The sequence below is a fragment of the Bactrocera dorsalis genome, chromosome 4 (genome assembly GCF_023373825.1).
Source record: "Bactrocera dorsalis isolate Fly_Bdor chromosome 4, ASM2337382v1, whole genome shotgun sequence".
NCBI classification, from domain to species: Eukaryota; Metazoa; Arthropoda; class Insecta; order Diptera; family Tephritidae; genus Bactrocera; species Bactrocera dorsalis.
In genome coordinates this window covers 65,119,239-65,253,704 of record NC_064306.1, presented here as the reverse complement: position 1 = coordinate 65,253,704, position 134,466 = coordinate 65,119,239, and the positions used below count along the sequence as shown (strand labels likewise).

At 35.1% G+C, this 134,466-nt stretch overlaps 7 protein-coding genes across 16 annotated transcripts; all 7 read left to right on the top strand.

Annotated features, from left to right (window-relative positions):
- The first annotated feature begins 1,703 nt into the window (after positions 1-1,703).
- LOC105225200 (negative elongation factor A) lies at positions 1,704-30,960 on the top strand. 3 transcript variants are annotated; one of them, XM_049455885.1, is made up of 5 exons: positions 1,704-3,126; positions 16,862-19,334; positions 20,168-20,420; positions 20,501-21,557; positions 24,758-30,960. In XM_049455885.1, the coding sequence occupies exons 2-4, from the start codon at positions 17,406-17,408 to the stop codon at positions 20,911-20,913; spliced, it is 2,595 nt and encodes an 864-aa protein (XP_049311842.1). In that variant the 5' UTR covers positions 1,704-3,126; positions 16,862-17,405; the 3' UTR covers positions 20,914-21,557; positions 24,758-30,960. The 3 variants fall into 3 exon arrangements, with proteins under 3 accessions (XP_049311842.1, XP_019845428.2, XP_019845427.2); XM_019989869.3 differs by lacking the exon at positions 1,704-3,126 and adding an exon at positions 16,517-16,746; XM_019989868.3 differs by lacking the exon at positions 1,704-3,126 and adding an exon at positions 16,517-16,786.
- A 6,004-nt stretch (positions 30,961-36,964) lies between these two features.
- LOC105225198 (protein split ends) lies at positions 36,965-111,205 on the top strand. 8 transcript variants are annotated; one of them, XM_011203555.4, is made up of 8 exons: positions 36,965-37,378; positions 38,219-38,441; positions 107,945-108,240; positions 108,304-108,746; positions 108,814-110,017; positions 110,083-110,207; positions 110,272-110,381; positions 110,449-111,205. In XM_011203555.4, exons 3-8 carry the CDS (start codon positions 107,950-107,952, stop codon positions 110,505-110,507), a joined length of 2,232 nt encoding a protein of 743 aa, XP_011201857.2. In that variant the 5' UTR covers positions 36,965-37,378; positions 38,219-38,441; positions 107,945-107,949; the 3' UTR covers positions 110,508-111,205. The 8 variants fall into 8 exon arrangements, with proteins under 8 accessions (XP_011201857.2, XP_049310358.1, XP_029405627.2 ...); XM_049454401.1 differs by having other exon boundaries at positions 37,957-38,441; XM_029549766.2 differs by having other exon boundaries at positions 36,966-37,378; positions 37,957-38,441; positions 110,275-110,381.
- A 693-nt stretch (positions 111,206-111,898) lies between these two features.
- LOC105225197 (uncharacterized) lies at positions 111,899-113,940 on the top strand. Its single transcript, XM_011203552.4, has 5 exons — positions 111,899-112,144; positions 112,210-112,552; positions 112,621-112,864; positions 112,939-113,238; positions 113,309-113,940. The coding sequence occupies exons 1-5, from the start codon at positions 112,001-112,003 to the stop codon at positions 113,724-113,726; spliced, it is 1,449 nt and encodes a 482-aa protein (XP_011201854.2). The 5' UTR covers positions 111,899-112,000; the 3' UTR covers positions 113,727-113,940.
- Positions 113,941-114,231: 291 nt separating this feature from the next.
- LOC105225196 (trypsin) lies at positions 114,232-115,873 on the top strand. The gene is made up of 4 exons (XM_029549769.2): positions 114,232-114,413; positions 114,588-114,810; positions 114,944-115,229; positions 115,330-115,873. Exons 1-4 carry the CDS (start codon positions 114,341-114,343, stop codon positions 115,717-115,719), a joined length of 972 nt encoding a protein of 323 aa, XP_029405629.2. The 5' UTR covers positions 114,232-114,340; the 3' UTR covers positions 115,720-115,873.
- A 4,302-nt stretch (positions 115,874-120,175) lies between these two features.
- Positions 120,176-121,931, top strand: LOC105225193 (trypsin I-P1). The gene is made up of 4 exons (XM_049454545.1): positions 120,176-120,392; positions 120,463-120,670; positions 120,758-121,043; positions 121,115-121,931. Exons 1-4 carry the CDS (start codon positions 120,323-120,325, stop codon positions 121,577-121,579), a joined length of 1,029 nt encoding a protein of 342 aa, XP_049310502.1. The 5' UTR covers positions 120,176-120,322; the 3' UTR covers positions 121,580-121,931.
- A 4,366-nt stretch (positions 121,932-126,297) lies between these two features.
- Positions 126,298-127,888, top strand: LOC125778276 (trypsin eta-like). Its single transcript, XM_049455075.1, has 4 exons — positions 126,298-126,543; positions 126,741-126,948; positions 127,013-127,301; positions 127,364-127,888. The coding sequence occupies exons 1-4, from the start codon at positions 126,483-126,485 to the stop codon at positions 127,748-127,750; spliced, it is 945 nt and encodes a 314-aa protein (XP_049311032.1). The 5' UTR covers positions 126,298-126,482; the 3' UTR covers positions 127,751-127,888.
- Positions 127,889-131,269: 3,381 nt separating this feature from the next.
- LOC125778277 (trypsin eta-like) lies at positions 131,270-132,596 on the top strand. The gene is made up of 4 exons (XM_049455076.1): positions 131,270-131,429; positions 131,489-131,693; positions 131,759-132,047; positions 132,115-132,596. The coding sequence occupies exons 1-4, from the start codon at positions 131,375-131,377 to the stop codon at positions 132,487-132,489; spliced, it is 924 nt and encodes a 307-aa protein (XP_049311033.1). The 5' UTR covers positions 131,270-131,374; the 3' UTR covers positions 132,490-132,596.
- The last annotated feature ends 1,870 nt before the right edge of the window (positions 132,597-134,466 follow it).

The following is a 134,466-nucleotide window of genomic DNA, read 5'->3' as shown; positions in this document are numbered from 1 at the left end:
TTTTAAGAAATGATATCATAAAGGAGCACTTAATTTACGTATAATATTCAGGGAACTTCCAGAGGCCGTATTTCTGTGTTCTGGCATTTTGAAATTTGTCTCCGCATTCTCTTGGGATAGCATAAATTGATTGCTACGTAAGTTGTAAAAATGTTTCTTTGCCTTTCACTTAAATCCTGGTGCGATAAGATTTGTACTTTGATTATAATCGCAGTAGCATGTAGAGTTCTTTCTGATAACAGTGACGTGTCCTGAACATAGTCCACGTTAGGATGATAAGGATTAGCTAAGTTGTCGTAGACGTCATCCAACGCTAGGCCCAAGAAATGTGCTGTTTCGACGAGGTCGGATCATAGGGAGAGAGGTATCAGATGACGTGTCCTGTTCTTTTCATTTGTTGTCCTTTTCAAGACTCAGCTTCTGTAATATACTAAATCATATAAAATTAATTTCTTATCGGTATAGATATGTATGTACATATATGTATATAAACAGTTGCAGCAGCCCGCCACTATTGCCTTTATGGTTTAAATAATAAATATTTATTAGATCGATTTGAATTTCGAGTTAATCTGTCTTTATCCCTTAACATAAATATGACATTTGTGTATACATACATGAATATATGTATTTAACAAAGCGGTTATTTCATCAGAATGTATACGAACCCGAAATCACCACATAAGCTTAGGCTTGAGTCACAATACAAGATAAGAACAGTATAGTAGGAGCAACGATATTCTTAAATATACGTATAAGTACATGTAAGTGTAGAAATATTGTACATATGTAAGCATATTTAGTGATCAATTCCTGAATAATTAACAAACATTACCAAATTCATATTGATTTTTAATAAAAGACTGCCAGAATTAAAAAGAACATACACAATAATAGAGTAAAAATTATTCTCTGCTTTCTTATAATAAAGACGTAGTTACTAATTTGTTTGGGTTTTATTGAAAATTTAGTTTTTGGCATAGAAGTATTATATTAAAAGACTGATATGTAGATACGAATGTGTATGAGTATTGTATGTAAATTGTCTATACATAGAGAATGGATATGGTCTCTAATTGTTCCGTTTGCATTAAACGGCATTCATTGTAAATTCATATTTGTAGTGGCATATTTTTGTTTTACATGCTTTTAAAAGATTAATTTGTCCTACATAATAAAACTTAGCAATGGTCTAATAAATGGCAGGCCAAAATACTAATCGCACGTGATGATATTGCAATCACATTTTTAAATGCATCTTTGTTTCATTTTCTGACGCCTGTTCCTTTCAGCTGTTTCTGGCAGTATCCGTTTGTTTGGCTGTCAAAACAAAACTTCCACTCCCTTTGCTCGTCGCGAAATTTCAAGATAACCAGAGTTGTATTTCTTCCTCAAACAAACAATCTTTTTAGTTTTGCTTACAGTTTTTACTATCCAGGACAACTATTTGTTTATTTATAGTCAATGACAACTATTCGGACGATTTTATAGTTGTGTTATTTATTATTTTGTGTGTTTCTTAAAAGATATTTTTAAGTTTAAACCAATATCCGTCTGTGTTTGTCATTTATATATGTGTGTACATATGTACCATTTTTTGTTGCAGTGTTGCCGATTAGGTTAACTGTCAATTGTGACAGGTAATACCAAAGGTTCGCTCCATTTTCCTGCTACGCTACGCGACAGAAATGAAACGAACGACAGACCGAATGTGAATCGCCAGCCTGGTTAGCTGAGTTGTAGCAAAGTACAAAATGGCCACAACACTCCGGCGATGGCTGTGTCGTTCGTCGTTCGTTGCTCGTTGTGTGTCGTACGTGCGCTCGCTCGCTCTTCACTTTAATTAATATTTAACAATATATTTTAATTAATTGAACAAGAGACTCCAAATCAAATAAAACAAAACAAAAATTAAGAAAGTGTTAAAAACACGTTCATTTTAAAACGTCAACCGTTATTAAAACAACAAGAACAACACAGCAAATGCATAATCGGAGTTACAAAAATACTTTTATGTAAATACATTTCGCTTTCATTTTTTTTACAATTTTATGCGATTCCAACGGGAATACGATTTTCAGATTTTCACCAAAGCAAAGACACTGCACCAAATCACGGAGAAATAGGACGGTTGAACCGTTTTTCCTAATTACGTATAAAATATATGAATACATATATGTATACTTATATGACTAATCAAAGTGAGATTTAGTTCCACATTTTTTATATATTAATAATTACAACACAAATATATAACTTTTCGCTATTTTGCACTAAACTTTGGTATTGTGAGCCTTTAAATTTGTAGAAATCGTAATTAGGAACTTGTAAAACAAAATATAAGGCACAGTACAAGTCACAAAAAATTGATGAAAATTCACGGAAGACGGCGACGACAAGAAATTTTCTACTCGTAAGACGGAAGGTCTACGCAGTGAAACGACGACGGTTTCTCGTGCTCGTCGCTGAGCCAAAAATCAACTGTTCCTCAAGTCGCGTTCGAATTGTTCGCTCCGCGAGACGCGGCGCGGCGACGAACTGCGCTCAGTGTCAAGCGGTAACCGCATCAACGGCGTGCAAAAGTCACGGCAACAAATCAAAATCGAAAGATTCAATAGCGCGACACTGCAAACGAGACTAGATCTACGAGTTGCAGAGAGTCAAAAATTCCTCTCCGAAACGAAATTGAAATAGTGCGCCGCGAGAGAAAATGAAATGTGCGCGTGTATGAGTTTATGTGCGGAAAGTTAATACTTTGTAAAAGAAGAAGCACCACGTTCGTTGTTGACGCTGACACAGCGACGTCGGGTTAACTAATATTTTATTATCACTACATATAAATCGCTATTGTTTAAAAAAAAGTACGGTTATTTGTTATCGTTTAGTAAGGTGTTGTTTGAAAATATTTATTATGGATTTTCCATGGAACTGGGAAATGTAACAATATAAAAAGAAAAATAGCAAAAAGGTGTGTATCGTTGGAGTCTGGAATATAATTCATCGAATAGTCCCACACCCAACGTTTCATTGTGGCAGCGCAACAACCACAGGGAAAGCTGAAAGCGATGACCAAGCGAATACATGCAACCTTACCAATAATTTGTTAAATAAAAGATTTAAAAAGAGGTGAAGTGAATCTCATTTTTACAAATAACTACTTATTTTGAATTTAAGTAAATTACCTATCGTAAATTGTTTTATACATACATACACATGTAAATTAATATCGTATGCGTAGCTTTGAGTTGATTTATTGTCTCTGTATAACCTAGCGAATAAGTTGATTGCTCGATGATTCATTGCAGAAAAAATCGGAAAAGTTGCTGAATAAAATTCTTTGTTGCGTTTTGCTACTGAAGGCAAAAAATTGCAGAAAAATAAATGTAAATTGCATTCTTTTATTTAACATTTAACAATAGGCAACATACATACATACCTACATACAAACAAATACATTAAAAGCAAGAAAAAAAAGAAACGGAAATGGGACAACAGTTTTATCAATCTGACATTTAGAGAATATACATATAGTAAATACGCAAAATAAACGAATTGGGAGATGCACAAAAAAGGAAGAAATTTATTTAGCTTCTCGTCGTTTCGTACGATTCTCACCAGAACTCGCTCACAGACTGAATGAAAATGAAATTGTAGTAAATTGTGTCGCTTTTGCCCATTACAGCCGGAATATGAATGAACAAAGAGTAATTTTCGTATATTCTATTAACGGTTTTGAAACAGTTTTACATATGTGTGTGTATGTATTCCAACCATACCTTTGTACTTGTAGTCTCCAGGTGCTCTCCCTGCGCAAGTAGTTTGTCGCTTATCGGATAATTTGTTGCTTTGTCGCTTTCACTAACTGTTTATTGGCATGCATACTTTTGAGAAAATGAGTTTAAGCACACGAGAGAGCAAATGTACACACAAACATATGCATATGCACCTGGATGAAGTCGATAATATGACGATGGATTTTTCACGAAAAAATGTGAGAGTATTTTATAGTTAAGGTTATTTACGACCGACGATTTCGTCATATAACTAAGTAGCTTTGAATTTATAAATTCATATGCAAATACAATTGTGCATGAAAATGATATTGAACAATTAAAATGATGTCTGTGACATAATAAGAACAAACATTTTAATACCCGATTCTCTGTGGCTTTCCTTACTTCCGAGGAAGAACAGTCATTACATTCCAGAAGTCGATTACTGTTTAGACAACTAAATTACGAATACTATAAACTTCTGGGTACACATGTACTATCTGCCATGTTTCAATGGACTTGTAAAGACAGTTAAAGCAAAAGCTTTGTCTTATCATCGGTTGACCGATTCCGATTTTTCGGAAATATTTATTCAATTGTAAAATTCTGGGGCTTAAAACTTGTGTATATTGACACTGATTGGTGTTATCGCAGTACAAATCATTCTCCTTTATTTTTCTAAAATTAACTGCAGACAAACATACATACTTATCTACATCCATACATAAGTCAAGTCCCCTGCGCATATTTGTGATGTCTTATTTCGTGCTCTTGCCATACAATCAGTATGTTGTAAATATACAAAGGCCGAAATAAAGATGAATAACAAAAACAACAACAAATATGTATGTATCTTACGAATGGCAGAAGGAACATTCGTACATTCGCACATTTCCACCATAAATACAACGGAATAATTAAAGCGACGCGACGCGACTACAGAATGACTTGTAGCTAACGTGGTATGAAGGGAGGCGGTAGAGGTAGAAGAATTTTTACGTCAACCACACCGTTTTGGTGTTACCAATAAGCGCAGTACATACCCTCCAACGATTTTGGCGCTCTGTTCGCTGCGTGTACACACGCCGCAGACGACTAAACGTAACGTTCAAATAGAAACTCAGCCATGAGTATGAATCGGAACTAGCAAATGTGGTTCGGATCGGCAACGAACTCGACAACAATAGCATTTCATTTCAGGTTAATCATTTCGATTAGAAAGCTTGCGTCGCGACAAGAGCGAAATCGACTTTTGAAGAGCACAAATTGCTGTCGTGCAGAGAGCACAGTTGTGAGATATGTATACCAAATTGTGTTTGTATGTATGTATATGCATTTACCTATGTTGGCTTTCGTAGGGCCATCTCACATTCGTGGTATGGCACTACAACTTTTATTTAATTTTCTGCAATATATTAATTTCTTACTTAAACGTACCCTAAAGTTTGTGCCAATTAAAATTATAGTTAACAGTATTTATAATTGCATGCATTACTTTGCAATTTTCTCCGCTCTCTTTTTATGTGAGAATGCGCGTTAAAGAGCGTAAGAGAGCTACATACATATTTTCAATTCAACCTAGTGATGTAATTATCTACAAAAGGAAGTCGTTCACATACCGATTTTATTGTTTATGAGGGCGTGTGCATTTTATAAATCAAATACAAGATAAGAAATGTATAATTAATGTTTTCATTAGATTTTGTAATGGGAAACAAATTTTTCATCTAGATTCGATAAAACCTAAATTTAGAAGCATTATCGCTATGATGAATTGTAAAAGTTCTAATCTAAATTCGGATATTCGAACTTTTTAGATATTTGTACATGTACATATGTATGTATGGTAGCTACATATGTATTAATTTATCCACTGCACATACGTATGTATAAACAGTTAACACATGTTTCTTATAAAGAAGATGTTTCCACTATCACGTGGTTCACAAACGCACGTGTTTGCCAAGCGCCAAGCTTAGAAAAATGTAGAGCTTTTGGTGGAGAATCAATATAATTTATACAATAATATCGAAAATTGTTGTTATTTTAAAATGCCATGTTCCATTTTCCATTCTGTTTGCCCAGAACGTTCTTCATTTTATTAGCCAGTCAGCTGTTCAACTTCCACAAGAAGAAAAAATACGACTTGTGTATGTATGTACATATGTATGTATATACTATGTATATAAGTAGTTTTTTATTTATATTTATATTTATGTATATATATATACATACATATGTATATAAATGTAAGTTTATTTATTTTCATATCCTGATATATGCATGATTTTTCTTAATTGTAAACATAAATATTTATAAAACGTCAATAAATCAAAATACCATAATATTTTGGTTGGAAATGCTTGAAAATATTTTTGTTGTATTTTACATCTGATTTATATAAACAAGTAGAGTGAAGTGAAATAAACAAATAATTCTTTAACTTATTAAGTGCTTATGTACATACATACATTCATATTGTTATATGATATTTTACTTGTCTCAAACAATTAGAAATCATATAATTTTTATAAAAACAAAGTGTTTGCATTGAAATTGAACCTCAATCATAGATTTCAACATAGACATTCAAAACCGACTTGTAATGGAGCCGCTCCATTATTCCTTCTTTTTTAGCAAATATGTGTTATTTTCGTGATCCTCAAGGCTCAATATGTTGAAATCAATGCATTTATGCATCAAATATTCTTAAGATTACATATCAAGCATGAAATTTGATCAATACATTTTACGGTAATTCCATTAAATCGTTTCCGCTCGCATTGTGAGAAGCGCACATGCTATTATCTTGACATTGCCAAATAATTCGTTTACACTTGAATTAATGGAAGTGCTTAAAAACTGAAAATTATCTAACACGTTTAAGTCAATATTATGCTCGAATTTATCAAAATGTATTAACTGAACAATCACTGAGTAAATATGGCGGCAAAGTGAGCACGATCAGTGGCAACTTGTTATATTTTTCGTATTAAAACTTAAAGCGCAAACATTAAATTTACGGCCACGATTATGTGTACATATGTATGTATGTGGAACTGCATATGTATATACATACATACATGCATATATTGTATGTATATACTTTTGTTAACATAGCGATAATATACCACCACCCAACAACGTCACAACAATCGGTCATCCATTGTGGTGATCTTTTGTGTTGAATTTAAACACGATTCTGTACGACGGAAGCCGAAATGAAATTCATAACGCCGTAGCAACACGGGCACCTACGTTGTATGTCTATACATACATATACAGATATTGTATGTATAGTTGTGTGTTTTAATGTATAATTTTTTCGCTACGCTTAACGTGCTCACCTTTTCGTCAGCAGCAGCGTCAGAAAGGTACAAAACAGCTGTTCGGGGCAGGTGTTTATTCACACTATTACCAGCACTAAGTTTTTGCTACCCTCTTCTTTTCTTCAACACATCTGGTTTCTTTTCTTAAAGGTCTCTATGCGAGTGAAATTGTGCACTCTGGGCATGTGTGAATCGGCTTGCAGTATTTATGAATGCAAATAAATGTCCACAAGTGAGGAAAAAGGATTTGTGTAAGGACCTTATCCCGTGTACATATAAATGTATAGAAGGCAAAGGAAGGCATCATATGTATGTATGTATGTATGTACATATGTAGGTATGCATTTCACACAAATAAAATATTTTATGTGAAGAAAATAAAAAAAAAGTGTTTCAACTACAGATCCTGATTTTGAACATCCCCATTTGCATTTTCTCTAAACCAACCCTTCACAGAAAGATCTTTTCGCATGTGCGGTTAACTGAAATCCTAAGCGATTCACGAAATAATATCGTTTCCAAAAAATGATTGGAGATCCTCTGTAACCTTCATTTAAATTATTCTACCAGTCAAGCATTGTATGGCGCATAACTCGCTAATTATCTCGTACTCGTGTTTGTATATAAGTATGTAATGTATCAACCACTGTCGATTAAATGATTGCATTATAATTGGACTAAATGAGCAAACTTGAGTTATCGCAAATATTTTCCAAACTCTGAAGTGTCTTCAATAACAAATCATTCACTTTATAATGTACGTATGTACATATGTACATATGTTTAACTTTCCACATTTCTAGGTGGCAGTTATAAACAAAAACCGTTATTGACTGGAGCACTTAACGGATTGGCCTACACTCATACATATGTACATACAAACTTTGTAGACACTTTTGGGTATACACCAAAATACATACAAACGGCTAGACATACCAACAAGCATAATCCCCAATTAAGAAGAAAAAATCAGCAACAAAGAATGAGCGGTAGAGAGAAGAGTGTAAATATGAAGTAAAAGAAGTAAAGAAGTTTCAAGAGAGGCCCATGAATGTCCAATTGTATGCATATTTGTAGTTTATTAAGATTAGACCGGCGTTGAAAAAAGAAAATAGAAAACTTAACCGCCATAAAGCAGTTAGCTTTTTTGTTTTGTGCGGTGAAAGAAGTCCGCCGCACAGTGAAAGAAATAGAAGGCAAAAACAAGAAAGACTTGAAAGTAAAAGTATACGCTTTATTGCACAACGCGAACGTATGTACATACTTATGTATGTATGTATATATGTTAGGTATTTAAACATAAAGACAGACACACTTACACATTTACACACATAGATACGTACATATGTACGCACAAAGTAAATATGTTAATTGACAAACGCGATTTCGTTTTGTCTGCCTTTCAATGAATGCGTATCTTCGGTACATGTGATCTCATTACGTAAAAAATCGGTTAAAATGAAATATGACAACTCCAATTAGCACTTCCTTTTGGCGTATTTTTTTAGGTATTCTATACAGAAGTACATAGTAGTTTTATACACATATAAACCAGTTTTAAACACAAATAAAAAATTATTATTGGATTTCTATTGGAGTATTCTAACTAAAAAAAATTAAAAAACAAGTAAGGAAGTGCCAAGTTCGGGTGCAATCGAACATTTTATACTCTCGCTACTCTACTACTACTCTTGCAAAGATCAAAGCCGGGGAAAAATTTTCAGATTTCACTAATACTTATATTCTGAAAGGTTGACTGATATTTTCGGTAAAAAGTTCGCATTACAAACTAGGGTCCACATATTCGATATTTGGTTGCTGGAATTGTATTGTTCCGATTTGGACAATTTTTGGTCATCGGGTGGCTCACTGGAATCTCAGATAGAGTTTAAAATTGCGTAGGCGTGGTTGTAGTCCAATTTTGCCCATTAGCGCTGAAATATAAAAATGTCAAGATAATATTACGTTCAAAATTTTATCAATATCGGTCGAATAGTTCCCAATCTATGGGGTCTCATTTAAATGTGGACGGTGTCACGCTTATCGTCCAAATTTCACCCTGCCTCTCATAAAGCCCTTTCGTACCATTTTGGGTGTAAAATTCTCCATCCCCGATTATTCCGATCTATAAGCTTGTTCTCATTTCCTTGTCAAGAAACACGCTTATCAAGTTTCATCAAGATGTCAACTCAAGTTATCGCTTGAAGACTAACAGACGTGCAGGCAGTCAGTTGGATTTCAACTCGTCTTATTACCCTGATCGTTTACATATGTATATACAATATAACCCTATTTTTAACTCGATTATTTATAGGTATTATAAACACCCGTTGGGTGAAGAAAACTATTATACCCTGCAGCAACATGTTGCAAGAGTTTAAAAATAACAGTTTTGAGTTATGTAAGGTCAACGCACGTTGCACGTTGTTTAAAGTAAATCGGTTTAAAGGGTAAAATAAGGATTGAAAGTCGAGGAAAAATTATTATTGATTGTTTACTAGAAGAGTGTTGTAACTGAGAAAATTCAAATTGAAAATGTAAAAAGGAAAAATTAATGCTTCTTGGTCTTACTTACTTGCTTTGATTGAAATCTTTGAAAACAATTTTTTGAATCGTAAAACAAAACAAAACGGCTGATTTTGGATTATGGATCCAATTGCTTTTGACAAATTGTTGTTTTTGGGCTTATATATGGTAATTAAACCAAGCACAATCTTATATATGGTAATTGAATCATGATCTCTTATTTACATTTTGATTGCTTTTTATGATATACAATATATTCGTATTCAGTTACGAGCAATCGACACTGCCTTATATAATCGAATCATGGTTAGGCATATACTATACAGTAGAAACGAACCGCTTTATGCTCAAGAGCATTATTAGTTCTCTTACTTATCGCAAGATATTCATAGTTTACAAAGATTTGTTCTGTTTTACACAATTCGAAGATCGTAACCAAAAAGTAATTAAAAATTACCGTACAAATGTTAATTAGCTCCAATTATGCATGTTCACATACATATGTATTTCTAATTTATTACATATTATATACACAAATACTAATAAGTATGCATGTTTGTAAAACTAATGCTCCACATTTTAAAATTCGCTCTGAATTTACACTTTGTAATTGGCGATAAGTGCTGAAACTGTAAGCAGTATGAATTTTTAGCGTCGACATATGTAAGTGCATACATACATACGCACTAATTTATTTTATTAACTTCAGCAAATACTGGTCAAGCAGAAGCTTAATTTGCCTTCTACATATTATATACAGACCCATAAGGTACATTTGCTTTATTATTAGAATTTATGCAAATCCATATGTATATACATACATACATATGTACATATATATGAGTATATCTATGTTTGTATATAATGGAATATTTCTCAAAATCATGTGTCATACCAACATTTGCCATTGCCCCTTGAATTTCGTGTGTACATTTACACTGCTCAAGGTCGTTCGCTGTGAGACTCGCGTCTTCAAGATATTCGTACATACAATACAAATGTATAAACATATACATATATTAGATGTTTATAGCCATGTAGCAGTTTCGAAGCTGCTTCCATTTATTATTTCATTTAAAGTAGTTTGGAGAATATCTAATACGTTTTCTTTGTGCACTTAAGTATGAACTTTTTATATAAACACGCTTCGAGATCTTTCATATTCCGTTGTAGACTCGTTCAACATTCAATATGTATGCTTCTACATCCTGCGCAGACAGGCTCCAGTTTGTATATACAGTGGTCCTTGATTAATTGAGCTTCAACAATTTTTGATTCCAGTTTTAGGAGAAAAAAAACAAATTCTCAAAAATATAGAAGCAATTCAATTTATTTATTTTTTGTTTATAGTTTTCCAATAATGTTTTTGTTGTAACTATATTGTAGTTTTTGGTGAATTTAACCAATTTTCCACACTTTTTCCCGAGCCACTGGGCCAAAAGACGGGAGACTACTGTACATTAAGAAAAAATTGTGATTCTTCGTTACAGCAATGTCTGCTAGGACAACAAAGGTGGCGTTGACATCTGTTTAAGTTTCTTGCCGCTGTGGTTTGAATGCATGTGCATGAACAATAAATAAATATATATATAAATACATACTTATGTGTATATCTATATAATTAAACATATAAGTGCAAACATACGCACATGGATGTTTACATACATACATACATATGTATGTAAGTGTGTGCATAAGTGAAAAACGAGTTCAACGACATTTGACTTTTTAAGATACTTATTTTTCGTTTTACGCCATTTTTCGTTTTATAGGCCATGCACCTCTTGATAGTCATTGGCCAGCGCTGTGTCCTACGTAAAAATTAAGATATGTAAGTAAATGTTCCTGCTGCGATAAATGCAAGAAAGTATGCAGAATTTCGGTGTGAAAGTTGACTACAAGTTCGGTAGTTGTATTGAGACAACAGTCAGCTGTTGCGTATTCATTTCAAGCACAGATTTCTTGTATTGATTTTCGAGATCTTGGTGAGAGTATCATTTGATATTCAGAATAAGATATTTTGTTTTTGTTGTAAAGAGATGTATATTGTTGAGTTAGGCGAGCGTAGTATGTAGTAGTGGCAGTCCTTCTCCGGATATACCAAAACCTAAATCCAGTTTCCTTCCAATTTCGATTTCATGGAAGTGTTTACTTTTTACAAGGTATAATAAGTCCGCCACGAAGGTTGTTATAGAAAACATTAGAGTTGATATAAAATATAAAAATTATTAACGTGTTGTTGTTGTTGTACTGGTTATCTAGTCCTCGATGGGGTGGTAAGGTTCAGATAAGTTGTCATCGAGTTCATCCAACGGTTGGCCCAGAAATTTGCTGTTTCGACGGGGTCGGACCATGTGGAGAAGAGTGTCAGATGTGTAAGGTTAGCTGGGCATACAAGTAGATGGTTAGAGTCATGAGCGGGCTCGTTGCATGCTGAACAAATGTACATTTCGGATGTTGGGGTCGAATCTGGATAAGTAGGACTTTAACCTCCTACAGTATCCACAACAAAGCTGCACAAGACTGATCAAACTCAACTTTTTGTATGAAAATACATACATATTTTCTATTTGCCAAGGTATCTTCACGAAATTTGGCATAGATTAATTCAATCAATTCAAATTGTTTACATGTTGTACGCGTGCCACTAACACGCTTGTGTGCAAACTAATAAACTACATATTACTCAGTCTAGTTTTAATTTATCAATTTAGTGTGATTATTTTGTTGAAAAGAACATTGGCTTATCAAAATTAGTCTATTCAACAAAATGCAACTTTAATTAGCTGTTGTGTGTTTCGAAATGAATAAACTAATCAACATAAAACAGCAAGAGAACAAGTACAATGTTATTGAACTCTTTCGAAAAATTGAGAAAATATCAATTCGAACTCGAGAAGTCTCAATACGAGTACTTACGTGTTCTGCGCTCACATAAACAAACACATGTCATTGCTAGATTTGTTTTTGTAGATACATACTTACATACATATGTATGTACATATTTACTTATTGCGTCAACTTTAGCGAGCCATTGACTTTGCATATTATAATATTGTACAGAAATTCTTAATAAACGTTTTATGCGCACAGGTCTCAAATCTAGACTTTAAACAGCTGTCCATGATTATTTACAAAAGCTTTCAATAAAAGCAAGACTCCCAATAATTTGGCAGCTTTTAACCTTGAACCTGCTGTGGATCGCTTAGATTGCGATTAACTCGCCAGTAGGTACATACATAAGTACATACTTAAATGCGCTTGTGCATACTCGTTGATAGACAAACGATATTGCAGTTGCCTGTAGATAAACGTTTGCGTGCACAATTGCTTGACGATTATAAAAAAAAAAAAAACAAGTCAATATCTGAGTACTTTGCAATAATAAAAATAATAAATCAAATAGTTACATATACTTATGTGTTTGTACACATCTTCGCATTAACTTAATGATTCCAACACGTGCCTTAGTAATTCTCTTAAAATAGCATGAGGTTTTATTATGAGCATTTTTTCGTCGCATTTTTGTTCCTAACTCGCTGTGGACTCGGACACACATGATCATTAATTCGTTGATTGACGCGCAAGAAAGATAATTCATAAACAAGTGTACTCGTTTTCTATGTACAAATTTATACAGACGTAAATTATTTCAAAAATTTCGATCAAACCATATTTTATTTTCATTTCATTGTTGCCCAAAGCGAAATGTCATTGAGATGGCTGAGAATTTTAAAAATAGCACCAACAGAGAGCAACGAAACTGAAAATACACACAGCACAAAACAGCTGAAATGGTAACAATGACGAAAGCGCTCTATAAATGCATTAGAAACGAAATTTTTTGTATGCAAAGGCGTGCTGAAATAAATATAGCAAAATATATGATAAATATAGCATGTAAATTATTCGCTCATTTCCACTACAGACAAGTAATAAAGTAATTTAAATAAATTTATACGCAAACGTAAAATTTTCAATTTCGTATTTTGTAATTGTCAAATTACATTCATCCGTAAATACCACTGTTTGTATGTATTTATGTAACTACTGATAATTGTCAAAATCTCATTTGGTAGCTTTGAGTGTGTTTTGTTTTTGGCTGAGTGCACGATGTATGCTCTCATTTCCGTGTGCTTTGTGAGCATACTCTCTTTTGTCGTACGCTCGCTTTTTATTTTTTTGTTCTATCAATTGCCTTGCCCTTATTGCGACGATTCCTAAGCTTGCCAATTACCGTTTTAATTACTATGTGGCGTTTTTTTACATGCTTATGTACATACTGACTTATGTATAGTTTGTAAGTAGTTAATTGGTTTGAAGCCAACATTCAAACCATGTCTATCTCTTTGAATGAACTGTGAATATTTACTTTTTGTAAATTTGAAGCAAACTGTAAAAATAACCATGAGTGACCTATGGCTCATTAGCTGAATCATTTAACTGTTTTAAAACTTTTGCTAAATACTCGTATTAGCATAAACTGATTCATCAAGAGTTAATGGCTTGTTAAGTGGTATATTTGGTATTATGGTGGTTAGTATTTGAAAAAGTTATTTCGTCATAGGATGTAATAAGTATTTATAATATTGTTGTATGTGCATATGTTTACATACATACTTACATAGTCAATTAAATGCTTTTTTTCTAGTGATACCACTATATGTACATTTGTATTTTGAATGCTGTTGTCGGGTGAGGAAGCTACCAGCGAGATTGTCTTAAAATAGAACTATGCATTTCAACTTAAAATCTAAAAATACATCGAGTATGTGCTATATGCAAGTTGTGTGATCCATTTATCAGCAATTTGATCACTACAGAGCTTCTGTGCATATGAGAGAGGGAGGAGATCGGAGTTCTCTGATGGGGCAGATTCTCAGCAACAAATTTTTCCAGAATTTTTTGTTCAACACTTCATTGCAATCATCACCGGACCCCGGTTTTATCTTTACGACCCTGCATAAAAATATATCAAAATTTTTGTATGTAAGGTTGTAGTCATACATATGTATGTATGGCCATCCTGTATACATACATACATACTTATGTATATTTTTGCTAATTTTTCTTCAAATAAATTCTACGTGGAAATAGATCTTTATGCTTATGTATTTATATTTACATTTGTAACTAAAATTATTTGCATGTTTGTACATACGCATGTGCATTTTTGGGTCAAGGGCAAAATTGCTAACATAAAGTGGAACAGTGTTGGCGTCGCAGTTGTCGTCTGTGTCACTATGTGTGTGTATGTATCGGTGGCGCATCTGACTAGCACTAAGCTGCAATGACACTTTTCATGCGACCGGTTGCAGTCGCTGACGCAATATGTGCATCATATCAGTTATATGTGTGTGCAAATATATATATTTATGTATGTATGTATGTATGGAGTCAATTAATAGAGTAGACACGGCAGTTGCAAGTATTTTGCGCAGTCCGCAAATTTGCCGCAGTTGCTTTAATTTATTTCAAATCAAAAATATAAAACGTAAGTTATTAAACGAAGCATAGAATGACATGTGTACGTTAAATATGCATAAACTTTATTTGATTTGAACAAAAAAAAATTATTGATATTTGCTAATTGGTTGTGGAACAAATCAGGCCACATGCTGCTAATATTTAATACATATATTACTGATATATACATACATATGTACATAAATTGTATTCGTATTCTTGTAAGAGGATACACATATTTACATATTAATACATATATACACGTGTGCGTAAAATTATTGTAATATATTTATCGTTTTACGATTTCTACACAGTTTTATTTCCATGTGTTTTACACACTTTATCGTTGTTTTAAATTCATATTAACCTCTGTAGATGTGCTAAATATGTATTTACATATGTACATAAATAAAAAATAGTTCTACATTTATAATTCTAGCGTATGATATGACTTTGTTGAATATTACTTATTTCTCGCAAGTCGAACGCTGACAGATCGTTAAAAAGCGGCGTTATGACGCGCATTTTTTCAGAGAACAATGAAATGAGGACAGCGCTTTGGCGGTGAGGCAATCGCACTAAACACGTGCATGCAAAGTTTTGCCTTTCGCAGCTGTTTAAGTCTCTCTTCTTCATCTCTTAGTTTTGTTTTGTATCGCTCTCACTCTCAGCAGCGTTCTCTTTGTTTTAACGACAGTTCACTTCCGATCTCCCTTGCTTTGTTTTACTACATTTCCACATTTTGTAATGTATTTACATATACATACATAAGTATATGTATAAAAGTATGTACTTTTAATGAAAAGCAGTTTAAATGCTGTAGCTTCCCATAAAACTTTATATTGCCTTTTGTCCGAACTGGATACCAAATTTCACTACTACTTTGCTCAACATTTAGCCCTATGAATTTAAGATAGCGGTATTTTGTAGATTTGTACTCACTGATTCTCGAACGAAAGCTTGCGGAACAAACAGATATGATGCATTGAATTCATATGAAAAAATACAAATATATGTACGTATGTACTTATGTATTTATGTAATATGCATATGTATGTTTATGTTTATACCAACACTGGCGATAAGCTTATTTTGTAGTTTATTAAATAGTATATTTTATTTCTTACGAAACTGATAAATCAAAGTGTTAAAGGTGACTGAAAAATATGCTAAAATGTGTTAAATATAATTGGGCTGATAGTCAGCTGTTTTTCCATGGCAAGAATATTTAGTAAGATATGTACATATGTATGTGATGAAATGATTGTTGAACGATAAATTTGTATTTTTTGCATATTTATCTTTAAGGTTTAAATTAATTTGTGATGATAATATCTTTAGAATTATATTTTGTAAACATCATGTTGTCTTACAATTGGTTTCTTACTACGAAACTTTTGCTCCTTCCGTTTTAAGTAATAGATTTTTTTCAAAGTCTTAACGAATTTAAGTGAGCATATGGCAACTCTTGAATAAGGATCGAGGTAACGATAACATATGTTTAGAAATCGAATTTTCTTTGATCCTTTTACCTGTCTATTATTTATTTGTTGTAGTACTGAAATCAGCTGCAGTTCTGCCTATATTATCAGCTAGTATATGTGTTATTTTTATGTTTTTTCACGCCGGAATAGAATTAAAATTTTTATAAAGTATACATGCATTAAAATCGTATCCTAATTATCTTAAATTGTAAATAATCTGTGATTTTTAATTTAAATACATTTCAATTTCTAACCTATAAATACATGTGTTTTTGTATTTTAGACTGCAAACAGGAACAACAAATATAGAAAATACTAACATTTGAGACATCAACAACAAAAGGAGAAAGAAAGGAAGACTTAATTTTTCTAATATTTGGAACAAATTACACTGAACTGTAAGATTTACTTCGAAAACAAAATAAAAGAAAAATCGCAGGAAACGCCACAACATTTTCGTTGCACACACTTGAGCAAGTGGCGAGTAAACAAAGCAAACATTAAAAACTTCATAGCAAACTTTTTTTGATTTCGCATAGAATAACGACATAATAAAGTTTCGAAAACTGTTACAGACATATTAAAATAACACTGACATATGTACATAAATAAATTGATAAGACCAGCAAGCTGAAATTCAGCCTTCAAGCATATCAATCCAACAAGCGCTGTATACTGTACATAATTTGACTTGAGCAAAAGGAATCATTAAAGTGACCTAGTCTAGCCTCTACGTGTTGAAACAATAATCATAGATAAACAGAAAATACACTTACACCAGAAAAGGGAAAGAAACGAAAAACCTATTTACTAGTTTGACTGGGCAAATGTATATCACTAACAGCAGCAACATTGGTATGGCCACGTTGCTGCAACAGAACAAGGCTACTTGTATGAAGACCCTTATCAATGGCGGCGGCAACGGCAGCAGCAATGGCAATAACGGAAACAGCGTCGGCAATTCTGGAATAGTTGTTGGTAGTATTGTAAGTGGTGTTGGTGCGGGAACATCACAAGTGGGAGGCGCAACGGTTGCAACCGTTGTCGGAGCCGGTGGTGCTGCAAATATTGCCGGTCTTGGCAGTGGTGGTGTGGGTGGTAATTTAGTCCTGTCCACTGGGCAGGCTATTGTTCTGACAAATGGAGCAACCGGTGCTAGTAGTATAATCAACTATCAACAATATCAACAGTTACTGCAGCAACAGCAACAGCAGCAACAACATATAAACTCCACCGTTGCTACCACAACTGCCGCATCCGGTACACGAGTATTAATGCCTCACGAAATGGTGACGCTTCCTATTAGTAGTATTGTAACAACTAGTGGTGGCGGCTTAGCCCTGATAACCAGTGCAAATACGGGTGGAGGAAGTGCCACGGCCACACAAGGACACTTCTTGGTTGCGGCAACAGCAAGTCCTACGGTGCAACCCATTCAAACAACTACGATGGGTTCCACAAACGCTAATATCAGCAGTTTTCAGCAGCAATTTCAACAGCAAATCGCCGCACAGCATTCAGCTGCAAATAATGTGACATCCTCTGCTTCGACTAACCGTACAACTACTGTTTACACTCAGCAACCAGCAACTACAGGCGTAGTACAAACAGTGCCTACGACACGTTACTTTTCGCAATTTAGCAATCAACAACAACCAACTTCTAGTATTACGGCTGGAGCTGCAACGCCAACAATTGTGGCCGCCAAAGCTACGGGCAATCGTACCATCATTATTAATCGCTCCAATAATACTATAATTGCTGGTAACACTACACAACGTTTGCAACATGCTAAAATCTTAAATAAACCACCGACAAATATTGCAGCGACGCCAACAACTCTCATCACGAATGCTGTGCTCGCCAATAAGTCACAAATTAATCATAATTCTCATTCTCCTGCCATCCAAGCTGTGAAGTTGCAACAACAACCGCAACGACAAAATATTACGGCCTTACAACAAATTAAACAACAACAATTGCTGCAACAACAAAAAATCCAACTAGTAAAGCCAATCGTACACAGTAGCAGTTCGGTGACAACAATTGCTACAAAAACAACAACAGTAGCCAATACGGCTGCATCCTCGCGCAACACACCGAGTGGGACAATGGTGAATGGTGGCATAAATGTAGTTCCTAACAGCAGCAACAATAGTAATAAGAGTGGAAATGTGGCAAGTGCCACAACCCCAGTATTGGTTGCTAAAGCGTTACCCACGGCGGCTGTATTTCCACAGCAACAACAACTTCAGCAGCAGCAGCAGCAGCAACAACAACAGTTGCAGTTACAAAATCATCAACAACAACAGCAGCAGCAGCAGCAACTTAAGCATCAAAACCAAAACCAAAGTCAACAACTTCAATCTCAGCAACTTGGACAAGCGCAAGAGCATAAACAAATAGTTGCACACTCACGCACCATACCCGCCACACCTCACAACTCCACACCTGTTGCAACTAACAAAAGCGTGAATTCCGTTGCTGCAGCCACCCCAGAAGGTACTGCTGGAGCAGAAGCCGCAAATGCCGAACCCGAGGTGGAGCCAGAGATCGACATCGTTATTAATAATGTTGTCTGTTCATTCAGTGTACGTTGCCATTTAAATTTGCGCGATATCGCACTCAAGGGCTTCAATGTGGAGTATCGTCGTGAAAACGGCATGGTGACTATGAAACTACGCCGACCTTATACGACTGCGTCAATCTGGTCATCTGGCCGTATTACATGTACGGGTGCCACATCCGAGGAACAGGTGGGTCTACGTAGCATTTTAGTGACTAAACTAACTAGATTAAAGCTAACTCAATCTTTATTAGTTGGACACAATTTGTGGTAGAAATATAGTATATGCGTCACTGTGCTGAGTCGATTTAGCCATGTTCGTCTGTATTCTTTTTTAGCGTAGAAACCGCTTACGTGGTTATATCCGAGTTTACAAATTCAGTTCTGAGAGTATTCGACGCAGTACCCGTCGGGGGAAACAGAGTAAGAGGAAGATCTCCAATCTGTTCGAAAGACCAGGTGCAGAAATCCCTTGAAATCTCCAAAATGTGTACTACTCCTTTAGTTTTTGAGATACCGATTTTGTACATGTTCTTTACTCCCCAAAAAGCTGCTCATTTGTCAGAATTTTTGATATCGGCCCACTATAGCATGTAACAACCAATACAAACTGATCGATAAAACTCCAGCTCTTATATGGAAAACTTCTTTATTTGACAAGATATGTATATTTACGAAATTTTGCATATATTATTGTCCAGAGCAACGAAACAATCACCGAAGAAATCGTTCGGCTCGCACTACTCTGGCTTATAGCTGACATACAAAGCGACCGATCAAATTCAGGTTCTTGTATGGAATCTTTTGTGACGGTATTATAGCATTGGGGGCAAATCTTTTAATAATTCCATTCTTTACGTCTTTCACGTAGCGACTTTCTTAAATTTTTTTTGTAAACTCGTAGTAATAGTTCCTCCGTGTTGTACTGGGGGTTCTTTCAAGGAAATTTATAGCACTAAAGTCATTGAAATACAGTGGTGTTGTTCAAAAAATATTTTGCTAATAAAATATGTAATTTTCCAGGCCAAAATTGCGGCACGTCGTTATTCACGCTGTCTTGAGAAGCTCGGATTCCGTGTGCGTTTTCAAAATTTCCGCGTGGTAAATGTGCTCGGCACATGCAGCATGCCATGGGCTATTAAGATTTTAAATTTCTCGGAAAGATACAAGAAAGAAGCCAGTTACGAGCCTGAGTTGCATCCCGGTGTCACATATAAGCTGCGTTATCCCAAGGCCACTTTGAAAATATTCTCCACCGGCAGTATAACTGTGACTGGTGAGAAGACTAAACAAATTAGTTTGTTTTACACATATAATTTATTAATGGACCTGCTTTCTTTTCTCACAACAATTTAGCTGCCAGTGTTGCTAATGTACAGGCTGCCATAGAACATATATTCCCGCTGGTCTATGAGTTTCGTAAGAAACGTTCACCCGAGGAGCTGGAACAGTTACGCATTAAACAGGCCCGGGCCGCATCAGTAGATGTAACGGAACTCGAGGAGGTGCTAAACAATGACGTTGTCGTCGAAACGGACACAACCGCTGTGCCCACATTGCAACGCCGACGTGCAAGCAATAGCACGCTCAATAATTTTAAACAAAAGCGCCGAAGAATCGGCAGTGATATTGACTTTGATGGTGACGATGGTTCGCTGGTAGCAGCTGAAGAAATCGACGATCCCACAGCAAAGGAAGCAGACGATAATATTGTGATGTACGATCCGGATGATTTAATTGAAGGACCCGACGATGAAGATGATCTTTAAATATCAAATGTGATTTGTGGCGATTTGAGCACAGCAGCACATTCATGCATGTTTGATTACGTATTATGGTTTCACAACAAATTTCTATACAAATACAGATATACATAAATAAAACAAAGAGAACAAAACGGAGTTTATTACAAATTGCCAATATGTAATGCAAAGCGAATTTTAAGCATTAAACAAAAACAGCAATGTTATATAGAACATATATAGTATATAGAAAAGGAATGACAGGAAAGCAATCTAATTGATTTAATGATGACAACACACTCAAACTACAAAAATATTACAAAAATAAATATTTCAACACATCAGAAACCAAAACAAATCAACTTAGTTCTAATCAAACAAATGAAGTTTGGCGTTAAACAAAAAATGAAAACATAATTTCTTTATTTTTTGTGCACGCACAACTATTTACATATACACGTACATGTATGTATGTGTGCGTATATTTTAAGAAGCCAACACCATCATGTATACATGGATATTAGTAAATTTGTGCACTCCAAATGTCGGTGCTGAGGTTTCGAGTTCAATACGCTAATGTCAACAATTATGCAATGCAAATGTTGGGAGAAGTGTGCGAACTGCGATCTACTATGGGAATTGTGAGCCAAATAACTACAACTATTTATAAGGTAAGCCCTGGCAATGAGCTACTATGTATGTATGTACATATGTGTGTTTGTCTATAAGGCAGCATAACCAATAAGCAGTATTGTTGTAAGCATTTAAAGAAAGTAGAATCGTTATAATGTAAAAAAACTATTTATTACCTCACTAAAAACTAAAGTAGTCCAAAATTTCTTAGTTTTCTATAATAAAAATACAACGTTTTGTTCAGTTTACATTATTAAGTCAAAATTGGCTTGGACAAGTATTTAGCGCACTTTAAAAGATCAGTACGGAAAAATAAATATTATTAACACGTGGCGTGAAATTTCTCTGATATTATATGTAACTTGGTTAATACTTAGTGGAATAACCGTTATTCGTTATCACCGCTTCGCATCTGCGTGGCAAGCTCAAATTTTCTTTGCCCAACTTTTTCTTTGACATCATTCCACAAGTTCTCGATCGGGTTTAGATCAGGACTTTGCGCTGGCCAATCGAGAAGTGGAATTTTTTCTTGCGCAAGCCAGTTTTTTACCACATTTGCTGTATGCTTGGGATCGTTGTCGTGCATAAAGATCCAGTTTACAGGCATAATATCATAGGAATATGGCTCCATTGTATTCCTCAGTATATTAAGGTATGTAAATTTATCCATATTCCCTTCAATCTTTACTAGGGGTGCCAGGACCAATCCGGTTTATTTCAGTTTCGTCCGTAAAAAGTATCCTTTTCCAAAAATTTAAATCTTTTGATCTATGGCTATGAGCGAATGACAAACGCGCTTTAATATTTTTTTTCGACAATAGCGGTTTTTTTCTGCTCACACGTCCATACAAATTATTTTCATTTAAACGTCTTCGTACTAGTCTACTTGACACATTTAAGTCCAATTCTGCACTGACTTCGGCCATAATCGCGCGTGAGGATTTGAAAGGATCAGCTTTACATTCTAAGCATTATTTAACTTTGTTTTGTTTCAACAAATTTGGATCACTCTTAACATTTTTGATGGCATTGTACACCATTTTTCTTGAACATTTTACCATTTGAGCAATTTTTACTTGATTTGTACCGTTTTTGTAAAGGTCCCAAATAATTTTTATTTTTTCAATCGAACAGTATTTCCCTCTAGCCATTTTATTAAAATTTGTAATATTACTAAAACTATTGAATACAAATTCACAACTGAGATTAATTCTTTGTTGGACCAAACACAACTAATGACCGAAAACTATAAGTGCGCTAAATCATTGTCCAACGAATGTATGAGGAAATGTAACAAAAACAAATTAACGGTATCTGAGGGGAAATGATAACGGTTATTTTCCACGCATTTAAAGAGGCGACAGAAGCAATATTGATCTACTAATAACAAATTCATGAAAATATCGCTCTCTTAAAAGTAACGGTAATATTTCTAATTATGAATGCAAGTGCGCTAAATCTCTGTCCATAGCTGTATGTGTGTTTGTCTATAAGGCAGCATAACCAATAAGCAGTATTGTTGTAAGCATTTGCAGAGAAATTCGGGAGTGTTTGTGCTAAAAGTGTTGCGAATTTTTTGTATTTTTTTCTTGGTAAAAATTAAATTTTTTTGTTTATATTAATTTTTGAAATTTTTTAATTTTTAACTCCAATTTTGGTATTAAAAATTGAAAATGTAATATTTATTTCAAGATATTCGATTTAAAAAATGAAAACTTTCTTTTTTAAAATAATAAAATTTGAAAATTTTATTTTAAATTCCAAAAATTGTATTTTTTGAAATTGAAAATTGTTTTTTTTTTAAATTTAATAATAAAAATCGAAAATCTAGTTTGAATCGAAAATGTCGGGCAAATGGAATTTTTAATCGAAGATATTGGGATTACGAATTGATATTTTTAGTTCCAAATCAGATTAAAAGCTTTAATTTATAATAAAAATGTTTAATTGAAAAATCAAAATTAGTTTGAAAATTAAATTTTTAAATAAAAAATTTTAATTCCATTTTTAACTCTAAAAATTGTATTTTTTGAAATTGAAAATTGTTTTTTTTTTAAATTTAATAATAAAAATCGAAAATCTAATTTTTAATCCAAGTAGTTGAAGTTAGGAATTAATAGTTTTATTTTTAATTCCAAAATCAGATTAAAAACGGAAAATTTAATTTTATAATAATAATTGAAAATTTTTAATTGCAACATCAGAATTAGTTTCAAAATTAAATTTTTAAATGCAATAATAAAAATTTTAATAAAATTTTAATACCTATTAACTTAAATTAAAAATTGTAAAAAAAACTTTAAATTTAAAAATTGGTGTAACGAAAACAGTAGACCAAAAATCAAAATAGTCTCTTTTTTTATTAATTTTTTTTTTAATTTTAAATAATTTCTTTTTTAATTAATTTTTTTAATCTTAAATATATGTATATATTTTTTTAATTTTAAATAATTTTATTTATTTCTTTATTTTTTTTTCATTTAAAATCATTTATTTTTTTTTTAATTTTGAATAATTTCTTTTTTTAATTTATAATTTTAAACTTGGGATTCATGTTTTTTTCAATCGTCTATTTGGGATAAGAAAATTGTTTTTTCATTTTTCAACCAGATTTTTGGTTAAAAATTGGTATTTTAATTTTCAAATCGATATTTGGGACTTCAAATTCAAAAATTATGTTTAATTCAAGATTAAAAACTAAAAATAAGAATTTTATTTGCAACCATGACTGCTAGTATTTAATATTTTGTTGAAAAAAATTATTTGTAAAAAATGTTAATTGTAAAAAAAATATTTTTTTTTAATTATAATTATAAATTTGTGGTCAACATTATTTTTTTTTATAAAAAAAAAAATATTTTTTTTAAATTATATTTTGGGATAAGATATTTTAAAATTATTTTTTTTTTAAATCTGGTATTTAGGATAAAAAAAATTAATTTTTAATTTTTTAAAATTATTTTTACTATGATTTTTGGTATTACAAAATAATAATTAGAATCTTATTTACAACGCACTGCTAGTATTTAATATTTTTTTTTTAATTTTGTTTGTAAAAATGTAATTTGTAAAATACTTTTTTTTATTATAATTATAAACTTAAGATTATTTTTATTTTAATCTTGATTTTATATAAAAAAAAAATAATTTTTTAATTTATATATATTTTGGGATAAGAAATTTTGAATTAACAAATTCTTTGTTTGTATGCTAATTTATATTTTCTTACTTTCCGCAGGTATTTTTTAACTTCCAGTGTGCTTTGCTTAGTTGCGTCGTCGTTGTTTGCAGCACTGATAACTTGCAACAGTTGAAGGCAGAAGGCAGCGAACGGAGCAACATTTAAATTAAATGCTTGGCTCGTGCGAATTCCGCGAACACAACTAAACCACACGAAAAACCAATATTTGTTAATTTACAAACATATTTGTAGCGTTTTACTATGTATGCATACTAATTTCATTCGTACTCGTACGCCAACTTACGCTTGGCCGTAAATTTAGTTTTAAGATTTCGCTGATTAGCTAAGATTAGTTTAAAGAAAAAACATTGTAAGGACTATTAGCACTATTACATACATACTGCATATGTGGATGTGCGTTCATAAGTGAAAGAAAGAAAAAACCACCGCAAAAGCATAAACAATTAAACAATTTTTATTTAAACACACGCTGAAGAATGTCAAACGCTAGCATAATTTATTAAAAACACTTTATTAACTAATGGTTTAGCATGAGAGCTCATGCGTGCATTGCGTTTTTACTTGTTCAATTATGCATTGAGTAGAAATTTATTGATTTATTTAATGAATGAATAATGTAAAAAAAACAAGCATTTTATTTATTAGAATCGATTTGAGTTGCTCTTAATTATATTAATTAATTCAATTGTTTTGAAGCATCAATTAAACTGACAGAATGCTTGGAGGTGAAGTTTTTATTTATATATATGTATATTTGTAAATATATATACATAATTATGTATAACAGCATATGTATTTAATTTAATCATATCATTTATATACCAACCATTATTACTTTCATATAGAATGGCAATCAAAGACAGTGAATACTGTTATGCTAACAGCCAATAGCCGTCAGGCATAACTAACAATAACAAAAACAAAACTATTTAAATAAGACATGTAATTTATATAAACGAAAAAATCAAAATGCAATCATATTGTTTGCGTAAGAACGTAATTAATTAATTAAGTGTTCTTCTAGATGGTACACTAATTTATATATACATATATATAGTATATATATATTTAAAGAAAAAAAGCGAGTATATCTTCACTTATCTGGTCACACTCAAACCAATTACCTACAAACAAACAAACAAACTATAATAGACAAACTAAAATCATATATTGTATTTGTTATATTTATACTAAGCACACACACACACACACACACACATAATCACTAAACAAATTAAACTTTAGTTAAGTAAGTAAATTAATTTTCAACATTATTATGCAATTTTGAAAAATCTGCAAATGAAAGGCAAACGGTTAGTACTTGATGCTAGTAAGTTGCTAACATTGCTGCCTGTCAAGTAAGCAAGCTTAATTAAATACATTAATTAATACGTAGAAGGCGGTGTAATCACTGTTAGACGCTGAGATCTAGCTGTGGTCATTTTGAAATTGTCATTTTGACTAAGTTAGCACTATTTAAGGGAGTATTCTAGTCTAAAAGCATGATTGAGGTAATTTTTGAATCAGTTTTTTTTTACCAATTTTTAATTCCTTATTTATTAACATTACAAGAATATAAAAAAAAAATAAGAACTGGAAAATTAAAAATGTAAAAAAGTAATAGCTGCTGAAGTGGGGATCTAAGAAACTTGGCATGTGACCATATCTACCATTTTAAAACCGTCCTAGCAATCGGGAACCAAAAGAAAATTGTTAATCTGGAATAATGTTTTTGTTGTTGAAGCGACTGAATTCTGCCGCGTCCTTGAATCAGTCCTTGGCACGATTAAAAATCCGTTGCGGTTACATAGACCCGACTGTCGTGGGCAAGATCTATTCAATTCTAAAATAATGCCGCAATGTCTGGTTCTATGGAAAAGTGGAAAGATCTTTTTTGAGCGAGATGGTGGCTGCCTGTAAAAGAAAAAGAAAAAAAACAATTTTCGTAACATTTTTTTGAACTTTTTACATTTAGTAGAAAATGAAAATCGCAAATAAGGCTAGTTCCAGACGTAGACAAGTCTATAAAGCATTGTAGACTCTAAAAATGTCGGGTTAATCGGTGCTGAGAAATCGTGGCTATCGTTTTGAAAGAGGCAGTATCGAGAAAAACGCGATTAAAGTAGTTACGACCAAACGACCGAACCAGTTTGGTTGCTAGCAAAGTACTTATATCTCCGAAAATAAATATCAATTTTGAAGAATCTTTTTGTGGACATATTCTTGTATAATTAAACTTTGAAAATATAAAATAAAATCGTTATTTTTTTTAGACTAGAGTGCACCCTTAAGACTTCGAGTTTTTTTTTATCAAACAAAAAAGCCAAAACTCTCATTTAAGCGTTTATTTGCATATAAAATGCACTTTTGATGCCAGTAAATTGTTTGACAGTTATTTGCATATTTTGCAAACACATACATACATATATGTATGCCGCTATATGTATATGCCGCGTAATTATTGAGTCAAGACTATAAATATGCTGATTCGCTTGCGCTGCAGTGAAAAATACTCGCGTGTGCCCGTCAACTCATAGCAAATGCCAGCGATTTATGCCTTGTAACTAAACAAATACCAATGGCGCATTGTAAATTAGACAAATTGCGAGCATAATACATTTGTTTTTGTTCCTCTACATTTAATTATTTAAGTGTTTATGGCATGCGCACGTTTGCATAATCCAATAAAAAGATAATTAGTTAATTGAAAAATGTATTAGCAGCAAATCAAAGCAATCTTTTTCTTTTTTTGTTCTTCAACGTTAGTAATATATATTATTGTATATGTATGTATTAAATTTTGATTATTAAATGCGAAATGACCAAAACCATATAAACACATAAACTTATGTATGTACTTTGAATTATCACTATATTATTTAGGCATACTAAGAGCAATGAACTATTTTCGCGTAAATTCAACGTTTAAGCATTTTGAGTATTCGTTAATTAACAAAAAAAAAATATAAAATATAATAATTGCAATATGTGTGTATATATGTAAATGTATGCATATAGAATGTAAAACTAAACAACAAAAAAACTATCACAATCATATACAAAAACACACACATATACACTCTTACACATACATACTAACAACCTATACATATGAGAACGACACATACTATATATATAAATACATATACATACATACATATACTAAAAATACATATGAATATTTAAAAAATTTAGTTGTAAACACAAAAGTTTAACCGAAAGAAAACTACAAATTATGAAAAGCAAATTCCTTAGAGCAAATAAAATACATACATATAAACAAATTTAGTAACGAAGCAGAAAACAAAATTACTCGAATTATTAAAAAATCTAATGACTAGTTTGTATACGCAATGATTTGAGTGGCAACAACTGATTAAGAACACTAAAACAAAAACAAGAACATGAAACAAATACAAAAAACAAAGAAGACTTGTAAAATTGTAAAGGATTTGTGTAAGGCGTAAGTTGAAAGGAGCAAACGAAAGCATAAGTCAATCATAATTTGTAAAACTCCAAACAAAAACAAAAAAGAAGAGTCAAAAACAAAATACGAAAGTCTGCCTGCATTTATACGAAGCCCATGCGTGGCGGAGCATAACTGCAAATAATTGAATGCATATTAAAAGTTTGTTAAAAGTAATGTACAATGCAATAAAAAAAAGAATTGCAAGCGTATAAAACAAAAACAAAAGAATTGCAAGCATATAAAAACGCTAGCTCCCAATTGCAGCTGTTAGCGCTGAAAGTATGCTGAATTTCCACAGGCAATTAGATGCACGTACTTAGCAGCTTGTGTTTAGGTGTATGTACAAGCTTAAATAAACATTTAAAAATACAGTTGTTTGAGGAAATGGAAACTGCATTACGTTTAGAAATACTTTTTGAAGCGAGCGAGCAGAAAATGCATTAAAAAATTAAAAAAAATGTATTATATAATAATTTTATGCGCATTATTTATTGTATGCAAGCATAAAAAAATTATAAAAAATGCAAACTCAACAATTAAAAAAATTAAAATTGTAACAACAACAAATTACAAAAAGAAAAAAATTATAATTTTTGTTGCAACAACAAATTTCGAAAGAAAAAATAATATTATTTATTACAACAAAAAATTATAAAAAATATTACTATTTGTTACAACAACAAATTACAAAAGAAAAAATAATATTATTTATTACAACAAAAAATAATAAAAGAAAAATAATATTATTTATTGCAACAACAAATTTCGAAAGAAAGAATAATATTATTTATTACAACAACAAATTATAAAAGAAAAAAATTAATAACATTTGTTACAACAACAAATTATGAAAGAAAAAAGTAATAACATTTGTTACAACAACAAATTACTGAGAACGCTGTCTGAAAAAATCAATCAGTAGTAGACTTAACACTCACGTGGAACGGCATTTTAGACATAACCACCTTACAAAGCCGAAACAACTTTAGCAGCAAGCCAAAAAATTAAGCATAAAAAATAAATTAAATAATAAATATAAGGTGATATTAATTGACAAAAAGCTATTTTGTAATATGTAAAGTTAAAGCTACGCAAAAAAAAAATATAAAAAACAAAAGCAAATAGGAGTAAATCAATTAATGGCAAATGCTGCACCCATTACTATGTTTTTATACTCTTCTTTAATAAATCAGCAATCATTGACTAAAAATCAGATTTCTGCCAGCAAATCAATTGCTGTGGTTGAAATCCTTTACGACTTTCACACGCTTGGTTTCAACACTTACACATTGGCGAGGGAAACTCCGTATTTCCCAAGTGTTTTTTGTACATTATTTAACACAACAACAACAGCTGGTTGCCACCACTAGTTGTTTTCGGTGGCGTAAACCGAAAAAATTGTGAAAAAAACTTGAATTACTGTATGCATAATCAAATTAACGATTATTAAGGAATGAAATAACTGCCTTAAAATGTAAAAAATAAAATATTATAGAAATACAAATGAACAAACAAAAAATAATTCAAAAAAAAACCTAGCTATAACGAAGTATAACGAAGAAGTTAGCAGAAGCAAGTTGAAAAATATTATTTTTTTTCGTATTTTGTAAATTTGTATTTAAGCATAAAGTTAAAAGTGTAAAAGAAAAATTTGATTTTGGCACTCTTGGTAGCAATGTTCAATTCAATTTGCGTAGCATTACAATTTTTTGTTTGTTTGAAGTGTAATTATTTGCGTTTTCGTTTTTCTTTTCACTCAAAAATCGAGCTTTATTTATTTTTATGCATTTTGTAAAGTTAATTGTTTACTTTTACAACAACAACAATACTATAGTAGTAGTAATTTAATATAATAGAAATATTGTAATTGAAAAGGGAATACAACAAATAGTTTTGCTTTTCTTTTTTGCCGTAAAGACTGCGTTATACCAACCAAGAATGAATGAAACAAATAATTATATTTAATAAATAAGAATTAAAAAAACACGTAAATATACAAATGAAAACAAAAAATAAAAATAAAAAAATGCAAAACAATACTATTTACTATAACTGTAAAGTAAATGTGTATTATGTGAATTCACAAAGAACTCACGTAAATGTAATTTAATGAAAATAAGCGAGGAAAAGTGAACAAAAACAAAAAACAAAACAAAAGTGAAAGTCAAAGTGAGGAAACTAGTTGATAAGCCAAATTACAAAACAAATTAATGAAGTTCTAGCAATAAAGGAAAAGCCTTAACATTTGAGTATATATTTAAATAAATAAAAAACAAAAGTTAAAAATAAATGAATACAAAAACATTACAAAACAAAAAATGCTTGAAAATGAAAGTTTACATACACACGTTCGACAATTTTTGGGTATCAAAGCAAGCAAGAGCAAAGGGAAATCAAATAAAAGAGGGAAATTGAATAAAAGTGGGAAATCAAATAAAAGTGGGAAATTTAATAAAAGTGGAAAATTGAACAAAAGTGGGAAATTAAATAAAAGTGGGAAATCAAATAAGAGTGAAGAATTGAATAAAAGCGGGAAATTAATAAAAGTGGAGGCAAAGCACTTGAGTCAGCAATCAATTCGCTAATAAGAAAGGAATTCAATTCAATTTATTACATATTTTTTGAGCTTGCAAAGACGATTTAAAAAATTAATTGGTCCTTTCGTTTTATTTCAGTGTGTGGTATCGACGCATGCGCTTGAAAAATGAAAAATGTATTAAAAAATTAATTGGTCCTTTCGTTTTACTGGTGTGCGTACAACAGTATACATATGTGCACATGCAAAATAAAATTTCAATAAAAACTCGAATTCAAAATTCTGAACCCTTTTATTTTGTTTAAAAATCTTTTGTTCAAAAGTCAACGCCTTCCAAATAAAAAATATTCTTTATTTATTGAATAGGCTATTAATTGGCGTTCTCGCACTATTATCTCTACACAAACAAAAATTTTATGTAAAAATACCGAAAACTACTAACATATTAGCAATAATTAAAAAATATATATACATACATATATAAAAAAAAATAGTACACTTGCATATACATAAATACATAACATACATATAAACATACTTACATTCAAGTAGTATATAATGTATAAATAAAAAGTGAACTTTCAGTGGGCAATAAATAGATTGTCGAAAATTACAATAAATTATTGGTTGTTTTACTTTTTGGTATTTTGGTCTTGGTTCCCTTTGTTTATGCCGTTAGATATGTATGTGTTCTCTTTTTATTTTGAATTTACTATATACTCTCTTTGCTCCTTTTTGTATTTAAAAGCAATTTTATTTCAAATTTCATACTCACAGAATGGACAATTTTTTGGCGGTTGTTGTGATTACTTTCTCGAGACACTTATCAATTAGACGCTATGAAAGTAAAAAGCCACACTTATGCTCAAGTAATTTTTAATTATTTCGATTCTTACTGCATTTAGGCGAACTTGTCAATGAGCTGAGACAATTAAGTGGTTAAATCAGTGCTGTTGTTTTTCTGGTTTTAGCGATATGGATATTTTTTCTGGTAGCATTGAAGATTTTTAGTTTTTCTCAGTGTATAAATTTGAAGCTGACCACTGCTATAGGCGTAACAATCGTTGGCAGAATCGTTTATTGAATCATCGCTCAATTTAGCTTACGAAATTAGTATTCCCTAGTTGACAACAATTATTTGTGAATAAAATAAAAAGGAAGGACTTGAGTTAAAAAAAATCCCAAATAATATTAACAATGAAATTTTTAGTGTAACCAGGGTTGTAAATAATGCATTCAAAAATTACAATATTTTTGAATTTGTGATTCCAAAAAATTTTATTTAAAAAATATTTAAAATTTTCGAATCCTAAATTTAAATTTAGATTTTTATAACCTAGCATTTTGTAAATTTTTTTTATTTTATTAAAAATATTATATTTTTTAATTTCTGATCCTTAAAATTTTCGAATCCCAAAATTAAACTTAATTTTTATAACCTAGCATTTTGGACAAATTGTCCGAAGTTTTAGATTTGTTGTTCAAAGTTTCGATTTGAAAAATAAAATCTTTTTAATATGTGATTCTGAAATTGTTATTTAAAAAATATATTTATAATTTTTAATCCCAAATGAAATTTAAATCTTTTACTGTAGCATTTTAGAAAAAATTTTTGGATTGAAATTAATGATTTAAAAAATTAAATATTTTTTTTGTGATTCCGAAAATTTTATTTAAAAATATATTTATAATTTTTTATCCCAAATTAAATATAAATTTTTTACTGTAGCATTTTAGAAAAAATTTCCAAAATTTTAGATTGAAATTAATGAATTAAAATTAAATCTCTTTTTTTTTGTGATTCCGAAAATTTTATTTAAAAGTATATTTATAAGTCTTAATCCCAAAATTAAATTTAAATTTTTATACCCTGGCAATTTGGAAATTTTTTGAAAAGTTTTAGATAGAATTTTTTCCAAAATTGGAAATTCTAATTTTAATCCAAAATTTTGTAATTAAAAATTTCACAACCTTGTTCGTATTTAATAATTTTTACATAATTAGAACAAGATTTGGAGAAACTGGTTGAAATAGTTATAATAAAATTATTTTTTTTTGTTTTTCGCTGAATAAAGACTTTTTCTTCCTCACAGCGTTGCATTAGGGTTCCCACATTGAGTAAATTGTAATTAATAATTAATTAAATGATTTTTTATTCGCTAAATTTTATTATAATTAAGTTTGGAATTTTAAAATTTTTCTCAGTTTTCAATTGATGTATACTTTGGGATCTAGTATTCGGCTAAATAGTGAAAAATATTGTGGGTACTAAATTCACCAAGAAAACTTAAAAAAAATATAAATTTTTTTACCTTAACCTAAAGCATCTAATTTCTTTTGAAAATCCTGGGAAGGGCTACCATACAATCATGGATGACAAGGAAAAATAATAAAAAAATTATTTGAAGTTTTGAAAAAGCATTGAAAAATTATGCTAATTGAGTAGTAAACAGATATATAAATGAGCTTAAAAAATTGTTGAAATTTTTCTGATTTTAATTAAATAGTAGATACAGTTGTCTTTTCGAATATCTCCAGTTATTTTTACCGACCTTAACTTCAATTAAAAATATGAAATTAAAGCAACTATGTAATTTCTTTTGAAAATCTTGGGAAGGGTTGTACATGGATGATTTTTGTATTATTTTATATCAAAGTAATTGTTAAAGAACATTTTATAGAGTATAACATTTAATTGCATCAACATTGTAAAGGTTATGTTAAGAACTATAATTTCATAAATGACGAACTATTGGGGATCAGCATTTGTTAGGAAAACTTTTCATCGATGCAATTTTTATTTTAAATGAAAAGGTCATACATGAAAGGGTCATACTTATAGGTTGAACTGTAAAAAGTTATTTGAGATAATATAAATGAAGAAGGTCATATGTACATGGAAGCGTTATACTGTATACTTATTAAAGGTTGATCTGTAAAAACTTTCTTGAGGTAAACTTTTTATGTTTAAGTATACATATATTGTGTTGTTGTTTATTTTTTTTTTAGATTTCCAGTGTCTGAAATTGTGATAACATTTGACAAACAATTTTTTGAGTTCTTGATATGACGTTTTCGATATTTTCCAAGCGCTTTTTAGCTGACAAAAATTTTTTAGCCCACAATTTATTGGTTTTTAATAACTTTCAATTCATAGATGCTTCTTCAAAATTATTTTCTAAGCTTCTCTCTTCATTTTTTTTTATACTCCCATTAAGCTTTTTCCATTATCACTTTAATTTGATTCAGTTTGATAGACATATAAAGCAATGGCTAATAATGAGACTATGCCTTAAATTATAAATTCAACTGGACACAATCTCATATTTACAAATAAATCACGATACATGCATAGCTATTATATAAACTAATCATACATACATACATACATATGTACAAGAAAACATACGTATAAACATACAGACACTTTAAGAAATTAAATATAGCAAATATGTGAAAGAACGAAAAATTTAGAGAACGAAATATGGGAAATTAGAATTGTTTGAAATTAAATGAAACCGAACTGAAAAGCTATCAACACAAAAGCATGTACGTAGATAAAGAGAAACAAATAATTAAATAAATAATAATAATAAAGAGAAAGACTTCAGACAAGTGATTATCTTGATAAGCAAACGTAATTTTAAGTGAAATTTAAAATAAATATAGGGCTTTAAAAATAAATTTAAAAAAATGTGAATTGAGATACGAAGCGCAATAAAGAATGAAAACAGACAGTTTTTGGTAATTAGTATAGAGCGAAAGTTAATACAAAGAAAACACAATGAATGGCGTCAAGAAAGTTAGCGAAAGAGATTGGGGATTTCTTACGGTATTCGAGTTTAGGGACATGAAATGAGGGAATAACTTTGTATGTACTCCAATATTCGTTTCGGAAAATCATATGATTGTTTGAATACCTATAAAAGTGCTTAAGTATATACATACAAATATTCGATTCGATAAATGGTTAATGAAAGTGGGCTTGTTGAGCACCTGAATATGACATATAACGGTTGTGTGTGATCCATTGCTTAACAATTTCATAATATTTTCGAAAAAAAATGTGAGATTTGCTAAAAATATGGCAAACTAATATACATTTTTGGTAATAACTTTAAGTGCTTTCAAGAAGAAAAAAAGCAAAATAAGAAATAACGGTATAAATAAATGATTTAGTACGAAAGGAAGACGTCAAATTGAACCGAAAGTAAATATAAGCAAATTGCAATAGGTAATTGATGAGAATAAAATCATTTTGTGAAAAAATAAGCATTGTCGTTTTCTTCCTGTTCTTTATTGGCCTAAACATAGCTTATGATTTTACAACAGTGCGCCAGGCGTCCTTCCTTTTCGTTGTTTGGCGTCTATTGGAGATTCCAAGAGTGGACCAAGGCCAGGTCCCTCTCCACCTGATCTTTCCAATGGATTAGAAGTTTTTTTCTGCTTCCCCCGGCGTGTACTGCATCGAATACTCTTAGAACTGGAGTGTTTTCGTCCATTCGGATGAGATGATCTTGACACCGTAGCCGCTGCCTCTTAATTCGCTGAACTCTGTCTATGTCGTCGTATATATCATACAGCTCATCGTTCCGTCGAGTGCGCTATTCGCCGTGGCCAATGCCCAAAGGACCATAAATCTTCCGCTGAACATTTATCTCGAAAACTCGTAATCTCGACACATAAGGTCTTGTCATCGTCCACGTCTCTGCACCATATAGCAGGACGGGAATAATGAGGGACTTATAGAGTTTAGTCTTTGTTCGTCGAGAGATGACTTTACTTCTCAATTGCCTTCTAATCTGAAGTAGCACCTGTTGGCATTAGTTATTCTGCGTTGGATTTTGAGGCTGACGTTGTTGTTGTTTGTGTCGATGCTGGTTCCAAGATAGACGAAATTAACTACGACTTCGAAGTTATGACTGTCAACAGTGACGTGGGAGTCAAGTCGCAAGTGCGACGACTGTTTGTTTGGTGACAGGAGATAATTCGTCTTGCCCTCGTTCACCACTAGACCCATTTGCTTCACTGCTGCCGCTTCAGACATAGCGGCAAAAAGGCAGCTCCTTTTCGTGCTGTCAAAATCATCGTGTGTGTCGATCCTTTTTTCACGAGGCTTTTCCAAAATTTGACGCCTGGTGAATATCTGGTCACTTGTCAGTTCTTCGCCGTCGTATGTGAATTGCTCGGTAGTCCATCGGCCCGTCGCTTTGTTGTTCTTTAGACAGGTAATTGCTATTCGAGTTTTTTCATGATCAGACATGATCTTCATCGAATAGGAAATCGGGTTCATCATCCCCAAATGTTAAGTTTGGCATTCTACCCGCTGGGGAAGTGTTCTCTCCATAAATTCAGTATTCTCCGGGCAACTGTCACTAGGTCACCTCTGGGAGTTCCACAAGAGTATGCACCGATCTTGAATCCTTCTAATATTACTTAGTTTACTGTCTGTAGTTAAAATTTCGTTGATCGATTTCCACGTTCGATTTGAAAAATACTGTTTCGAGAAAGTAATTAAATTATATCCGTATTCCATCAATTGTAAAATTTTTCTAGGATCAATTCAAAATAAAATTTTGAAATTTGGAAAATCTAGACTGACTCAACTCCATAATTTAAGATACTGCTTTTATATGAGTTTGAGGGAATCTTAACCGGAAAATATGTTCTTTACTTATCGAACGTTTTTTGAATAGAAAACACATTAGTAATTCGTAAATTTTTTAGAGCATAATATTTGCCAAATTTCAAAACTTTATTTTGAAAAGCATTAGCTGATGATTTTATTTTTTAATAAATATAATTATTTTACGACCATGAGGTAATTAATTGTCTCAAAAACGTGTTCAGCGAGATGTCTCAGTGGATCTTTCCGCATTTCAAGTACGCACGATTTTAGACAAACCCAACACTCTGGCTGCCAACGTTTGATTTAGTTGGATTTCATGTACTTCAAATATACAGACAGAGAATTTATTTAATATATAGCGTATTTCTATAATTTACATGCTCTGATACAGATATTTTCAAACTTAATCAAACTCATTAAACAACGCTGTACGCTACTTTGCCGACATCACTAATGGCAGCTGATGCTTTCACATCGTTGCCGACAACAGCTGTGAACGGCAACCTCAACAAAGCAACAACAACGTATAGAAAAAAAGTCGCTAGAATGGCGGCACAAAAAGCAATCGCAAAAAGTTCTGTTGTTTTTGCGTGAAATTATTTGGCTTCGCATACAGAGAACGAAGCCAGCATCAACGAATAGCGTTGCAGCGACAGCAGCGACTGCCAATCGTATTTGTGAATTCGAGGGAATTGGTAGTGAATTTATCGGGCGCTCATAGTAGCTTTGCTTTGCGCGCTAACTGAAAGCGTCAGTCAGAATATAACGGTACGCGACTTCGGTACTTATTATTTTAATGTAACGGCGGAAGTCGGAAGTTGTAAAAACAAAATTATGAAAGAATGTAGTGACAGTGGGGTAGAGCGAGAAAACTTAATTAACTAACAGCCGTAAATTGCGGATTGTGTTTGTGTGAAAGGAGGGAGACACAGTGATTTTAATTGAGAGAATTGCGATTCAAAATTATGTAGTGAAAAACAGGCTTAAGCGGTGTGGAATTCAATTAAAAACATATGCAGACAGGTAGTATTATTAAACTAAGAAATACATTAATAATTAATGTATATGGAGTAGAACAGCTGCAAGAGTGAGCAGTGGCAGCTTATAAAAAAAATAAAAATAATTAATTCATGTGAAATTCAAAAAAAAGTGTACATATGTACATATTTCAATAAAAAGGCGCACAAAGTTTGACATTCACAAAACAACAGTTACGTCGACTTTGTGATGACAACAACAACAGCAGCAACAAGCACGAGTGTACATTTATTTTGATGAAATTATTTTTGCAAGATATGTTTTTTCGGTTTTGTTATTGCTTTTGCCAAAAACGATAAAAGTCATTCATTCAACGCTGTTTTTGTGCTCACTTTTTATTGACGTTCTGATTATTTCGTTGTTGGTGTGCTTTTTTGTTATTGAATGAATATTTCCGGGTTTAATGACACATCTGCTGAATTTATAAAATTAAGTATATGCATGTATTTCGCATATACAAGCATACAAACATACTTACGGGCATATATTTTTTATTTCTTTTAAATTATTAAACGTTTATTTTAATTGTGTGTTCTCTTTCTCATCTGATGCTGGCATTGCAGATGCTATAAGTAAGCTTGAAAAATAACAGTAATTAAAAGAAATAAACAATTCATCACAAACAACAAATACCAACACATAATTATGCTAAAATATATATTTATGTGTGTATATAAAAATATATAAAACGCGCATGCAAAACTCACAAACTGAAAAACAGTTGCCACAACAACACTTTGCGAAATAATTTATCAAATAAAAAAAGTTGCATGCGCTTATGTGCATTCGAACTTATAGTTTCAATATGAAATTTCATTATTAAAGGCTTTGCAATCGGCGGAAAAAGTGACAGTGATTGTGTGACAAGTGACGTAACCGTACGCCAACATTAATAAACACAAAAATATTTCCCTTTTCACTTGTAATTGAGAACAAAGCGCTTTATTCAAACAAACAAAAAAAATTGTGAAAAAACGCAGTTATTTTAAAAGGCAGACACATTTAACGCGAAAAAAAGCTGCGAAAAAATCTGAGTATAATATAACAGGTGAGTAACACAAGATAATAACGCTTATTGACATTAAAAATGTAATATTTTTATTTTTAAATAAGTTGCTGCGCATACTTGTTTTTGTACGCAACAACAATGCATGTCAGTCTGGGGTGGGTAGGCGGTGCGCCGCTGCCGCTGAGACAAATGCTTCCGCCTTTGGACAGCTGTTTAAATAATTTTATAAAATAATAAATACATTTTTGCATTTCCTTCCGTCACATTTTCCCATATTTCAGGCTCAATTTTTGTATTTGTCTGCTTGTTTGCTAAGTGCATGAGTAACAGGCGAGTTTTTTTTCTTCTTTTTTCAAATCATAATTGGAGTTAATGCAATGCTAATTTTAGCGTGTCGTTTTTTGTTGTAAAATTTAAACATTGACGTTGAGATAATAAAGTTAATAAATAAGTAAAAATTAAGACACATGAAAAACGTTAAAAGCCGCAGTTTAACACCTTCCAAGCACAAATTATGAAGTTTCCTTATAAGAACTTCTTTTGATCGGTGAATTTGTTCGGCAGTTATATGCTATAGTGATCCGATTTAATCAATTTGTTGAAATTATACCGTTGTCTTACTTATCTTGTCAAATTAAAAAGTTTTTCATACGAGATTGATTTTGATTGTTCAGTTTGTATGGCAGATATATGCTATAGTGGTCCGATCTCTCAAATTTCTTCAGATATTTTAGTCTTACTTAAGATAATAATCCATGCAAAATTTCCTAAAGATATCTCTTCAAATAAAAATTGTCCATACAAGACCTTGATTTCGATCGTTCAGTTTGTATGGCACCTATATGCTATAGTCATCCGATATCTGCCATTCTGACGAATGAGTAGCTTCTTGGGGAGAAATGGACGTGTGCGAAATTTCAGAGCGATATCTCAAAAACTGAGAGACTCGGACGTTTCCTTCTGGTTGTTACAGACTTCGTGGCAAATCTTCCAAACTTATTGAAAATTATAACTAAAAAATGTAATATAGAACTTTCCTTAATAACGCTCTGTCCGGTTAGATCGACCAGATGTATTTTTACGGTCGAAGTCAGTTCAAGTTTTTGTTTAAATTTATGAATTTCATCAAAATGGCAATAAACAAATTTTCATTGCTTTCTTTATTTAATTCATTGTTTATTTTTTTTTATATATTTTGTATTTATTTATATTCTTTTTTGATTTATTATAAGAGTCAATAAACTCGTATTTAATTATATAAAAATTTTAATATTAATATTGTACATATACAGCCATGGACACATAAATAGCACACATCTGAATCCCATATTAATTCTAATTTTTTTTAATCCTAAAGTAGCTGAACAATAAAAATTTGGTATGTATCTACTTGTCACTGTTATGAGGCTCATTTCCCTGCATAAAAATACTGTTTATTTTCTATTAAATTTTGTACGCGACAATTTTATTGCGTATAGTGTTGATTTGAGGTGGACACATAAATAGCACATTTTTAAGTTCGTAGTTTTTTTTTTAATTTTGTGTGAGGTTCTCGCATATTTTGGATTTAATTCTGCGAATATATAATTATTTCATCGACATTTCGTTAAAATGAGAAAGAAAAAAACATTCCACGCCGGAAAAGGAAGTCCTTATATCCAATATGAGCAAAAAGGAAAAGATCCTGTCAAAATTGCTAAAATAATATATTGCTCTCCAAAAATGTTATAAAATGCTCTTTATGCAACAAAACAGATCCACCTTGTGTCAATAAAAAGATACCAAGAAAACCAGGACCACGTAAATCCGATATTAGTGTTGACAAATACATGGTACGGAAGAGCAAAGCGGATCCTTTTAAGTCAACCAGAGAAATGACGAATATGGTGTGGACGTGTCCAGAAGGCTTGTAGGAAGACGACTCAACTTATCTCAACTTTTTGGACAAATTACCAGCAAGAAACCACTCCTGTCAAAACGCCACATCAAAATTCGACTGGCATTTGGAAAGGCCCACAGAGACAAACCAACACAATTTTGGAAGAACGTGTTTTTGAGCGACAAAACCAAGATAAATAGGAAGGTTCCAGTTGGAAAATCATTTTTACGTCGTCCACAAGGTCAATCCCTTAAACCTAGGTATACCAAAAAAACCATTAAGTATGGCGGTGGAAGTATCATGGTCTAGGGCGTGTTTTCATGGCATGGCATCGTGCCAATTGTTCGAATAAATGGTAAAATGGACCAGTTTTAGTATTTGGATATACTGAAAAATAAAATGTATTTCAATACATGCCCATAAACTGGACATTTATGCAAGACAATGATCCGAAGCACACCGCAAAGGTAGTAAAGTATGGTCTCGGCAATAAAAAATTTAAAATTTATGAGTGGCCTGCGCAAAACCCAAACCTGAAACCAATAGAAAATTTATGAATTGATATAAAGTTCAAAATAGCAAGCAAAAAATTCAAAAATTTTGATGATTTATGGGCTGGAATTGAGGAGCCTTGGTATTCAATCCCAAAGCAACGATATCAAGAACTGGTGGACAGCATGCAGCAAAGATGTGAGCGGATGCTTAAAAATGATGGATATAGTACAAAATACTAACGAAATGAACAATCTTTTGCAATTTTTTAATAATTTTTATAAATTTTTGTACCTTTTTTTAAACCCCTTTTCAGATTGTGCTATTTATGTGTCCAAGCTGTCAAATAGGATATTGATGTTTTCGTCTTTTTTTGGCGATAGTAAAATATTTATTGTTTCAGTGTTATAGTTATATTAAAGTGAATAATTTTTAAAATAAAACGCATTCCTCTATAAATCCGTAAGTGATAAACCTAAGGAATAAATACATGTTTTCTTATTTGATGACCAAGTGTGCTATTTATGTGTCCATGGCTGTATATCTTAAATGCGTAGATTTTTATTTTTAATGAGAAACACTGATTCAATATGTACTTATGTAGGTAACTCAATGTTTCTATTTTTTAAGAAAAAATAAAAATAAGTAAATCATATATTCTGTCGACGAATATGAACATATAGTATATACCAGACAATTTTCGTATATTAATATCTATTATCTCCGGGAATGAACTGGCCCTGAACCCTTCACCGCGGCGGCTCCCCATACCATAAAGGAGCTGCTCCTCAAATTAGAAGTAGTAGGCAGAGAGAGGTATTGGCAACAACTCCAAGGCATGCGCCATATCAAGTTTTTAATGGAGAATTACTGCCCCGGCAGGTTTAAATATGTAATCCACCTCCCTAGGGACAAATTCAGGCTATTTGTCGCATTCTACACTGACCACTGCATGCTGAAAAAGCAATTATACAGCATGGGCCTAGCTTCTTTCGTAAATTACCGTTTCGGTGACAGGAAGTCAGAAGCACCAGACAACTGCTAATAGATTACATAGCTCTGCAGACGCAGGTTGAAGGCCCACGGATCCATGTTTCTAAATAGAGATCACATCGCTTCGCTAGCACCTAGCAGTATATTGGACTTTATCAATATGCTAAGGGTAGGTGAGTCTTTGTGATTTGGAAGAGGGCACAATAGACCTAAAGTCGCTCAAAGAATCTATCATATATTATTAAATTGAATATCGTAAGTTTGTTATTGTTTATGAAATGACTTTTCAAGTTCACTACATACATCTGTAGGTTTCGAGACAGTTTAATTACTATGCCTAACTACACTTTTGAAATGTATACCTTCTTATAGCTTATCTTATCAAACTTATCATTACATAATAACTGTAGACTAATATCTCTTGTTACAATATGGCGTATCTTTCTATTGTAATGTTGGCTCCAAAGAAAAAAAGGTTAGCTGTATACGCGGTACCCGCTCGCTTTTTGCGATAATCTAGTTGAGGCGATTACTTAGGCTTATCCAGGAGCGCAAGAAATGGAGATTAGGATATATCCGTACCGTTACTGTTTAAAGCACGTTTAGCAGAAGCCAACAGTCGCTCCTGACGCTCTTTGTTTACCTCTACAATTACCATGACTGTTTAACAATTCTACCAAGTTGAAAATTTTCATTCTTTTGTTTATGCTCTTCATTTTTGGTAAGGACCAAAAAAATGAGTTCCAAGAATTGCAAAAATTGCAATGTTTCGAATTTCAAAAATGTTTCAAAAAATTTGCAAGGTTTCCAATTTCAAAAATATGGGTGTAGAGAGTACTGTAATTGCTATTATTATTATTTTTTTTATTTTATAAAGAGTTCTAGCTGTAAGGTGTAAACTGTATCATTCAAAACAAAATCTGATTGATCGCTTATTTTGTACAAATAATTTTTGAAGTGCAACAATATAGATAAGGGGTCGTTCAAGTATTATTTAAAGCATTTTTTTCATTTCAAATGTACACATCAGGTTGATAAGTGTTTGTTAACTCAGAAGAAATATATGTACATATGTATGTATGTATAATTGTGTTAGCTAACCAAAGGCAAAATCCCGGAAAATTGTAATTCTAACGGTCTAAGGGTTGCAAATAATCCATTGGAAAAATAATTGAATTAACATTTTTTATCCAAAAAACCATACATACATACATATGTATGTAAATAACAATGTTTTCGAATTTTTAATCCCAAAAACCGGTTTTGAAAAAATATTAAATTTCAAATATCGAAATTATAAAAGAAATTTAAATCCAAATACCAGATTAAAAGAAATAATCACAAATACCGTATTGAAAAATAGGAAGAATTTTAATCACCAGCTTACAATTGAAAATTAAAAAAATAAATTTTTTAGAATTTCTAATATTTTCGCGGTTGCATGCTTCGTGTTAAACCATTTTGCTTATAACACACATAATTCATAGTTTTTGAAAAAGCATTTACCCTGCTCGCTTCTACATTATAAATATGTATGTGAAAATAATTTCTCGCTATTTTTGTTGTTCTTGCATTTGTTGCTAATGTTGCCGTTCAGTTGATTAGTTGGTTTTCGGTTGTGTTGCACGTGCAGCGAGGTCGCATGGCTTTGCTTTCCCCTTCGTTGTGTGCGCACTTGTTGTTTAGTAAATATATACACACATACATAAATACATACAGACATATTGAATATGCAGGCAGTCTCTATATATTTATATATGTACATATGTACATATGTATGAATGTTTGCATGTTTGTTGCTGTTGTTGTTTCTGTCTGTAATTTGCGATTTGTTTTTATCCGCAGTTTCCTCTTAGGTTTTTTGTTTTCATAACGGTATTCGTGCGCCGCCATTCTGCCGCTACTAATGCTGTTGCCGTTACCGTCACAAAGTCGCTACGTTACGCTAGCGCTAGTCGCTACAGCAAACACCCAAGAGCATATGCATACATACATACATACAGTATGTACATTTACTTACATAAATATCTACAAATGTTCGCATGTTGTTATTAAATCTGTTCGTCAGTATGTATGTGTATTTGTTGTTATTATTGTTACTATTATTACTATTTGATATGTTGTGAGTTGTTATTATTTGTTGTTGTTCGACATTTTCATGCCGCATGTGCACATGCTGCTACCGAAATTTGTTATTCTTCTTGTTGTTATTGTAAATTCGCGCACAAACCTACACTGACCCACAAACTTCACGTAAATATATAAATAAATACAATTATACTAACATAGATATCGACATATCGTGGTAAGAGCACGCGTCGTGCCTGTGCGACTGCGATTTGTCGGCCGTCGTGTGTGCATGCAGACACACCGAACTATGCGCATACATATGCGTGTGTATGTTTGTCGCTATGCGGGTTGACTAATTCAAGTTCAATGCCCAAAAAAACGTGCTCAGTAAGCAGTGACGACAACAGCAACAACAACAACAACCGCTATAATAGCACCAACAATACTATGACGGCATGGCATAACAAACACGCAACAGCAACAACTACACAGCGAAAACAAAAACCAACGCCTGCCCACTTGTTTAGTGGGGCATTATTGGGGTAGTATTGCACAGACGGCTGTTGATTTTGGCTTTTCACTTAACTGGCGTGGTGTGGCCTGTGGCCTAGCGTGGCGTATAAATTTGGCACATTTCGAACAGCTGATGGCCACGCGCATACCGGCGGCTCGCAAATGCAATGCACGTGCATACAAATTAATGTGTATGTATGTATGTGGTGTGTGTGTGTGCATGTATTTAGAAAAGTTCATTTGTGCTTATTAAATACTGTTTTGTTTTGATGTACATAGTATACCATAAGTACATACGAATCAATATCCACAATTAAATAGGCAATAAAAAATAAAATTTTGTAGGGAAATATAATATTAAGAGAGGGCTTATGTTATCGAAAACGATACAGCACGCTGTTGTGCTATTTTACCGACGCTTTATCCGAATCAGTTCGCATAAGCAGTTGCGCTCTTTGATTTGACCTTGATTGAATTCGAAAGTTACGGTACGAACACCTGTTTAATTGTCCAATATTAGTTGACTATTATATTGGTTGAATGTACCCAATATACAGTCGAACTTCTCTACAACGAAGGTTTCTTTATAACGCATTAATTTATAGAAAACTGCAATTATATTAAATTTTCAGTACATTTTATTCTCGTTATGAGGAAAACTTATAGCGATGTTTTCTGAAATTTACTTAATGCGGGTTTTGAAGCCGGAAAAAATTTCATTTAAAAAAAAATACCTAATACCTTAACCATGAGTAAAGCAGCTCTAAGTTAAGGGAGGAGTAAAGTTTTTAAGGTAAAAACGACTTTTTTGCGAATTTATTTCTTAAATATGGATTGAGTAATTGTCTTCGAACCTTTTGTACATTATTGACCATACTTTTGACAATCTAGAGTAATTTTTTCATGCAGAAATATTGAAGCATATGTACGTCGGTAACAGAGCTTATCCGAGAACGTCTTGGGAAAAAACACTTGGCGGTGTTCACAATAACTCGGCTGGAAATTATCCAAAAATAAAAAAACCAAGAAAAATTAGAGAAACTATAATCAAATCCTCCCCCATCATTCTTTGATAATTTTTCTTTTCATTTAAAAATTTTTGGCTGCCATTTTCCACTAAAAAATTCCGCCATTCTTTGGATGGAAAACACCCTTTTTGTAAAAAAAAAACAAATGCCACAAAATGTTACAAAAAGTTAAATATATTTTGAATTAGAAGTGGATGAATTCAAAATTTTTTTTTACAAAATTTCAATACTTAAATTTAGCGAAAGTGTCTTATAATTTCGGGTAATTTTTTATTTGTTCAATGTGAGCGTTTTTTAGGTGTCGGGTCCCAAATCCAGCGCACAATTCTGTAGAGGGAATGTTTCGCCTTCTCCCTTTAGCTCGCCTTTAAACGGATGTTCTTTGGCTACCCAGAGGATACTTGGTCAAAAACCGGAAGTCGGGAGCTGATTGAGTCATACATATGTATGTAAAAGAATCGTTTCTGGCCACTCCCAAGTGAATGGCGATCATAGAACTTTTCTCAATTGCGTGAAACTCTACACAGGAAGACCTTAAATCCGTTGGAAGGACCTGGCTTCGCTTGGAAATTACAGTTGGCGCCACCTTGCGAAGAGAAGAAACAACGGCGCGTTGTCGTTAACACGGCTATAACTGCGTAAGCGGTTTCCACGCCAGTAAAGAAGAAGAATTTTTTATGTTTTAATATGCCTTGGAAATACTAAATATAGCTTTTGTGCGCTTATCGGATATTTTAAACGCGTTTTTTAGCTATTTCTAGGTTAGGTTAGGTTAAACCAATAGGCCAATAAGCCATGCATAGACCAACTTGAGTCCTTTGCGATAGCAGATGGAGGTCATTTGCTAGGTTCATTAGGCGAAATTTAACAGACTCTGCGGTCTCATTATCGATACCTCCTCCAGTGTATCATATCGTGGAGGCTCCAGATGCTGACAGCGTAATCTTGCCAACGCGGGACAAGTGCACAGGAGATGCTGCATTGTTTCCCTGGTGCTCTGTTCTAAACATTTCCTGCAGTCTTCTTGATCTGCCAGCCCCAACTTACGGGCCAGTTAGTATTCCCATCATGTTCCTACAGTCTCTTCTATTAGTGCCAATAGGAATTTTGTATATTTGCGATCTACCGTTTTGCACATGATTTTGTATCCAGGTAGCTCGTTCCATCGGGTTTTGATTGTCCTTAACATGCTTCTGTTCAGATCGTCGTATAAACAATACATCAGTTTCCCACTGTTCATCACGTTTTCGGATGTTAGCCGTACACCATTATTGGCAATCTCGTCCACTATTTCATTGCTCTCGATTCCTTTGTGGCCCGGCATTTGTAGATTAAGGTCTAATAAAAAAATTTAATCACACTTGGTGAAATGATATACTCTAATCTAATCCACAATATTTTATGCAACAATGTATGTACATACATACATATGTATGTTTTGTATGTGGAAGTTAGTTCGTAAATGAGCAAGAATTGTGGAAATTCCAGAATATAAATCGCCCAAGATACTTCCCAGTTTGTATTTTTTATTATTTCCCATTATTTATAAATGAGCGAGGCTAAGTAAATCTATAAAAACACATGGAATGTGCGAATATTTATGAAATTATTGGGTTTGGAGGTATGTACACCAATTGGTAAATGTATATCTATGTACATACATATGTACACGCAAGTTTACTTATTTTTATGCCATTATACTGTGGGGTGTTAAGTGTTACGAAGGCAGCAACAAAAGCTGTTGTGCGAGACAAAAACCTTTCAATTTGTTATATAGTATAACAAGTGTGTATTACATATTTACGCATTTTTGCCAAATACATATTCACATACATACAGTGGCGGACAAAAGTCTACATACACCCCCTGTTTTCTTCGATGTGAGAGTACAAAAAGTTTTTAGAAAAATGTATTTATACAGTTTTATTCTAATATTTATTATAATAGCAATTAACTAAAAAAATCCATTATTTAACATAAAACAACAAATTTATGGAAGAAAAACTCAAAAATTGCTTTGACAAAAGTCTACATACAGTTCAAATCTCATACTTTGTACATTGTTATATTAACAGTAAGGTAACGTTAGCTTTTTTCTTTTATTTCAATATGTTTATTGTTTTATATATATTGAATTTAGTTGTGGTTTAAACACTTTAATAGCTATAATGGCTCCGTGAAATGAAATATCAATTGATGTAAGAAATTTGGTGATAAATGAAAGAAAAGAAAAAAAATCATATGGTGAAATTTCTAAAATTGTAAACTTGAGTCGAGCAACAGTACAGACAATTCTAAAAAACTTTAAAAATAATGGTTCCAACGAAAATAAACCGCGCAGTGGACCCCCAAAAAAACAATCTCGTAGATACGTCAGCCTGATTCTCAACGAAGTAGACCAAAATCCAAAAGTAAATGCTCCAAATATAGCCGAACGCATAGCAAGTACGTCACAAATGAGTATCCAACCAAGAACAATAAAAAAAAACTCTAATTGATAACGGATTCCACAGTAGAACACCACGGAAGAAACCTTTTATTTACCTTGAACCGAAGAAAGTAGTATCAATTGTGAAGCTCGGTGGCGGCAGCGTTTTTGTTTGGGGAGCTGTTGCGGCCTCTGGAGTTAGAAATTCGGACTTTTTTGAAGGTGAAATGGACGGTTATAAGTATAAGTCTCTGTTGGAACATAATTTGAAGCCTTTGGTGGTTAATTTAGGGCTCGGTTCCGGTTGGATATTTCAACAAGATAACGATCCGATGCATGCGGCGCAAATTGTCAAGGATTGGTTGCTTTATTATACTCCAAGTCAATTAAATACACCACCTCAAAGTCCAAATATGAATATTATTGAACATGTCTGGGAGATTTTGGAGCGTAGAATTAGAAAGAACCAAATTTCCAGCTCTGCTCTACTCTAAGAGCGCATATTGGGACCTTGGAACAGCATTACATTTGCGGCGTTGACAAATTTAGCAGAATCAATGCCACGGCGTCTTCAAGCAGTTATAGATACCAATGGGGACCCAACTAAATACTAAAACGTCTTAATAACTAGCATTTTTTACAGTTTTTCGCACTGAACTAAGATATTTTTGTACTGTATGTAGACTTTTGTCAACACAATATTTGAGTTTTTATTCCATAAATTTGTAGTTTTATATTAATTAATGGATTTTTTAAGTTTGTTGTTATTAGAAAGAAGATTAGAATAAAACTGTATCAACCTGTTTTTCTAACAAATGTGTATTACATATTTACGCATTTTTTGCCATATACATATTCACATACATATGTATGCATGTATATATGTATGTATATGTATACGTGTAAACATACACACATGCATTGAAATTTCGTTGCGTTCACTATGTTGGCTACGCATTTTTTGCTTAAACACTTTGCACACATATTTTGTTTTTGCATTCATAAATATAAAATTACGAAATTTCCATTAAAAGCAGGAAATTAAATTTTTATAAAGCGTAGAAATATGGAATAAGGCGAAAAATAGCAAAAAAATGCGAATAAAAATAAGTAGAAACAACAAGCAAGTAAACTGACAACAAAAACTAGCCTCTCCTTGAATTAAATTCAATTAAAAATATTTTTATCATTCGAAATAAATTTGTAGTACAGATATTCAAAAGCGCACATATTTATAAGTGTTTATATATATTTACAAACACAAATGCATACATACATACATACATATAGACTAGGCATTTGTAAAATATGTATGTGTGTTGTTTGCTAGACGCTGCTGCCTGTGTATGTGTTTATTTGCATTTATGCATTTATTATGCATGTGTGTGCGTGTGTAGAGAAATATTATTATAAAAAATCACCTACATACAAAAATGAGCTATAGTAACAAAATTGAAACACAACAACAACAACAACAAATTATGCATAAAAAGCACCGCAATTTTATTATTAAAAAGCTGACAGATATAAAAAATACGTAAACAACAACAACAACAAAATTAAATTACTGCGAAAAAAGCTAATAAAGCGTAATACTACGAAAAAAAAAACAAAAAAAAATGAAAAAGAAACAAAACCAACAAAGATACATAACGCCAAGCAAGAACAAAGCAAATTGAAAATAATGAAAAACTTCAAGTGAAATCCCCTTGAGATTTTTGCTCGTAGACTCATAAAAAGTCGTAGAATAGCACAATAGCAAAACACCAAGTAGAAATCGACTTTTTTCTCTCTATATTTACTACTATAGTTAAGAGTGCACTTTTTTTGGGGTTTTTTGAAATGCAATAAATATGGAAAATAATTTTAGCAATTACTTGCTGCAATGAAGTAAAAAAAAGTTAATTGATTTTCGTAGGAAAACATTTCGGTTTGCATTTAAGCTCAATTTTGCTTTGCCGTTACTGTACCCCAACTGTTATAGGACATTTTTCATATACAGTTAGAATTAAAAAAAAAAAAATTATTTATTTTTTTTTTTTAAGTACGGCTGTTTTATTGTTCATTACAGTAGGCGCGTCTAACAGTAGGCTGACTTTTGATTTTTATCAAACACATTTTGTTTATTATTATTTATAATGTTACGCTTGTTAAAAAATTTCCCCTTAGAGATAATAAATCTGATAAGTACTTTTGTACTTCGTTCAGCGATACTGCTTTTATCTGTTTTTGAGCGAGTTTTGGTGCAGGAAAATTTTCGGAGAGTGATAAAGACGATAGTAGAAGTATCACGTGACTGTTTTTCATAATGCTTCCGCCAAATGTAGCATAACTTCAACGAAATAGTTTTTATTATGTAGTTACCCACGAATGTGGTCGCAAATCTCGGTATGGAGAGGCATAAAAAAAGGAAAATTCAAATATTTAAGAAATATATGTATACATACATATGTATGTTTTTTTTAATCGTTTTTAGTTATGTTTTTAATAATCGAAAATAATACAAGAAAGATATTTTTCTAAAGTACAGTAAAACCCACTTAAGTGTCTCTCGAAAAAATCAAACTTCATATGTACATTTCTTACAACATAAAATTATATAAAACAAAACGTTTATATTGATTTTGATTGGCCAGTTTGTATAGCAATTATGTATGTATATGATAAATTGGTCTGATCTGAGCAATTTGTTCGAAGATATTAGTGCCAAAGACTATATTTCAAAGCAGTTCCGCCAAATAAGCAGCTTTTTTGGGAAAAAATGACTTTTGCAAAATTTCAAAACGATATTTCAAAAACTGTGAGATTAGTTCGCCATCGTCCAAGCCTCTGCACCATATAGCAGGACGGGAATTATGAGCGACTTATAGAGTTTGGCTTTTGATCGTCGAGAGAGGACTTTTCCTTATTTCGTTTGCCATGGTCGTCATCAAAAGGGGGATCTCTCATCCGAGGCTGTTGCTGGTTTTTCATTGGGGGTGTTTTTTACGTGGCGGGTCCTAAACCCAGCGCACAACCCTATGCAGGGGATGTTTCGCCTTCTCACTTTAGCTCGCCTTAAAGCGGATGTTCTAAGGCTATCCTGAGGATACTTGGTCAAAGACCGGAAGTCGTGAGCTGCTTGAGTCATATGTAAAAGAATTGTTTCTGGCCACTCCCAAGTGAATGGCGATCAGAGAACTTTCCTCACTTGCGTGAACTTCTACACATGACTCCATCCGAAGAGATTAGTTCGCGTATAGACAGACAGACATTATATATACATTATATATACGCACAGTTCCACATCTCTAACTCGAATCTACAAATAAACTCCGAGTTAGACACTTCGAGTTATGAAAGAAAATTTGTATGGATTTTGAGTTCTATTGCCAATTCAAGAGTTCGAGTTATGGAAGTTCAATTGTATATACATACATACCAGGTTATTCAATAAGTTTTGTCGTTTGATAAAAAAAACACAATTTTATGAATCAAAATACACTTTGTTATTCATTATAATCTCGCTGAACATTGATACACTTACTCCAACGATCATCCAACCTGTGGATCCCATCCCTGAAGTGAGAAACCAGAAGGTCTGCAAAATGCGCTTCAACAGCCGTTACGACCACTTCATTTGATGAAAAACGCTAGCCACGTATAAATTTTTTAAGTTCTGTAAACAAATGGCAGTCACTGGTTGCCAAATCTGGTGAATACGCTGATTGCTCCAACAATTCGCACTTTAATTCATGGATTTTAGCCATTGTCAAAATGTCATTATCCTGATGAAAAAGGGTATTTTTCTTCTGCAAACCGGGTCTTTTTTCACGAATTTGTTCCTTCAACTGGCTCAAAAGGTTGCAATAATATTCAGAATTAATTGTTTTACCAGTTTGCAAGTAATTCACAAACAAAATTCCTCTCGCATCCCAGAAAACTGATGCCATAACCTTCTTGGCCGATTTTCGGACACAAACTCGTTTCGAAGCCGAACAACCAGGCTCACACCACTCTTTAGCCTCTTGCTTTGATTCAGGAGCATGGTGATAGGTCCAAGTCTCATCCATAGTGATGAATCGACGCATAAAATCCACTTTATCCTTTTTAAAACGCTACAAATTTTGCTGAGAATGTGTTTTAGTTCTATTGTTAGCGATTGCGGCACCCATTGTGCACACAGCTTTCTAAAACACAAAATTTCACTTATGTAAAATATGGCTCACATTGCCTAATGAGATGTTGTAGAGCCTCTACTAAATACTTCTCAGTCAATCAACGATCTTTCAAAGGCATATCCTGCATTTTGGCTATGATTTCTGGTGTTGATGCGCTTTTTGGACGTCCTTCACGTGGATCGTCTTCAAGGCTTGTACGATCACCTTTAAATTCAGCAACCCATCTTTCTACTGTTCTAATTGTAGGTGAACAATCATTATACACTTTTAACATTCGTTCGTGAATTTCTTTTGGTGCTTCTAAAATAAGAATTCATCACTGTACGATATCCAATTTGTTCCATTGTAAAATAATATTCTGACACGGCGACACGAAATGGTTTGTAAACAACGAAAAAATTGACATATTGAAATGAAATGTCATACGAGGTTTGACAATTAAGTAATGAGACTGATTTTATTGCCGCGCTTGTGGTAAACCTGTGACCTTGAATTCCCTTCCTCTTTTTCCGGCATCCCTCCCCTCTCCACTGATATATGTACCATCGCTCTAGCTTGTTTAGTTCGCCTGCTGCGTCAAGTTGAGTAGACGTGTGTTTGTAGTGCTCGTCACGAAAATGGAAAAACGAAATCAAGAGCAACGCGTCACGATAAAATTTTGCGCCAGATTGGGCGAAACAGCTTCGGAAACGTACGCTAAAATTGTAAGAGTGTATGGTGATAGTCCTCTTAGTCGTGCCCAGACTCACAATGGTTGTCTCCGCACGCCCGCTCGCATGAGCAAGTCGAAGGTGAAAACGATGATTATTGTCTTGTTTGATAGCCGTGGAATCGTCCACAAAGAATTCGCTCCATCGGGGAAAAATGTGAATCAAGTCTACTATTGCCAAGTACTCGAAAGATTGTGAAAACGAGTCAACAGGGTGCGCCCAGACCTCGCTCGTAACTGAATCCTTCATCTTGACAACGCGCCGTGCCACACCGCCCTCAGCGTGTCCCAGTATTTGGCCTCTAAAGGGATCATCGTGTTGCAACAGCCACATTATCGCCCGACATGTCACCCTGTGACTTTTTTTTGTTTCCTAAAACAAAATTGGTGGTCAAAGGAACTCATTTTGAGTCGATTACGGACATCCAAGCGGCCGTGACGAGGGTACTCGCGGACATCCCAGTCGAAGCGTTCCAGAAATGTTACGAAGCATGGAAAACGCGATGGAATTGCTGTATAGCTGCCCAAGGGGACTACTTTGAAGGGTATGGCAAAGTTGTAGAATAATTTTCATATATACGATTTTTATGGAATCAGTCTCATTACTTAATTGTCACACCTCGTATACGTTTATATGAAGAGTGTACCAACAAAACAAAAAAGCAGAACCGCCTCTCTTATCGAACGACAAAATTTATTGAACAACCTGGTATATACCTACAGGGTGTCCACATTTCCTTCTGGGTGTTAAAAACTTCGTGGCAAACTTAATACTCGTATACCCTGTTGAGGGTTTAATACGCTGACTACTTTGATAAGATAATTATATATTGTAGAAAGGGCTATCAATTGTCATGATTTGCAAGCGCAAGTCAAAAGTACTCAAGTTTCTATGTCAAAATCTCTGATACGATGAAATTCTACGAGACAAGCGTTTATTTATGTGCTGCTATCATAAAATAGTAGTGTCAGCTAATTTTATACATCGCTTGGTAATTGCGCTATCACAGTCTGTACGACCTTGACCTACGTCACTGTGAACTTAGTGAACAGTGAGCTAAATTTTGACATTTGGTGGAAGCTGAAAGCTGTCTTCGGCCACGGCGCTTCCGAGTGCTTCTTTTGGCAAGTTTGTGAGACGAACTGTAACTAGTCAGTACTGTTTTGAGCAGATCACGTTCAGTATTAACTTCATTCTTAAGTGATTCTTATGCAACATTTCTTCAAACCGAAATTAATGGCCTTTTTAAAAATCATTCGAAATCGAGTAAAATTCCATTTCTGCAATGAAATGTTTTTATAACTCATTTTACAAAGTTTTTCGAATCTATGGAGCAATATTTTATATTAATAATATTCTGTGGATGAAAATATTTAAACAACTTCACGCCTTTCATAAGCTTAAAGCTCTTTAAAAAAACTCGAAACTGTTTATGTATAAAAAATGTTAATGTTTTTCGTATGAAAAGGCGTTTTCGCATTTTATATAAGTCCAAATGTGAAATTAAAAAGTAAAAAAATATATAAAAAATAATACAATAATAAAACCAACATGAAATTAATTACATTTAGTGAAAAAAAATTATTTGACGTATGTATATTTATAATAGCACACGCAAAACTAAATGGAAAGTTCGTAAACAATTGGAAAACAAGTCGAATATCTAAAGACACACACACATAGCAACTGAAAAGTACATGTGTATGTGCGTGTGCAAATAATAAGAATTTTAACTGGAAAATGTGTCTGTGTGTGTGTGTGATATTTTTTTTTTTGCATGAATCATACGTAATGCCTTTGCGCACTGCTAAAACACCTCTCTGCCTCCACCCAACTTTTTCGCCTCTTCACCCATTGCCGCATCGCCCTTTGTCAGCGTTGCTGTGCGCGCCAGCTTGCCCACTCCCTCCCCAACCAAATCAAGCGCAATAGTCAGGCGCAGTCGTCACTCGGTTAGCAGATTCTGCACAAGGGGGCGGCGCCGTGGCCAGTGAGGTAGCCACTTGCGTCGAGCCTATCTGTAGAGCTCTAGTGTTTTTTCCAACGCTCAAATTCATTTCATTTTATTTCTTAATAATTCTGTTTGTTACCTCACCAAAGTGGGGGGAATTTTTTTATGGTCGAGATAGAAAAATGCTATATACTATACTATAATATATAAGAATAAATAAAAAATGAAGTAAAAACATAGCATCGCAAAAAAGCAATAAAAACAAAAACAAAAACAAAAAACGAAAATTTAAAATGCATGAAAAAATGCCTTCACCTCGCAGACAAATTGTTTTGAGTCAGGGATTAATAAATCTACAAGCTTACATAAATATCTATTTACATACAAATAAGTAAATGTTTTTTGTATGTGTCATATTTGTTACATAATGAAGAAAAGTACCTATAAAAAATGAATTGTTATTTCGGAGGTCAAAATCAAACACAACAAACAACGGATGTGGAGTAAGTTATATAAATAAAGCCATATATAAATACTTATGAATGTATATGTATGTCCGATGAAGCGTGTGGGTGGAATAACACCAAGAGCCCAAACATGGGTGGTATAGCTATAAAAGTACTTAAATGGAGATTTCCAAGGTAATATCAGCAATGCCTTTTGTTTTAACGCTATAAAGCATACCTCAAATGGAATAGACCGACTCTAGGCGTATATAAAGGTGGATCCAGGTCTTTTATGTATAAAAGACCCAATTGTTATGAAATAATTAGAAACTCTTCCAAGTTATGTCCGTTATAGGCGACTTCCTTTCTTTTTATAGATTGTGACAAAAAAAGTACACGGAAGTTTTAAATAAAACGTAAATTATTTAATTATTCGTCAATATTTATTTTGTCGACTTCAAAGTAATCCCCACCATATGTAATACACGTATACCAACGATTTTCCCAGTCTTCGATACACTTTTCATAAGTACTTTTTGGGATGACCTTCAGCTCCTTAAGTTAATTTTTTTTTTCGAAAAAGCAATGAGGAACACCTTAATTTTTGAGCGGTTTTGGTGTAGTTTTTTTGGTTTCGACTCGAATTTTTACGTTCCTTGCGATGGTTGTTTACTTGTTTGCATGTCAAACTCATAAACCTATGTCTCATCGGCAGTTATAATGCTCTCTATGAATGTAGGATCGGAATTCCTACGATCAAGCATGGCCAAAGAGACATGTTTACGGTACTCATTTTGAAAAAAATTCAGCTTTATCGGGACGAGTTGAGCAAGAACGAGTTTTTCATTTACCCAAAATATCCACAAAATCATTCGAACGGAATCTCGACAACACTTGCTCACTCTATAACACTTGCCTGACAATTTTTAATAGTTTTATGAGTTGAAGAGGTCGAAAGTCGTCCGGAACGAGGCATGTCTTTAATGATCCCTCGACTGTTTTTGAACGCTCATATAGGTTTGTGTTTTTGATAAAACTGAATCACCGTAAGCGTTTTTCAACATTCGCAACGATTCCGCAGACGAAATTAAGTTACAAATATAAAATTTGAGACTTCTTTGTACGTTATGTTTACTCTTTGTAAAAATCACATCGGGTAGTTTTTGGGATCTTCATTTTCCAACGTCCAAATTGTTAAGCTGGGAAATTCAAAAACATTTACTTGGCAGACACCATAAAAAACAAATTTTGATCATACGATAAAAAATACATCACGTCTTGATGCCATGGACGAAAGAAGGAAAGAATTTGCTTACAGTTACTCTTAAAGTTTGACAGTTCGTTACTTTTATGACATCATACGAGGGCTGCTACATATATTTCTGGCCTAATAATGAAAATAGGAATATTTATCAACGAAAATGGTTTTTTTTTCGTTGGATTTGGCTCGTCTTGGAAGACCCACACGGTCGATTGCTGTTTTGTTTCGGGCTCATACGCATAGATCCATGATTCGTCACCTGAGACGATCTTATAAACGTCTTTTGAAGCACCGCGATCGTATTTTTTCAGCATTTCTTTTCACCAATCCACACGAGCCTTTTTTTGAGCGATTGTCAGATTGTGCGGGATCCAACGAGAACAAACCTTTTTTACGGCCAGGTGTTCATGCAATATCGAATGTATGCTGGTGGGAGAAATGCATAGGCATGCCTTTATCTGAAGGTATGTTACATGACGGTCTTGCATTATCAGTTCACGTACGGCATCGATGTTTTCTGGCACAACGGCTGTTTTTGGACGAGCTTCACGGAATTCGTCTTTGAGCGAGCGTCGGCCACGATTGAATTCGTTGTACCAGTTTTCCACAGTGCTTCATAGCCATACAAAGATTTTAGTTCATCGCTGCACTCTTATCGTGATAATCCACGTCGAAAGTTGTGAAAAATGATGACACGAAAATGTTCACGAGTTAATTCCATTTTTTGGCCGAGATGAATTTTTTAATTCCCTGTAAATAAAACAATTCACGATTAAATGACAAAACGTTCTGAGTGATGTTGTGCTAAAAAATGTCAAACTTTCCAATAGAAATGTCAGATTGCACCTGGCAACACTTAGTGTTGCCTAGTCCAGAAATATATATAGCAGCCTATGTATGACTTAATTCATAAGAGTTGTTGAGATCCTCTTTCATCTTCCTGATGCCAACACGACGACTTCCAAGCTGTGTTTTTTTTAACTTTTTCAATGTTATCGGCATTAAGAGAGGTGAATTCACAACCTTCACTGATTACTTTCTACCACTCAAATTATTTTTTTCTTTTCAAAGTAGACTCCCCAAAACACTTTTGCGACATTTTCAAATTTCTTGAATAATTACATACTTTTTAATGCCTCAAAAAAGTTCCCAAATATAAATGTCTTGATAAATCGATCAAAATTTCATATGCATTTCGATATAACCTAAAATACTAAGTGCGTAGTTGATCAGCTTACAAAGCAACAAAAGCAAACTTGTAAGATTTGTTGCACTCTTCTGAGCTTCCATTGTCGCTTTTTCACAGCTCTATTAAGTGCTCGGTCTTAGTCACGTTCCATATTCATTAAATCAATCTATTTTTTATTTATAACAAATTAGCTATTAAGAAGAAATAGTCCACACACAAGCTTACACTGATATTATATACATATATACATGTATGTATGTAAAAGTAACAAGTACAGATTTTAATTGCGAACAAATTTTAATATTTAATATGAAAACCTTAAAATAAATAATCGTCATAAAACCACAAATCAAAATGAGAAACTCACTTTTTCAAATCGAATAAAATTAAATACGAGGTGTGTTCAAAAAGTATCGCGAATCGTAACTGACAGTTTTCTTCGATTGCAGGGGCGTGGTGCATCATGAGTTCTTGCCACAGGGAAGAACGGTCAATAAGGAATATTACCTGCAAGTTATGCGCAATATGCGCGAAGCAATCCGCCAGAAACGCACGGATTTGTGGAAGAACAAAAATTGGCTTTTGCACCACGATAACGCCCCTGCTCACACATCGTTGCTTGTGTGCGACTTTTTGGCCAAAAACAACACACTAATATGCCGCAGCCACCGTATTCCCCAGATCTGGCCCCCTGTGACTTTTTTTTGTTCCTTAAACTGAAGAGGCTCATGAAAGGACGACGTTACGCTTCTCTTGACGAGATAAAGACGGCATCGAAGGAGGAGCTGAAGATGAAAAAAAAAATGATTTTTTGAAGTGCTTCGAAGATTGGAAAAACCGTTGGCACAAGTGTATAATATCTCATGGGGGTTACTTTGAAGGGGACAAAATAGATATTCATGAAAAAATAAATAATTTTTGAAAAAACACAAAATTCGCGATACTTTTTGAACACACCTCGTATTGCTTAATGTTGTGAAATTACGGGAAATTTAAAGCAATAACAATGTATGTACATACATATTTACCCCACAACAGCTTCATTGTAAATTATGTAATTTGGTTTTTTGTTGACTTCGTCAGAACATGAAAAATCGTTTCGATTATCAAAACATTGCTTTTCTTAGAAATAACGTTTTTAAGTATAAAAAAACCTCGTGACCTCAGATATTACTTTAGGCCTTATTCAATTTGCTGACTATTAAAAATTATAAAAATATGAGTATGCAAATAAATGCGTAATTTTTTATCAGTTTTCTTAAATAAAATTATGAGTGAAATTGTGTTCACTTTTTTGAGGTCTTTGTCAGAAATTTATTTATGGCGTTGTTTTTTAAGACATGCCTATGGCATGATATATAGCAGTCTAAAACAGTAAGTTTTTGTAGCAGCAGATGTGATTGCGTATACTGTATATTGAACGATGGACCTTTTCGCGGTTTGTCTAAAGCATTTTTATGAGATTTTCTTAACTTAGGTTAATGGAGGGGGCTAAAATGGTATTGGTAACCAATTATTTCGTTGCATTTTAAATGGTATAGGGATCAAAAAAGCACAAAGTGCACTGGAAGTGGAAGAAATCCAAACACGAAGGGTTGAAACTCACAACATTGGGGATTTTTTCTAGCCGTTCGACATGAAGGTGAAAAAAAAATTAAAAATCGTCGTCTATACTAGGCTAAGCTCTCAGCCTTATAACACTCAAGTAGAGGTACTTTTTTCAATAGCCTTTTTTTGACAGATCACGCCTGAGTCGTGTCAAGCTGTCATGTGACTTTTCTTAAGTATTGTTTGTCATGTCATGAAGAACGTTTAAAAATCGTTAAACTTTATTATGCAAATTCACGTTCTTTAAGAAATGTGTTTCGCGAGCTCCTTTCAACTTACGGTTAGCATTATCGGCCTATTGAGCGTACTATTCGCAACACCATCACCCATCTTGAGACCCAGCATTCGTTATTGCATAATCCATATTCGACTGAACAGACCACGTCCAGCACGCAGTGAAGAAAGTATAGCTGTCGTTGGCGCCGTTCGCAGCAACTCGGACTGACCGTTGAAACGACTTGGCGCATTTTACGTCGAGATCTTAAATTGAAAGCGTACAAAATACAGATTGTGCAAGAACTGAAGCCGCTCGACCTACCTAAGTGACACTGATTCGCTCTCTTGGCTCTTGAAAAGTTCAGCGATGAGACCCATTTCTGGCTCAATGGGTATATAAACAAGTAAAATAGCCGCATTTGAGACGAAGAGCAACCTCAAGAGATTCAAGTGGTGCCATTTCATCCAGAAAAAGAACGGTTTCTTCAAAATCATGCCTGTGAGAATAGAATTGTCAAATGCGCGAAAATGAAGTTCGTGATCTTGGCGACATTTGGTTTCAACAAGACGGCATCACTTCCCACACATCGCAACAATTAATGGATTTGTTGAGAGAACACTTCAATGAACAGATTATTTCACGTTTTTAGCCGGTATATTGGCCACCAAGATCGTGTGATATCACACCGTTAAACTTTTTCCTGTGGGGATATGTAAAGTCAAAAGTGGGCAATTTCGCTTCGTTACCAGTCACCAGTCGAAATGATCAAACGAGTCATCGAAAATTGGCCTCAACGGATGAACCATCTGAGACGTTGCCTCTGTATCACCCTTTATAACACAGAAATAATATGAACTTAGAAAATGGAAGATATTCATACTCTGTGGAGTTTAGACGCAATTAATTTCGTTTTCATTGTCTCTTGATGATCTCAATAAAATGTCTCTCTCCCTTTATCTGATATGCTCTTATGCTCTTTCTTATAATAATTATGCACTGAACTTCGAGTTTGTTACTCGGCTTTTGAGATATCGCTCTGAAATTTGGCTCATATCCTTGTTTCTTCAAGAAGTTGCAAATCTGTCGGAACTGCTGCCATTCGATCATTGAAGCATATAGCTGCTATACAAACTGAACGATCAAGTTAAAGTTCTTGTCTGAATCATTTTTTTTTACAAGATATCTTCACGAAATTTCTCATGAATTATTGTTCCAGCCAACGCTAAAATGTCAGAAGAAATTTTCCGAATCGGACCACTATACTATGTAGCTGCCATACAACTGACCGATCCAACACAAATCCTTGTGGGGAAAACTGTTTTATTTGACAAAATATCTTCACTAAATTTGACATAGTTTATTGTGCACGGCAAGGTTGTAATCTCCGAAGAAGTTGTTCAGATCGGACTACTATACCATATAGCTGTCATACGTACCGCACGATCAAAATCAAGTCTTTATATGGAAAACTTTTTGGTTTGGTGAGATATCTTCCTGAAATTTTGCATGGACTATTATACAAAGTGACGCTTTAATCTCCGAATAAATTTTTATGATCGGACAACTATAACCTAAAGCTGCCATAAAAGCTGACCCAAACCTTTTATTTGTGAAGGTTATTATAATTTTGGTGCCAACGAAGTTAACGTTTTTTTCATATTTCTTTAATTAACATACATACATACATATTGATCCCAAAGAAGGATAAAAGCAAATATTTTGTAGAGTCCATGCTAAAAACTACATAGCTTCTACATTTTCTTTGAGGAGTCAGCAAAAGTCAAAAAAACGAAAAAGCTTAGGACAACGTTACCGAGGTATAAAAAATAGAAAAAATAGAAAAAGAAGAAAAGGAAGATTTCGTTGAGTAAAATTGCCTTTGCGTGCACCTGCAATGATTTTCTAATTCTACTTCAAGCCGCATTTCCTTGCCATATATGGTGTGCATGGACTTTCGCAAGCATCGTAAGAAAAATAATTGATATGAAAAATGCAATGCCATTTAAATAAATATAAACAAATGAATGGACACACATGAAAACATATATACAGATATATGTATCTAGATAGTGCGCTTTGCTGCGACGCACACGTGTTCATTTGATTTGTAGCTTTTCTTCCTCTTCTTTTGTGCAAAAAAAAATCCAAGCTCAGTGCTGGAACTTTATTGTAGCCTGTTGTTGTTATTATTGTTGTTTCTTATTACACCAACTAGATACTAAATCTATCAACTACACATGCTGCGGCAGAGCAGTAGCCAACAGCAGCAGCGACGCCAGAAGAAAATCCAATTTATATATGTAACTAAAATGGCAGAGGGACTTTTTCGCCAGCGTTTTGCTTTAACAAATTGCGAAATTATTTCGAAAAAAGTGCAGTTGTAGTTGTAGAAAAAAGGTACTCAATACACACGGCGAGATTACGCGGCGCAAAAAAGTCAACGCACACACGTACGAAATCAGCTACAAGCAGAGACACACACTCAAACACACACACGCAAGGAAAGAAAAAAAAAGCAGGTTGTGAATTGGGTGGCGGCGCAAAAACTGAGGTTTGCCGGCAACGGAGCTGAGATCAGGGGCTGGGCAAGCGCGCTCGCTGGAGCGTTGTTCTAGGGTCTATAAGAATATAACGCCGCACACATACATAGACACACACAAGTGTACGTATCTCTACTGATTCGCGCACTCGAAACTCAAGTCGACTTTGGCTGGACAAATGCGGAGAGCGGTGCTGGGCGGTTGGGGAGGTTAATAATAATAAATGAAAAGCAGCGTTGCAGCGGCGTAAGAAAAACAGCAGCAAAAGCTGTGGCGCAGCAAAGTCACAAATAGCAGCTGAAGAAAGCAAAAAACAGCGAGTAAAAGTCATAAGAGAACAAAAAAAAGAACAACAAAACCAAAAACAAAAAAAATTAGCAAATCACAAAAAATGGAAAATTTGTAAAAACGCAAAAGTAAATTGTACCTATGTGTGGAAAAAACCTTTAAGCAAAGACGGTTTTTAGTCTGTTTACTATTTTTGCTGTTTCTGTTGTTTTTGTTGTTATTTATATTGCGTTTTTTCGTTTGCTTGTCGCCAGTATTACTTTTATTTTTCCATTTTACAACGTTGCAGTTAAAACATTGCCACTGTGACGAAGCAACCGAATGACTTGGCGACGGTGGGCCAAACGTACTGCTGCTACTGCGACGACGCAACACTGCACAGTGGCGCAGTAACGCAAAATTTTCATAATTTTGTTTATACTTGAAAATAATGTTCGATTTGTACTTGTTATTTGGACTAACATAAGTGAGGGTATTTGTGGACCGAAGCATTTTTTCTAGCTATTGGAATACATTTTCTTCTCTCTTTCTTTACTGGCGTAGACAGTGCGCTAGTAGTTCTTTTTTACGCCTTTCGGCGCCAATTGGAGATTCCAAGTGTAGCCAGGTCCTTCTCCAACTTGTCTCTCCAACGGAGTGGAGGAAGCTGTTCCGCTGCGTCCTCAAGCGCGTACTGTGTCGAATACTTTTAGAGCTGCAGTATTCGGACGACATGACCCAGCCAGCCGCTGTCTCTAAAATCGTTGAACTTTGTAAATGTCGTCGTATAACTCGCTCATCGTTCCATTGAATGCAATATTCGCCGTGGCCAACGCGCAAAGGACCATAATCTTCTGCAGAACCTTTCTTTCGAAAATTCGTAACGCCAACTTATCAGATGTTGTTTTCGTCCATGCCTCTGCACCATATAGCAGGACGGAGATGATGAGTGTTTTATAGAATTTGGTCTTTGTTCGTCGAGAGAGGACTTTACTTCTCAATTCCATTCGTAGTAGTACCTGTTGGCAAGAAATAATATAGTTAGAATATATTTTGGGCGGTTATATATGTATCTGGATCCGTTCGATAGTATTTTTCTTACGCAATATTCCTGTTCGACCAGTTCTTTTTATTTTATTTTATTTAGACAGCAGCAGACGCTATCCTGTGAAGTATGGTAGCAGCAGTTGAACTTCTACGAATTGTGGATTCTTTTGGGGTGGTATAGGTCTACTCCTATAATGGAACTGCTCTTCAGACTTTGAGTTTGCTGAAAGTGACAATATTAAACTTGTTTGGACTTATGGTCAAAGCGGAATCGTCGGAAACTAACCTTACCCTTACCCAAATGCCAACAGGATGAGTCTGTCTCCTGCCTTCGTGTATTCTAGCGTTGGATCTACGGTCCCCATGTGAGCTCAGACGGCATTGATCAGTAGTTTTTGTGTGGTTGTAAGCGCTTTCTGGTTCAGAGTCGAAGGTGAAAGGTCCATTGAACTACTGGTTCTTAACAAAGTTCACATCGCCGCAATAATAGGTGTTCTAACTGGACACATTGGCACTATGCGGTGAGGTTAAAGATTTGAGAACATCTAAACGCTTTCTCCTCCACTGTCCATCTTTCGTCACACTAAGGTTGTAGCCATTTCGATTGTCATTCATTCTATGAACATGCCGAATTGTGGAAAAATGTGTTGGCGGCCACTAAGCGCTTTGCAACTAGTTTTTTGATTCTTTACTAGGAGTTCTGGGCATCAAAACTGACCGACTGTCTCTAGCTGTCCAAGTAGGATTTTTCGTGAGCTCACGAAAATAAGCTATTTTCTTAACCTTATTTAATAGCAAGATGTTTTTTTTTTACTTCTAGCTTCAAAACTCGCATCCAATGTGAGTTATTAGATAATTTATGGTCTGTTAGTAACTAAACATGAAATTTTCCCGTCCTCACGCAAGCATACTATGTTGGCTATTGGAGTATTTTTGGGCTCAACTATCGTAAGATTGTCATCTAAAATCGGTCCAGAGCAGTAACAAATATCATGTACATATGTATCTTCACCGAAGGCAGCTGTTGTCCAAAAAAAAAATCATTGCGTTGAATTGGCTCAGAGGAAAAGTCGAGATTTTCATCTCTAAATTAACGCCCACGACAAAAAAGTTGATTGTTGATCCCTTCTTTTAAATTTTTATACACATCAGTACATTTTTTGAATTTATAACCTTAAAATTTGTATTCAATGATTTTTGGCCTGTTAATAGGCAAATCAGATGATTTTTTGATTCTACGAAAACTTTCTGATGACTCAATATCAACCAGGGTTGGCTCCTTAATTTCATCATATTTTAGTTTAAAAAGTTATTTACTGTTGTTCAAGAATTTGTTCTTGCTCCAATTTTAATAAAATGTCAGATTCAGGTTCCGTTACATTTTTCTATGTTTGCCAGAACTATATATTTCTTTTCATATATTTTTAACTCCACTTAACCCACTGTGCGTCAACAAACCGAAGCGCAAACCTGCTATGAGAACTATGCTTGTGCGTTGAACCTCACAGGAGGTGGAAGAGGAGGAGCGGGAGGAGTGTGGTGCAGCAGTAGTGACTGCGTTAAGGCAGAAAGGTGAGAAAAAAGCCACTGAGCGACGGCGGCGAGCTCTAAGATTTTTTACCTCGAAAGAAATTTGAAATAGAAGAGGTCGCGACGAAGGCGCTGCTGCCGTTGGATACGTAGACTTATTAGACAACGCAAGACGCAAAAAAGTGTATTACAAGTTGTCGGGGGCGACAGTGGGCAGCGGGAACAAATGGTTGTTGCAGTCACTCACTTTCCGCTGCGACTACAGCGCTGTTGTTGTTGTCGTTGGTGTTGTGGATGTACGCGTTGTTTTCATAGAAATTTGTAGTTAAATCAAAAAAGAAAAAAACATTGAAAATAGAAATAGAAAAACAACAAGAAGCTAGCGAAGAATAAATAAAGGCGACAAGAAGAAAAACATTGCAAAAAAAACCAGCAACAACTAAGAAGCACAACAAAGCGAAAATGGAAAAAATTGCATTTGACGACAGAACGACGAACAGTAGAAAAACCCGCAGCAAGAATGGGCATGGCAGGCGCGCAGCCGGACGGGCGTTGAAAACGAACTGGCAGAATCTTGGCAAAAACTTGTAATGTCAGTTAGAAATCCGAAGCTGAGAGGCTAACGCACTAACGAACGCGCACACGTACGCAAATGGAACGACAAACAGAGGAACAAACATGGCCAGCGACATAGAGAAATGCATACTTATGCGTATGTGTGTGTATGTGTGTGTTTGTTTATGCATGTGTGGCAATATCTAATGCGGTTATTTGTTCCATGCTCCGGCTGGAGCATTCTAAGCCACTTACATGCTTACAAACAAATATAAATAACCATAAAAATATCCATGTTTGTATGTATGAATGCATGTATGTTTGTCTACATATAGTACATATGTACATAAGTATGTATGTGTGTGCCTGTTGGTTCACGTCCAAGTACCTGAAAGCGTCTTCGCGGCCCAACTAGCAGAGCAATGACATTTTTGCTTTTGACGAATGTCAAACGCCATACATTCATCTACATGTGTATGTAGTTATGTAGTTTACATATACATATGTGTGTGTTCGTGCACGTTAGAAGACGCCGAGGCATTGCGCGTAGGATATAATAAATTGCAAAGGCGACTTCAAGGTAGTGTAGTGGACATTTTAATATGTCCGAGAAAGAAAAGTTTCGAAAATTTACCGTCCATTGTGGGTTTTATGCGCAATTACAACAACAACAACCACAGCATGCATATGTATAACAATAAAATTTTGTAGCCAATTTATTTGAGTGAAAATTTTTCGAATTTATTACATATTTGCAATTTTCCTCTAAACTTGTCTGCGTGTGTGTGTGTAATAAGCTTAGATAAATGTGCTGTTGTATATAAATATACACATACATATACATACACTCTAAGGACGCTCTGTTGGCGTGGCGTGGAGTGGCGGCGGAGTTACATGGCTATAGATAAGACGGCGAAATGGCACTGCTGGCAAGGTTTCTGAGCTTTTTCCTTCTTTTCCTTTGGCCAACGAGTAAAAAACTATAAACATTTGTTGGCTTTTATCCTCATGTGTGTACATGCATTTCTATCCAGTTGGGTAATGGTGTCTGTGTATGTGTGTGTGTGTGCGTTCACCTTTTAGGGCATATGAAAAATGACTTGACATTCTTATTGGCAACGCAACGCAAGCAGAAACATTTTTAGTTCACCTTTTTTATGTTGATTTCTGGCGAAGTATGTCTGCGTTTTTTTCTCCTTGTTGTTTTTAGTAACTATTGGATTAGGAATACTTGCAAGGTTTTTTGCTACCAATTGTTCGTTTTTTGTTGTTGTTAATTTTATATGAACCCGAAAAAGGTTGCTCATCGGCGGCAAGAAATGCTATTGCTGGCTTAAGCTATTGGTTCTACTATATATCACAGTTGAAGACTTCAACATACACATATACATACATATGTACATATATACAGACACATTTACTTATTATCTAGTAGTAATTCAGCTGTGCAAAGTGCTGAAAAAGTGTTCGCCATAAAATTAAATTCAGGTATCAAGTAGTTCATCCCAGTTTGGTGAGTATCTAACGCTTTGAAAATCTGCTGGATGCGAAAATTTTTCCCTTTTTTGTTGTTATAGTACTTATTACGTTGTTGATGTTGTAGTAGTGGCGGAAAACATGCCTCAACTAATCATTTATTGTACCTTGAGAACTGCTGCCGGGAGAGCCGAAGCCAAAGCGGTCTTTAACTGGTTATAAATCCGGGTATATTCCGGTTAGCTACTTTCTGTTGTTTTTGGAATAGGATCTAACGATTTGCAATTCTGCTGGAATATAATATTTTTAGTTTGTTGTTGCATAGGTCTTCACTGTGTCTAGCGGCTGAATAAATATCTCTGTATTACCATTGAAGTCATACAATGGTGGCTTTAGCTACCTTCAGAAAATGGTTTGTGGACGAATTGATATGAAGGTTATGCCAGAATATAAGAAAAGGCTCGCACAAAAGGAAAGACTGACACAAGAAAACTCGAAATTTTAATATTGATTGAAAAAAGTAGACAAAGCTGTTGACTGATCTTTCATTTATAATACTATACACCGAGTTCAATGTGTTTCTTTTTTATTATTTGGACAGTAATGTCTGATAAAAGGCTTTAAAGTGGTATTAGAAATCACTATGTTTTTCGAAGTTCGATCTAGCATAAGAAGATCTTAGCATAAAACATTTTGCGGGATAGAACCCTGCATATATTGTTCAGACAGCATTTTGCTCTAAAAGTGACAAATTTGACCCGGACTGATAAAGAAACTATATTTTCAAGTAATTTAAAACAAATCTTTATAATCGCCTTCAAAATAGGCTTCTGAGCTTATACAAGCATATTATCTATTTTCAGTGCCTTCATCGAATTCCAGCCTCCGGTTCCGGTTTCTGCTCATTTTTGTAGCGCCATTCTCTAGACGCTTAAATAATATAGTCTTATCCATAAACCCACGTCCAGGGCCGACTCTTCCATATAGACAAGTAAGTAAATTGCTTAGGGCGCAATCGTCAGCTGTTTTGTTTTTGTTTTTTTCAATGGAGGTGTATTTTCACGTGGGGAGTCCCAAATCCCGGCCACAACCTTGGGGAGGGATATTTCGCGTTCCCACTTTAGCTCGCCTTCAACAAAACATCCGTTTTCTTTGGCTACCCAGAGCATACTTGGTCTATGACCGGAAGTCGTGAGCTGCTTGAACCATATGTAAAATAATCATTTCTGGTCACTCCCAAGTGGATGGCATTCAGAACAATAAAGCGGCGGGGCCGATGGACTGATAAAGAGCATGCACCACAGTCTTTGTAGAAAATAGTCGGACGAAAGCATGCCCGACGATTGGAATTTCAATGTGCTCTGCCCAATCCACAAAAAGGGGGACCCCACAATCTGCGCCAATTATCTGAGATAAACTTCGCACATAAGGTTCTGTCGAGCGTACTGTGTGGAAGTTTAACACACACCGTCAACAAACTGATTGAACGTATCAGTGGAAAAAAAGATCGAAACACATTATATCTTCGTCAATTTCAAAGTTTCCTTTGAGATCACAGAAATGAACTGCCTTTTTGCCGTTATATATGAAATTGGAATCCCCGCAAAGCTAAACAACAGATCTGAATAGAGAGGGTACAACTACTGGCAACAAACAGTCGTCGCACTTGCGACTTGGCTCCCATGTTACTGTTGACAGTTATAACAAAGTCGTAGAAAATTTCGTCTATTTTGGAACCAATAAACAACGTCAGCCTCGAAATCTAATGCAGAAAAACTCTTGTCAACAAGTGCTACTTCGGACTGAGAAGGCAATTGAGAACTAAAGTCCTCTCCGACGAACAAATACCAAATTCTACAAGTCCTTCAACATCCTCGTATGAACGAAGACAACATCTGATGAGTCGGTGTTAGGAGTTTTCGAGAGAAAGGTCCCGTGGAAAATATATGGTGCTTTGCGCATAGGGAACGGCGAACGCCGCAGTCGATGGAACGATGAGAGGATGAAAACACTCCAGTTCTGAGAGTATTCGACGCAGTACCCGCCGGGGAAGAAGAAGAAGAACTCCACTCCGTTGAAAAGATCAAGTGGAGAAGGACCTGGTTACACTTGGAATCTCCAATTCGCTATATCGGTAAGTAGCGAATCGAAGTACGACTGGCTAACTTTTTTCGGAGCTCTCCGTTACAATATTTTATGCAAGCACGATAATAATAACATTTTCCAATATATGTACATACATATGTACACATTAGTCTTACTTGGAAGAATGCTCCATTCGTTAATGTAAAGAAAAGGGTTGAAAACCCTCAAATTTAGGCAGAAGTATCAGTATCAATCCAAAGTTGTGTAAAGATTTGAGAAAAAATAATATTTCAACGAAATCAAGATAACTTTTATTACTTTTCATAACAACTATATGCCTTCATATGTAATATGACTTATAACAACACATCTCGTTTCACATCGAAATAGGAAAAAATCCAAAATGCGAACTTCAACCATTTCTTTACATAAAAGTAATCGATATCTCTACAAATGTGTGTACATATGTACCAGTATGAGAAATGTCTTTCCAACTACTTAACTGCAGCATGAGCGCATACACGTTAGGATGCAGCAACAGGCGGCTGGCTTCTAAGCCCTCTAAACTTCATCTGTAAGCGATGATTTTACGACGAAGGCAAGCGAATGTACGCGCCAATGGCGGTTGCTGCGAGATGTCTATTGAAAGTGTGAGGTGTGGAACGAGGACGGTCGATGGCACGAGAAACGACATGCATACATACACATATCCATACATATATACATATTACAAGAAAATTAATAAAAAATATAGACGGAGCTGCATGTGCTTTGTTTGTATGTAGGCGCAGCGCATGTGAGATCAAGAATGGTCAATTCTTTAATTGCAGTGGAACGCGCAACCTGAAGATTGCCAACGAACACGCTGACGCGTTCACAATAGTTCGAGAACTCGGCACATTCTCGACTTGCGACTAAAATTTTTACAATTTCGCAGTTGCGAGTGCGTAGACCGCACCGCATAATCTAATGTTGTGTACTTGCCAGCGAGTGCATTGATATCTGCGTGTCTATATGTTTGTTTGTTTGTATGTATGTGAGCATTTATTTTTCATTTTTGCTCTGGCAGATTCTGCGAGCGCGCCACTCACCAACATCCGCAAATGCGCCAATAAATGAGTTGGTTATTGCACTTGGCCTTATTTGCTTGGCGCGCTGTGACTTTGGCTTTGGTTTTGGCTTTAGCTTTGGCTTTGATTTTGATTTTACCATTGCCGGTTGCTTTATTGTTTTTGCCAATGGCACTGCAACAGCTGCTGCGGCTCGAAGCGCGGCCGTGAGTGTGGCTGTGCGTACGCGTGCGCCTGTGTGTTTGTTCCACCGATGAGCTGTGTGGCGCGCTCAGTTCGTCGCGCTGGCGAGTCGACTGGTCCAGCAGCGATACTGTCGGCATTCAAGCTACGATTTACGACCATTTATGAGCGGCCAGCATGGCATGGCAGCATCGCCAGCGCTTGGGCGGCCAACGCATGCAGCAGCAGCAGTCAGTAGTGGCAAGATGCGCTCTATGTTGCATGCAACTTGCAGTTTTCCACTTTCGCGCTTATATGGATGCGTGCCCGCCGCTTGTATTTCGTTTTGATGTTCTATTCCAGATTTTTTTCGCACTGCGATTTATTCTATTGCCAAGACTGTGCTTGCTAACACGCTGCAAGCTCTGTACTCATAGCTCTTATGCGTTATGGTGCGCTTCTAGTTATGTACATACATACATACATACTTATGTACTGCTATGTGCAACAGATATATGTATGTAAGTAAGCGCTGCGAAAAGAAAAAGTTGAAATGAAAAAAATGGAAATGGAAAAAATAATAGAAAAATATTTTGTTTTTTTTACTTGTAATTCCTTTCGACTCCTCGACTTCTTCGTTATACTTCGCGTTGTTGCGTTCTTTTTGCAGTTGCATGCGTGTTTGGATTCTTTTCTTTGTTCACCTTTCAGGCTTCGGTTTTAAAGTGGACTTTTATGTTTGTTAGTTAAATTCTTGGAAATTTTTAGAACAACAATTAAGTGGAAATATTTATTGGCGGTTAATGTATAGAAATCATAGAGCAACATTTCCGGCTTTCATAAGTACCATGAGTACCATAAGCGTGTGTGTGTACCAGTGCTGCATTGCTAGAGAGCTTTGCGATTTTCTACCAGATATCTTACAAATATGTAGCACATATGGTAAATATTTAGTTAATAGTTACATATACATACATACATATGTATATTTATGATAATGCTAAATGATTGCAAGAGACCAAGTACTTTTTTATGGCGATCGATTTGATGTTATGCAGTAAAAAGAGGTTAATATAAGTTCTAAGAGCTTTTGAGCTTTAAAAGAAGCTTTTTTATAGTTTTTTTATAGTAGAAATCCTTACCTGCTCAGAACAACCATTTTTTTACGTCGAGAAACCTGATGTTATGCAGTAAAAAGAGGTTAATGTAAGCTCAAAGAGCTTTTGAGCTTTAAAAGAAGCTTCATTGTAGTCAAAATCTGACTTTATTGGAATTAATTGGGTTCTCTCAATACATCTGATCATATCTTTATGTGCTAGAAATTCTTAGTCAGAGCTTTAAGCTCTTCCTGGACTATTTTTATAAAATATGAAAGACGGAGAGTACTCTTTAAACTCTGGGTTAAGATGTTCACCAGACACCTCGAGTTCTAGAAGAGTTCCTAGTTTGTTTTGATCTCAAAAATCAGGCTGTTCTTACCTTCTCAGACCAACCATTTTTTTATGGCGAGAGACCTGATGTTTTGCGATTGAAATAGTTTAATGTAAGTTCTAAGAGCTTTAAGTTTAGCTTTTTTTATAATAGAAATTCAGATTTATTATATTATTATTTGGGTTTTGGTTGGGTTTGGGATTTGTATGCCTTAATACGAGCTTTAAGCTCTTCCTGTACTATTTTTATGAAACAAAAAAGACGCAAAATACTCTAGAAACCCTTTTTCTAAGATGTTTACAAGAAATCTCGAGTTCTGGAAGTGTTTTTAGTAGCTTTTGGTCGTAAAAATCATGTTATGTCAGCTTTAAGCTCTTCTTACATTCCCATAGAAACATAAAATTACTCATAATACACTTAAGCATATTAAGTGAAGCATCTCAGGATTCAGCATAAATTCTATTAGAGTTTTTAGTTGCTTTTTATGTCTGAGAATCACGTCATCTGAGCTTTAAGCTCTCCTTATCTTCTCTTAAAAAACAGGAAATGATTTAAAACACTCTTAAGACGGCCTAGGCGAAACCTTCCTTATGATTGAGTTCTAATAGTTTTATGTGCAAGAATCATGTCATGTGAGCTTTAAACACTTTTCTTAACTTCTAATAGAATATAAGAAATTGCTCAAAATACCCTTAAGACGCCTATGTGAACCTCTTACAAGACACCACAAATTATGTTAGAGTTCTTAGTTGCTTTTATATGTGAGAATTATGTCATGTGAGCTTTAAGCTCTCCCTACATTCTTATAGTTATAAGACATGGAAATTAGTCAAAATAGTTTTTAAACTCCTAGACTGAGACTTTCATAAAATACTACCGATTGAGAGTTTTAAGATCTTCATACGTTTCCAAAAAGACCAGAAAATAACTCGAAATCTTTTAAGAAACTTAGACAGTAATGATAGATGTTGTTTTTTAAAACAAAATGTAAGCCGTTTTAATAATGAAATAATCAAATTCTTATCTTTCCAGGTATGTGAACGATGAGAACGGAGTTGAAAATCAATTTAAAAAGTATTGCGTGAGTATTCAAAAACTTTTATATTACAAATTCTTCCAAGAAATTTTAGTCGAAGCATTAAGGTATAGCTAATTCTCAGCTATAATTCTTCTGGCATTAGATCTGGAATAACTATATTTTCAGTTAATTAGAGAGAAGAGCGAAAGTTTTTATGTTATGTCATGTCAGCTTTTCCGTCTGTCTCACCCCATCAGTTGTTGAGATATCTTTATGAAATTTTGCACACGTCCTTTTCTCCCCCATGCGGCTGCTCATTTGTTGGAACTGCCGATATCGGACATCTATAGGATGTCACTGTCATACAAACAGATCCACCAAAACCAATATAAAGATCTTTTTATACCCATTTGGCCTCGAAGCAGCTGAAGGTTAGGTTTTTGTTTTGTACTAATACACAAAGAAAAAATTAAAACTGTTTTTATACAAACAATATCTCTAACTGTCATCCCATCAAAGCCTAAAAACACAACGACCGTTTTCCAAGGATACGCAAAAATTCAAACACACTGTATATTGATTATTAGAGTAATGTTAAAAAATCGAACACACTGTGAAGTTATAAAAAACTCGAAGGCGAGTAAAAAAGCGCCAAATGAGAAATAGAAGCGGACAACGTCGAGATAGTAGGGACGGACATTGAAAAATAACATTGCGGTAATTTTGCGCCAAGCGTGGAAAAAAATATAAAAAATATAAAAAATATATATTCAGTCGCACACACACATTCGTCAACGTAATGATAAAAATTATGAAGAGAAAAACGTTCCAGAAAAAGTACCCCTAACGTAATAAACGGAAATTCACATAAAAAGTTGTGCTACAAAGTACCTATATACATACATATATACCCAGCTATGTGTGTGTATGTATTACGGGCGTCACGGGCAGTAATGGTGAAAAAGCGTTTTGAAAATGTGTAGAAAAAGCGTGGACAAAGCAAAAAAGTATAAAATAAGGCAATGACGCATAGCAAAGGCGTAGAGACCAGCGCACCGAAGTGACTTAACTGCTGAACTGGACGAGCGGCGAGCGGGACAGGACCAATTTTAATATCGTTTGCGTTTTAATGAAATTTTTTTATGTGCTAGTGTAATTTGACGTTTTTTCTTACTTGAAATTGCGAAAATATTTCCCCGATTATTTTATGTCAATTCCATAATATATGTGGTTTTTTACTGCTTTTGAATTATTTCTCCACTTTTTACGTTGACCCTTTGCATGACACTCAACGCGCATAATATCGTGTGGAATTTGTAAAACAGCTGCTATAACCCTTTTTTTGACATAACCTATTCTGCTTTGGTACTCGTTATATCAGCGACGCAGTGGTCTGTGCTCAATGATCTAGTACTTCCAGATATGGAAATTCAATATACTCGTAGGCAGATTTTTGGGATCATAGTCAGTTATACCCTTTAAAATAATAAAAGCTGTAAAGTTAATGTATATTATACTTATATGCATTTAACGAGCGATCCAGTAGAGGAACTTTGTTCAATAGCCTTTTTTGACAGATCACGACGTGAGTCGTGTAAGCTGTCATATTACTTTTTGTTAGTACTAATTGGTACTTCATCATGGAAAGATTTTCCCCTCAACAACGTTTACAAATCATTCAAATTTATTCTGAAAATTCACGTTCTGTAAAGAATTTGTTGCGCGCGCTTCGCTCAACTTATGGTCAACATAATTGGCCTACTAAATGTACTATTCGCAACACCATCATTCTACGTCTAGTACGCGGTGAGGAAAGTCTGACAGTCGTTGCTGATAGTGTACACCAAGATCATGTAGAGTCAATTCTGCGCAGTTCGCAGCAACTCGGACTGACGTATGGAACGACGTGACGTGCTTGTACAAGAACTGAAGCTGCTCGAAACTCCCAAGCGACATCGCTTCACTCTGTGGGTTGTTGAAAGGTTGAGAGAAGATCCCACGTTTTTTAGCCAAATTTTATTCAGCGATAAAACCACTTTCTGGCTCATTGGGTATGGAAACAAACATAATTGCCGCATTTCGCATGAAGAGCAATCTGAAGAGATTCAAGAGTTGTCATTTCATCTAGTAAAAATAACAGTTTGGTGTGATTTGTGGGCTGGTAGAATTATCGGTACATATTTCTTCAAAAATGATGTCGGTGAGAACGTAAGGTGGTTTGGTGTGGTTTTTGGGCGGTGAGAACGCAACCTTCAACGGTGACCATTATTGCGTCATGATAATCCACTATTTGATGCCCGAAATTGAAGCTCATGATCTCGGCGAAATTTGATTTCAATAAGACGATGCCACTTCCCACATATCCCATAAATCAATGGATTTATTGAGAGAACACTTCGGTGAGCAGATAATTTCACGCTTTGGGCCGGTCAATTGGCCATCAAGATCGTGTAATATCACATCGTAAGACTTTCCTGTGGGAATATGTAAAGTCTAAAGTCTATGTCGCTTCGATTCAGGCCTTGGAGCAGAACATTCAACGGATGGAACATCTGAGACTTAGAAATAGATAATCTTCAAAAAATTAATGCCAAAGAATGTTCTTTCGAATGATAATAAAAATTCCCCATTAAATTTGAAATTTTTAAGTGTATTCTTAAAAAAAGTAGGAAATGTCGAAATGGATCACCCTTTATATGTATTTGAATTTATAATCTTTTTCATACTCATAAAGCCAGCGACCAAATTTACTATTAATTTCATGATTTCTCGGAACTTTATCAACTGATACATTCAATTCAACAACGTATGGGTAGTGTATAATTGATTGGTTTTTTGATAACACAAAATTAAAGGAAAAAAAAAAGTAGTGCGCCCGAGATCACCTCGAGATAATGAATTTCGTTAAATTCTTTAATTTCGGCAATTAAAATATGTATTTTGTAACATTTTGGTGAAAAAATACAAGTATGGGGTCTCTAAAGTTTCGAAATGTAATACGTTTTCTATTTTTCAAATCAAATGTGTTAAAGTCCCAAAATGTAATTATTTTGTAGCTAATGATTTGAAAAAAAATCTCGAATCAGAAATATTTTCTAAAATTAGAAAAAAATCTGGAATTTCCAACTTTTTTTTTAAGAAATCTTCTAATTTTCAATGGTTTCAAAAAATTTCAAAAATAATCTCGTAATATTATGAGTTTGAATTTTTCTAACCTTCTTCTTCAATTTAAAAATTATAAGTGCTTGATTCGTAATAATTCGGGGTTCTGAACTCAGTAGTTTGTCAAGATCTGTGCATTATGTCTGGTCTAAATATGGTTACATAGAGACAAATATGATAATTTTCGCCTAACCCTATGATGGGTTAGTAAAGAGTACAAATTTAAGTTGTATATATTTTGAGATGGAGTTGCCTTTTATTAAAAAAATTAATACGAAATAGTATCAGAAATGAGACATTTAGCGAAACCTTTGAAAAATTATTCAAGAAATTTTAAATTTTGTTTAATTTGGATAATGAGAAGAAAATACAGAAAGATGGATATAGAATACTATTATCAAAAGTAAAATTTAGTAAAATGTATTGAAGTGTCAAACGCTTAAAAAAGTCTTCTGGAGCGTATTCAGGAAGGCATTCATGCACCTACATATATACATTTCTTAATCGCCATTTATTCCGCCAAACACCTATAGTATGCGGTCCGGTAAGTGGAAGAGTCTCATTGTGGTCCTTTGCTTCCCAGCGGAGCATTACGATATATACATATTTATAAGTATGTACATTTCTATATATTTATTTCAGACTCTGAACGAAATATTCAAAATGTTGCCAGATGTCAGCGATATAAATATGATGTGGACATATTTTAAATTTCTCCCATGAAAACTGGTTTTGTTGGCCATCAATTTGATTTGAAATTTTACTGAATGAAAGAGTCTAAAATTTTGATGTTAATATTTTGACCTAGGGTCGCTCCATTATACTACACATATTGGCAATTTTTTATGCTTTACTTTATCACTCGTCACATTAGATCATAAATGTGGGCATATTACACATATATGCATATACATATGTATGTAACTATGCATATATAAAAATGCATGTAAGTATGTAAATGGTACCACCCTAGTGTATATGTTACATGCTATAATTCGTATAAAACGGTAAAATGTACCGTGACATTGTGTCGATCTTACAACAAATTAAAAATTACTAAGACTAAGCAACAACAATATGACGACATTTGTGTATGTGTGTGCGCTAACTAATATTAACTTTTCCATACAAATTATGGCTATTGTCGTAATTATTCCGGTTATTTATGACTACTACTGTGGCGCTATGCTTTTAGCGACGCGGTTTTATGCTCAAGCCATTCAGAAGAATTCGCTGCCTTTTTGTTCTTGGAGCGTTGGCTTTTTATGAGCATACTCGGCCGCTAGATCGCCGGCTCGCACGACATTGTGAGCCACAGTAGTTTAAGGTGGTATTCCAGTGGCTAGTTGTTGTTGTAGTGCCAGTAGTAGGTAGCGGGCGATTGCTTTTTCGAACCTTGTCGCGCATAAAAGTAACACTGTTGTTGTTGTTGGCCTTCATTGCACACGAATATTTCATGAAACAGAATAAATGCCGCGATAACAGTGTTAATGTCATATATCATAGCCACAATAATAACAAAAACATAATACAAAAAAAAATTAAATTGAAAAAAATCAATGGTCAAATGCCGAATAGCGGTATTTGCAGAGGTAAATAAGCAAAAGAGAAATAAAGTAAAACAATAAAATCCACACATATTCGGCATTCGGCTTTCAGTCTAATTCATATTGAATCGCATAAAGAAAATGATTGGGAAAGGTAATCAAATGAAATATGAAAAAATATAAAAAATTAAACAACAACAATAACTGTTTGTGCACAAATTAATTTGTGTGTTTGTAGGCACATTTTTAACCGATTAAATTGCCTGAAATGGCCGTCAAAAATAGTTATAACAAATACAAAAATAATAATAACAACAATAATTATGTTGACGCACTTGTTTTTGTTGTTTTACGCATTCACCAAATTTCGCAATCAAATGCAAAACTAATGCCATAACGTAAAAATATCATGAATATCTACTGTGAGCAAAAAATGGCAAGAGTTGGTTGATAATTTTAAAATTCTTAATTTATTCTTCAAAAAGTATGTCGGGCGCCTCAAAATAATCTCCCTTGGCCCTAATATAAGTACCTCTGCTAACGTTTTTTCCTCGAAACAATTGTTAAAGTCAATTTCCTGAAAAGCCTGCAATGCGCGTAGCTATTCACGTTTGATGTCTTCAGTTGACTCAAAACGGTTTCCCCGAAGCGGTCGTTTGAGTTTGCTGAACTGCCAAAAGTCACTAGGAGCTAAATCAGGCGAATGCGGTGGATGCAGCACGGCATTGGTTGAAAATTTGGCGAAAACTTCACGAAGGATCAATGCAGTATGCGACGGTGGATTATCGTGGTGCAAGAACCAGAGATGTCGGACCATATTTCCAGGCTTTTTTTACGAATAGCTTCGCCCAAACGACACATAACCCTCAAATAGTATTAATTGTTGACATTATGGCCGGTCGGAAGGCATTCGGAGTGCACCACACCTCGATAATCGAAGAAAACTGTCAACATAACCTTGATTTTTGACCTGCTGACGTGGTTTTTTCGGCTTCGGCTCACCTTTGCCACGATATTCGGCGGATTGATATCCGATTGTCTGTTTTCGTGTCGTAAGCATAGATCCAAGGCTCTTCGCTAGTATTAATACGTTTCATGCCATCCTGATTGTCGGAAAGCATTGTTTCATAGACGATAACGCTGTTTTCGAAATAAATTAGTGATTTTGAAACCAATCATGCTTTCACCTTTCTTAGGGCCAAATTATCTTTCAAAATGGTTGTCATTTATCATTTTGATATTCCAACGATGCTAGTACAATCTCTGACTGTTAATCGTCGATTCTCAAGCACCAATTCCTTGATTTTATTGACGTGTTGATTATGAGTTGATGTTGATGTCCGTTCTGGACGTGGTTCGTCGTTATCGATCTTCTTGGAATAATTTGTACCAATCAAAAAACACTTGCTCGCGACCAACAATTATCACCGAAGTCCTTTTCGAGTATTCCGAATGTTTCGGCACCAGAAATTTGATTCCGCACACACAATTTAATGGAGCTTCTTTCTTGAATAAATTCACTGATCGTAAAAATTGCCGAATGTACTTTATATACTTCGTAAAGACAAGCGTTTACTAAACACTAATGATTATTTTGATCTGACATTTGGTACAGATGTCACTGACAGTCATCCCAACCTAGAAAATAAATGTTTCGACAAATATGTTTTCGCGCGAAATTTAAATTAAAAAGTCTTACTATTTTTTGCCCAAAAAAGATTGCAAGAAAAATTAATCCCAAAAATCTGATTAGAAATGAAAAATAAAATTAAAAATGAAAATAAATGATTAATCCCAGATATCGGAATGAAAAATGTCAAGTCTAAGTTTGAAATAAAAAATTGAAAAAAAAAAAATATTATTTAGAATTTATGTCACTTTTCTCCTTTCATAATTGCCATTTTGGAAAAAAAATCGTTGATAGTCTCATGAGTTCTGGATAAAAATTAAAATTTTAATTTTTCAATTGAAAAATAATTTTTTTAATCATTAAAATTTTAACCTTAATTTAAATTTTTAAATGCTACGTATGTACACATAATTTTTATAAATAATAATTTTTTATTATTTTTGTTATATTGAAAGCCATATCAAGCAAAGCGGCAGTTGCTTTGAAAATAATCTTTGGGTTTTCCCTTGTACCTTTCTTAGAATTTTGTTTTTAGCACGAAATTTTTGTTTTGTTTTTGCAAAAGATTAAAATTCAAAATCAAACAAAAGTAAAACAATAAAAAAACATTTTTGCCACTACCAAATTAGAAAGAAATACATACATACACAGTGACATGTGAATGTGTTGGTGTTAAAATAACAATAATATCTGCAAATAAAAAGCTTAAAGCGGGTCTATTTTTGGCGTTGCTACGCCTATTATCATAATTGTTGACTTGCTCTTATTTTTTTTTATTTGGTTTGGGTAATATTTCTGAGAAAACTGTAATACGAAAAATTTTTTATACCCTCAACAGGGTGTATTAGGATTGCTAAGAAGTTTATTATACTCAGAAGAAAAGATCGGAGATGCCATGAAACATATATGTACATATGTATGTATGTACTTATTTCAATAATCAGCACGGCGAACTGAGCCGATTTAGTCGTGTCTCTCTGTCCGTATATATGTATGTGAAATAGTCGCTCAGTTTTTGAGATATTGATCTGAAATTTAGCACATGCCATTTTCTACCCAAAAAGCCGCTTATTTGTCGGAAACGCTGATATCGTACCACTATATCATATAGCTGCTGTACAAATCGACCAACCATAATTTTGAAGGAACCTTTTGTATTTGTGAAGGGTATTATAGCATAGGTGCAACCGAAGTTAAAGTTTTTTTTTTTGTTTTTCTCAACTCATATTTGTACAAATGTACTAACTGTAATATAATATATACATACATACATACAAAAAAACATGCCTTTATTGTGCGTAGCTGTTTCTCAGCTAATTTTTTTTTATTAAAAAATAGATAAAAAGGTGAGATTATCTTGTGCTTATATATTGTAATTGTATACATATGTACATACATGTAAGTATATCTATATATTGTATTTGTTTATGAATGTTTTCGGTTACCAAATTTGGCTTCAAATCACATATTTATTTTTTGACCTCGATTTGAGCCTAAAATAATTTCATGATTCTAACAGTGGTTTGTGGCAAACGAAGGACTCATAAATTGATGTCATTTCGCAAAATTTTGAAGAGTGGCGGATCGAACAAACAAGTGGTGTAAATTAAATTGGCCGAGAAAGGAAGCAGAATATTTAAGCGGTTACATGGGTTTCCTCGAGTAAAAAACAGCCTTTTTTCAAAAAATTTTTTCTCATATAAAAACTGAATTATTTTATTAGAATCTTTTATTGTTAGAAACATACACTATTAACAAAGAAATTCTGAAGTTTTTGAAAAAAAATATTTTAAACTCGGCCATTGTGACGCCATTGCCGGTGATCCCTCGGATGAGCCCGCGTTGACAGGATAACTCCTTACAGGATCATCTAAAGTGAAAAAATACATACGTGTTTTAGTTAAAACCTTAACTTAGAATTTGGACGAAAGAAAAAAACTATAAATTGTTTTTTTGCCAGATATTTTTTACAAAAAAATTAAAATTTCGGGACATTTTGTTTTGCAAATAGTTGTAATCGAAAAAAATCCTTTGTCCAAGTCTAATAATTTTATCTCAAAGATTTGTGTAAACTTTCATGAAGATAGATTGAGTAATTCTCGAGAAATCTTGCTAACCGGTTTCAAAAACACAGTTTCGAGAGAGAAAAACGTATTTAAAGACGGCGAATTTAGCATAGCTAGCCTCGAGCGCACAAGTTCTCATGACTATATCTACGAAACTATTACTTGGATAAACTTGAAAATTTAGAGCAATATTCTAGAGGTGTTGTAGAGTTTAATAAGACAATAAAAATTTGAAATCCGTTAAGTAATAGCAATTATCTGTAAGAAAAAAAAATTTATATGGAATGTTATGTTTTTTATAAAAAAAATTCGCATCCTTTTTTATTTCTAGAAGTATTATTTCATTATAACTTAGTTTTGGGATATAATAATATTTTGTTATGATTTAAAAAAATATTTTTACACTGCTGCTACTAAGAAATAATAGGTAGATGATATAAAGAAACAGTGTTTAATTGTTTACTGAAGTCTTTTTTTTTTGGAGTTTTCTGCGTATGTTTTGGTTATTTGAATTTTTCACATACATTTTGAGGTTATATAAAAAAAGTCCGTATACAAAAGTTATAGACCCTTTCATTACCTACAACATTGTCCTATAACTTTTTTCTGTAGGACTAGTAGTTTTGCTGGAAATCGAGATAAAACATTCTTAACACTTAAAAGTTCAATCACGGCCCTCCCCTTCCTTCTCTCGACAATCAGATCGTCCGTAATTTATTTTATTTTACGTAATGTCTGTTATTTCATCTTTCGTTTCCGTTGGGTTTCATCGTACTATGATGACGATTTTTGTTCAAAAATGATCTAGCCTGGTCTACAAAAAGTTTGATTTCGAATGGCAAATAAATTATCGAAAATATTAACGGAATATTTTGTGTATATACATACATATGTTCACAGATAAAATTATTATTAATACATACTTATGTTTATAGTGCACTTGCAAATACTAGAATATTTTCCCTTAATTTGCGCCTATTGCGACCTTTGCAACGATTTCAAAATGCCTTATGCAAATATCTACGATCTGAAGTCTGAGTTATTACAAACGAAGCAAAAAACGAACAACAACAACACCAATAATAATGATAATAAAAATAAATTGTAAAATTGCGTAAAAACTGCAACTTGTTGGCAAAAAAGACGAGGAAAAAATTCTGACCAATAAAAAAAGATAGATATAAATATAATTTATGTATACAAATATGTATGTACATATATCTTGTGTGTATGTATGTGAGTTACTATATGCACTTTGAATATTGCGGTAATCAATGCCTTGACGTTATAAATTGCAGTGCGTTTGTAATGGTATTAGATATATCTACAGACATACACATATACAGATTATTTACGTGTGGCAGTAGTGTTGTTGCATAGGGTCGTTGCCGCTGCGTCGCCAATTGATGTTGCAGCAAAACTCAATTGCTGATACAATGTGGAGAGAACAAGCGCTTCTTAAGATTCCAGAAAAGAAAATAAAATAATTAAATGGAGTTTTATTATACAATTTATATTGGAAATAGAAATCTAACTTTTTTATCAGAAAAATGTATAATTCCATTTTACAAAAAATTCTCTGCAATTGGGTTTTCCGCTATGGTGACTTCAATAAAACAGTCGATATTAAGTTGAACAGGTGTCAATGTTTATTACTAAAAAATGTATAAAGATGTGTCAACTGTTTGATTTTTTTTTTTGAGAAGCTTATGAACGAAGGCAAAACGAAATATCTCCTGTCTTCAAATAAACGGTCGTCTAGTCGTCTGACTACAGCCTTACCCCACGGCGCTCAAAAGCACAGCGGATCAAATCAATGATCAGCGAAATTTTAGTACCAATTGGCAGTGTGGAATGAACTTTGGTATGGTTCGAGATCCATCTAAAACCTCTGTCGTAATTTGGGTCCGGAACGCGTTAGGACTATTAAGAGGTGTTTTTGGAACCCAAACACTCGTGGCTGCTTTAACCGCACAGAGACTACATAAGTGGCACAGGCCACAAACAAGCCAGGATATATGGTGCAACATGACGTCCGAAACTCCATTTACTCGGCAAAATGCGTTTTGCCTACGGTTACCTCTCCGTGGACGAACCGGCGACGATCTGCCCTTAAGCAGCATTATCACCGCTTTTTTCATCGAGCCACCACCCCCACACTTAAGCCCTAAGTATTTACAATCTCTAAGAGATGTCCTCTCGACCGCTCAGCGTCCTTAGACCGCGAGCGACTTTCGACCAGAAGAAGAAGTTCGTCCGCATACGTACAACACTTGCAGAGTTACTCGAGCTGTCCAAGCAGAGGGTCCATCATAAGGTTCCAAATATATGGACAACAGATGGAACCCTGCGGGAGACAACGAAGCATTCCATTTTCCATACTCTCATTCATACCGACTAGAGAGGCCTTTCTGTCTGAAAAGTAACTCTGCCAGAAAGTTATTTCCGGACAGGCAATCCTCCAGCCCTTGCACCACTCGATCCCAGCTTAGATAATCAAACGTTCCCTTGAAGCCAACCAATATTCCCGACATGAAACCTTGCATCATCAATACTGCGTCTTCTCTGAACCCATTCTACCTATCCGACCACATACCCCGCGTTAACACCTGAAGCCGTACCACTATAACTATTTCCAGCACTTTTCCAAGTACTGGAAGGGGTCTGTTGTCCCGATAAGAACGACGATCGCTCCTGATTTTTCAGGGGACTTCAGGAAGGGCATAAAACTAGCGCTTTCACGTCATTCGCCAGATACCAGTCGAAATGTTCGAACTAGTCATTGATAATTGGACTCAACGGATGGACCATCTGAGTCAAAGCCGTGGTCAACATTTGAAAGACATAATCTTCAAAAAATAAATGCCAAGTAGGGAACCTCGAATTGGATGACCCTTTATATGCTACAGTAATCTGAGCCTTGGACAATAATCCATGCCGAAGTTTGTGAAGATCTATCGAAAAATAAAATATTTTTTTTACATTCCTGTTCAGGGTATAATGACGTTTTGACGACAGATGTCAAAAGATAAACTGTCAAGAAATCACAACTAAAATATTTTTTAATAAAATATTGATAAGAATATAGAAAATTACCAAAAAAATTAAAATTGTTTGTCCCACTGTGCCACTGACTTTACTTTAAATTCATTTTTTAAATATATAATAATTTAAAAAATATTTTTATAAATTAAAAAAAAAATAATCAAAAAAAATTAAAATTGTTTGTCCCACTGTGCCACTGACTTTACTTTAAATTTATTTTATAAATATATAATAATTAAAAAAAATTATAAATTAAAAAAAATTATCAAAAAAAATTAAAATTTTTTGCCCCACTGTGCCACTCACTTTACCACACATACACATTCATACACACATGCACACACTCATTTATTTTCATTCGACAGCTTTTATGCTGCTTTTTCGATTTGTTGCAGCGGATATAATTTAAAAACGTTTTTTGCTTTTGTTTTTGTTTTCGTTTTCGCTGTTTTTTTGTTATTGTCATATTTCATTTATTTACTTTTCCACTTCTCTGTTTGCTTTTTAGCGCTCTTATTTCGTGCTTTTAAGAAAAAATTGCAATTGTTTTTGCGCCACTCTTTTATTCTTTCTCCATCTTGCTTTCAATGAGCTTTTTTCTTTTAGGAAAAATATGCAAAAATATTTGACGTTTTTGTTGGTCGTTTGTTAATTACAGTAGGGCTCGGCATAGAAAAAATTGTGCCAACGGAAAAAACGAGCAGCAACAACTGCGACGAAAGTATTCGCGAAATGCGAGGAAAATAAAATAATAATGAACGAAAACAAAAACAACAAAAAAAGAAAAAAAATAAAAAAACTCAAATTCAAAGTGGAAAATATGTGAAAATGTAAAGCAAATAAGTATGCAGGGTGTGGGGAGGCGACAAATGACATCTGAGTAGTTACTGGGTGGGATGAAGTGTGAAGGCGCGTCTGTTGTGCGAGGGGGGGTAAATAAATAAATAAACTGCGAGTGGCATTTACTCTTTAAGGCTTTTTGCACGAGTCACATGTGAATTCTATAAAATAATACGCGTGATATTTATTTATTTTTTTCCTCAAGCGCTCAGTGCGGTTGACCTCTCCGGCAGCACCCTTCTTGACGGTCACCTCTTTCGCCAATTGCTTTATTGATGCGATTTTTCTCTTGTTGTACTTTTTTGTTTGGCTGCTTGCTTGCTAGGCCTTACCTCATCAATAGCGCATTGCCCCATCGCGTCGATTTCATAATGACCGTTTGATGCTATCTTTTCCCTTGTCTTATCTGCGGGCCGCGCGTTGAGTAGTTAAAAATAAAGTCAAATAAAATAAAAATTGAGAAATGTGTAATAATATAATTACTGGAATTTATTTGTTATTTGTTTTGCTATTTAGGAAAATTAAAAATACTTCGAAATGTTGATAAGTCCGAAATAATAATATACTCGAGTTGCTGGTATTCTTCTCCGAGGGGATACTATTTCTGTAATAGTATTTGGTACACTCGACTAGTTCGTAGTTCTTGGTTTCGTTTTTTTAAATTGGATTAAATTTTGCTATGCGAATTTTAAATAAAATTAACCGAACAAAGTTCAAGGAAAAATTCGTAAATATTTCTATTAATGATACTAGTGTCGTTGTTGGCTTCAAAGTTGCAGTCTCAGGCTAGATTTGCCTCTATCCACGTAGAACCATTAGATGCATCAAGATTAGATGAATCAAGAGCGTAAAGCCAACAATGCTGTATAATAGGAAGGGCCCAGGAATGAAATTTGCAAAATTTAAAAACTATAAGGAACCAGGCTTTGAAAGAAATAGGAAGTATTTTTTGTCCTCTCACGAAGAGCTGAAAGCCGCCAGACCTGTATAATAGGAATGGCCATGACTTTGAAAGAAATACGAAGTTTTTTCTTGTCTTCTACATCTTGGACTTATTAGAAATCTTCGTGGCTTAGAGTAGCCAAAATGAACATTTTCAAAGTGGTCGTGAGGACGTAAATGACAACATGTGGCCAATCAAAATCCGTGACCACCGGAAATTCCATGGAAACTGTGCGTGAATTCATCAAAAATCAGCCGAAATGGAATTGAACATGACTGACGACCAAAAATTGCTCAGCTCTCGATTCGACGCTTGTGACCGATTATTTCACCAAAAATCACATTTTAACCATTAACCGCTCCCTGTATTTACCTGATATGGCACCGTGCGACTTCTTCCTTTTCGGAAAAATGCATTTGCCCATGAAAGGAAAGCGTTATGTATGTAAACGTAGAGGCCATTCAAAAGGCTTGCACCGTCATACTGGCAGTCATACCGGCCAACGAGCTAAAACACTCTTCGACATGCTTTTGGACCGTGCAAAAAGCTGTATTGAAGCAGAAGGAGACTATTTTGAATAAAATAAATTGATTTTGGCGAAAAACCATTTGTTGTGTGTTTTGTCCTGTTTACTTTGGAACGCACCTTGTATGTACGTTGTTTAGACCAAGACTGACTAAAAACTTTTTAAAGTCCCGAAAAAAGTTATTACTTCGGCTCCACCGAAGCTTTAATTCGCATCATAGGTGCATTTTTTATAGCATAAAAGATTACAAAAAGACCTTTATTCTGATTTTGTTCAGCCAGCTGTACGCTAGGTATAATTTATAGTTGTCGTATGTGAACAATATGTTCTGAGGTTAGAGCGTTGTTTTGGATAATAATCTATACCAACTTTTGTGAAGAAACCTTGACAAATAAAGGAGTTTCCCAGGCAGGAACTTGATTTTTTTTGGTCAGTTAATAGGGTAGCTATACGCTATAGTCGAATATTGGCGGTTCCTACAAAGGAGCAGTATCTTGCTGAGAAATAGATGTGTGCGAATCGCTGTTTTTTATATATACTTGTACATATATTTTAAAGGGTCTCCAATGTTTCTTTTTGGGTGTTACAAACATCGTCGATAACTTAATATATCCTGTTCAGGATATAAAACGGGTTTTCTATGAGGGACGTGAAGAAAATTAAATTTTTAAGTCTGGCCTTTGAACATATTGATAAATAACATTGACTTTCGTATGGTGAAAACACTTTAGAGTGCGGATTGCCTCTTCCTAAGGACGATCGTTGTTATGAAAAGATGATACTGAGCCCGAGGAGATCAGCTCGACGGCAGCCAACCCGTTGAAAGTTCGAGTGAGTTTATAAAAGCGTCGGAAAGTTGATTGAAATATCTCAAATTGCTTATGGAGTTTGTGGAGGCTTTTGTATTTGAGGTTATGTCTGTTATGGGGATAGGAACAGACAGAAAATAACGGGATTTTTAAATTTCGCGGTCTTGGAGGGTCCATGCGAATCGTGTTTTTATCGAGTTAGGCGATTTTTATTTGTTAAAAGTTCATTCTTCGTAGCTTCTTCGTAAATTTTTGTCCAAAAACAATACTGTAAAGACGGCCCGGCCTCCATATTCGTCAGACATGCCCCCATGTGACTTTTCTATTTTCAAAAATAAGGAGAATCTTAAAACCCCGTCGTTTTACAAAATGGATGTAAATAATAATAAATGAAAGAGCTAAAGGCTATCCCAAAAATCGAGTTTCAGAAGTGTTTCGACAATTGGAGGAAGCGATGGCAGTGGTGCCGACTCAAGATGATTCTGCTTGTGAGAAAAATAACCTGGGAAATCGAACTCAATTTTATTCACGAAATATCATATCCTTGCATATATTTTATATGTACATATGTGGCAAAGTATCCATATACCTTATTATATATTTATATACATATGTATATACATATGTACATACATTTGTATATATTTATTTTATTTTTATCCATTAAATCGCTTCGTTGGAAAATGGCATATTTTCCGAGCTTCTTCGCCATTCGTCGACAGCTTTTTCTGCGACAATTTTCCATGCTTCGCCATGGTTTATGATGCAATGTACCCCGCACCCTGCCCGCCTCCCCACACATTGTAATATGTTTTTTTAATAAAAAAGTGCACCTTTCATTATATGTTGACGTTAAAATCGATATTTTACAGAAAAAAAGAACAAACGGAAATAAAATAAAAATAAATAAATTTACCAACACAACAATAACAACAAAAACAAGACACACAAATAAAAAGCGCCAAATGAGCGAAGCAGAAAAAGTGGAAAAATGCAAGGCAAAAACGTCGGCCAAGAGAGTGAGGAAGAATACGAAATGGATAAAACAACAATAACAAGAACAACAACAGCGCTCAGGAGCGTTGGCAAAAATGCCAAGTAAAAAATTACAACTGGAGAAATAAAATAACAGCAACGGCGCAAATAGCAATAACGTCGACTACAACAACAACAGCAGCAAGAAAAATCATAATAATAATAGCGACAACAATGGCAGTAGCAGCAACAACAACAGCAGCAGCAGCAGCAATAAAGTCGAAACGGTCGTTATGCTGCTTTTGCTTTTTGCTCTTGTTCTTCCACTTGCTGCTGTTGTCTCCTTGTTGTTGTTGTTCCTGTAGCTGTAATGCCTATTTTTTGTTTCTTATTTTGGTTTTTAATGTTTTTCAGCTTTTATTATTTATTTTTATACTTGCCGCGCGCCAACCTTTTTATGTCCACCACACACATACACTTACACAGACACACACAAACGAGCAGGCTCTCGTCCTCGCTCGTCTCGTTCGATGTGCCCGCGCGCCCGAAGAGCTTTTTCATTCACTATTTGAGTGCTGTGCGCGCGGAGCCAAGGAAATGTGAGTAGGGTGCGGACGCCAGGAATGCACAAATAATAATAAAAATAAAATAAATAAAAATGAAAAAGAAAAATGGAGGGAAAATGTGAAATATAAAAAGGAACAACGAATATTTTCCTTTTTCCACTTTGGCATGACGAGCGCACAGCCAAAAGAAACGGCAAGAAGAAGAGCGAGCATGTGGATGCAAATTAATAGTTTGGTTTGAGTTTCGTGGGCAACCACGGGCAACTGCCTGTGGTCGACTACCGTTTTCTTTATTATATTTTTCTTAAATACAATATTTTGCTTAAGCCTAGATACAAATATTAATCTTACATTCTAGGAAGTATATCTACAATCCACTTGAGATAGGACATATGTTTCAAGTGGAAAGATTCATCTTACAATCTATGAGTTATATTTTGGACCACCTAAGGCGGTCCAAACAGAAATACAATATGTTCATGTAATATGAACTGGTGGTATTAACTCCCCCACCTCTAAATTGAAGCGTCCCGATTCAAAGGGTTATAGTACGTGAGGGTATAGACTTTTTTATCTAATTAAACAGTACCATTTTATAATCTTTATTTATATGTAATATTTATTTTAATTTGATTCTTAGATACATTTTATAAGTATTATCTTTGACTTATAATTATTTTTTTGATTGAAGTCTTTTTAATGTGACAAAAATTTCTTTTTCTTGCATATTAATTTAAGATTTGATATTATCTTTATGTATTATTCTGTTTCTGTTTTGTATTTTAATTGTATTTCCTAAATCTTCTAATACTATTTGTTTTTTGTACTTGGGGTTTTAATTATTTCTTTCCCCATAAATTTTTTCATAAATAATATCTCCTTTTTTATAACTTTTCTGAAGCCTTTTCTTGTTATGATGCTCTAGCATTTTCTCTTGAGCATTTTGTAACACATTTTTCATATTATCATGAGGCTCTTTATTAAATAAAATGTTGCAAGGTTGTTTACCTGTTACAGAATGAATTGTTTTATTATACTGTTGAACTGCTCTCATAATTGATTCAAAATTACTAATTAAGTTTTGTTCTTGCTTTAAACATCTGGAGATTTCAATCAGTGTTGAATGAACTCTTTATATTTGGCCATTACTTGTGCTGTGGAGTGGTGTACAATAATAAATTTGCACATTAATCCTTTCCATTAAAGACTTGAACTGTATCGTACTTAAGCCTGGTTCATTATCAATAACTATACTTTTTAACATTTGGAAATGTTTGTAACAGTTCCAAAACTTTTTCTTCTAAATTTGATTTGTCTTCTATATATTTTACGATTAGAAATTTGGAATATGAATCTATACATGTAAGAAATTTAAGCTTCTCTGTGCGAAAAAAATATCTATATGGAGTTGTTCTCCCTCTTTGTTTGGTATTGGTGCTTCTCCTATTGGAATTAGTTTCGGATGTCTTTCATATTTATTACTATTACATATGCTACAATTTTTTGCGTACTGTTTAAATTGTTTTATCATTAAGGCCAATAATATTGCTGCCTAAGTTGTGCCAAATTTTCCCTATAATTTCTATGCGCTCTATTATGTGTTTGCTCGATTATCGATCCTTGATCTTCTTTATTGCATATATCATTAGGGAATAGTTTAGTATATAGAAATTTTATCTTGGGAAATGTCTCCTTCAAAATGTTTTTTATTGCATATAGCACTTCAGGTGTGCAAAATATTCCTGTAACTACTTTTGGATTCATATATTCTTTTAAAATACCAATTATATTTTCTGGTCTGTCATATTCAATTAAAAAAACGTTTTTTATTAAAAGAAGAAATAGTCTCTAAGACAGTAATTCTTGCTCCATTATCGATTACTATCTGTTGCTTAAAATGATTCAAAGGTTTTTTGTTTCATAAAATTTGGTACTCATCGCTACTTTCTGCAGAATGTTGGGTTTCTATTAGTGAATCACTTGAGTCACTCGACTCACATGAACTAGTTAAATTATTTAATACTTGTCTTGACAATGCGTCAGCAACTTCATTAGAAATTTCCACATTACTTATTTTTAAAGTGTGTGAGCATTTGCTTCATTAATTTTTCTATCCTTAGTATCATTTTTGCTAATATTATCATTGACGGGTGCCTCCGGACTTTTTTGTCCCAAGGGGTTTAGTATAATTGAATCATGGGAAAATTTATTTTCTCTGTTTTATTATTCCCATATATCAATTTTCTATTCGGAATATCAATTGTCGCTCCGATTTTATTTAGGAAATTAATTCCAATTAAAAGATCGCTCTCTAAATTGTTAATTTCATAAAAACTTTCCTGTATACAAACAGATTGATATTATGAAAATATTTTATTATGGTTGAACCATGAATGGTTCTAACCTTCTTCTTAATTACTAAAAGGTTTTTATTATTATAAATTCCGGCCCGTATATATGAGCTGGTTGCTCCCGTATCTATGAGAATTCTAAAGATTTGCCCAGTTTTTGTATCGGTTTTAATAACATACGGCAAATCGGAATTTACCCTTAAAAAATGGTTCTCACCAATATTATTGATTCTTTCAATTTTTGGTTGAGGTTGTGTGCTTATTTGTGCACTTTCAAATGACCTTTTTCGTATATTTGTTGGCTGATAATTTGTCTGCCAATTATTTCTGTTACTCCTCACATGTGGTTGGTTTCTTTGCACATTATTGGGTTTATTTGTTAATTGGATTGATTGATCCCCTTCCATAGGTTCTGGGTGATTGGCATACATTTGGTATGAATTATTATTTGTTTGGGGGTACCTTAAGTTATTCTGAAAATTCGAATATCTTCGGTTAGCTTGAGGCTGGTTTCGTAAACCAATTTCATGATTGTTTTTAGTAAATTGCAAAGCAAATTGCGATCGTATTTTATTTGAATGAAGTTCTTGTGCTTTAGCAAGAGCATTTGGTAAATCGGTAGGTGTTAATGCAAATAATATTTGGTTTAGAGGGTAATTTAAACCAGTTATAAAAGTTCTTAACGCGGTTTCTCGATTCTTGATATTTAATTGTTTTGTAATATCGGAATTGGTGCCGTGCGTCATTATAGTTTTATTTATTAGTAATGTCAATTCTGATTAACTTCATTATAATAATCAATTAAGGATGTCGATCCTTGTCTCATAACGCTCATTTCTTGATCAATTACGTGAATTGGTCGTCTGTCGGCGTAAGCAAAATCTAATCTTGCAAATATTGCTTCTAAATTCAAAACTGTGCCATGATTAGTTAACATATCATTGGCATTACCTACAATCTTATTTCGGAGGATAGTTAATGCTCCAAAATACCTTCTACTACCTTCAATATATAGGCTCATCGAATTCTTTGCAGCTTCTCTCCAGCTGACATAAGATTTACCGGAAAATTCTGGCAAAGACTTTATTATGTCTAAATTTTCGTCACATGTTATGGAATCGTTAATTCTTTGAGTTTCATACTCAGTTACATGTGACGCATCTGTTAGAATTTTAATTCTATTACTCAACTGAGCTATCTCAGTTCTTAAGTTTGCGGTTTGTGTAGCTATTAATCTAGCTATATCGTCTACAGTAAAATTATTCATTGCCATTTTGAAAAATTATAAAATTATCTTGATCTCTTAAAAAATTCTTTATTCCTATCGCCTCTCTTTTATGATCGTTATTTTTCGGGTTTGCCCTTTTTTATATACTATATGTATTTGTGAGTTTCATGAAGCAAATTAATACTCACAATAAACAATTTTTGTACTTAATTTAATTAATAAATACATATGTATAAGCCTTACTTACAACTAATTTTATGTTGCTGCTTCTACTGCTGCTGTTGTTACTGTTGCTATTGCTGCTGTTGCTGCTGTTACTACTGTTGCGGCTATTGTTGACTTTGCTGCTGCTGTTGCTTTTTAACTCGAATTTGGGCGGTTGGTTGTGCAATGGTCGTCGTTGGCGGCCGTGTGCGAGGTTTAGATTAAAGAAGCTTTTTTTTTATTTTGTGAAATTTCTGATTTACAGAAATTTTTTTTATTTATTGTTTTTATGAAAGGTTTTTCTATGTGGATAGTTTATAGATTCACGCACTTAATTTTCTTTGTTTGTAATTTTCAAAAATTTTCACGTTCAGTTTTTGGTTTTTAAATTCAGATTTTGAAATCACTTTGTATTTTTGTAGTTTTTTGTTTCTCAATTTTATTTTATTTTATTTTATTTTTTTTTTTCAATTGCTGTAACACATACGTTAGCTTGTTTTTCGCTCGTAATTCGTATAGATGTGGCGCGTTCGATAGGCAGTTGGCAAACACTCGAATTTTCTTTCAATTGTGGCGCTGAGATTTTTTCTTATGTCTCTTGGTTATTTTTTTTTTTCCGTTAATTGCTTTGCGCTTTTTTTTGTTTTTTTTTTTTTTTTTTTTTGTTTTTTTTTTTTTTGTTTTTGGTCCAACAGGAGTTTACGTGTCTCCTGGCAGGATCGCCAATTAATAGTTTGGTTTGAGTTTCGTGGGCAACCACGGGCAACTGCCTGTGGTCGACTACCGTTTTCTTTATTATATTTTTCTTAAATACAATATTTTGCTTAAGCCTAGATACAAATATTAATCTTACATTCTAGGAAGTATATCTACAATCCACTTGAGATAGGACATATGTTTCAAGTGGAAAGATTCATCTTACAATCTATGAGTTATATTTTTGGACCACCTAAGGCGGTCCAAACAGAAATACAATATGTTCATGTAATATGAAACTGGTGGTATTAACTTGGATGCATAAAAATGTTGACTTGGATTTGTGAGGGCGTGTGGATCGCAGGGGGAGGGTAAGGGGGCTGGTGCTGGTTACGAGGCTTGTATAAGGCATGTATATAATACACATGTATGTATGTGTTTATGTGTGTTTGTATGTTTGCCACTGTATGTGTCATGGCGTAAAAAATTTGATATTTGCGATAAAAGGAGGCAAAGTTGGGAAAATGGCGAGAGATAAAAGTAACGTAAGAATAAAAAACCAAAAAAATTATAAAAAACAGAAAAAAAATACAAAAAAAAACAGAAAAAATAAAAAAATATAAAAAAGTAAAAATATGTGAAATTGCATTAAATTTTGCGCAACGGAAATTTCGAAAGCAACGTTCGTTCGTTACGAAAGATTTCAGCTGCCCGGTTTGGCTTGGTAATACCGCTCTGTACGTTATATAATGTGTGTGTGAAAAATATATGTTTGTATATTATACAGTTAGCCAGGTACATTTTAGTGCGGCTTAATACGAGCAGGCAGTCGTGGCAAGGATATTTTATGTGGGAAAGTTAATTGGGTTACTTGTGCCGGCAAGCATTTGGTTGGGGCCGAGGAAACTGTTGGTTTGAAAGAAATGACTGGCAAAAAGGGTTAAGTAAGGTGAAGGGTTAATGTATGGGGTTTCTTTTTTTTTAATTTTTAAACTCTGGATGTTGAATTGTATGTGCAAATAAGGTAGAAAGTGTTGAAAAAATAAATTAATTAGTAGATTTATTGGGGGGGTCTTGCTATAAAATTTAAAAGGATGTAGTCAAAAAATACAAAATTTTTCGGGTTTTGCTTGAGTTAAGGGAAGAGTAAGACCACAAAAAAAAAAAAAATTAAGTTTCAAAACATGTGAAAGTGGCCACACTGAGTTTGAATTTAAAAAAAAATCGAAATTAAAACACAATTTTGAAGCCAAAGTCTTTTTGCAGCTGTTGACATCATCAATCTAGCAGCACTGAAAAGAAGTACCACGACAGTCGGCACTACTTAAACGAAACGGACCTGTATTTTTATCCAGCCAAAGACAGTCAACTCGGTAAAATGCCGCACAATTATTTGGCGAATATTTCGTCGCACTACAACAACAATAAAAACCATGGATACTACTTCAAGTAGTGAAAGCTTCTAGATGAACATACATATTTGTAGAGGAGTTTCAAAGCCTTGGGAAGCTTGCAAAATTTCAAAAAAAAACCGAGAATAAATTATTAAAATATAAAATTTCCGCATTGTTGGGTTTGAAAATTGTGTACTTAAAAATCTTTTCGAGCAGCGTTGCCAGCTGTTTAAATTTTTAATTTTAATAATACTAAATAATATACACATAGGGATGTTTTTATTTGTAAAAAAATGTCAAAAATATTAAATTGAGAATATTTTTTTATAAAGAGTTGCCACCTGTTTAATTTTTTTAAGGAAAATATGAAGTTTCTAGATGATTATTTTAATAGGGAGTGGGTACCTGGAGTTGGGCAATATAATAGGTATTTGTAAAAAAATGTCAAAAATATGAAATTGAGAAAAAATTTTCATAAGGACTTGCCACCTGTTTAAAAAATATTTTTTAAAATGAAAAGGTGAAGCTTTTAGATGAACTCATTTAATTGTGATTGTTAGGAGTTGGGAACTTTAAAAACTTCAAAAAAAAACAGAAAAATCACTAAAATATTTATATACATACATATGTATGTATGTATGTATGTACATACATACATACTTCTCGTGTTGTAGAGTTTAGAAATTTTACATAAAAAATGTTTTTTTAGAACGGTTACCACCTTTTACAATTTTTTTTAAATTCAATAATAATAAATAATTTACATTAATGCATTAATGTAAAATGTCATTTTTTTTTTTAATTATTAAATTCCATTTTTGATGAGGGTTGCCACCTTTTCCAAATTTTAAATTCAAGAATAAATAATTTATATGTACTGTATTTATATACAGTTGTGTTCACGAAAATAGTAGTGCGACAGCACATAACACTCCAATCTTATTGCTGACATGTTCTATCTTGCAAATTGAACATTTCTACAATACTTTCGTAGAACAGAATATTGTTAACAAAAAAAACACCAAAATGCCGTTATTTTTATTTTGATTTGCTATCTTTATGATATATTTCAAAATTTGCACCAAAAATCTCTTGTTCATTAAAATAGTAGTGCTTGACGGGATTAGTTGAAAAAATTAAAAAATTTTTATTTTTAATTTTAACTGACATCAGAAAGTGTATTAAAATAATATAGTAATTGTATGATATAAATTTATTGAAACTGCTCTTTATTTATTGTTTAGTGGGTTGAAAAAAGGATTGCTCAATCAAAAAGCGAGAGTTAATTGGTAACTTGAGAGATCTGGGCAAAACATATAAATAAATCGAAGAAATGATTGGTTGCACTGCTCCAATGATATTTTTATGCTATTCATCATACTATTAAGCCGGAAACTGGTGGTGGTAAGCGCAAGACTACATTTCTGGAGGACCGACGAATTGTGCGACACAGCAAAGCAAAGCCTTAGGTGTCGTCAAAAATAATTAAAAATGAATTGAATCTACTGGTCAGTGCTGTCACAGTTAGCCGAAGGCTAATAAAAGCTAATTTACATGCAAGGAGTCCGAGAAAAGTACCCCTTTTGACGAAGAAGCACGTCAATGCAAGAATAAAAGATTGCGAAAGACCATATGTATTGGCCCGTCCAAAAGTAGCACAACGTTTTATTTACGGATGAGATAAAAATTGTTTTTTTTGTGCGCTTGTTTGTCGTATGCTGGCGATGGTCCAATCTCTTTGATCAGTGGCATTATGGAACAAGCAGTGTACATTAATACATTGAAAGATGTAATGCTACCGTATGCTAATTGGAAAATGTCGTTAAAATGGACATTTCAGCAGGATAATGATCCTAAACCTACGAGCAAACTAGCTAATCAGTGGTCTGCATCTGAAAACGTCTACTTGATACCATGACCAGCACAATCTTCGCACCTAAACCCTATCGAAAACTTATGAGGCGATGTCAAGAGAAGTGTAGCAACAGCAAAACCATCGAAAAACACAGAGCTTTGGCAAGTGTTTTAGGAAGCATGGGCTCAAATCTCTGTGAAGCGTTGTAAGGACCTTATTGACCTTTTCAAATTTTAAATTCAATAATACTAAGTCATTTACATACATATGTATGTACTGAGTTCATGTAAACTGCGAAAAATTGTTGAATTATTAAATTAAATTTTTGATGAGGGTGGCCACCTTTCTCAAATTTTAAATTCGAGAATAAATAATTTAAATATACATATGTACATATGTATGTATGTATGTATATACTGTATTCATAAAAACTGCGAATATATTTTGAATTATTAAATTAAATTTTTGATGAAGGTTGCCACCTTTTCCAAATCTTAAATTTAGTAATAATAAATAATTTGTATGTACTGTATTCATATAAACAGCGAATATTTTTTTGAGTTATTTAATTAAATTTTTGATGAGTGTTGCCATCTGTTTTAAATTTTAAATTCAATAATTATAAAAAATAATTTATATACATATGTATTTGTAGAATGCCAAAAAACTGAAATTTGGAATAAATTTTTTGAAGGGTTGCCATCTGCTTAAAATTTTTTATTCAAATAAATGTGTTTCAGAAAAGTCCAAATTTGGTATCAAATCAAATTTTTGTTGGTTTGAGTGTGTACTCTTTACGGGTCCCTGCGATAGAGTCCCTGATAAAGTAGCAATTATTTATATCCGATTAAGCATAGAAACGCCAATATAAAAATGTCCGAAATTTTCTGAATTTTAGTATTATAAATGCCAAATTTTTGTAGATAGTTGCAAAAAGAAAAGAAAAAAATTAAAAACACTTCTGTTTACTCTTGAATAAACCACTACTTGAAAGTATATTACCTTTATTTCCTTGCGTTCCGCCTTTTGTTTATTTTCCATTTTAATTACACTGATTTTCTGCGAAATATAAAATTGCATTTACAAAAACAAATAATAAAAAATAAAAATAAAATTGAAGTGGAAGGAAAATTGCGCGCGGCAGGACGACAAGAATTCGAAACACTCAAATTATACAGAAAAATAAATGGAAAAGGGGCGCACTTTTTCTCCGACTTCGCACAGCGCAGATTTTCTTCAAATAGTTAGCCGCCGCTTGCCGAGCAAAACAATAAAACCGAGCGAAAATAAGCAAAACTTAAAAGCATACGAAGAAGCTGGGGGAGGGGGATTGAAATAATGCTGGAGCATTGCGTAAAATATATAAAAATAAAATCGGCGCATAAAAAGCGAGATGCTGATGATGATAAAAAATTCTGAGATCTGAGAAAATAACAAACGAAAATGTGAAAATAAAAAAGAAATAAATTATTTCTTGTTGCAGGAAATGAGGACGAATTTTTATTAACGCCCGAGCACAGCATGGCGCCGGCCCCGCACCGCCAAGCCAGCGTAGCGCTGCTGCTGCACATTCGCAGACACAGAGAGCTTTTGATTTTTTTCATTATCCTTTACCGTTATACTGCGCTTGCTGCATGGCACTTGCTATCTTTGGCCCATATAATGTGCGGCGCTACCTTTTTTGGCCGCCCCTTGTCCTTACGCTTTGTTTGCCTGCATGCATGTATGTTTGTATGTGTGGGTGTGTGTGCTTTTTAAAGCATAAATAAAAATGCAGAACATTTCGCGCGAATTTAATTTCTAAATTTCTTTTGGTGAGGAAAATTGGCAAAAACGAAAAGTGGTGGGTTCTTGATTTAATGTGAAGTCCGCTTGCCGCGCCGCAAGTACGCACAAGTGTTTGTTTGTGTTTTTGTTATTGTGTGTGTAAGAGTGAGGATGTACAGCTATGTTCATGAAAATGGTAGTGCTGGTGGGTTGCAGCTATATATAAAACAAAAATAACAAGTTAAAAATTCAAGGTATGAATTTGATAACATTTTAAAGTAATTTTTAGCTAAAGGGTGATTAATTTCGAGGCTCCTTACTCCTTAAAGATGTGTTTTTTCTTCAAATTTAATGGGGGATGTTTATTTTCATTCAAAAGAGTATATTTTGGCATTTATTTTTTGAAGATAATCTTTCAAATGTTGACCGCGGCCAATCCATCCGTTGAGTCCAATTTTCGATGACTCGGTCGAACATTTCGACTGGTAACTGGCTAACGACTCCAGGGCCTGAATCGAAGCGGCATTATCCGCATAGAAAACTTCGAATTTTTTTGGAACTTTTCAAGAGCCTTAAGAGGTCTATTCGGTCGAATATTATTCATTAATGAACCCTGGCTCTCAAGATGAGCGATGATGCTACGAATAGTATGCTAGTAGGCCGATTATATTGCGCATAAGTAGAGCAAACTCGAAAAACACATTCTTTACAGAACGTGAATTTTCGAAATACAGTTGAACGAGTTGTCAAACAATACTGAACAAAAGTACCATGACAACTTGACCCGACTTACGCGTGATCTGTCAAAAAAAAAAAAACGATTGAAAAAGTCTACTAACGGATCCTTAGTTATTTTTTGAGAATCCTGAATTACGAAAATTAGTCCACTCTATCATCTATTCTCACTAATGTCTCAACGCCGTACTAGGAAAATGGTCCACGCTGTTTGTGGTGTATCTGGAGTTATATACTCGACACCATTTGCTGAACAAACGGTTTGCCATCGGATCCAATACGTTTCTAGCTTTATATTATTGCTCCAAAGTACTCTCTTTCAAAATTTGACGTTCTTTTCTAAATGATCTTTATCAAAGCTCGGCCGTGTTTCTTTTGAATAGGAATAGGATTTTCTCGACTCATTCGAGCAAACAATTGAGCATCTTTGAGACGCTTTCATACCAGTGTACTAGATACACTAAACCCAAATTTCTAATTTATTTCAGTCATAACATATTAGGAAGATTTAAGGGATCAGTCTTGATTTTTCTGAAGATGTATCTATCAGCATTGTTCTATCAGCCATTGTTTCACGTACATATAGGCGCTTTGCGGATTTTGTTTTTGCAATTTTAGGATCACTTTTTATAAACTTTATGGCGTTATTTTCCATTTTCCTCGAACAATTCATAATTTTGACAATCTGACTTGGATTTGCCTTTTTTGTACATCAAAAATACTTTTAATTTCAGAAAAAAAGTTAGTGATAAAAATGTCATATATGTATGTATTATACCTTTCTGATTGAGTTCAACATCCATACGTTGACCTGATGCTGATCCTGTAAATTCTTCATGGGAAGCCCAACTAGCAAAAGTTGCTTTCTCTCCCCATAAATTTTCTATCGGATTCAGTTCCAGTGACTGCGCTGTGGCTGACTGCTTATTAGTGTGATCGTATGTTTTGCACCGTTAATCAGATAAAACATTTTTTATAGACGTTTTCCATCTGGCAAATGGTAACACAGACTCCTTCAATATGTTTACATATACTGCTCAGTATATGGATGCAATTGATCAAATGTATAGAGCCGACACTTTGGTACGAAAATCTATGGGCTTGATTTTCTATTATTATTTACAGAACACCATGTAGAACAGTTTTCGTGCTGTACTAGGATTAATATTGTGAGCTCGGTAGTGATGGTCATAGTTTCTGGACTTTGTTGTTTAAAAAATGTAATTTTCCTTTCATCACTTTACAGCAGGTTTCGCCATTTTATAGATCGATGACCAATTGAAATGTCCGGTTGCGAACTTTGTTCTTGCTGCCACATGTTTCTTCGTCAAAAAACTTACTTTCGTCACACTTTTTATCTTCAATTTGTTTTCAAATGGTCTCCTACGATTTGTAAGAGTAGTAATCGACGAGGTTAAATCATTTTTGAGTATACGTTGGGCTTGGTTCTTACTTATCATTTATTCGGTCTGTTTTCTAATATTGATTTCTTGTCATTTTGAGCCACGATTTTTTGCTTAATCATTGTTTTTTTATAGGCTTGGAGATCATTGCGGAGCTGTATTCCCACTATAGTTTCGTATCCCTGTAGATTTCGTCCTGTTTTTTTAGCTTCTTTTTCAATTCTCGCTTCGTACAATGTTTTCCTATACCCAGGAAATATCACTGGGATTTCAAAAAAAATTCATCGGGAATTTATTAAATTTCTTGAATACACTTGCTTATCGCAACTTTCTAATCACTATTTGATTTATCGGCCTCTAACGACCAGTTCTGCTATTTTAATGAAGAGCTTGTTTTTCAGAAAATACAAGAATACATTATTGAAAAATCAGCGGAAGAAGAGTAACGGGATTTTTTAGGGTTTGAAGTGTCTATTCTACCAAAATAATCACGACTCTTGTTGACTCGGCAAGTCAGTATATGTTAGAAAACATCTTTGGATATAAGAAGCTGTTGCAATACTATTTTCATGAACACAACTGTATGTGTGTTTGTGAGTGTGCGTGTATGTATATATTTTTTATTCACTTATGGTTACATATGTATGCAAATTTCGATAGCTGTATTTTTCATTTTACATATGTTATAATGCATATACATATGTATGTATGTATGCGTGTACATATGCATGTGTGTGTACAAAGGTGTGCTTGTGCGTACGCATCCTTATTCATTAACATCATAAAAATGCGAAAGACGAGTGAATAATGAAAAACAAAGAAATGCGAAAATCCTTAACAACAATAGCAACAACTACAAAAAAAATTAACATAAAAACCACGTTGTATGTATGAACACGCATACATATGTACATATATTTGTGTGGAAAAAAAATTAATAAAAAATGCAAATTAAAAAATTCGAAGGTTTATGCGTACATTTTGCGCTGCCCCGCCAACCGCTGCTGTGGCGTTTGTATTTATGCGTTTGTACACGCACATACATACACACATACATATGTATACATAAGTGTGTATTGAAGAGCATGCAGGTGTGTGTGTCTGTGCGTTGCTAGCGATTACCCTGTTGGCGTTTCGCGAACGGTCCAAAAGTTCATTTTGCAGTCATAAAATTCTGTTGCAAACAAAAACAATAAAAAACAACAACATGACCGCGGCCATTTTTATTTTTAATTAATTTTTTCTCACACGGCAACCGTAAATTGCACTTTTCACATTTTCGCTTTTCGCTACTTGCACAGTTGCTGGCCGGCTGCATTCCGCTTTTTGCGATCCTTTTATTTGTTGTTGATATTATTTATCTTTCTGTGAAATTTTATATTAAACACAAAGTATGGATGCAAATTTCATTTTATTTTTGCTCGCTTCCCATTTTTTTTTTGAATATTATTTTTAATTTCCATTCACTTGAAATCAGCCAAAAGAAACTTGCTTAAGGCGGAAGCGTTCGCACAGGAAAAAAAAAACCGAAGTATTTATTTTGATTAAATTCAGCATTGTTGGTCGAGTTAACTGATATAAAATTTATAATTAATTAAAACGCAGCAGTTCTTTTTCCGGTCGCTTGCTCATAACTTCAGGGATTAAAGCTTTAAAAGCTGCGACTCAAATTTTCGTTGATTGGCATATGTCGGAAAGGTGATGATTTCAAAAGTTGGTGTATTGCGACAGTTATGGAAGATAAGCTTCCAAATTATGGCTTAAAAATTAAAAATAAGAATGAAGTCAGTAATTCATCACTTCTTTGAGCCATTGACCTTTAAATTATCAAGCCTACATATATTACTTGAGTCTTATGTATATGAAAGGTGCTAAGAATAGTAGTTTAAGCTGGATGGTTTTATTCTTAATGTCAATTGAAACGGTTCCTCCTGGAATTGGCACTGGCTCAATCAAAACTGTCACTTTCGAAAGTTTGCTTCACATCAAGTCGAAGCGTCTCGAAATCTATTAGCGAAATTCATGCTTCTAGCCATAAAATAAGGTTGGTGGAGGGGTCTACTGTTAAGAGCTCTATCAACTCTACTTTCAGACTGCCTGATTATTATAGTGCCTTCCAGACCGAGGTTGCAGCCATTAAGGTAGCAGTAAATTTACTACTCCGGAGTGCAGTCTCCTTCAGAGAAGTGGCCATCCATTCAGATAGCAGAGCATCGATACTAGCCTTGAGCTCATTACCTGTGCGTGTAGGACTGGTCAAAAAGAGACTAACCACGCTACCAATAGCATCGAGTGTCTTTGTGATAAGACTGGTATAGGTGCCAGGCCACAGCGGAATTGCAGGAAACTGTAAAGCTGATGAGCTAGCAGGAAAGGACACCCAAGAACCGATATCGCTGGAATGGGTGCGGATCGGTGCTGCCGTATCCTCTTGCGTTCCACTACTAAATAGCTGGACTTCGCGGAAGCTTGGTCAGCGCTGGGCCACTATTGGTTTGGAGCTTTTAACAGGCCATTGCCTGCGATACGAGACGCCATTCGCAGAAGCTGTTTGAAAGAAGATGAGTGGAAACAACTCAACACTTCCTTCGGGATTGTTCCGCGTCTGGGAGGCCAAGACTTAAACACTTGGTAACGCATACATTCAGACCTTCCACCGAGCTGGCGGGAATGGCAATTAAACGCCTGTGTTGTTTGATAATTTGAATGCAATTTCATTTCGTAAGAACCCTCGTCCTTCGCAAAAAATTGCAGCAATCGTTTTTCACAGGTTTCTTTTACCATAGACAGAACCAGGTAGTGAACATTGGTGCTGCCAATCAAGCTCTCATAGCTTCTGGCGACTTTCTATTGTTGTGTATGAACTGGCGTTGTCCTTATGGAACAGCATTCCTCTAATATTCGCCAAAACTGGCTGGTTCTGGGTGATCACTTCCTTGAGTTGGTTCAATTGTTCTCAGTACGGGTCGAATTGAGAGGTTCGACACAGGAGAGCCGCTTATGGTAGATGATACTTTGCCAATCTCATTAAACTCTGAGCAAATTCTTCCTGCCAGTCAGTCTTGGCTCCACTGTTTTCACCGGGTCACTTCGATTCGACCGCGAAAGTTTCAGCTTGACGTAAGTAAGCTGACAAATTTTCATCACCCGTAACCACCCGCTTTAGAACTGGATCGATCTGATTGCGTATCAGCAGGTATTCGCAGATGGAAACATGTTTCATGAGGTCCTCCTGCGTTAACTCGTGTAACATCCTTATATCGAGCTTCTTTATACCCAGTTTTTTTAAATGGTTCCCAACGGTCTTTGCGCAATTTTTAGTTCCTTGGTTAAGGTTACCATGGAATTTTCGACCAATTCATAGAATCATCATTCTGTAGAATGAATATATTTATGGAAGTAGTATAGTACATATGTTGTTCCCATATAGTTTATAAAGGGGGTTTTTTAAGGTAGATATGTAATCGGCTCCAGAGGTCATGTGTTTTGACTCCGTAACACTACTTTTAATAGGTTACAGCAAGTATGGTTATAAATCAGTCTTCACCAACTAGTTGAAATGGTGATTGATAAGTGGTTCAAAAATAGAACTTGGTTCCGGTCATGTGCCCACAATTCGAATCAATAATCCCAAATTTTGATCATTTCATTAATCATATTGTTTATTTATTTGAAATAAAAGTTCCATACACCTAAAAAATAAGCCTTTATAAACTTAACCGCCTAAATTTACACTTTTCTGGTTACACAGTTACGATAGTCGGGTCTAAGTAACTGGAAAGGACTCGGGTTTTTATCCGGCCAAGGACTGTCAACTCGACATTATGGCTCAAAATTACTGCAGGAATTTTTTCTGTCATTACAACAACAACACTTTTCGGACACAAAATATGCCTGACTTAAGACAATTTCTAACCCTACTTTTAATATTTTTCTTCAAACATCTATGGTGTTCTAGCTTTTTAAGGGGTTGCATGGACTTCCTCGGGTAAAAAACAGCCTTTTTTCAAAAATTTTTTTCTCATATAAAATATGAAATATTTTATTAGAATTTGTTATGGTTATACATACACCATTAATAAAGAAATTCTAAAATTTTTGGAAGAAAATATTTTAAACCCGGCCATTGCGATGCCGATGAAGATCGGTTGATTAGTTCTCGAGAGATCATGCCAACCGACTTCAAAAACACAGTTTCGAGAAAAACGCGTTTAAAGACGACGCACTTAGACTAGCTAGCCTCGAGCGCACAAATTCACAGGGATGTATCTTCGGAACTTTTACTCGGATCAACTTGAAAATTCAGGACAATATTCTAGAGGTGTTGTAGAATTGAAAAAGACACCAAAAAATCGATTTTTTTGAACCCGTAAACCCACGTAATCCCTTATCTGCCGACGAATCCTATTGGAAATAAAATAGTGCCTTAAAATAAAATCGAATTTATTTGTAAAATGACATAATTTATAATGCAATGAACCAGGTATGTCTGTGCGAAAGTAGATATATTACGATAAGCACATATGTATGTACATATGTTTAATGCACACATAAAAAGTGCTCTTTTTGCCAGCGTAAACCTTGCTTGGGACGCGGGCGTTGTTCGTCGCAAATGCGTCAATCCCTATTAGCGTTAAGTTCCCTGCTGATGTCGTTCGATATTTTATAACCTCACTTTTTATGCACATACATTATGGTCAACCCTTCGCTGAGCATACACATACATAACTGCAATATATAATATATAAAGGTTATTTTGTGTGTGTGTGTGTGTCTGAGATTACTTTTTCTACAATGGCTGCGCAAAATTCTGTAGTTTCTTTGAACCGAACGCCTTTTTGGGGTGTTGTAAGTGCCTCGATTTACTTGCCTTGCCTTTTGCCCTCTTCATCTTATTTTTATATTTTCATTTTATTCCATTTTGTCTCTCGAATTTTACGGTATTTTCACATATTTTCTTTTTTTTTGTGTTTTTTTTTTTTGGCTGCCCATAAACTATCCTCGTTTTCCAGCTTTTTTCTTTGTCAACGAAAATTTGGTTATGTAAAATTTTTCATTTTTATTTTCTCCATTTTTTGCGAACTGAAATTTTTTCGAGCTCATCTAAATTTCTTGCATATCAAAAATGTGAGGGTGCAAGGAATACTTCTACGCTGAAATTTTATGAGATGTATGTATGTTTGTATGTTAGCTTGAGGGGGTTGGTAAGAAACGCTGGGCGGTTGGACACATGGTGGACAGTTTGCGCATTCTTTTCGGTACCAAAGAATTTGAAAAGGAATTGTAAAAAAATATCCGTGTCGAGTTTCTTTTTCGGTTGCATTGAATTTTTCATAATCTTAGCTTGACCAAATCGAACCCTTTCCTTTACATTGGCGAATTTAATTTAATTTAGTTGCTTGTTCCGTTGTTGTCCGGAAGAAGGGTAATGTGAGAGAATTGCTTTTTACAGAGAAATATATTTGTACATACATATATTTATATATACATATCTAAAGGGTGACAAATTTCGAGGTTTCCTATTTTTTTTTAAAGAAAAAACACAGAAACTTCAAATTTAATGGGGAATGTTTATTATCATTCGAAAGAACATTCCTTGGCATTCATTTTTTGAAGGTTATCTTTTTGAAATGTTGGACGAGGCTATGTCTCAAACGGTCCATCCTTTGGGTAAAATTTTCGATGACTCGTTCGAACATTTCGACTGGTAACTGGCGAATGACACGCGTGATGTTTTGCTCCAAGGCCTGAATCGAAGCGAGATTGTCAGCATAGACTTTAGACTTTATATAACCCATCAAGAAAAAGTCTAACGGTGTGATATCATAGGATCTTGGTGACCAATCGACCGGCCCAAAACGTGAAATTATTTGCTCACCGAAGTATTCTGTCAATAAATCCATTAATTGTTGTGTGGAAAGTAGCACTGTCTTGTTGAAACTAAATGTCGCCGAGATCAAGAGCTTCAATTTCAAGCATCAAATGGTTGGTTATTATGGCGCGATAACGGTCACCATTAACGTTTACCCTCTTACCGTCATAATTTTTGAAGAATTATGTACCGATGATTCCACCGGCCCACAAGCCACACCATTTCGTTATTTTTTGGATAAAATGGCAGCTTTTGAATCTCTTCAGGTTGCTCTTCGTCTCACGAACGGTTTCAATTCTTGCAGAAGCTGTAGTTTATACGCTTTAAATTTAAGATTTCGACGTAAACTGCAACAAATTAGTCTATACGTCAGTCCGAGTTGCTGCGAACGGCACCGAATCGATTCTACTTCGTGTGCACACTCAGATCTATAAGTTCGGAGCTTAACTTTTCCCCTTAAAGTTGTTTGACCCGAAGCCAACCCCAGTAGATCTTGGTTCTTTTTATTCTAACATATCCCTTAAAGCAGTTGAAGGCTCTGTTGTAGATTTTAGTTTAGATTTGGATCCCACTTAAGCGTCTTTTGAATGTATTAGCGTTGAGGTTATGAACTACTAACCTCCCAAACCGATTTATATATAGATGGATAGATAGAAGACAACAATTATTACTTTTTATTAGTGTTTATGTCTCATATTCAGCGGATGCCGTCGAGGAGGGGTTGAAGAATGACACTACCGTTACTTAGAACTTGGGTTTCAACTCAGTATCCGAACAACATAAGACGTTTCTCAGTGAAAAATTATAAGCAGCCGGTACCACATCGCAAATAAAAGCTGTGTAAAGCGGCCTATACAATTGCCTGATAACATCTCTAAAGAAAGGTAGAAATATGGGTGCTATATATATCTACACAAAGTAATATAGTTAAGATCCTGCCTAGACCAGCTAAAGACTTAAGAAAGCCCTACACTTACAATAGCACCTCGGTCTAATGGGAAAGCAAGGAAAATGTCTTCTGATGTCTACTTAAAGGTTAAGTAAGAAAGCCTTCGATAGAAATTCTCTCCCTGATTGGTTAAGATCTATTTGTCTTTCACTTCAAAAACTTTCTAATGTCCGATTTTTTGTTTGTGAAAGACCGGAGGTGCTATATAAGAGGCTAGCTGAGGAATTAACTCGATTGGGCATTCCTTCATAAATCAATGAAGAAAGTGATTGATGTCTTTACTCGCATGTCTTGAATCCCCTTTCAAAATCATTTTTTGATTTTCAAAAAAAATTTCAAAATATTATAATATTCTTAAGGTTTTGGTATAGGTTCTTAAAAATTATCAATGAAAAGAGAGGTCCCGTCTTTGTTACTGACGAGACGCCTATTGTTTGAATTTATTTTGGTTCAACATCAAAAATATGTGTCTCCGAACACTAGATATAAAGGGTTTAAGATCTCTCCAGCTCCCGGTGATTTTAGACTAGATATTCGTGAAGTTGGATACTTTTTTTTTAGATATATTTTGTCAGTCCTTTCAACATATCAACCATTATACTGCTATTCAGGACGGAGACGAATTCAACAAGTCAGGGATCAACAAAGTAGACACGGTCGTTCTTGAGCTATAAGTGGTGTAACCAACCCGACTTTTTTCGAATTTATATAGACAGATCTTTGTTATTTAAAATGCACACTTTAAGCATTCTTAAGAATTTCGAACCTAGTACCGTTAGTACTTATAATAACATAAACTTTTGGCAGAAGTCTCTAAAAATAATTTAATTCATGCTTTCCTTTCCTCTTACAGCCACCATGTTGCCACAGCAATATTGCCTGCGATGGAAATACCATCATAGTAATCTACAGACAATGTTCTCACAATTGCTAGACCGCGGCTGCTTCTGCGATGTGACGCTAGCCTGTGAGGGCCAACTGATACGCGCACACCGCGTTGTGCTCTGCGCTTGCAGCAGCTTCTTCGACACAGTGCTCACCAACTACGCCAGTGAACGTGATCCGATTATCATAATGAAGGACGTCACATTCGCCGATGTCAAGTGTCTAATTGAATTTATGTATAAAGGCGAAATCAATGTGGAACACGTAAGTGCAAGTGTTTTTAATTTGAATTTGAATAATTTCTGATAGAAATCTTCTTGCGTGCAGGCAAATTTGGCCTCACTCTTAAAGACTGCAGATGATCTCAAAATCAAAGGTTTGGCGGAAGTTTCGTGGCGCGATGATGAGGACGGACCGCCGTTGCCCACCGCTGCCACCGAGTTTCACTCACCCACACCCATACATGGGCAGGATATGTACAATACGCGACCGGAGCAACAACGCGTTGGCTCACCCAGTTTCATGCCACCACAGCGACTGCCGCGCGAACGCAAGCTCTCCTCGCCGAAGGACCAGGCGCATGCGCAACAAGGCTTACCGACCCTAACGCCACTACCGCCAACAAGCAGCGCTTCTATGGTAGCCGTTGCAGCCGCCGCCGCTGCTGCAGCTGCTGCGGCCTCTGCCGCATCGCCGGTGGAAAGTTATTTGGGGCCGAAACGTAAGCGCGGACGTCCGCCACTAGACGACGCCTATGACGTTTTCAATGTGTGAGTTTAGTCTGCAAGTATTTTTTAAAATCTGCTTTGACTTATTTACATTCTTCATCTCTTCCAGCCGGAAACTAGCACAGTATGGCAGCCATTTGGATGCGCACCATCATCACCAAGCATACTTGGAAGCGCAGCGCCAGTATAACGACGAGCAGCGTCGGCTTGCTGTCATCTCACCGATACCGCCGCCTTCGTCGACCTCCGTCGCAGCGGCCGCCGCTTACCACCAACACATCCAGCAGCAACAACATAACAAGCGTATGCGTCAATTGCACCGTCAACAGCAACAACAACACCAACTGCACCATCATCAGCTCCATACCGAAGCGGATGAGTTGGAACACGAAGACGCACAGGCCGACCCCGAATGGATTAACAGTAATTTGGAGGTAAATGTCGGTGGCGGTGGCGATAATGAACCCCTCATTGAGTGTGACGTAGACACCGCCACATTGAAGGAACAAAATTTGGATCAGGCAGACGACAAAGAAGCACAACGCACGGCAAAAATCGAGGCGCGAAAGCGTAAGGAACGTCATTCGGAAGAACGTGACAAGTTGCATGCACGTGAACGCTCGCTAACGCGTAAACGCTCAAGCGCCGAGGAACGCGACGACAACAATTCAATTAATGATGAACGCAAGCGTGAAGAGCGTGAGTCGCGTGAGCATTCCGCACAAAATGAGATAACTGATCAAACACAGGAATGCAAGGGCGGCAATGTTGACGGAGAGGAGGAAGAAAAGGTCAACACTGCTGCTTCTGTACCACAACCGGTGGAGGAAATGGAAAACGTGCGACAATCTAAGGACAAGCTTAGCAATGCTGCAGCCAATACGACAACTTCCGCCACAAGCGGCACACATAAGCGCGGAAATATTACCAGTGATCCAAGTGCACCGCTACCGTTGCCGCCGCCTCCGTCGTTGCACCATCCCGCACATCCATACGGCAAATATGCGCCTGAGGGTTATTTATTGAACGAACATGGCATATTGATGACACACGATTTTGTGCATGCGCCGACGGCCCCCATAACAGCAACAGGTGCAACGGCGAGTTCTTCAAGCGGCGCAATAGTCGGAGCTGTCGGCGCTGCTAATGGCAACGATCAAGATTATGTGGACATAAAGATGGAAGAGTATGACAGCACAGATTCGCGTTTGACCACCGAGGAGATGTCCGAGTGGCAAGATGTGATCAAAATGGACGATTACTTGGCTAAAGGACGTCGACCGCAATTCTGGGAGGAGCCCTTCACACGACGCGTAAGTTTAAACACAAGTCGTTAAGTTTTTTGAGTATAACAGTTTTTCAAATAACTTATTTTTAGGTATTGGATGCTATAAAAAACAAAAGATTGGAAATGAAGAAAGCTGCGCGTATATTGGGTGTCTCTTATGGCACTTTATATGGTAGATATCGCGAGGTGTACGGCTGTTTGAAGCATCCTTATAGGTTAGCATGAAGTTTGTTTGTTAAAAAGTCGATTTTCTCGAATGCTTAATATATTTTTACGCAGCAGCTCCACTTTTCGCCCCACACAATCAAATCAGTTAGCAGTTCAACCGCGTTTTGACATGGTCTGGCCTTCGCCTAAACGTGACAGTGGCCTAATGCCTGGGCAATTGGGTAGGTCGGTTTTAGCATGTAATTTATTTGCTTTTATGTTTTATTACATTTTGGTTCTTATTTACAGAAATCGGTAAAATACGTCCAAAGGATTTGAGTGAACTATGGACACGACCACAGATTTGAAAAAAATCACAACAAAGTATATCAAAATGTAAATAAATTTGCTGTTTATCTTAATAAGTCTCAAAAGTACATCCCTATGATTAAAAAGTGTTACTAGTACTACTTTTACTTTATTTATAAGTTTTGTATTACTTTCAATTTTATACGTTAAAAATGTAAAGCAAAGTATTTAGAAATATACACATGTATGATTTAAGACAAATATCATAAATTTGTATTATCGAACGGAAAAAGACATTCAAAAAAGACAATTTAAAAGCTGTTAGTTTAGTGTGAGGATAGTTGTAGTTATTTGCAAACGGCACATCACTTATGCATGTATGTGTATGCCACATATGAGTGCACTAAAAGTGTTTAATTATATATAGTTTTATCAACTATTTGAGTATTAAAAGAATATCCGCTCTTTAGCAAATCCTTAAATCAATTGCCTATGCAATCAGCAAAATTTGAAGATTTTTTGATTTGTTTTTTATATTTTTGTTCGTAGTTAAATAATTCTATAAACATATATTTTTAAGTTACACACATAAATATATACTTATTTAAACGTTTTCTGTAAATATTAAAGTAATAAAATGACATTTCATAATAGTGTAAACTTCCAGAAGTGCATACAATAAAAGTAGACGGATAAGTATGTGTGTTAGTATGCTAATATGATTACTTAATAAAAAATACATTTAATTTCTATCTAATATAGTATGCACATATTATTTATAATGATATTGAAACAGAAAAGGTAAGAACAGAAATTTCAGGCGCTCTGATAGGTAGGGTAATACATTAGTAAAAGGAAATCGTTACCTTAAGAGCATTATCTAATCGCTAGTATTATAAATATGCATTGAAAGTTTTTATTAGTTGAAAATTTGAACTTGAAATCTAATTGGTACCCATACATTAGTGGCTATGACAAATGACGCTAACCTCAAAATTTTTAAAATACCATTTTAGCAAAAATTTAAAAAGGTTTCGTATAAACAATTTATCGAAACAGTATATATAAAGGGAATGCAATTGTTCACTTACATATTTTTATTTCCGGATGCCTAAAATATAAGTTCCGACCACAGTCATTTGACAAAAGTGCGCGGTGGTGCGTTAACACAATTTTTCACTTTCATTTTTCTAGAATTTCACATTTAAACACTGCGCATTAAGCTTTTCAATGAATTATATACATAAATGTGGTTAAACTTCTTAAATAAACACCTTGTTTTATAAAAAAACGGAACAATTATTTGCTCAAAATAATACTTAATAAAATTTATCGCTCTTCACAACTTATTCCGTTTCCGTCGGTTGTTCTAAGAAAAATAAATTTTCACAACACCCTGTGTCTATTTGACATTTCATTTCCTTGCCCATTCACAATAGCGTCCAATGATAAGTTCATTAACCCACTTGGCTAAATAATATACTATATGCATGGCATAATTATTTGTTAAATTTGTTAGAAATATTTTTGTTACCATTTATCTATTATTAAAATGTCAAAAGAATTAAATATTGCAGATAAAACATATTACTACGATTGCAATGTGAAAGGTGAAAGTATAGAATACTTGTTATATGATTTCAATGAAACTTGGAAAGCAACAAAGACGAAAGAAGAGGTGCTGCAGACTTTACAGGTTGTATACAATTTATTAGTTTATTTGTATTATTAAATTAATTATTCGTTTTATTATTCCTATAGCTACTAAATAAACGTATAAAATATGATGTGGCAATTGCATTTGATACCTTACAAAATGCGTTGCCGGAATCAGGCACTTGGATTGGAAATGACAACCAGCCAGAGGCAAGCAATGCACGTGAGCGTGTTTTAAAACTTAAGTATCGTGTTAAGGAATGTCCATTCCATTTTGAGTGGCGCTTACAACAACACAACAACCCACTTACCATCCAACTACCCATCGGTCAAGTTGCTAGTTTAGTGGATGTGCTACCGGCGAAAATCGAAGAGCTCCTGGAAATATTGCAAGGCAAAGAAGATGAAATAAAACAGTACAGGAGAGAATATGGTAGTTTGCGAAGATGTATGTATGTCTAGTCAACATATTTAAACTAACAGTTTAATAATATCTTACAAAATTTTAATATAAAGCAACACTTGCAACGAATGACTTTGATATGGCGTTGTTTCGTGAACAATATGCAGCCGCCGACGTGAGTGTAAAGGCTTTGCAAAGAGTTGTAGCACGTTGGCGCTCAGAGCACGGAGATGCGGAATGCGAATTAGAAACATTATACAACAACAAAAGCAGTCCGACAAATATAATAAAAAAGGAGGAACCGAAAACAAGTGTCTCAAGTGCAAGCAAAAGTGTACAAGAAAGTCCACGAAGCAGGTAAATATTACTAAAGAATATTTAAAATATATGTACATATGAGTGTAATCATTAACTCTATTTCATATGCAAAGGAAACGCAAAGCTTTGCATAGTTATAAAACGCAAATGATGCGTTCACTGCAATCAGGCTCAAAGGATTTGCAATACGAAAGTCAAAGTCAATCGCTTAGTGAGCATGAGCAAGAAGACATAAGAGAGGTGAAAAAAGTGCGGAGAAATGACGAAGATGTAGACAATGTAATTGTTAACGAAGCGATAGCAGGGAAGAGTGTAAATACACCAAGTAAACTGAAAGCAGCGGAAAAGCCTACAAAAGCTCCGACAAATCTCATTGTGAAAGACAGCAGTACGCCTGCAAAGGAGGTAGCAAGGTCTTATAAACGCATGCAATATTTTTTAATCCAACAAAAAATTTATCTGGAAACTGCCTTTTATTTACAGTAAAGTCAAAAAAGCGTCACCGAGCGTTGAAAAGCGTCCAAATACTCGCCAAAGACGTCGCGAGTGTGAAATGGGTGATTTGAATTCAACTGAGCTGGAACTCATGGATACCACTAGTGATTGTGTGTCGCCTGTGCTGAATAAGAGTGTGGCGCAGGCGAAGCAGACTACTACTGCAAAAACAATAAGTCCGCCCAGCAATAATAATGTGCAACGTAAAATTGTAAACAGTACTACTACAAAAACAATAAGTTCGCAAAAAGTTAATAATGTGCAAAATAAAATTGTAACTAGTGCGCAAAAATTGGCGAAACCGCAGTTGGTGAAGCCGGTGGAGCAATCGAAAAACGATTTGAGTTCATATGTAGACTCAATGCTGAGTCAATTAGAAGCATTAGATAAAGAGTTGCGCGGGTGATACAGCCATATGACTATAATTGGTACACATTCGTACATACACACATTCAATTATGCTGCAATACTTATAGTAACTATAAAATTATGTATAAATTTTGTAAATTGTAAATTGTAAAATTATAGCTTTTTTTATACACACCGTTATTGCAAATTTTCTACTGCATATTGTACTTGTGATTTTATCTAGTAATAATAAACAATGTCTACTATCATTATTTGTAATAAGTTTTAATGTAAATGCTGACGTCTACAGTCATCAATAATCCATAAGCAGCACCGATGTAGATAAAATTAAATTTAAGCCTTTTGACTTTTCGTTGGTCGGCCAGTGACAAACATTTATCTAGCATTCGCACAGCAGTAGTAATATATGTATGTATGTATATTTCTTAGTATTTACTCAATTCGATAGGCAACCGTATTGTATATAATCCTATGTATGTATATGCATGCATACATGACGGCAGACACTCGGTACTGGCGCTACAAAGCTGTAAGGAAGTTATCATTTGTGCGACAGCAGTCGTTCGGCCGGTGCGTGTGACTCTTTTGCGCTTGGAAATTACACTTTTTCTTAACTTTTATATTTCATTAGTACTGTTATTAATTGCAACAATGAAAATGTGGCAAAATTTCTGGTTGCAAACAATTGGGTGTCTTTTTGTGACGTTGCTTTTGGCGCATTCGTGTGAGTGATGAGCAAATTCATGTCTGTGTTGTGTTGTTGTGATGACCTAATGGCAAAAAGAAATTAATATGTGCTTATGTATGTATTTTTGCATTTAGATGTGCCGAATGGAGTATAAAAAATTTGTAAAGCGATTGACGAAAATATTAAATTACCCCCTTGTTATGTTTACAGCCTATGCCGGCAGTGTGAGTGTTCACAGTAAAAATACACACCCTGTGCTAACTGAATATGATTCGAAAATATTTGGTGGCTCACCTGTTGCCATTACAAGCGCTCCCTGGCAGGTTTCAGTGCGTCTGCTGTTATTCGAGATACAGTTAGGTCAAGGTCATATATGTGGCGGAGCGGTTATAACATCGCGACTGATTATTACCGCAGCGCATTGTCTGATCTAGTAAGTTAAAGAATTTTAATTAATTTTTAATTGAAGTATACATACATATATAATAGATACACATATACATATATGTATACATAGATACAAAATATTCATTAATTTGTATTTTATTTCTCCATTTTTCTCACAGTCCAAACACAACACAACCGATCTATCGTTTACCAAGTGAATTCACAGTAGTCATGGGTTCCATTTATTTGGAGGAGGTTACGCCGTATACCCTGCAGTACAATGTGCAGCAGTTGGTGCCGCATCCAGAATTTAGTTTGACGCCGCTACAAAATGATTTGGCTTTACTTTTCATAGACGGTAAGATACCGGCAAATTATCCCACAGTAGCATCCATAGCAATCAATCAGATGGCCGTGGATGCGGGCGTTAATTGCAGCGTCACTGGTTGGAGCATAGTAGCGAAGGTAAGCTCAGGCTCTACAGTTAAATATATGTATATAAAATACAAATATATATATATATAATAATAATAATAAATAATATTAAAAAATCTCCTTCCCATAGGGCGTAAATTGGCCAGTACTGTTGGCTGCTGTGCTTCCGGTCATCTCCACGCAGCAATGCAACAGCAGTTACAGTGGTCAAATATCAGCGGGTATGATTTGTGCCGGCAATCAGTCAAATAACGGCACAAATGCCTTTCAAGGCGGCTCTGGCGGCCCACTGGTTTGCAATGGTAAATTGAGTGGCATTGTTTCGTGGGACAGCGGTTATCCTGAAGTCTGCACAAATCTCTCCGCCTACTATAACTGGATAACAATGACGAACTCTACTTTCAATTATGATTATTATGGTGGCGCAATGGGTCTGCACCTGGGCGCTCAGCAAATGGTGTTGGGTATTCTCTGTTTGTTAGTCACTTTGTTCTTGTCGCAAGCGGCTTTTATTAAATAAGTTTGAAGGGTGGTGCTTAAGTAGGCGCCGAAGCGATTTATTTGTTGGCTGTTGATGTTGTTATGCTTAGAGTTTGCTAATGTTGTTATTGTACTCTTTGCTTACTTTTTAAGCAGTTAATGTTTGATGAAAGTGTTCTCCTATATACAAATTTAAATGTTATAATTGTAAATTATAAATATTTTTATTAATTAAATAAAATAATATATGTGTGAAAGAAATGACTTCGGAAGGGTATGAATAGAAAATTTATCATAATTAATTATAAACTTTTTTTTGGTTGCGCGGTAAAGCAAAAAGAATATGACAAATGGCATTGATTTGGTCTAAGGCAACAGTTGATAGTATTAATATTAATAGGTTAGGTTTGGCCTCTATATATTAATTCAGAAAATGTTTTTTTTTTTCATACTCTAAAAAGTTTTTTTTTTATCAAAAAACAAAAATTTTGTTGAAAATGTCTACTGGTTGAAGCTGGTTTACCTTTTTTTCATGAAACTAACCTTGAGAATTTTCAGTTGGAAATTAAACTGCTTTTTCGCAAAAAAATTGAGGTTGTGTAAAAAAGCTATAAATACAAAAATGGTAGATATTTTTATTATCTACAACTTTGTCCTTTAACTCTTTTCCATAGCGCTCGTAGTTTTGCTGGAAATCGAGATAAATCGTTTTTAACCATAATCATAACCTTCAACCACCTCTTCTTTTACTCTTCCTCTTTCGCTCGTAATTTAGATCTCCCTTCAATTCAATTTTCTTTATAGTTTTATCTTCTTTCTACAAATAGTTACATCCTACCATAATTTTTTTGCTTTCAAAAATTATCGGCCTTGGTCTAAAACAGACAACGGTCGGCGCCAGTTAAGTATGTACATACATCGTGGGAGTTTCTAACAATAATCAGGGCGAGGGGCTTGTCATGCTCAGACAGTGTTAAAATGCTCAAAGGCTGTCAATTTAATGAGTAATTTGAATTTAGTAGTTTTTTATGCTAAATACCCGTCGGGTATGATGCTCATGAATTTTGCTGTGTATACGGTTTTTTTTGTTGTTGTCACGTGACGTGACTTGGTGCTATCCGAAAGAAGTGAGTGACATTTCATTTCATTTCAGACATTCATACATATTAGGGAGTCTATAGTAAATGAGAAAATCTATACATAAACGAAATCATTGAGATGACATCAGATGTTGCTCATACGACATGGTGTACTCACATACAAGTAATAAGTATGGAATTATGTGGATAATAATTAAACTGTAAACAACGTTAAAAAACGAGGGTTAGAAAAAACAACAACAACAACAAACATTTGTGGATCCTTTCAAAACTTTGTATTTAGATAAAGTTATAGCACGAGTTTGTTCAGTTTTAGTAAAAGTACATTACAGATCGTCACCTAAAATGCAAAATATCGTAACATCACGATTCATAAGTTCACAGGCGAAGAAAAAGCGTTATAATATAAATCATTCGTATTGAAACAAAATTTGAGTTTTGGTTATAAAAGGGTTATATGTTGGTTATATATTGGGTATATATGGGTTATATGTTGGTTATATATTGGGTATATATGGGTTATATATTGGTTATATCTGACAGCGGAAGCTAAAAATGTTATGCTACATATATACATATGTGCATATACTCGTAATATGATGTAGTGAATCGTTAGCAATAGAAAACTCAAATTCGAACTTTTTGATAAAACGTTGTTTTGCATTTTAAATGACAATATACTATATAATTTACTACTGTACTGTATAAGAAATAATCTTTAAGCTTTCACTCAAAATCATGCAAATGTTCAAAATAAATAATAAATAATCTCTTTAATGACAATAATTAGCAATTTTTCGTACAAAAGTCGAATCAAATGTTTGATATACATATTTATGTTAATAACGCATATGTAACGGGTTTTTATATAGGGACTCCACAAAAGTAAACTGATAGGGACACCAAACGACACCATATTTTTCCCGCTCTTTTGACATTTCTCTTCAGTAAAATTTATCCTTTCATCACGGAAAGATTTACGATCTAAGAACGAAACGAAATTATTCAAATTTACTACCGGAATTCGAAGTCAGTGGCTTCAACTTTAAGAGCGCTACGTCCAAATTTATGGTTGTCATAGTCATCCCGTCAGTTCGACAATTGAGCGTCTAGTGGAACAATTTTAATCTACAGGCACGGTACAAAATGTTCCCGTGCCGGTGAGACAAAGAAGTGCCCGTAGTGCCGAGAATATTGCTGCCGCTAGCGCATCAATTGAAGAAGAACCAAATCAGTCTCTTACACGTCGTTCTCAATCTTTGGGCGTCTTTGTGACGTCGTTGTGGCGAATTTTGTGAAAAGATCTTGACCTACATCCTTACAAGATCAAATTGACACAAGAACTGAAGCCACTTGACCACCAAAATCGTCTTATGTTTGTAAATTGGACCAACCAACCAATTGAAAATGATCCGGATTTTCATCGAAAAATCATCTTCAGCGTTGAGGCTCGTTTCTGGCTGAATGGCTTCGTCAATAAGCGAAATATGCGTTATTGGTTAGGCAGCAATCCGTAGTCCATGAGTCACCATTGCATTCCGAAAAAATTACGGTTTGGTGCGGTTTATAGGGCCGGCGGCGTCATTGGGCTGTACTTCTTCCGTGATGATCAAGACCAACACGTTACTGTGAACGGGAATCGCTACCGCTCAAATATAAAAATTTGGACCGAATTGGATGATATGGACTTGGACAATTAATGGTTCCAACAGGACGGCGCCACAAACCACACAGCGTATGTTACAATCGATTTGCTGTAAACCAAGTTTGGTGAACGTGTTATCTCACGAAATTGCCCAGTTAATTGGCCGCCTTGGTCGTGTGATTTGAAGCCGTTAGACTATTTCTTGTGGGGCTATGGTCTATGCCAACAAGCCAGCGAAAAACCTTTGTAGCGCTCTTACTGACAACCCCGTTATTTATCTAACTCATACACACACACGCACAAATTAGTTATTGATAACAAAATTTATTGAGATTTTTCGACCACAAGCGGTGCAAGTATTTTTTGTCATAGAATTTTATCACGTGAGGCATGCATTTACGAGGGCGGTTCGATATATATTAGGGCTTTAAAAACAGAATGAAAGTTTTGGAAAATAAGTCTCCATGATGGCGATAGCCTTCTTATTCGCCCAGAATTTCTGTCGGGCTAATGACTTTCTCAAGTTTCGAAACCAATGGAAGTGGTATGAGTCAAACCTGGATTACGGTGAATGAGGCGGAAGTATGAACAACTCGACAGTGGCGATGGCGGAGATGTGGGCCGAGGCATTGTCATAGAGCAACTGAATTTTTTTTTGCCAACGGACTTATTCGACTTCGATTCAACCCAGTAATTCCGCTTAGTAGAGCTCGTATGTCACTTCTCTCTATATACACGTTGTAGATCCAACCTTTGTATCGTAGAAAACGGTAAGCTTTACCTTTTCGGTTGATTGCACAGTATTCACATCGGAACAGGTTCATCAGGCAAAGTCTATTGTTACCTCTATCCCTTGGTCTTTTGTATGCATCAGTCGATCCATGCTTTGTCGATAGTCACAAAACGACCTCGAATCTGGTTTGAATTGGGTTGAAGCTGCGTTTTGCAGCGAGCTCATGGCTATATTTGTTGCCCGGAATGAGCAAACGCGGAACCCATTCTGGTTAATATTACAGTATTCACCTTTTTCGGAACGGGTTCGTCAGGAAAAGTCTACTGTTTTCACTATTCCTTGGTCTTCTGAATGTATTCGTCCATCCATGTTTCATCAACGGTCACAAAATACCTCGAAACTTGTTAGAATTCTGTTGAAATAGCACTTTGAAGTAGTCTCATGGTTACACTTGTTGTCCGGAATGAGCAGACGCGGAACCCATGGCACCGATCGCTAACCTATACCCACTATTTCGTTTAGTATAAGACCTCTGCGGTGTTTTTTTGAAAGCCTACCGTCTCAGCTATCTTGCTCATCTCGGAGTCTGCCAATAAGATTGGTGACTTTTGTCAAATTACCCTCCGTGGCAACGGAACGTATACTACCTCCAAGATCCATACGATTTCCCCTCCGAAAAAAGAAACGTACCACCGAACGATAATGCACTTTTTCCAATCTCTAAAATCTGCCGACACGCCCGCTTCCGGACGTCCACTTCCTATTCATTACCGAACCACCCTTTCGTGTATCTATGTAGGTATCCAGAAGTGAGAAGAACAACAGGTTGGTCAATGAATTGATTTGAATTTTTATCTAATCATTAACTAAATTCAATATTTTTTTATCATTGACTCATTATAGTCAAGGGTCTGAGAGATTTGATAAAATTGGAAACAAGTGTTTACTTTGCACATCTACCTGTATGTGGGCGTGGGTATGTAAGAGTTGGCACTTTCATTACATTAGATATACGCCCAGCACGGCCATAAAATCAACAGTAGTTGTTGGAGATTCGTGGAATTGACGCCTAACTGGTCTACCAAGTCTACTAAGACCAAGTACGACGAATTTATTGTACTAATAAAGATAGAGTGGACCGTAAATCAGCAAATCACTGCGAAATATGGATTTTCAAGGGTTTTTCTGGTACTCTATTTACACTTGCTTGGCATTTCAAGTGGCGCAGAGCACAGGTATATTGTTGTTGTCGAATAAGTTTCACTAAAAAAAACAATTCTATACTTCTTTCCCAACTAATCTTAGCGTTGGCGCACTTGAAAACCCCACTCGAGAGCCAACCCAGCAGTGAGGCGAAGATAATCAACGGCACCGAGGCGCTGTGGGACGGTACGAGGTATCAGGTTTCGCTGCGACTGACGGCGGGCGAATGGCTCTTCGGCGCTGGACACATCTGCGGCGGTGCGCTGATCTCACGGCGCTCCGTGCTCACTGCAGCGCATTGTATATGGATGTGAGTGCAAAAATGCTGAAGCGGCTGAAAGCTGCAGCGCGTACCGGAAAGTTTATAACGTTTGAAATGGTGTTTAATAATTTTCAGGCCCGCCAACAATCGCTTTCGGAATGCCAGCGATTTATCGGTGGTTGTGGGAAATTTGAATCGTTATCAGCGCGATAACAATACCTTGGTGCTTGGCGTGTCAAAGATCTCGGTGCATCACGACTATAACGCGACGAGCTACACGAATGACGTGGCAGTGTTGCATTTGGATGGGCATGTGCCGGCGAACTTTACACGCGCTCGTGCAATACCGTTAAATAGCGACCTAAATTTGAATGCCAGCAACACCGTGTGTCAAGTATCCGGCTGGGGTCGCACCGAAAACGTTTGTTACTCAAATTAATGATGATCTATTTTATAATTGTAATGTAATGTTATAATTTCATACCCCCGCAGGGCGGTTACTCACCGCAGCTGATGGTGGTCGATGTGGCCATTGTGAACCGGTCTCAATGCGCTACCAATTATGGCGCACTGGTGCACGATGGCATGATTTGCGCCGGCTACATGGAGGGTGGACGTGATGCTTGCGTTGGCGACTCCGGCGGTCCGTTGGTGTGTGGCGAGCAGCTGGCGGGCGTGGTCTCGTTTGGTGTGGGCTGCGCACAGCCGGGCTTTCCGGGCGTTTACACGGACGTGGCCACATATGTGCCGTGGATAAACAATGTGACGAAGTCTTACGAGGATGCTGGCGGCTTGAGCGATGATGGTTTGGGTAATGGCGGCGTTGTCGGCGCGAACGGCGGTACTAATGACAGTACTTCTAACAATGGGACCGTTAGCAATAGTGGCGTCAGCGTGATGAGTTGCGCGCCCGCGTTCATTTTTACCGTCTGCTCGCTACTCATGCGGCTCTGCTAAGTGTTTAACTTGAGAAAGATATACGAATCTATATATTATCAATTTTGCGTGTGTGTGTGTGTAAGCCGTTCGTATTTATGTATGTATATTTTTGCAATTGATGTACTATTGTTTACTCTTCTATAAATTTTTTCGTTCGATTTCTCATTCAAATTGCCAAGATAATAAAGTTAGCGTCTGATAGTGATATATCACAGATACAAATGCACATATACACATACACGCTTATATATACATACATATATATTATATTTATAGTAGACATCGAAGCTATTTTGACGAGCCTTATCACCTTTCAAGTTAAGAGCTAGTCCATAGAAATATATGTTTATGCTTTCGCCTAAATTGCAGATTACAATAGTTTTACTCATTTAACGGTTGTTTAACCTCTAAAAATAAACTGGGTTCAGGTGTCCGGCCTTCACTAAACTTGATCTTGTTGAAAATTGGTGCCCAACTGCGTTATCGTTTTTATTATTTCCTGAATTGTTGGTTTATATAAAAAAAAGTTATGTGGTTGCCACCTGTTTGAAATTTTTAAGTAAAAAACTTGTAAGGAGAAGAAGCAGCATTGAGTAGTTACTGAGATAGAAGTGATTTCAGCTAAATTGACATTAAAAATAAATATTTTTGCAGAGGAGTTGCCACTTATTCGAAAATTAAAATTTTTTAGAATATAACTTTGTTATTATAAAATGGCTTTTTAGACTTTTACTAGACTGGAGTATTTTAATTTGTTACATTATATTTTTGCCGAGAGGTTGCCACTTTTTTAAATTAATTAATACATTTTCAGTGTATAAATATGGCTTACCAGACTTTTACTAGACTAGAGAGCTTTAAGTTGGCTGATGGCTTAATCTTTGGTACTTTTATTAGGTAGCGTTGCCATCTGTTTAACTTTTTCTTCAAATAAAATGGAAACAAATGAAATATGGCGAAATGGCAGTAAAGTTTAAAATGTCTCGTCGGAAAAATTTTTGTAGAAGGTTACTATCTGTGTAAAAGACTTAATACAAAATTTTTTTTCCATGAGTAACGGCACTTTTTGAAATTAATTGAAATATGTATCATAAAATTGGTATACACCAATTTGATGTTTTACATTTGTCACTAGATCATCTGTGTGGGTTCTACAAGAGTATGTTCCGATCTTGAAACCTTCTGTTAGTCGCCGCATTTTTCCGTAGAATTTTCGAGCAATATTCCTGTCGGCCAGCTTGTCAAGCTCTTCAAATTCACGCATATCGGTCTCTCTCTTTTTTTCTGCAAATGCGTTTCTCTTTCCTCGTCAACTCTCGATTTTTATCCCATCCCGCACGTGTTGTGGTCGATTGTAAGGTTGCGTGGTAGGCGATCTGTTTTTTCTCCGCTGCGACACGGTACTTCTCATCATACCAGCTGTTCTTTTGCCTTTTCCGAAAGCCAATGGTTTCGTTTGCAGCTGTACGTAAGGAGCTTGAAATGCCGTCTCACAGTCCCCTTATACCGAGTTGCTGACGAGCGCTTTTAGGGAGCTGGGGTGCAAGTCGAGTAGAATCGCTGTTGTGATTGCAGCTTTTTGAAGTCGAATTTTCCTTATGTTTGTTGAATTCTGTTTTTTTGCTGCATCTATCACAACATTATTGATCTAGTTGGTGGCTTTTCGATTCGGAGAAAGCCAGGTAGCTTGATGATTTTTTTTATGCTGGAATCTAAAGCCACAGACAACCGTATTTCGGGTGCCTGCGAAGTCGTTCAGCCTCAATCCATTTGGAAATGTTTCATCATGGAGGCTATATTTACAGACCGTTTTGCCAAATATACCTTCTTTGCCCACCCTGGCGGGGGTAGTTCTCGTAGGTGCGCTCCAAACATTCATAGAAGGCATCTTTGATCACATCGCCCATTTCTTCCTTTGGGGCGAGGGCGCAAATCGACGATATGTTGTCGATTTGATGCGGATTGTGGCTAGATGTTCATCCACCATGGTGAATGCCAGGCCGCAGCGACGGAGTCTCTCTTCCACCACGTATCCCATACCGCATTTGCGCTCTTTTATATGACTGTATGCCACAAGGAACTACTCGACTTAGTCTTTGTTCCGTCTATTGCACTTCTTGGACGGCGGTGATGTCAGCCTTTACTTTTACGAAGACATCAACCAGCTGGGCAGTGGCACCTTCCCAATTAAGGGAGGATGGAGTCATGTCGAGAAGAAGAAGAAGTCCGCGTAGGTGAGGAAAGTTTTCTGAACGTCATTCACTTGGGAGTAGCCAGAAACGATTCCTTTACATGCGGCTTAAGCTGCTCACGACTTCAGGTCCTAGACCAAGTATCTGGGTAGCCAAAAAACATCCGTTTGAAGCGAGCTAAAGTACGAAGGCGAACCATCCCTCCTCCTGGCTTTTCGGATGACCATAAGGATAGAAATCTTGGTGACGAGAACAAGACCTTTTTTCTCCTCTACTTCAAGGACGCATAACTTCAATGAAAAATGTTTGTTTTCAAAATTAATTTTGTCTACTCTTCAAAGAAATTAATTTTTTCAACAATTTCGCAACTTTTAAAACGGTTACTATCCAGTCTCTTGCTCATGGCTCTTATATCTCAGGTAGTTTATTTGCCAATAACAAGTTTACAATGTACCAAGTTAGCCATTGTAAATACTTAACCGATTGTGAAGTAAAAATCAATGTGTCATAGATAATATTAGGTAATTATAAATAATATTATTAAAACTTAATTATATTTAAAAATAAGCTTCGCCGATAAAAGGTTTCTTTCTAATCAGATTTGAAATGAAATTAATTTATTTTGGTATCAAGTACTTCAGATGTTATAAAGTATATCTAGCTGTTAATTAGCATGGGCATAGCAAAAGAAAACGTCAAGGGGAGTTGGTGGTTGTATATTATTTTTGGGTTTTCTGGATATGCTGGATATGGTCGAAATTCTTTCGAAGACAGTTCTGATAAATCAGCTTGTTTTCATCAGGGAGATTGCAGAGAAAGTCATCAACTCTTATGGATTTGTTCAACACATTTTGGTTAATATTTTGGGTTCTATGTCAATGCTACGAGTTTAGAAAGTCCGGAAAAAATCTCTTGCTCAGACGACGTCGAGTAGAGGTCACAAAAAAATATGTTTACAACAGGGCTGAAGACCCTACATTCATTAAAAATACCATTACGGTGACGAGACGTTGGATTATGAATATGATGTCGAAACTGTGCAAGCGTTTTGCTAATTTATAGTACGAACAGAGGAGTTTCTAATTTCTATAGCCTCACAATGGCCTACATATAGTAGTCCACGTGCGATCTTTGATCAGCCATCTAACCTAATCTAATCTGTCCAACCATCTAGCGAATGGAGCTTCAAAAATGAGACGAAACCGCAAGAACTAAAATTCGCTATCCCAGTTGAGATTTATTTTGAGTGCGGAATCAAATTCCTCTTGCCGAAACGTGCATAATGTTGGAAAAGGCAATAACAGTTTTTGATTGGTACAAGTTATTCAAAGAGGGTTGGGGACGCGTTGGCGACGAACCACGTCCAGGACAGCCAACAACATCAACTGATAATCTTCGCATTACGTCAATAAAATAAAGGAATTGGTGCTTGAGAAACGACGATTAACAATCAGAGATCTTACTGGAATCATTGGAATATTGGAGAGATTAGTGCAAACCATTTTGAAAGATCATTTGGGCCTAAGACAAATGGAAGCACTATTGGTTCCAAAATCACTATTTTTTCGAAAAACAGCCTCGCGTAAAAATCTGTGAAACAATGCTTTTCGACTACCAGGATGTCATGATTTGTATTATAACTGGCTATGATTATTGGATCCATGGTTATAATCCCTAAACAGATGATAAATCAGCCGTATATCGTAGCAAAGCTGAGCCGAGCCCGAAAAAACCACGTCAAAGCAAGTAAAAAATCAAGATATGTAGACCATTTTCTTCGGTTATCGAGGTTTGCGCACTCCGAACTCCTTCCGATTGGCCTAACTGTCAAGCAGGAATACTATTTGAGTGCTATGTGTCGTTTGCTCGAAGCTATTAGTAAAAAGAGGCGGAAAACTCTTGGTTTTTGCACCACGTCTATATACCGTCGCATGCTTCAGAAATTCTTTCGAGAAATCTTTGAACTCATATCGTGTCGTATTTGCCTGATTTAGCTCCGTGTGACTTCTGGCTATTCAGCAAACTCAAACGACCCCTCTGTGGAAACCGGTTTGAGTCAATGGAAGTCAGTAAGCGCGAATCACTACGCGCATTGAAGGATATTCCAGAAATTGGCTGTAACAACTGTTTCGAGGATTGGAAAACCTTGTCACAAATGTTTTAAGGTCAAGGTGGATGACTTTGAGGGAGACGATGTAGGTTTTGAAGAATAAATTAAGAATTATGAAATTATGAATAATGTCTTACTATTTTTTGCTCATAGTAGTATATTAAACCAGAGAAATATCATTGTTGTATTATAGGGGTTTAATGCCCCCATCATCCCCCTCATATCTTTACAATACTTCGATATGCACGAATTAACAGTGAACTCATAGAGATACAGGAAATATTTATATACATATCTGAAAAATACGAATCGTATCGGTCCAAAACTGTACCGTTATGATTAGATTAAAGTACGTATATATAATATATGCATTCATAAACGTGCTTAGATATAAAATAGGCTGGAATTTCCCTGAAAACAAACAAATATCCGCAAACCAAAGAATTTCATAACATTTCATTTCAAACTTTCGTGGAGAACAGAACGGATTGGACTTGCAGAGGACATACATAGACGTCTACAAAATTAATACACTTTGATTTGAAATCAGAAATATTTAATTATTTCTGAAGTGATATAGTTTAGTAGTGCAAGGAGGAAGTAAAGAAAGTGTTCGAATATGTTGAGATATATAATTATTGCGCTCGCGTTCTGTGGTGTGCTACAAATACAATTAACGGGTTAGTTACCTTGAAAAAATAAAAAAAAAAAATTTAATAAAAATAAAATGAATCTTGAAAATAAAAATAATATATCTCAAAAAAAAAAAAAAAAATCATAAAAATAAAAAAAAATTAAAAGAAAATCTTAAAAAAATCATTAAAAGAAATTAAAAAAAAAAAATTTTGAAAAAAAAATTAATATTGAAATTTTCCAGCGGCAAGCGCTCCGAGCGGTAGCAATGTGAGTTTCGAATTGGACGGACGCATTATCAATGGCACCGTGGCCAGTTTTAATGAAACCAAACATCAAGTCTCAATACGTCGGCGTCTCAATGATGGATACTACTTTGGCACCGGTCATCTCTGCGGCGGTTCGTTGATTAGTTCGAATGTGGTACTTTCAGCGGCGCACTGTTTCGTGAAGTAAGTTTTTAAAACGGTACTTTAAAGAACATTTCCAATAACGGTGTTACGATTATTTAACTAGTTACGATATCAATAACGGCACATTCCGCCCGCATGAGGACTTCATTGTGGTGATGGGCAATCTGGATCGTTTCGAACGCAACAACTACACGCTCGTATTCGATATTGAGAAAATCGTCTACAATGTGAGCTCTTTCAATCTGAGCACGTATGAATCGGACATCGCTCTGGCATTTCTGAACGATTCTGTGCCAGCGAATTATACCAGAGCTCAACCAATTCAACTCGAAACCGAAGAGGTGCCCGATCAAACAGTTTGCCAAGTCACCGGTTGGGGTCAAACTGAAGACGTGAGTGGTTTTTAGTTAGACAATATTTCGTATAAATTCTACATTTCACCGTTAACCTGCAGGGCTACTTATCGGATGTTTTGCTGACCGTTGACGTGCCAATCATTAACGACACCGCCTGTGCGAATGACATGGGCTTTGGTGCTGGCCTCATCCGTGTTGGTATGCTGTGTGCGGGCTATCCGGAGGGTGAGCGTGACGCTTGTGCTGGCGATTCGGGCGGTCCACTTGTGTGCAACAACAGTTTGGCCGGCATTGTCTCGTGGGGCATTGGTTGTGCACAAGCCGATCTGCCAGGTGTTTACACGAATGTTTCCTATTGGTCGAAGTGGATCGACGAGCAATTGAGTGGCAATAGTACTGATGGCACTAACACAGCGAGCAGCAGTCATGTATCCGGCCTTATCGCTTTCGTGACAGTATTTTTTGCTTTGACGCTGAATAGATAAATGCTGATAATTTCAGTTTCAATCAAGTTCGCAATTAATCAACTTCATCAATATCAAAACACAATTAAAATGTCAATTAAATACTTAAGTTTATATAACTCGCATAATAAATAAGTAGACCGTTATTTTTACAATGTATTTGTGATTTCGTACTTTGTTTTCAATTTGTAGTGTCCTTAGTTATTTATATATACTATATATATTTCCGCTGAAGATCTTAAACGATCAACAGTTGGCAATTGGATTTACCCAAAATGGTCGGGAGCTTGCAAACCGGAGCACCATGAAGATATTCGAAGCGTGTTTCAAGCTTTTTATGGATATTAGAGTTTTAAACTAACAAGAATGAACCGCTCGAAACCTAGACTGATTTTTTCGTGGAACCGAGCTGATCTATCATATGATCAAATTTGACCCGGACTGGGCCACATCGACTGCGGTACAAACCGAATCGATAAAAAATTATTTCCTTTTTAGTTCATGTAAAGTTTGTTTCAATTTTCGAAGACTCGTTTGAATATTTCGACTGGTAAAGCTTGAACTGTAGTGAGATTGTCCGTATAGACTTTAGACTTTACATATTCCCACAGGAAAAAGTCTATCGGTATGATATCAGACGATTTTGGTGGCCAATCAACCGACCCAATACGTGAAATTATCTGCTCACCGAAGCGTTCTCTCAATAAATCTATTGGTTGATGCGATGTATGGAAGTGACGCCGTCTTGTTGGAGCTAAATGTCGCCGATACCACGAGCTTCAATTTCAGGCATCAAATAGTTGATTATCATGGCGCAATAACGGTTTTCATTGACGGTTACGTTCTCACCGACATCATTTTTGGAAATATATGGACTGATGATTCCACCGGCCTGAAAACTACTGCAGACCGTTGTTTTTTCTGGATGAAATGGAAGCTCTTGAATCTTTCCAGATTGCTTTTCGTCCCAAATGTGGTAATTTTGCATGTTTACATATCCATTGAGCCAGAAATGAGCCTCATCGCTGAACAAAATTTGTCTCGAAAACGTCGGATCTTTGTGGAACTTTTCAAGAGCTCATACAATGAACCGATGTCGCTTGGGCGGGTCGAACGGCTTCAGTTCTTGTACTCGTATAAGCTGTATTTTGTACGCTTTCATTTTAAGATCCCGACGTAAAACGCGCCAAGTTTTTCCATACGTCAGTCCGATTTACAGCTATTGAAAAAAGTACCTCTATTTGGATCAACCCTTATTATCAGGATAGCTGGGTTCGCATCTTGGCTCTTTCTTTGGATTTTGTTGTAACAGTTCTTAATAGATTGTGGATATTATGTGGAGAATTACTCTGTTTCTAAAAAAATTCCACAAACTTTTCTTCCCATCCATTTTCTCCTCATGCAAACATTACTCTAATCTACTAAATCAAAAATCCTCACTTCCTTAGTTACAAAGTCGATCGAAAAATCAGCGTGGCTTTCAGACAATTCGTCTAATGGTAGTGTCTATAAATAAAAATAAGTAAGGGATATCCCAAACACGTTCATAACATAATGATTTATAGGCTGACGAAATATAAGCAGTCTAATCATAAAAGATAAGCTATATAGCCGGTATAATCAACTGACGACAGTTGGTAAGACCAACGCAGTCGGTAAAACCGAAAGCTATGGGAGAAATTTGCTTTAACAATGTTTTATCACTGTAGCGGTGTAAAGTTTCTTAGAAAGAAGAAGAATATTGCAAAGATTTGAAGTGAAAGAAACCAAACGAATCTTCCAACCAAAGATTTGCCAATGCCTTGGTTGAAACTTGAACTGATCGCTAAATGATCTATTGAATATAACTAACTAATGTGCTTTCCATAGTTGTAATCTCGGGTTTCAGGCGGAGAAACTTTTGCTTTTAACCTGCTCGCAATCTAAGCTCCATCCCTGTATTATTACAAATATCTAGCGTTGGAAATATATTTCTGCGATCTGCGATTTCTACCTTGAATTTCCCGCCGAAAGAAACACGGTCAACCAAGAATATCATCTCGAAAACTCGTAACGCCGACTAATCAGCAAGACGAGGATGAATATAGACTGAGAGTGAGTTTGGTGCCATGGGAGCCAAGTCGCGAGTGTGACGACTGTTTGTTTGATGACAGGAAATATTTCGACTTGCATATACATAGGTAGCTCCTTTTCGTGGTGTCAAAAGCACTTTTTAAACCGACGAAGGAGTCTTTTCACCGGTCTTTTCTAAGATTTGGCGCATGGTGTACTTTAATAATACGCTCGATATAGCCCTAAATACGATATGAGGGGGCTTATCCCACGGTAGTTGGCACAAATTGTGGGGTCTCACTTTTTGAGGATTAGGCAGAGCAAACTTAAATTCCAATCTTCGGGCATGCTTTCGTCCGACCATATTCTACAAAGAAGCTGATGCATGCTCCTTCTCAGTTCTTCGCCGCCGTATTTGAATAGCTCAGCTGTAAACCATCGACCCCCACTGCTGTGTTTACCTTCAAACGGGTTATTGCTAATCGAACTTCTTCATGGTGGGGCAATGGAACATCCGCTCCATCGTCATCAATTAGAGAATCGGTTTTACATCTCCTGGTGTTATGCTTTCTTATCAAAGTTTGCTATTCAGCAAGTTGGAGCAATATTCCCTCCATAATTTCAGTATGTTCTGGGCATCAATCACTAGATCACCACTGGGGTTCTAAAAGAGTATGCTCCGGTTTTTAAACTTTCTGGGGGTGTTAACCCTGGGAAGGGAAGTTCCACCTTCTCTTAATTTAGCTTGCCTTCAGACGGATGTTTTTTTGGCTACCCACAGGGTACTTGGTCTAAGACCAGAAGTTGTGAGCTGTTTGAGCCATACGTAAAACAATTGTTTCTGGCCACTCCCAAGAGAATGGCGCTCAGAAACCTGTCCTCATTTGGGTGAACCTCTACACATGGCTCTACCTTCCTAATTTTTATTAACACTTAAGAGATGTTGTTTTGTGTAGATGATCCATTTTGAGATTTCATGTCCGCTTAAAGGTAGACAGATCAACAACACCTTGTAGTTTTTCAAGGAAATTTGAAAAGACTAGAGTTCTAATTTAGTCTTTTGAAGGAAGGAGTTCAAGTTCCTCCAAGCAAAATAATAATCTCAACCTTTTGAGGTGATCTACGGTCCTTCTAATCTGATTGCCGCATTCATTCTATAGGAGAAAATACTGCCGAACTTTTGCACGATAGTATACTTAATCTAATATAATGCAATCTCATTAACAAGCCGTGTGGGAAAGAGATACCATAAACCCGAGAAATGTTAGTCAAATACGAAATCACTTGACTAGGGACTATGTACACTACGTAAGAACAATAAGAATAATAAAATTAAATGCAATCACCATGTTAATTTATGAACCCAATTGCTTTGAGGGAAAATCGCTAGCGATTAGATTAAATTATTACAATATTGGAATTTCTTAAGAAAAGTTACTTCTCTTCAGCAACTTAAAATTAGAGAACATTTCGTTTTCTACCTTGATTGAGGACGCAACAAGTCTAGGGACATTTCGCATATATGTAAAGAGTGAACGTGGGAATTTCATCATTTTATTTCACAAGCACCGGGAAAAAGAGAAGTGCTTCAACATGCTAAGATTTATAATAATTTCATTGACGCTCTTTGTATTTCTACAATCTGGAGGTGAGATCTTTAAGTGATACGAATGAAAAGTTATATACAGGGACATATTTCATCCGCAGATGCCGCACCGAGTGAAGCCCAAGTAAGTTTCGAATTAGATGGACGTATTATCAATGGCACGGCGGCGAGTTTCAATGCCACCAAGCATCAAGTCTCAATACGTCGGCGACGCACTGACGGCTACTTCTTCGGCACCGGTCATCTCTGCGGTGGCTCGTTGATTAGTTCGGAAGTTGTGCTCTCAGCGGCTCACTGCTTCGTGGAGTGAGTGTTTGCATCGTTACTTTAAACAAACTTCTATAATAACGGTATAACGATTATTTAACTAGTTACGATATCAATAACGGCACATTCCGCCCGCATGAGGACTTCATTGTGGTGATGGGTAATCTGGATCGTTACGAACGCAACAACTACACGCTCGTATTTGATATTGCGAAAATCGTCTACAATGTGAGCATTTTCAATCTAACGTCTTATGAGTCGGACATCGCTTTGGTGTTTCTGAACGGTTCTGTGCCAGCTAATTATACCAGAGCTCAAACAATAACAATGAATACGCGCCAAGTGCCTCATGACACGGTTTGTCAGGTCACCGGTTGGGGTCAAACTGAACTGGTGAGTTAATTAGCTTATCTCATCGATCTCTCTACAATATACTTAATGTATCTTGGTTATCTTTCAGGGCTACCTATCGGATATATTGATGACCGTTGATGTGCCGATCATTAATGAAACCGTCTGCGCAAATGAAATGAGTTTTCATCCCAGTTTGATACGTGATGGTATGTTTTGCGCCGGTTATCGGCAAGGTGAGCGTGATGCTTGCGGCGGAGATTCCGGTGGTCCACTTGTGTGTAACAACAGATTGACTGGTATTGTTTCGTGGGGCATTGATTGTGCACAACCTGGCCTACCAGGTGTTTATACTAATGTCTCGTATTGGTCGAACTGGATCGAAGAACACACGGGTATTAGAGGTGCAGGAGGTACAGCAAGCATCAGTCATATATCTGGCCTTTTGACTGTTTCAACACTGATTTTTCTAACACTTTTGTGAAGTCGTAGTTAATTATTTTGTTTTATGTGTTCTCTAATATGGTTTTCTCTTGAGACTAGTCTGTATCCGTTTTTCCGTGGAGATAAATAAAATATTTTGATCTATACAATATATTAGTATTTGCTTCTAAAGTTGTGAAGGTAAATAGATGTTTATCAGAGACCAATTCTTGTTGGAATCCTCCTCCGCAATACGCCATTGTTTATGCCCGAGGACCGATAACTATTCGGTAAGAATGTTGATGCTAGTAGGATCGGCGATCGAACACCGATACTAATATGTACGGACTGAGAAGGTCGGTATAATTGGGCCATTCATCTCATAAAATATATCTGAAAGCATTCACTTGGGAGTGCTCAGTAATGCTTCTTTTACATATGGCTCAAGCAGCTCACGACTTCCGGGCTTAGACCAAGGGTAGTCAAAAACATACGTTTCAAGGCGAGCTAAAGTGAGAAGGCGTAACATCGCCTCCCTAAGTTGTAAGCTGGGTTTGGGACCCACGTAAAAAACAATACCAATGAAAAGAAGAAAACTCCTTTGGATGAGAGACCCTGCCTTTGATCGGCTATAACAGCGAAAACGATATGACCAAGAGCTATATTATAAAGATAACAGTTAGCCTATATTTTAGAAATTATTTCGGGTAAAAGTGACCAATTTCCGACCACTTTTGGCAGCGATTGGGACGGTATGTCAGTAATAACGCGCCAAATATTCTCTTTCACAGAATCAATCGTCTCGGGCTTATCTGCGTGGACCAGTGACCTCAAACCCATAAAAATCAGTCCAGTGGTGTTAAACTTTACTATTTTGGAGGCCACGTCATAGCCTAGACGCGAGATAATGTCGTCACTTAAAGTTTCCTTCAATAAATTGATTGTTTCGATAGCTGTAAGGCATGGGTGGCTGTCTTTTTTGAACCAAAGGTCGTCCACATCAACATCCTCCAATTCAGGTAAGAAGTAGTCATTAATCACGACTCTACATCTCTCTCCATTGACATTTATGGCCGGCTTTAATTTTGAAGAAATTTAAATCAATGATTTCCCGGAAAGCAAGATCGTTCCACATAATCTTCCATAAAATGGATGGACGTAGCGATCTTCTTCGATAATCTGAAGAAGCGCATTATCCAGTAAAGCAACGTAACGTAAACGTTCTACGAAACCAATCCGTCGTTGCTCAAATTACTGACTCTACTGTGCGATTAAGTCGACCGAACTGCCAAATGGTTCGATCGTTATTTTGGTAATAATTGTCTAAGGTTTACAAACGTTGGTTTGAAGTAAGTCACTCCTCTGAAGAAGTGCCACTGGGGGAGCTTCCTGGAACTTTTGCGTGAAGGGCACCTTACCTGGGCGTTGAATTCATTTAAACTCTTCAAGCTCCTGGGTCCTGATGGCAACATACCGGCCTAAATGCAGCGTACGGTCAAGGTATCTTGCAGCTGGATCTACGGTCTACGTTATTGTGTAAGATTAAGCTGTGTTCTGAAGGCCTGGAGATTGCTATTGTGCGATTGCGACATCTTTCTGGCCGAGAATAGAACGCAAAAATTCTACTGAACAACTTGTCCTGAGAAAAGTTCATCTTGTCGCAATCGTAGAAGTTCTTACTGGTCACTGTTCAATAGGCACTCATGCGTTAAGGCTTAAAATCCTGCGGGACGCTAACTCTCAAAATTTTATGGAGGAGAGTAAGGTGGAAACATACAAGCAGTTTTTCCTCTATTGTCGAGTCTTTGCTAGACTGAGGCTGTAATATATCGGTAACCTTACCTTCGGCGACCAAAATGACATTGCCGAAACTGATATTAACCGTTTCAACAAATTTGTGATAAACTCAAAGCGCTCGATCTGTAGAGGTCTTATTATCCAGTTTTTAGCAAGCAACCAGTGTTCTGAGCTGCATACTTAAGATCGTTCTGAGGAAAGACCTCTTAACTTAAACTAACCTAAACTGAGCACCTTCGTT

What these genes read in the sequence shown, in the direction of transcription:
- LOC105225200 (XM_049455885.1), top strand. Translation starts at nt 17,406, where the DNA reads ATGTATATCACTAACAGCAGCAACATTGGTATGGCCACGTTGCTGCAA. An exon ending in GTGCCACATCCGAGGAACAG is followed by an intron (nt 19,335 to 20,167) that starts GTGGGTCTACGT and finishes GTAATTTTCCAG; the next exon opens with GCCAAAATTGCGGCACGTCG. An exon ending in CGGCAGTATAACTGTGACTG is followed by an intron (nt 20,421 to 20,500) that starts GTGAGAAGACTA and finishes ACAACAATTTAG; the next exon opens with CTGCCAGTGTTGCTAATGTA.
- LOC105225198 (XM_011203555.4), top strand. Translation starts at nt 107,950, where the DNA reads ATGTTGCCACAGCAATATTGCCTGCGATGGAAATACCATCATAGTAAT. An exon ending in GCCTATGACGTTTTCAATGT is followed by an intron (nt 108,747 to 108,813) that starts GTGAGTTTAGTC and finishes CATCTCTTCCAG; the next exon opens with CCGGAAACTAGCACAGTATG. An exon ending in CCTAATGCCTGGGCAATTGG is followed by an intron (nt 110,382 to 110,448) that starts GTAGGTCGGTTT and finishes TCTTATTTACAG; the next exon opens with AAATCGGTAAAATACGTCCA.
- LOC105225197 (XM_011203552.4), top strand. Translation starts at nt 112,001, where the DNA reads ATGTCAAAAGAATTAAATATTGCAGATAAAACATATTACTACGATTGC. An exon ending in AGGTGCTGCAGACTTTACAG is followed by an intron (nt 112,145 to 112,209) that starts GTTGTATACAAT and finishes TTATTCCTATAG; the next exon opens with CTACTAAATAAACGTATAAA. An exon ending in CCTGCAAAGGAGGTAGCAAG is followed by an intron (nt 113,239 to 113,308) that starts GTCTTATAAACG and finishes TTTTATTTACAG; the next exon opens with TAAAGTCAAAAAAGCGTCAC.
- LOC105225196 (XM_029549769.2), top strand. Translation starts at nt 114,341, where the DNA reads ATGAAAATGTGGCAAAATTTCTGGTTGCAAACAATTGGGTGTCTTTTT. An exon ending in GTTGCTTTTGGCGCATTCGT is followed by an intron (nt 114,414 to 114,587) that starts GTGAGTGATGAG and finishes TTATGTTTACAG; the next exon opens with CCTATGCCGGCAGTGTGAGT. An exon ending in GTTGGAGCATAGTAGCGAAG is followed by an intron (nt 115,230 to 115,329) that starts GTAAGCTCAGGC and finishes TCCTTCCCATAG; the next exon opens with GGCGTAAATTGGCCAGTACT.
- LOC105225193 (XM_049454545.1), top strand. Translation starts at nt 120,323, where the DNA reads ATGGATTTTCAAGGGTTTTTCTGGTACTCTATTTACACTTGCTTGGCA. An exon ending in TCAAGTGGCGCAGAGCACAG is followed by an intron (nt 120,393 to 120,462) that starts GTATATTGTTGT and finishes AACTAATCTTAG; the next exon opens with CGTTGGCGCACTTGAAAACC. An exon ending in GCTGGGGTCGCACCGAAAAC is followed by an intron (nt 121,044 to 121,114) that starts GTTTGTTACTCA and finishes ATACCCCCGCAG; the next exon opens with GGCGGTTACTCACCGCAGCT.
- LOC125778276 (XM_049455075.1), top strand. Translation starts at nt 126,483, where the DNA reads ATGTTGAGATATATAATTATTGCGCTCGCGTTCTGTGGTGTGCTACAA. An exon ending in GCTACAAATACAATTAACGG is followed by an intron (nt 126,544 to 126,740) that starts GTTAGTTACCTT and finishes GAAATTTTCCAG; the next exon opens with CGGCAAGCGCTCCGAGCGGT. An exon ending in GCGGCGCACTGTTTCGTGAA is followed by an intron (nt 126,949 to 127,012) that starts GTAAGTTTTTAA and finishes TTATTTAACTAG; the next exon opens with TTACGATATCAATAACGGCA.
- LOC125778277 (XM_049455076.1), top strand. Translation starts at nt 131,375, where the DNA reads ATGCTAAGATTTATAATAATTTCATTGACGCTCTTTGTATTTCTACAA. An exon ending in TGTATTTCTACAATCTGGAG is followed by an intron (nt 131,430 to 131,488) that starts GTGAGATCTTTA and finishes TTTCATCCGCAG; the next exon opens with ATGCCGCACCGAGTGAAGCC. An exon ending in GTTGGGGTCAAACTGAACTG is followed by an intron (nt 132,048 to 132,114) that starts GTGAGTTAATTA and finishes GTTATCTTTCAG; the next exon opens with GGCTACCTATCGGATATATT.